Source organism: Natator depressus, chromosome 10 (assembly GCF_965152275.1).
Source record: "Natator depressus isolate rNatDep1 chromosome 10, rNatDep2.hap1, whole genome shotgun sequence".
NCBI classification, from domain to species: Eukaryota; Metazoa; Chordata; order Testudines; family Cheloniidae; genus Natator; species Natator depressus.
In genome coordinates this window covers 25731419-25875597 of record NC_134243.1, presented here as the reverse complement: position 1 = coordinate 25875597, position 144179 = coordinate 25731419, and the positions used below count along the sequence as shown (strand labels likewise).

At 43.3% G+C, this 144179-nt stretch overlaps 2 protein-coding genes across 8 annotated transcripts; one reads left to right on the top strand and one right to left on the bottom strand.

Annotated features, from left to right (window-relative positions):
• Positions 1 to 55919: 55919 nt before the first annotated feature.
• Positions 55920 to 90134, bottom strand: TMEM114 (transmembrane protein 114). 3 transcript variants are annotated; one of them, XM_074964649.1, is made up of 4 exons: positions 88982 to 90134; positions 87576 to 87656; positions 67884 to 68021; positions 55920 to 56269 (listed from the first exon to the last, which is right to left on the bottom strand). In XM_074964649.1, the coding sequence occupies exons 1-4, from the start codon at positions 89163 to 89165 to the stop codon at positions 56127 to 56129; spliced, it is 546 nt and encodes a 181-aa protein (XP_074820750.1). In that variant the 5' UTR covers positions 89166 to 90134; the 3' UTR covers positions 55920 to 56126. The 3 variants fall into 3 exon arrangements, with proteins under 3 accessions (XP_074820750.1, XP_074820751.1, XP_074820749.1); XM_074964648.1 differs by lacking the exon at positions 55920 to 56269 and adding an exon at positions 58636 to 61453 and having other exon boundaries at positions 88982 to 89588; XM_074964650.1 differs by lacking the exons at positions 55920 to 56269; positions 67884 to 68021 and adding an exon at positions 58632 to 61453 and having other exon boundaries at positions 88982 to 89598.
• An 8833-nt stretch (positions 90135 to 98967) lies between these two features.
• Positions 98968 to 143341, top strand: METTL22 (methyltransferase 22, Kin17 lysine). 5 transcript variants are annotated; one of them, XM_074965487.1, is made up of 12 exons: positions 126204 to 126283; positions 128439 to 128466; positions 129463 to 129611; positions 130130 to 130501; positions 131993 to 132033; positions 132119 to 132263; positions 133351 to 133422; positions 134165 to 134218; positions 138301 to 138381; positions 139946 to 140048; positions 140559 to 140727; positions 142341 to 143341. In XM_074965487.1, exons 3-12 carry the CDS (start codon positions 129479 to 129481, stop codon positions 142374 to 142376), a joined length of 1206 nt encoding a protein of 401 aa, XP_074821588.1. In that variant the 5' UTR covers positions 126204 to 126283; positions 128439 to 128466; positions 129463 to 129478; the 3' UTR covers positions 142377 to 143341. The 5 variants fall into 5 exon arrangements, with proteins under 5 accessions (XP_074821589.1, XP_074821587.1, XP_074821591.1 ...); XM_074965488.1 differs by lacking the exons at positions 126204 to 126283; positions 128439 to 128466 and adding an exon at positions 98968 to 98990; XM_074965486.1 differs by lacking the exon at positions 128439 to 128466 and having other exon boundaries at positions 126203 to 126283.
• The last annotated feature ends 838 nt before the right edge of the window (positions 143342 to 144179 follow it).

Genomic DNA, 144179 nt, shown 5'->3' with positions numbered 1-144179 from the left:
TAGCAATGTCTCTCCTAGATGCTCTTGGCTTTCCTTTGCTGAGGATCCTTACAGAGACGGTGCACTGAGGCCTTCTTGGCAGGAGATAGCCTAGAACAGACTTCTCAGGGGGATGCGGGTGGGGCAGTAACAGAGCTGAGGTGAGTACAGAGTTCTCCTGAGCTGAATCATAAAGTTGGATCAGGTAGTGACAGCTCAAGGTGGGACTTGGTGAGCAGCTTCAATAGGGCCTGAGCCAGTTCTGCACAGAGCACAGCCCTTACATACCCAGAGTGGTGTTATTCACTGATCTGAACTGTGGGTGGGGTTTGTGGTGGGTGGAGTGACATGGCCCACGAACTCTTGCCTGTTGGGCCTTCACAGAGACTCGCATGGAGGGGGCTGAATGGATTCCTGCAGAATTACAAAGTACTCAAATCTTTTTTTGAATGTCGCATTGCTGAGTTTTCCCAGAGTCTATGTCCCCATTTCCCTTCATAAAGATTTCCTTGTTTTACATATAGACTCAGAGTGCTTATGAGCAGAGCAGTTCTGCCTGCCCAGGGAAACCACAGGAGGATATTTATTTATTTTTCCCAGAATGTTGGGTGAATACTCAAGGTACTAGTGTTAGTCTACAAGAGGCACCCGTTGAACGGGAGGGTTGCCTGTAATTCATTTCTGATTATATTCCAGGAAAAAAATACTCATGTAGACAGTGCAAAAGAGAGAGCATGGAATACAGCCATGCAAGCGTAGGAAAAGGTATTTGTTTAAACCCATAACCTCAGGGGTGAAAGAAAGGGGATCTGGTGAGGAGCACTGCTCCCACCTCCTTTGCTAAAGTCAGCAAGGGCTCCCTCCCTTTTCCCGGGACTGCTATGCACCACCGCCTATTCCTTGACTGGTACAGTGAGAGCTCCTCTCCTGTTTCAGTCTTTAACCACTGGAGAGCATGTATACTACACTCCTTAAAACCAAACCACCCATCTTACCCATCCAGCTACAGGATGTAGAGGCAAGATATTTATACAATGCCAGCTGTCACGTAGCCTAGGCCCAGTCCTGCCCCATTGAAGTCATAGGGGCCTGATCCTGTGTTCACTGGATTTAGTGGAAAGGTTCCCATTAACTTCAGTGAGCTTTGGAATGGACACTATGCAATTTGAATTTACTCACCTGTGCAGGAGCAGGATTCCCTTTTAAGAAGTGTAATATCAAGGAGTCATGTGATAGTAGAGCTGTCTCTATTAGACAGGAGGAATGATCAGCCCTCTTCCAAAGGTAGCTTGTTCCAGTATTTCTAGTCTGTTTTGCAGATACAGTAGGCCTGGACTGTTAAAATCCCTTGGCAGTGGCAACTGTTGTAATAATGTAATGAAAACACCATTGTACAGAACGAGATCCCGTTCTTGAAAATCCAGGCTGAGTTGTTTTTCTCAGACACGTGCTACTGGATGTGTAGAAGCCCTCATGTGACTGGCAAGGACAGGGTTAATCTTCTCCCTTGGCAGAGAGCATACCACAGATGCCTGTCCTCGTTGCAGGAACTGCCAGGGAGCCCAGCCAAGGGGAGAAGTATGCCCGGGCACAGCTGGAGTGAATTACTTTATCCCATAGGAAACTATAAAACTAATCTGGTGAGGCTGGCAGGTTTTCCTAGTCTAGCTTAGCAGGCAGACTTTTCCTGTGGGAAAGGGAGTGGAGGGAGGGACCTTTACTGGAAAGGGGGACTGCAGTGGCAGCAGTGAATGAAACTGGATTTCTGAGTGACTTTTTGTAGCCCTTTTGGCTAGAGAGAACCGTTTTTCTTATTTTGGGGAGCAGTCTTAGCTTAGTTACAAGAGATCATGACAAACAGCCCTGGGTTCACTTCCGGTTTATGTCTGATGTTTCTAAAAGCTCATGTTTCAGGGTTTCAGCCAGCCACCTGCAGGGGTCAGGAGGGAATGTATATTCAGGAAGGTGGTGTTTTTTTTTTAAATCTCTTTCCTCTGAAGCATCAGGGATCGCCACTGCTGGAGATGGAACAGTAGCCAGGGTGGGCCAGGGCTCTGAGCTGGCACTGAGCATTCTGTGTGGCTAGCTGGTTCTTGCTCAAATGTTCAGGGTCTAAGTGATCGTAATATGTGGGGTCAGGAAGAAATTTGTCACCAGGTCACATTGGCAGTGGTCTGAGGGGAGGTTCACCTTCCTCTGCAGCATGTGGGTGTGAGTCACTGGCCAGGATTATCTGGCTATATTTGCCACTATAGGGGCATCAGGCACTGATGCACCTTAGTCCCTCCTATTCTGTGCCTATTGCATATCACAGTTTAGTCACCTGTGGGCTAATATTTTGGTCTAATTTTGGTTGTTGGGGTTAGTGTGCAAGTGCAAGGTGATGTTGGTCTGTGATAGGTCGGACTAGATGATCTGAGGGCCACTTCTGCACTTAAACTCAATGACTGACTGTGGACTTCATTATATTTGTTGGGTAAGCAAAATAAAGTCTAAACAGCAATATAGGTACCTGGTGCTTTTAAAAGGCCAATTTCCCAAAGCCGAAAACTCCTGTGAGCCAATTCAGCTGGCAGAAAGAATTTAAATAAACGTGAGTGATAATTGGGAACTGTTTAAGAATATTTTATTAGATGTCCAAAAAGCAATAAGTGGGAAAGAAAGCTACTTGTATTTAAAAAAACCAACCCAGCTTAGAGGGAAAGTGAAAGGGATTTTTTTGTTTTTGTTTTTGCAAATGCTATCTAGGAAATGGAGATGGGGGAAGGGGTAGTTGATAGCCGTTAATATAAATTAGAAGCTAGGAATTCTAGAAAAGAGGTAAGGGAAGAAAAAGGGCATGAGGAAAAATATATCAGAGTTAAGAATAAGAAGAAGGCGTTTAAGTTTGTGAGGAACAAATTGTTCCCTAACAGTATGATCCAGTCTTAGGTGTAAATGGTAGAACTGTCAATAATGCAGAAAAGGCAGAATTAAATAAATATTACTGTTCTATATTTGGGGAAAAGACAGATAATATATTCATATAATATAATGATGAAATACTTTCCCTTTTAGAAGTAATTGAGGAGCATGTTAACTAGCAGCTACTAAAGTTAAACATTTTAAAATTAGTTGGTCTGGATAACTTGCACCCAAGAATTTTTAAAGAACTGGCTGAAGATCTTGCTGTACTTAAAAAGTCTTGGAGCAGCAGGGAAGTTCTTGAGGACTGGAAGAAAGATAATGCTGTGCCACTATTTAAAAAGGGTAAACAGGATGGACCAGACAATTATAGGCCTGTCACCCAAATATCAATTCTAGCAAAATAGCAGAACAGTTGATTTGAGACTTGAGTAATAAAGAATACAGAAGGATAATTAATGCCAATCAACTTGGGTTTATGGAAAATAGATTTTGTTAAACTAACTTGATGTCTTTTCAGATGGCTGATGAAGGTAATAATGTTGATGTAATGTCACTAAATAGAAATGCCTTACAGATGTCTAAGTACATGTGAGACATTTTGATTAACAAACTAGAGCAATCCAAAAATCAAGATGGCACACTTTAAATGGATTAAAAACTGGCTAACTGATAGGTCTCCAAATGTAACTGTAAATGGCGAATTATCACTGAGCAGGTGTATTCCTAGTGGGGTCTCACAGAGATCAGTTCTTCACCTTACACTATTTAACATTTTTATTGATGAATTCTCATGGAGATGGAGTAAGTATGCCGACAGGAGCGCGCTCTCCCATCGGTATAGGGCATTTACACCAGACGCGCTGCAGTGGCGCTGATGTAGCACTTCTAGCATAGACCTGCCCTAATTCTGTTCTCCACAATTCAAGAAGGATGTTGATAAATTGGAGAGGCTTCGTAGAAGGGCCATGAGAACGATGAAAGAATTTGAAAGCATACCTTATAGGAATTGACTTAAGGCGCTCAATCTGGTTAGCGTGAGGGAGACAAGGTTAAGTGGTGATTTTATCACTCTATTAGTATCTACATGGGGAACAAAGATTTGCTAGTAAGTAGCAGACAAAGATATAACAAGATCCAACAGCTGAAAGTTGAAGCTAGACAGTTCAGATGAGAAATAAAGTGCAAAATTTTAACAGTGAGAATAATTAACTATTGGAAAAACTTACCGATAGTTGTGATGGATTCTCCGGAAACCTTTAAATCAAGGTTGCGTATTTTTCTAAGGCCATGTCTACACTACAAAGGTAAGTCAATCTATGTTGGTCGACTTACAATCACTGCAGTAATTACTGTGATGGCTCATGTCCACACTACATGCTGTCTGTCAGTGGTTCACATCCTCACCAGGAGCACTTCCACCAACTTAAGAGGCACAGTGGGACAGGGGCTTGGAGCCCCAGGCTCTCGGCTAGACCCGCAGCTCCCTGCCAGAAGCTCAGCTGCCCCCTCCCATTCTCAGCTCCTTATTCCCCACTGCCAGGAGCCCACGGGCTCTTGGCCCCCCGATCCCTGTTGGTGGGAGCCCAGCTGCCTCCCCACCCCCCTGGGCTCTTGGCTCCAACTCCCCACCACAGCCAGGCTCCCAGCTGCAACCTCCACATCCTGAGTCTGGCCAGCTCCTCATCACAGGAAGCCCAGTGCCTGCCCTGAAGCTCCTGGCTCCCCATGGGGAGCCTGGCAGCTGCACCAAAATTTTTGGCTCCCCGCCGGGAGCCCAGCTGCCAGTGACAGGGAGCCAAGAGACTGAGGGGAAGCCAGGCTCCCTGTGATGAGGAGTGGGAAACCTCCATGCAGCTCCCAGTGGCAGGGAGCTGGGAGGCTCTGGGCAGCAGCCTGGCTGGCAGTGGAGAGCAGGGAGCCAGACGGGCACAACCTGGCTCAGAGCGGGGAGCCCAGGCAGCAACTGGGCTGGGAGCAGGGAGCCTGGGGCAGCCGGGCTGGAGCTGGAGCCCCTCACTTTCTTTTCAATTTCAAGGCTCCAGCATGAAGTGACAGCCAACTGCCAATGTAAGTAACTCAGTGTCAGCATGAATGCTGTTGCCTTAACCACACCAACATAAGCCCTTTGTATCTCATGGAGGTGGAGTTATGTAGGTGTGGTAGGGCACTTACATCGGCAGGAGCAAGGCTGTAATGGGTACTCTGACATAACTTGGTCGACATAAGCTGCCTTATGTTGACCTAACTCTGTAGTGTGGACCAAGCCTAAAAGACACACTCTAGTTCAGTACAGCTATTAGACTTGAAGAAGGAATTAATTCATGAAAATCCTATGGTCCATGGTATGCAGGAGGTCAGACTAGATGATCACAATGGTCCCTTTTGAACTTAGATCCATACAGACTCACAGATTTTATCATTATAAGGGACATTCTTAGTTATTCCTTTTAGCCATGCCAGCTCCTTGGCTTTTATTTAGAACCTGCTTGTGAAAATCTTTGTTCTTTTCTTCCCCCTGCACCTTCCCAAACTTACTGCAACAGAGAACTGGGTCCAATTGTGCTTTTGGTTTCCAAGCCCAGATGGAGTGGTTCTCTCCTCACATGGCCATAGTCCTCTGCTGAGTTACATCATCTATTTTATTACACAAGTAAACCAACCCATCAAATTACGTTCTATTAAATGGCTTCTGCCTTTGCTAAGAAGATTAATTAAACTAAGAAAAATAGTCTCTATAGCTGAACTGAAATTGTGGCAGCGTAGAGGCACATGAAGTGTTTTGGATGTCACGGTATCTGGCATCACTACAAAATGGATACTTGTATGAATGGTGATCATTGTTTTAAATTATTTTAGCTTAAATGGAATTGTTTAACACCTTTGTAGATCACAGGATACTAGGAACAGAAGTGATTAGGTTGATTGTTCATGCAGAAGTTTCTCCAGCTGGCTCCTAGGGATTGATATTTGCTATATTGAGACATACAATCAACCTTTCTTCCCCAAAGAACTTCACGTTGTCAGATATGTGACTCTTTAAGTAGCACACAGATGCTGAGCATACAAACTATAGGGACAAACCAAGTGACCTTTAATGATTCTGTAAGTGTCTCCTTGTTGTTCTATTGATAACATATATATTGATCACAGAGCTGGCTGGCACAGAATTCCTCTGGAGAAATGCACCAGCAGAAAAGACCAACAAAATCTTTAAGCAGTGTCGCTTCACTCCCTGGTCTCTTGCCATAAGAATTCAACCTCCAAGATTGCCCTTTTCATGTACTAGCTTGAGAGGAGTCTCTTCCTGGCCATGATCATGTTAGTGTTTCAGCAGCTTCTGAGCTAACTTTTAGCTCTCAGCCTAACTCCTGCTTATAGGCTGCTAATGAAAACCTAGTGCAGAAACAGATGTGATTTGTAAGGAGCTAGGACAGTCCAGTCTGTATCTCATTTTCTGAGAGTATACAGGATTGGAACATGTTCTGACGTGCATTCCAGATCTCCTGAAAACTTCATTAGCAATTAACCTGCTAATTAACTCATACTAGAGCAATTTAACAAAAATGTAACCAATGTCATTTCTTACACTTGTAGTTATTTCCCTGCCAACAACTTTTGTCTTCTCACACTATCCAGTGAAGAGCACTGCCAAATGGAGGTTCTAATTACAAGGGCTGGAAATAGTGCAGGACTGATTTTTTGTTTTAATGTCTTTAATTTTCCCCTGGGTGGTCTGTCCATCTGTCTACAATTCAGATGCTGTGCTACTTACTTATTATTGTAGTGTAGATTAATTGTGTGGTATATCTTTAAATAGTTTGTGAACTCTCTAGTGACTTTCACTGTGTTCTGTGTTTTAGAAACCAGCCAGACCAGTAGTATGTAAGTAGTTAGGTCTTGTGTGTTTAGTAAGTATGCTTATTTGGACCCCATTATACCAGAATGGTTCTACATGTTATGTTATGAGTAAACACTCAAAGAGAAAACAGTTGGTGCGTTTTGTTTTTTTTTTTTAAATCAAATTTATAAATCCCATTCCTTGATGTCATCTGGAGAACCATCTGAAAGCATAAACAGAGCATCATGGTAGAGCAAAATGGTATCAGGAGATATAGGTCCTAGTTCCAGTTCCATCACTGATACTCTGATTTTGAACAAGGGACTTGTATTAATTGGGTGTGGCATTGATTAATGTTTGCAAAGCACTAATATTCCACAATAAAAGGCACTAGATGAATATTATTTATATCATGCCAACAGCACACACCAGAAGCTTTGGAGAGCTGAACAAAAGGTCCCTGCCCCAAATAGTGTGCAGGATAAATACTTTGCTAAAGAAATACAAAATATCAGATTAGGATTGCTTATTAGTAACCTGTGCAGTGATCATTACAGATAGCAAAGAGAACAGTGCACTTTAGAACAAAACATGGAGCAAGTGTGTAAAAATACAAATCTCTCTTCCACTAATATTCTGCCTTCCATTGTCTGATGTATTGCAATAATACACCATCAGACTGTCATCACTCCAATAATGTATTGCGATCATTTATTATCAGAATATCACTGGCATATTATTGCAATGTATCACCATAGCAGTAGCCAGCAGGAACATAACTGCAAGAGATGGGCATGTTATATGTTCTATTAACTTCTACATGCTAATATTAGAATTAGTATGGCTCAAAATCAGCATACATCCGTTTTCCCTCTGATTCATACACATGCAACATGGACACTAAACTATTTCACCCAATATTTTAACAATAAGACCCTGTTTTTCCAACTGTGAATTGGCCTTCAGTGGTGAAATTTAAGATTGTAAGTCTTAGCTGGAATGTTATTACTTTCATAATTTTGAAATTATAGGAACCAAAAGAAAATAGTTTGATTTTGTTCTCTCTTCTTTTATTATCTTTATTATTTGTATTGTAGTAGCACCTAATAGACTTAATCAGGAATTGGTGCCCTATTGTGCTTGGAGCCACACAAACATTAATAAGACAGTCCCTGCCCCAATGAGCTTGTCATCAAAGTATCTTTTCATGTGTGCATGTACTTCTATTGAAATTTAAATAACCTAGCTGAGTGAAACCACCGAAAATCAAGAACAATGACCAGGCTATGGTATATTTACTATTATCACTCAACTATAGAGTTAGTAAGAAGGCATCCAATATTTAAACATTCTTGTGGGACTATGGTTCCTCATCTTAAATTAATTTCTGCCCATCTCACACTACTTCCCATAAAGCAAGATTGTACCAATACTAAAGTCTCCCTTCCATACCAGGAGGAATTCTGGAAGCTATCATGTGAGAGGATGTCTGTTGGATTTATTTCTGTGTGCCCCTGGAAAATATGTTCCCTGTAAGCTGTGTAAAGAGCAGCTTATGCAAAGGCAAGCTCAGTTCTGTGATTCAGTCAGGAGGACTGTCTTGATAGCGCTGCTGTATGTGGCCTGCAAGGGTTCAAGTTGAAATGGCAACTGTGGTAACACAGGATACTTGTGCAACTCCTGCCACTGGATGGGGGACTGTAATAACTGGTTATATCCACTCTATTGCCTGGCCACTAGCTGCTAGAGACAACATCCACCAGTACACAAATGTCCTCATGTTTTTAGCAGTATGCTGTTTTAGGCTGACAATGCACCTCTGATGCATCAGCTGATCTATCCAGGATTCAGAATTGATGTAGAATTGATATTAAGAATTATAGAGTTATGAGAGCCTTGCATGTTTAAAAATAAACTAGTTTTGGTATGACAGCCCCAGCAAAGACAACTAATGTGTCAAATCATGGCTGCTCAAGGCAGTGCAAAAGGGGAAGGGAGGTGCTTATTAGGGTTGATATAGTGAAAAAGTGGAACAAAACCTGAAACTGCATAGAAACAGCACTGCATCTAAATCTGAATGATTCTGGGGCTAGACTTTGGGGTGGAGCTGTCTAGTGTAGTAATAAGCCAGAAAGATAGAACAGCAGGGCTATGAGAGAAGAGGGAGACCTGAAATCCCAAGGAAAGTCTTCTTGAAGGGAAGATGGCCTTCTGACTTCTTGTGAGAAGCAAGCAGTACCCATATTGGGATATTTCTGGAGAATGCCTCCCAGACACTGGCTGTGGCCAGTGAAAGCACAGGACAAGCTAGTGACGATGATAAAGAACTGCAGGTTACATCAATCTGGAAGGTGGAGTCATTCTGTCTGGTGCTATTAGCAGCAATTGATTAAAGTTTTTCAAAAAAATCAGTAAATTGCAATGTGCTAAAATACGTACTGTATGTCAGACTATTGTCACATTTGTAAGAACTGCAGTGAGTGCCGCCCATTGTTTTGTATAGGACAAAAGTGCATGAGACAGTAGTGTTACACACACTGTATGCTGTAAATGATTCATAGGTTCCAGGGCCACAAGGGCCCATTGTGATCATCTAATCTGATCTCCTGCATAACACAGGCCATTGAATTTCCCCAAAATAATTCCTAAATATGTATTTTTAGAACTGTGAATGTGATCATTTGCTGTTTTTTTATTTAATCTTCTACAGTGACATTAATGAATCTCACCAGCAGTAACCTCAGCCCACATTAGTAGCTGGGATGTGGGAGTCCTCTTGTCAATTGTCATATAGATTGGGCATCATTAAAAATGGTGTCTTTCCCAAGAGAGCTTATAATCATAATCGACAATAGCTTAATCACACTGTCTGACACATTGTAAGGAATTCAGTTCAAAAATGGTGGAAGAGATAGGGAGCTAATGAAGAAGTAAAAGCTTTTTTTGGCATACATTGGAGAAGAGAATTTAATTAAGCACAGAACTAGAGAGATTGATGCTTTGCTATGATCATCAGTGGCTGCAGTTTCTGACATACTCTAGTGTCTGTCATCACAAGAAAACATCTGGAGGATGGTAAGAAATTGCCAAACCTTGGCATCCATTCAGCATCGTAATAATTTTAAAGGCTTTTTGTCTTTTATCCCCCAAACTTCAGTGTATGGGTTCAGGGAGGGAGAGGGAGGAAGGAAGGGTTCTGAACCTAAGCCTGATTCAAATCCAAAAATCCACACTTTGTATGTTACTACCATCTAGTGAGTTGAATAAAAACAATGCTTGCATCTGCAGCACGATGTATAATATCTGAGGGTTTGAACATTCACCACTGAAGTCAATGGGAGTGGGAGCATGCACTAATGAGGGGGGCTATATTAAACACATCAGGCATTTGAACTGTGTACATGACGCTAGAAAACATCATCCTAGAGAGTTACACAGATTTGTGAGCTAGATAATCACACTAAATTGCCCAGAATAACATTGCTCTAAAGGAATTCTTAGCAATTTACAATTTTAAGCCAATTCAAATATGTTTGAAGGGATCAAAAAGACACAGCCAAATGCTACAAAGGGATGTGTGCTTAGGAGTCTTGCATTGCTTAAGTGAATTTAAGCCTGGGGGAATGTGCTGGATCACCACCCTTAGAGACCAGAGATGTATGTTTTTGCAGAAAGTGGACACAATAAGGGCAGGAGCAATATATGCTCTGCCAACATTCCTCATCCCTCTTCTGGAGGAAACACCTGTAAGGTGAGAAGGCAGCTAAGTCTTGATGCCCATTCAGGCTTTGGTGAGTCTTGTCAAAAAGGGCTGTTGGTTGTGATGTGGACTTGTTCATTTAGACTGGGACCCACCCTATCATCTCACAAGCTCACCCACTTTAATACCTCCAGTGAAATCCTGGTTCCATTGAAATTAATGTGATTTTCACCATCAACTTGGAGCCAGGATTTTGCCCCATGGCTTTTGTTCACTAACATCATGAATTGAGCTGGTAGCCTATTGGTGAAGTGATCCCTATCCCACTGTTAATGTCCTAGGCCATTCAGCCCCTCCCTGCACCAGTAGGCCTCTTTGCATGTGACATGCAAGGTCTAATGGTTAGAGTAGGAGGCAGGGTGGCAGGATCCAGTTCCCAACTCTCCCAGTGGCTTTGTGCAAAGGCATTTCTGATGCTTTTCAGAGGTTCTTAGTACTTATAGCACTCATTAAAATTTGCAGATGTAAGTGATCAGGACTTCTGAAAACAAAGCTATTCATTCCATGTGATTCAGTTCACGTATATATACAAAGGTATAATAGCACTTGCCTGGCATGATAACTGAAGCATTATTAACTAATATTTAAAAGTACTGTGAGATCCAGCTATACTAGTACCAATTAATATTGTGACTTTATTGTCTTTAGAGTAGAAGCCCAGTTCTGCAAGGGACAAGCTACATGCCTAACTTTAAGCGCATACATTGTCCCATTTACTACACATCCTTATAGTTAGATGCATACTTAAGTACCTTGCTGGATCAGGGCCTTGATTTTGATCTCACTTACATCAGCTCTACTCTTCTGTACTAAGCATACTTTTCTATAAGGTTCATCACCATAGTATCTGAGCACTTTCCAGCGGTACGTTACCCAATGCAACTAACATCTGTCACATGTTGGTTGTTCTCTCATTTTCCCCGGGGCAACAAGCATGTGCAATGCAGTGTCTTGTTTTGGTAGGGTTTAGGGGGTTTTAGTTTATATGTGGCTTTTTGTTGATGATTAGAGAAGGCAAGGTCCAAGAAGTGTACCTTGCACTTGGAGTGCAAGGTGGTAAGGTTTGTGATGGTCCTTCATTCCTGAAGGAGTTCATTTCACAGTCTCAGATTGGCCACTAAGAAAGTCCTGTTTTCTGTACAGATGGGCTTTATCGTTAGAGAGTTTGTGTCAGAGGTGTAGCTGTTTATTTGGAGCCACTCCTGATTTACACTCAGGTGTGTCCAGAAACAGACCTGTTAGTAGTAAAGAATTGCTTCTTAATTCTGTAGCAGAATTTGTCTCTTGTGACTGAAATATCCCATGACTAGAGCTGGTCAGAAAAACTTTGATGGAACAATTTTCCACCAGAAAATGCAGTTTTGCTGAAAATTGAAATCCTTCCTGAAATCATTTCAATTATTCTGAAATTTCATTTTGGAGGGAAAAATCTGACAGATGTGAAAATGGGATGGTTCAATATTTTGGAACAAAAAAAAATTGTTTTTCTTGCAAAATGGCTTTTTATTTCAATGGGGTATTTTTAAAGTGGTAATCAAAACAAAATGTTTGTCATAGGCCTAAAACAAAAACAAGCCAATTAGACTTTTCCTATGAAGAGAATTTCTAAATGTTGGAGTTTCCTTCCAAATTGGAAGGAAAACAAATTTGTAAATATCGAAATCCTCCATGAAATGGAATTTCCATTCTCTGCACAGCTCTATCCACTGGCTTCCAGAAGCTTGGCTCTACTGTTTTAACAGGTACTGACTTTAGGGAGGAATTTTGTTCCTTGATGTGGATTTAACATGAAGAATCATTGTATACTCCCCTCCCACTCCAAAACTAATGATATTGTTTACCAGTGCAGGCTTCAGTGGCTGTTGTATTCTAAGATACATTTCCTTCCTCCTTTTAGTGGTTGCTTCATTATAACTTGTACTATGAGTTGCTACCTAAAGCATTATTTTTCTTTCTTTGTGGCAAATAGATGGCATCTTTACAGCAAGTGATTGTGAAATGCATCTTAACTTCCAGATCAGCCTTCGAGAAATTAATTTCCACTTAGCTTTTGGCATCAGTCCAGCTCATCCTCATGAGTCAAATATGGACATCAGAAAGTGGAACCGAAAATACAAAGCTAATGATCTGGTTCATGTTAGTTAGTTCTCTTAATCCATTGAAAGATTGCATTTCCTGTCTCTGGGTTCTTTCTCCTCCCCCCCCCCCGCCTGTCAGATTTTAAAAGAAAAAGACAATATTTGCCATATGTTACATATCACAATTAACTGAAGAGGTAAAGATGATCTTTATAGCCATTGCTATCAGCTTATCATAAATTAGTTACATCAGATTGCAAGGACAGGACTTTCTTACCATTCATAATAATTCCCACTGAAATTTAAACTATTGCTTAAGGTAAAACTAGAAAGGACAAAGGGCCTCATTCTTCAACACTCTTATTGGTGAGAGTTCTGAGTGCACAAGGATTACACAATTGTAACCATGATGGTCCTGAAAAATTCACTGTCCTCCTCTTTAAACCTTTCCTCCTGCCTTCCTTGGGTATTGCTGGTACTCCTGTCTAGACCAGAACTCTCTCAGTATCTGGTTGTGTTTGCAGAACAGAGCTCACTAAGCTGTAACTGAAACATCCCACTGTGCAAGATACCACCCATTTTACCCCCCCCCCAAAAAAAAAACACATTCCAGGCCAATTAGGTGTGTCTAAAGCAGGGCAGAAATTTTCTATCAAAACTTTTTTTTGCCAGAAAAATTGGATTTTTAACTAAACAAAACTTTGAAAAGTTGTGAAAAATCTTGATTTCCCCCTCCCTCAAAAAAAACCCAGAATATTTCAGCCAAAAACTGAATATTTTGATTTGGAAACAATATTGCTCTGTGTTAGTAGAGTTACAGTTCAGTTGCTTCATGTCTCCCTTCTCTTCTTTGAGCTGGGCCCCCTGGCCAACTACATCTCCCATGATGCACCATGGACAGGGGCTCTTCCCCTCTCCAGGCAGGAGACCATAGTTCATCATGGGAGATGTATTACCAGAGCCCACGCAACAGAGGGGAACAGGAGCATGAGGCATCCAAATTGCTGTTTCAATACCTCATGGGAGTTCTATTTTCAAATTAAAATATCTTGTTTTGCAAACTTCTGCCCAAAAAAATCAAAATTTTTCCTAGAAGATTTAGAGTCATCTTTATTTTTCATTTTCATCTATGTTTTCTGCAGAGGGAGAAGGGAACCCATTTTTCAAGCCACTCCAATGACCTCACTTTTATGGCTGGAAATGACTTACATCAGAAATAAAGAGTCATGGAACTGAGGTTATAGAAAGAATGACTTATACTAGGGGAAACAATCTCATAGCACTTTGTTTCCTGCATGCATGCTTTATGCTCCTTGTTCTGGGTCTTTGTCTCCCATTGGATTCCACATTTTGGCTTTGATAAGTTGAGAGCTACGCTTCAAGCGTATCTTTTGAATATTGGCAAAAATGTTTTCAGCTGCAACAGTGACAATACCATTGGGATTGGCACAGACTTGAGCAGGAGGGGGGAATTAAAAACCATTGTATTTTCTTGAATATGTTGGCAGTCTGATTTTGTAATATAGCACATTAATTTATTGTATTTGTAAATGAGTTTTGCATACACATGTGTAATGCAGTGTCCTGGATTGGTTGTCAGGAGCAACAATCAAACCCTGAACCTAAATGTCTGAGCCTCTACAGTCTGAACTAAAAGACCTGCATCTGTTAGCCTGAAGAGAATAGCAGCCTCATGAAACTCTGCGGTCCAGGAGACTGGAAGGAGACAGTTATATATTCATCAAATCTGTATAGGTATCTGTCATGGGGTTTATGTGCCCCACATTGGCCCAGCGACCAAAGCGTTAATACAGGCACTGCCAGCAACTGCCGATTGGAAACTCAGAGGAGTGAGCAGGCTGGAGAAAGGCGCTCCTGCAAGCAAGTTACTAAAGAGCTGCCCAGAGACAACAGCCCAAAAGGGAACAAATTGACAGACAGGCTGGAGAGCCTGCAGAGATCCAGGGCCAGGGAGGAAGAAGCTCAGGGCACTGTCAGAGTTGAAGAACCCTGACCCTGCTTATCTAGCTTGAGGGCCCTGAGCTGGAACCCAGAGGAGTGGTCGGGTGTGGGTTCCCCTACCAGCCCCCAGTGGACTGAGACATGAAAAAAGTTTTCACACTCCTGGGCACCAGGAATAGACCAACAGCCCCACTATGTGACCTCAGGGAATGCGCTACACTTGGCCAAAGGGGGGTGCCATTGCACTGATGCATTGCCCCACAGTATCTTTCAAGCCTAAAGTGGCAGCTGCATTTGAGGGGCAGATGAAGCAATCCCTGTATATAATCTGTATAAAGCTTTGGGATGAAAAGCATTGTTCACAAGTCAGACCATGACCACTGTTTGTGTTGAACAAGTAATGGAAAGCTATTCAGAGCAGAACTGGGTGAAAAATGGAAATAAAGGAGAAGTGTTCTACTTTTTTTGTTGTCAAATTTAGTATTTTTCCAACCTGTTCCGATCAGCAGTGAACACTGCTGCCCTGGCAAGAGGCTTCATATCAATATTATTGGTTTGCAGAATTTGTTTATGAGGAGGTGAGCAATAGACATACAAAGCCAACAGGGTTTTTATTGCTTTTGTCTGCATTTGTTTTGCATTTTAGTATGAGACTCTCCCAGATTGTGACTTCCATCTAGTAATTCTCCTGTTCAACTCCCAGGCGAATGTTCTCAGATGCCCTTGCCCAGAAAAACTATAGCACCTATCACACATATATAATGATGGGTGAATATGAAGAGGGTAGACAGTTTGGTTCAGTTCCAACAGGCATCCAAATATTTGGATGCTTATCAGAACTTTTTGAATTTCTAGTGTAAGACTGTGAAATTCACAACAAGTTCCTGTTCTGGCTGTGGTCAGAAACTCTGAAAGAAAGGGAAATGTATCCATTTGTTTTCTAACTGCAGGAAAGGTTTGGTTCTTAACATGGATGAAGCTTCTTGGAGGGATCTAAATTGTCACCCATTTCTGCTGGAGATCAGGGTATTGTTTTGGAGATTATGAATAATCTCCCTAAAAAAGATAGGCCATGTTCAGATTGAGAATTTGCTCCCCACACATGTACAGATTATACAGCTGTTGGAGGCTCAGAAACTAAGGAAAGACCTTGTGATGGGGTGCCTATCCCATACAGGTGGTGAAAGGGTTAATATGTGGCTGAGAGGTCAATTAACCCATCTGGTTGCACCTGAAGGGTGAGCCAGCACTAATTAATGATGAAACCCAGCTGGGGAGAGGCTGGATAGTGCTATAAATAGAGAAAGGTTGGAGCAGAAGGGAACTGAACTGTACAGTTACTCTCTTGGTAGTAAGGAGTAAAGAGACTTCTAGGGAAGAGGAAGGCTCTTGCAGGTTGAGGAGAACATCCAAAGAGACATTTTAGGAAGAAAACCAGGGAGGTGGCAGCAAGGAGTCTGGTGAAATAAGCCTTGACAGTCTCTCCTAGGTCCCTGGACTGGAGCCCAATGTTGAGGGTTGGGTTTCCATACCAGCCACTGGTAAGGTGGCATGAAACCCCTCAGAAGGGGATATGGACTACAGGAAACCCTGAGAGAACTTCTGGACCCAGAATTGAAAGTGGCAGATTAGATTGAGGGATCAGACATTTGTTTTTGCTGGACTTTGTTACCCCAGAAGGGGTGGGTGTAAAGCGTGACCTGGGAGGGCTGAGTCACAAGAAGAGGCAGACCACTACAGGACCATTGACAGGGGGCATTAGTAGAAGAGGAGAGCCCACTATGCTACACCCAGCTGTGAGGGGGCATTGCAGCAGTGGGTTGACCCAGCCACAAACCTCAGAACACATTTGTTCTTCTTTCTTCACTTTTCTACATTCAATTCCCTATTTAACACGAGGGAAGACAAAGGACAAGATGTTTTCAATATCCAGCCCCAAGGAATATCCCTGTGGGATTACCAGCAGCTCCACATACCATTGAAAAAGGAAGATTAAAAGTATTAGTCATGTTATTATTTCACAATCCACAAACAAATCTTCATTTGTTATTCATGGGCTCCCTCTCAGGAGCAAAATACTGCAGAATATGCTAAAATGGTACCACAAAGTAAACCATGAAGGAGGGGCAGGCTCTCAGTAGGTGGCTATATAGTTCTTGTACAGTAAAGATATTGCAGGTAAAATATTATATTGGTTCCTGCCTCTAGAGGGGGATATACCAACCAACTATTAGTTAGTAAGAGGGTAATGCCCATGCCTCTTATGATGGCTCATAAGTATAATGTGTTTTTGTAACTGGTACTTTATTAGCTAATGTGACCCCTCCCTTACACAATAAAGGCCCCAGTACTCTAAAAGCACTGGCAAGAGATGCTCTGCTTCTTAATATCCTCCATTCCCATGACATGAGGGCACACATCCCTTTGTGGAACTGAACTCATTGTCTGCCTAAAATATAGTTTTGCTATGGAGGGAACTTTAAAGACAACAGCAATAATTCAAAACTAAATGTGTTACCTGAAATTGAGAAGGAATAGTAAGTCTCTGGGTTATTGAGATGGTTGTTTATTTTTATAACTAGTATCATCAGTGCTTAGCACATCAGAACATTATAGCGCATTGTGTATAGTGTCACATGTGCACACACTCTTTTAGGGGTATTTAGTGAATGATGTTGTGATGATTCTGTATGTGCCTCTCAAGCCACTCTGCCAGTGCATCTCAAAAGTCACCTGAAATACACCTGCTTACCTAATGCTTCCAAGTTCTTGAATTGAAACTGGTGTCTTAGATTGGAGGAGGGATAAATGTCTGCTAGGAATTGAGTTGAGGCTAGAGATCAGCCCAAGCAGAAACCCCAGTTCTGGATCAGAATTTACCTGCTAGCTTTGCAAGGGGCACATGTCTCTTGAATGGAGTGACTAAGTCACCCCCATGCTCTGGGAAAGTTCAGCTCTAGATAGTTCAGACCCTTCTCTCTATGAGCCACCAGAATCATTTCACTTGTGGTTTGGAGCCAAATTGTGGTCTTTAGAGATAAGACTAGTGCAGTTATGCACTGCACTGTTGAGCCCCAGAGCCAATTGTCTTTGGAGTATAAAGCTATACACCGGAAATGTGTAATCAGAAAAGAACGCAAGATCAATATACAGAAAAAGATGAAACCCAATCCCAGATCCAAACAGTCTCAGAATTCAAAAGTCAGATCTCCATCTCATAGCTCATCTGTATAATGGGCTGAACCAGCACTGCAAAGGGCTGCATCTGATCCCCCTGAACTTTGAAGGGTTTGAACCCCATATCCAGATCCAAATTTGGTAGCTCCAGCCCATTCCCTTCCAGACAAAAGCAGCCCTTCCTGCACAACATACTGTAGCATATACCCCCTCTGTAACTATACCCGCTGAATCACTAAAAGTATCCTCACACCTTCTTGTGAACTGTCTAACTGGGCCATCTTGATTATCGCTACAAAAGTTTTTTTTCTCTCCTGCTGAGAATAGCTCATCTTAATTAGCCTCTTACAGTTGGTATGGCTACTTCCACCTTTTCATGTTCTCTGTATGTATATATCTTCTTACTATATGTTCCATTATGTGCATCTGGTGAAGTGGACTGTAACCCATGAAAGCTTATGCTCAAATAAATGTGTTAGTCTCTAAGGTGCCACAAGTACTCCTGTTCTTTTTGTGGATACAGACTAACAGCTGCTACTCTAAAACTGAACTGTGCAGGGAGTTCTCCTTAGTTTCTCTTAGAGCAGAGAGGGGACATTAGGAGAAGCATTGGTAAAAGTTTATTTCCCAATCATTTGGGAAGTCTCCCCTAGAAATTAAATCAATCTCTAGTTCAGATAATTATTATAGAAGCAGATGAACCCTCCCATGATAAACCTGTCAGACTCCCAGCTGATGAGGGAGAGGGTTTCATTTAATCTATAGCCACAATTGCTGTGGAAGCAGAGGACTCTCTTCCTCCCTCCCTCCTTGCAGCTATATCCCTATAGCTCTTTGTCTCCTCCAGCTATTCTTTTTTTTAAGCTCATACATGTTTCCCAAAGCTGCTTGAGTCGTGACAGGAAACTTCTAAGATATCTTAGTAATTGGCCTACATGTGAGGAAGGAAGAAGTTGAGAATGACAGTCCAGGGGAAGAAACCTTTGAAAAACTGTGTATTGGGAAGCCTCTATCATAACCAGCAGCAGTTATATGAAATTGTCATATATGCAGAAAGAGCCCTTCCTTTCTGGTCAATGTCTGCTCCCATATTTATAGGAACAGTGCTTGCTTTTATGTAGCAATACTTGGTACATCAGTTTCTTGCTGTTCCTGGATTTTATAATCCATGTAAGCCATCTTCTGTAGCTAAGAGGAGCAGGCATTACATATACAATTTGTTTGATCTGAAAGGTCATACATTTGGGCCCTATTTCAGCAAATGCTTAAGCACAAGCTTAACTTTAAGCACACAAATAACCCAAATTGGCCTACTTTAAAACTAAACACGTGCTAAAGTTCTTAGCTGGACCAGAGCCTGAGCAAGCTGTAGCCATTAGATCAGTTCCTCAGCTGCTATAATTTCATTGACTTTGGTGGAGCTATACCACTGTACATTAGCTGAGAATCTGGCTGACAGTGAGACACAATTTTCTTTGCAGGCCTGCTGAAAATAATTGACTAGAAGCAAAACAAAATCTCAAGCTGTGATAACTTTGCACATTTGTTCTTAAATGGGTGATGAGTTCTCCTGACCTGATTTCTCGACTCTCAGGTTACAACCTGCCAGCCTGGTTTTCCAGAGAGACTAAGCACCTGCAGGTTTCAGCGTAGCAGCAGTGTTAGTCTGTATCTGTAAAAAGAAAGAGTACTTGTGGCACCTTAGAGACTTTATTACATTTGTTAGTCTCTAAGGTGCCATAAGTACTCCTTTTCTTTTTAAGCAGCTGCCTTCCCCTGTAGGCACTGCAGGGGCTCAGCACCTCTGACAATCAGGCCATATGTTTTAAATCCCAATCAAATACACCTTGTTATTGCCCCTTTTTGACCTGAGTGTCCAGTGAAATTTCAGGGCCCTGGGAATGCTCCAGTTACATGGAGAAGATGGTGATTGGTATTTCTTTGCTGCAATCTTGATTATTCACAAGGAATGTAGAAAGTCCTGCTTCTCAAACACCCCACACCTTTTTAAGCAATAGACCCTGTCATAATTATAAAGGGAAGGGTAACCACCTTTCTGTATACAGTTCTATAAAATCCCTCCTGGCCAGAGGGAACATCCTGTTACCTGTAAAGGGTTAAGAAGCTCAGCTAACCTGGCTGGCACCTGACCCAAAGGACCAATAAGGGGACAAGATACTTTCAAATCTTGTGGGGGGGGGGGGGGGGAAGGCTTGTGTTTGTGCTCTTTGTTTACGTGGTTGTTCTCTTGGGACTGAGAGAGGCCAGACATAAATCCATCTTCTCCAAACCATTCTAATCCAAGTCTCCAATATTGCAACCAGTATAGGTAAGCCAGCCAAGGCAGATTAGTTTATTTTCTCTGTGCTAAGAGGGAGGTTTATTCCTGTTTTCTGTAACTTTAAGGTTTTGCCCAGAGGGGGATCCTCTGTGTTTTGAATCCGAATACCCTCTAAAGCATTTTCCATCCTGATTTTACAGAGATGATTTTTACTTTTTTTTTTTAAATAAAATCCTTCTTTTAAGAACCGGACTGATTTTTCCATTGTTCCAAGATCCAGGGGTTTGGGTCTTTGATGATTTTGTAACCAATTGGTTAGGATATTATTCTCAAGCCTCCCCAGGAAAGGGGGTGAGTAGGGCTTAGGGGGGGAAGACTTCTCCAAGTGGTCTTTCCCTGTTCTTTGTTTAAAACGCTTGGTGGTGGCAGTGTACTGTTCAAGGACAAGGCAAAGTTTGTACCTTGGGGAAGTTTTTAACCTAAGCTGGTAAGAATAAGCTTATGGGGTCTTCCATGCGGGTCCCCACATCTGTACCCTAGAGTTCAGAGTGGGGAAGGAACCCTGACAGACCCAAAAGCTCTCTTGCTTTTTTCCAGGGTTATGCTGTTCTCACTGGCTACTGTTTGGGGTTTTTTGTCTCTACTTTTCTCTGTTCCATCTGTTCTCAATTTGTGTCCCCTGCCCCCCACCCCGGTACCCATCCCCACAATACTCAGCAAAACAACACTTCACCCACTCAATCCAAACTCTTGGGCAGGTTCACAACCTCCTTTTGTCTTAGGTGTGTAGGGCAGGGGAGCTTTGGATTAGCTCATCCTGATGTTTGTTAATTGAAGGATGTCTTTCACCCAGCTCATAATAATAATACATGTTATTTAAATAACATGTTTCCCCTCTTTTCTTTAACTGTTTAATGGAAGTAATAGGCAGACAGTGCCACATCTCACCATTTCAGGCTTTTTCACCTTCTAGATGACTCGGGTGAAACCGTGGTTTATATGAACAAATGTGGCAATAGAGATGGAAGAACTGAGTAAGAAACTCCTTCCTGAATATGCCTAGTATTAAGCCACCTGAACATGGCTGAATAATAATGATCTCACTTATCTTTGGTTCAACCATGCTAGGTAGAAACAACCAGCACAGGAAGAAAACATGACCAACCAGAAACAGTGCCCAGTTCCAGCCTCCCCAGAACTGTGACCCAGGGCAAGGAGAAGCCAGCACCAGAAGGCGGGAAACAGAGGGATCTAGAGGCAACATCCTTAGCCCTTCTGGAGGGACTGGGGAAGAGGAGCAGCGGAGGAGAACACGAACAGAATCTGCTGGAATTGGAGAGGTGGGAGAAGTCCCTTAGAGCTAGTAACAGAAGCGTGTGTGTATAAGTTTCACAGACATCATAGATGCTCAGTGAGGCGACCAACATCCAGATTTAATTAAACAACCAAATAAAGTTAAGGTTGATTGGGATGGTAGCGAATTATGATATGACAGTGGGGACTGACTGGATACCCTGGCTGTGAAGTTCCAGTCTTTATAATATATGGTTTGGGGTGTTTTGTTTCAATGTGTCTATTAAAGGGAAGTTTTAAAATATTTGGGTAGGTGTTAGCTGTGTGCTGACATCCTTTTAGCCTTAACTATCCTGTAACAAAGTTTTTGGTAGCAGAATTTCCTAGGTCAATTTTCCTATCCTTTTTCCAGGTGCCTTAGTTAATGTACTCAACTGAACAGGGCTCAGAGAAAGACACAGAAGCCTCTAAAAATAACTCAAAGTAGCTTTTCTATATCTAAAAATGTCATAATTTAAAGTTGACTATCTCAGGCTTTCCAGGGCTAATAAATGAGTGCTGGATCCCAGTGGGAGGTTGGGCATTTCCCCCCCCCCCACTTCATTTTCACCTCTGCAACGTTGCAAAATACATCTTATACATTAATTTTTAGTATAGAAAAGTTATTGGCTGAGGACTGAATCTTGCCCACCTGTAGCCTCAAGAACATCTAATTTTGAGGGGAGGGAATTCACATTTGGAGAAAGAAAGTGGCAGCTGTTTGAAACCTCTCACAACTGGAATGTTAGAAGAAATCGGGCAGAAGGCATGTGAAGTGCCTACTAAATAAAGTGGGCCACATGGAAATGCAGTTCATCACATGGACTTCCACATGTGTTAAGTGTCTTTCCTCTTCACCCAATGTATACACCAGTTTGACAGTTATTATATTCCTCAATCCATTTAGCTTGAAAATTACTGAGTGTGTTTCTCAAACAGAGTAAGCAGGCTAGGATTATCTTTTAAAAATTAGATGCAAGACCTCCAGTTAAGAAGCCCGTGGGTGGTAATGCAGTGTAGCATGGGATAAGAAATTTGCCAGCTTTTTAAGGTATGATTTAGGAAACATTTCCCCTCCATTGTTGGTACACAATTATAATTACCTTATGTTCAGAGAAAACTGAATTTTTTGTTTTTGATCCAAATTGGAATGAAACCAAATTTTGAAATATCAGAATTACCTTTCTCTGCACAGCGCTAGTTTAAAACAGTTCATTAAAGACTTTGAGATGCTTGACTGTAAGGCATTCTTTTATAGAGTACCTTGCCCTGAGTTCTATTTGTCAATATTTGACTTAAGTATATGTTGCTTTATCTTTCTCCGTGTGCGTGTGCATGTTACTGCTACTGCTGTTTTAGGGTCTGACCCTGCTTGCTGCTGATTGACTGCTAGGCAGTGCATGACCTCACTGACTCACTTACATAGGGTGAGATCATTAAATATCAGGGAAGGCAGAGAAATTCCTCACCAGGTTCTCAAGGAGTAACAAATCAATACAACAGTTCAGCCAGCCCAGCTCTGCATCCAGAGATCACACTAATTCATTAAACACCTATAAACTATATAATTTTATTGCAGTGTGCATGTTTCTAGGCACTTATAGCCAATAGTTTTAAAAAAAACACATGGACTTGAGTTTAGGTCACATGCACAGACAGTTAACCCATTGGTCACCAGACTAAAATAGAACACTGCAGAACCCACATCTCAAACAAGTTCTGAGGGACCACTAGCCCTGCCCATGTGAGGAACAGCTGTTCTGACAGCATCAACCTTCTGCTCCCCAGGGCATAGACATATGGCCTCCTTCCAGATAAGACATTAGCTCCTGATCAGAGAAGAGCTTGGCAGGTGCTACAGGAGCAGGACACTAAAGGGGAAAAAGGCCAGGAGTTGCCCATCAGGAAGGGGCAGGGCTAAATGGAGAGAAGTTAGGAATGGCATAAAAAGGAAAATGAATGGAGCTCTTGGAGGCAGACAGCTGACAAGAGAAGAGCGCAGAGAGGCAAGGGGCGAGGAACTGAAAGAAAGACCCTCAATACAATGAGGAGACTTGAATGGATACCACCTCTTATCACAACAGCCTGGCACTGGGGAGGAGCAGGAGGTAGTGACTGTTTTTTTCATGTAACTAGAACATGAGTCTATGCAGGAGTAAATAATATTTTTAAATGGCCATGTAACAGGGTTCACTCACCACTCTGGCATTTCCTCAGCCTGTCTTGGAAATTAGCTCTGAGGTAGAGTGCACCCCCTTTGCAGGGGGTGTATTGCCACTATGACTCCCATTCTTGGGCCCACATCTCTCCAAGGACTGCAGCATCCTCTTCAGCAACACAGCCCTCCGGCCATGCCACACACTGTGCTCTCCTCGGGGGACCTGCAGTCCATTATTTAGCCACTTCCCATCAATGGCACTGTAGTCCACAGTCTAGCCACTTCCCATGTGGCTCCCGCACCCTCTTTACCCTTGTGTCAGGGCCTCCATCTGCAACCCCTTTCAGCAGCCAGCCAGGAGCTGTCTCTGGTTCCCTTGGTCCCTGTTTGCAGCACTGCTCTGTCCAAGGTGCTGGCAGTTCTCTTGGCTCTTCAGGGACACAGTCCTTCCTTCCTCCCTGAGCTCCCAGCAGAGAACTACCTTCCTCTACCTTGCAGCTCCCTTTTTATATGGGTCTACTTGGCCCTAATTGGCTGCTCCCTTCAGCCCTCCTCTGATTGGCTGACTCCAGTGCAGCCTCCCTAAGGCTGCTTTTAATGCCTTTTCTGCCAGTGAGGGGCAGCCGCCCCATCACAGGCCACCACAGCTGAGAGGAGTTTTTTTGGAAATCAACAGAATTGAATCTTCACTGATTCTAATTGAAAACTGTGAACGATATCCTGTGACTGCCCCAGTTATGCCAGTTCTTGTAACTTTCGTGAGATAACACTTATGTGATAACATCTTCCTGGATCCTCATGCAAATAGCACTGGAAAAGAGAATAGAGCAGTCTGGATCATTTGTGCTGTGGGTATGCCGATAGGCGTACTACTTACATCAAAATCCATCGGCATTATGTACCTAAATACCTTTGAGGATCTGGGTCAAAGACTGAGCCCCAGATGCAGAGAGTTAGGCCCACGTTTAGTGCTTTGTTGGATTGGGACCAGAATACTCAGCACCATGCAGGATCAGTCCCATAGTGCAGAATTTGTCACCCCATTCTGGGCAAGTGGACAATCCCTCTCATGGGGTTACTGGTGATTTATCCACCTTGTAAGCTGCTTTGAGTTCTCCAGATGAAAACTGTCATGTAAGTATTAAGTCTTGTTATAAGCCATTAAGCAAATTGCAATCCACAATTCAGACCAAGCACTGTACACAGTCGCTCTCTATTGATGGCGGGCAAGTACTTAGGAACCTGCAGTTAACCTGCTTTTGGTTTGTTAGCGTGCCTTCAGTCAGAAGGTACCATAAGGAGATAATTGCATGGTATCTCTGAACATGGCAGGGGCTACCTAATGGCTCTGTGGGAGGTGTACAATGAGCTCCTTGCCTACTCAGAGCTTTGGGGAAGTTTTGCCGTTCAAAGGCAGCTGTGATTAGAGAGAAGAAGTTATTCTCTTTAGCTGACATGTTTTAATTATTTTAAAGACACTCAATGTTTACGAGTAATGAAACCGCTTTAATGGTTTCGTATGTTTCAGAGCAGTGCGCTTATTGTTTGAGTACCCCACAAAGGGCTCTGCAGGTGTTGGGTGGTAGCAACAGTTCTCGGGGTTTGGAAGCCCCAAACGGAATCCGGGTGCAGTAACCTCTCACAGTATGACAGTCAGCAGTTCTGTTCCACCCTCTGCTCAAGCATCTCAAAGTCTTTAATGAACCTGAATTAATTAAATCTCACAACTAGAGCTGTGCAGAGAAAGCTAATTCTGATATTTCAACATTTGGTTTCATTCTAATTTGGATCAAAAACTAAACATTCCAGCATTCTCCACAAAAAGAAATGGAGCCTTACATCTGGAGCAGTCTGTCTGGTGGATTACCCCCAAGGAGCCATGGACCCTGGAAGCCCTGGGGTCCTCAACTCTGAGGCAGTCAGCCTGGTGGGCTGCCCCAGGAAGCCAGGGGCCATGGAAGCCTAGACTGCTGAAGAGCTGGGAACCAGGGCTTCCAGACTCTGAGATCCATGTCAGCCTGCCAGACAGGCTTTGAGGAAGAGGGCAGGTGAGCTGGCAGGAAGGCAGGCAGGTTTCAAGTGGAACTCTGCCCAGCAGGAAGGGTTCTATCGGAACTTTGTCAAAATCCAACCATCTTCATGGACCGTTTCGACTTCAGTGAATTGGCACATTCTGACCAGCTCTACTCACAGCCCAGCTGTGAAGTAGATACTTTATTGCCATCATCCTCATTTACAGCACCACTAACGGTGAAGTGGCATGTCCAAGCTTCACAGCTGGTCAAAAGTCAATGATAAATTTAGATTTTCACATGGCTCTGTGATGTAGTTTGGTGATGCACATGCCATAGGTAGTATACATTACTTTCATATGTCTAGGTTTGCACTGTATATAATTTTTAAGACTCTTAGTTTGACTGTACATTGTGAAATTCCTTGAATTTGATGCATGACTGCATTATGCAGCGAACAGTGTAATTTGCCTTGATGAGTCATTGGCAGGGTTTTCCCAACTTTTAAAAGGCATCCTCTCCCTTAGGCTAGCAGTCAAAAATATCTTCCTAACTTGTCTACTGGAGCTGAGATGGTGACAAGACAAGCTCAGGTGTAAATCTTTTCCTGCCAGTCCTCCCACCACCTGCTTTCCACATGCACAGATTTAGGAAAGCTCTCCAAAGGAAAGTTGTCCTGCCCAAACAATAAACTGGGTCTGCTTCTGCTCTTTAGAGGAGTGAAAAAAATAAGTTGTCTTTTGTATTTACAGTTCAGACTTGTTACCACATTTTGTATCTAGAAAGATCACAGAGTGATTTAGCCAATCCCCTCTGCTGTCCTTTGAATATGCTCCTCTTTACCTGAATGATACAGGCATGAGATTTTCTTCGCATTTATAAAAAGTGGACTCTAAAAGAGGTGTTGTTCTGTAAATGAGGTCTTGCCTAATGCATGTGGGATTGCACGTGGTACAACAGGCAAATCAAAAAGGTCTCAAATTCTTTAGAAATATATGATTGGATAAGCCTAACATAAAAGGATTGGGGCCTATCTTATAGGGCCCGCCTCGTACTGAACCAGGTTTTGGTCTTGCTGAGTCAGCTCATCCCCTGGGTTAGTTCTGTCTCAGCTCACTCAAGAAATCTCGGAAGCAGTTTCCAGGTGGGTTAGTTGTTTTATTTTAAGCCTTCTTAATAAACAAATCAAAACTTCAGACCCTTCCCTCAAAGTCTGTGCAGGCCAGATAATCCCGTCCCCAAGTCTGCCCCTTACGCCAGTAACATCAGTAACCAAAACGTCCTGGCTTTTACCTCAGAGCCTCAGCAATAAAGGACTCCACACAGAATCCCTTCTGTCTGTTTGGTTTGTGGAGCAAGTCCTCTCTGCAGTAGCTCCAGTAGCAGTCCATTGGGAAGCAGAGCCCCTGACCCCTCAGTTTTCTGGAAGGTGTTGCAGTTCCCCCTCCATTTCCTGCTGCCCTTTATAAGGGTCAGCTAATTAAGTTCCAGCTCTTTCTCAAGTGCAGTTGGTGGGGCTAATCAGCCAGCCAAACAGCTGCTGGCATCTGACCCCAGAAGAAAAAAATGAAAAACCATAACACTCCCCTGCACACCCTTCTCCCACAGGGAGAGAATGAGAGAACAAACATGTGACCGATGTTAGCCACATTGCTTAATTCACTGCTGGAAGTGTTACCCGGGGTTCTTTCAACCCAAAGCTCTTGGTAACTTTTATTCTGTGCGAGGTAGTGTCAGGAAATAAATCAGGGGAGACACGGCCATCCGTCCGATAGATGGCTGGCACAAACAGGACAACACAAGAGTGCTTTCACTTAAAGCTAAAACTTTACTTAGTTTCAAGCACTTATACACACATCCGCAACAGGTTAGTAAAACACCCCCAACCCTTGATCGTTACCAAAGCTGAGTGTGGCTCTCGAGTGGCACAGCAGCAGCCCGCCTGCTAGTGGGGAACACAAGATGCATCCAGAGGGAGAGTCCAGTCCTGAAGAGTCCCCCTCCCTCAAACTTTTTCCCCTTATTTATATATTAGTAACAGAATGACATGTCCCTTAAAGCAAACTTGTTAAGTAAGCAGTTCCAATGGGCAAGAAAGAGGCTCCTTCTGATTATCGATTAACCAGGTGTGGGTTTTTCCAGAGTCTGCAGCCTTGAGGCCCCAATAGACATTCCTAGGGCACATCCTGCTCTTCTAAGATGCATGTATCAGCAACTTCTACACAATTCTTATCAGGAAGGACGTGGGGTCAAGCTGCCCTCTCTGTGGCACCCAAACCCCCCTCCTCTCCTGCCTTGGTTAAGCTAAGTCTGCTGACTTGGCTAATTTACAAGCCTGCTGACTTGGCTGCTTTTAGCCATAAGCCATAGTGGTTTCAGGCACTTTACTGGTTTGCCAAAGTCTCCCCGTACAGAAGGCGCTCACATACTATGTCAATGAGAATCGAATAGTCTCTGGTTAGGAAGTTGGATGCCATTACAAGCCATCAGTGAAGATGCAGGTGAAACTTCGATCTCTTAGCCATGGGTCATTTTACAAGATGAGGAATTTAGCTGAGAAACAGTGATCGTTCCTACCAATAATTTGAGTAATGTGATTTATTTATGCACATAGTGTAGCATTTTTCATCTTCAAAGCTCTTTACCTTAGTGGTATCACAAATACCACTTCAGGAGAGGTAAGTGCTAATGATTCTGGGAAAACTGAACCAGAGAGGTTAAGTGACATGCCCAAGGCCTTAGACGAGTCAGTGATGGAACCACAAATAGAAATCATTGGTTTCTGGCTGCTGCTCCTATCCTGGGACCCACTACAGCACACCCCTCCCAGCTGCACTGCAGGGCTCTTGAGTTTGTAATGTGTTTAACAGTCCTTTCCATGACTGTTCACTCTAGGCCAGGAGTTGGGGAGACCCAGTGTGTATCACTGGCATCCTAGTGTTCTAATTAGCCTGTGAACTGAGGAGAGAGGTTTTTCCATAGTGTGTCTGTATTTCTCGCAGCTGAGAACTGTCTCTTCTCAGCCAGAAGAGTGTCATGCAGTATTATCTAGCTGTGATCTTGACCACAAACCTAACACCTCTGCATTTTGGCGGTGTTCCTGACCTCAATCCAGATCCAAAATCCACAGTTGGCTCCCAGCTCTGGAATGGATTGAACTAAACCCAAGCTCTGAACTCTCTTGAACTCTGGGATGTTTGCAATGTAGATCTGGTTACAAATGCTGTTGGTTTGGCCAAGCTCCAGTATTATCCCGTTTGCTTTCAGTTTAACATTCAGCATTGATGGTACCTGATATTCAGTGAGTTTCACTGAAGACAGCAGCATCGGAGAAGGTATCAACAATCTACTCTCCCATACTAAATGCTTCAGAACCTACTGAGCCTGTAGGAGTAAGACCAAAAATGGTTGCTCTGGCCAAGCTTTTTCTCTTGTGAATTCCCCCTTTTCATTATGATTTGGACTGAGCTTTTCCCCAGATTTATAGCCTACAGCATTGCCTGCGAAGATGAGACTTCACTGAAATATTACACCCCCTGACAGTGAGAGTGTGCTAAATAACAAAGGCTGAGCTATGTTTGTTTCAGGGAACTGAAATCACTCATCAGAGTTCCTACTGTCCTAAGAGAGAACACAAGTTACAGGGTGCTCTTTTAGGCATCCTGAGCTCCAAGAGCATCTAAGCCTGGAAAGCCAATTGCTTTAGGTTTTTAAACCATGTAGTAGCAGCAAGCCAAAGAGAGATTTTTTGCCTTAATGCAAGTGTAGGATGTGGTGCTGTGATTTGTTGGAATCGATGTGGTTTCTTAACGATGCATGAAATGAAATCTTATTGTCCAGTGCACAGTGAATATCCAGTGTTGTGCTTTGTGATTGGCACTTCTGGAGTTAATCTGATGGGGGGAACAACCACAAATGCCCATCGCACCAGCCACAACCTCTGCCCTCCCTGGAAGAGTTACCAAATTGTTTCCTATCTTTTGCTGTTCTATATTCCTCATTAGGCTAATACACTGGGGAGAGAGCCATAGTATTTCAGTCAAGAGACAGAGCATTTTCCATGCAGAACCACCACCTTTGGGGTGTTGAATCAGGCCCAATGCTTCTAAGCACTCCAGGATCAACTGAACCAAATGTTTGAGCTACTTAAAACCATCTATGGCAAGATGAAATGGCAGCCTGGAAAGGGTTAAGGGATCCTCACCTATCACATGTTCTAGTGGCATACACATGGAAGAGGAAACTGGGTCAAGGAGGGAAGGGTGAGTCCTATTATCCCTGATGGGGGCAGTATGAGAGAGCTTCTGTGGGTGGAAGCCATGTTGTCAGGGGACCTACAGGTTTGCTGTTACCTGTTACCGTGTTGTTTTCAAACCATAACTGGTGCTCTGAGGAAAGGGCCTCAGACTTGAGTGTGGGGATCATCTTCCTTCCCGGGGCTGGTGAAACAGCCCACCAACTGGGGGCTAAACTATATGGGAAATTGACTGACACAGCTATAGTGGAATGAGTTACTCCTGTATCGCTATTCTGGTATAATTCCCTGTGTAGACACTTAATTCTAGATTAAAAGTTACTTGGTTAGGAATAGACATCTGCAGGAAGAGAAGGGTATGTTAATCTGCAGTTGCCTCAGTTCCTTGTATCTCTCACCCCCAAATCAGCAGGATTTTTCCCACTGTAAGCTCTTTGGAGCAGTGACTGTCTTCTCATTTTCTGTGTGCTCAGTGCCTAGCACAATGGGGTACCGACACATCGGGCCCCTAGGCACTACCACAATGCAGATATGGAAGTGTATGTGTTATTAGTGATTAATATTCCTTCAGACTCCACTCACTAACTCAGTTAGGGCTAGATTGTCCCAGCCCTGACTCAGCCACACCCTCGACCTCAGCTCACCTCTTCACCTTGGTTCCGACTGTAACGTCAACCATGAAGAGCAAAGGAAGGGCTACTCATTCAATATTCCCCACTGCAAGTGAGCGGGGGAGAGAGGAGGAAAGTGGGAGGAGCCCTGGCTGTGCCTCACCTCCAGTCACTGACCAGCATAGTGGGGAGTAAGCTATTTCATGGTCATGGGAGTAAGCTATTCCATGGTCGTGCAGAAACTTCTCCCCCAGAGCTGTGGAGGAAGAGGATAAATTGTTACTCTGAGTTGCAGTAGCTTGTCTGGTCAGCTCCTGGGCCAGGACAGCTCCATGCTACCCCTGGGACAGGGCAGATTAAAAGGTTCTGATCTAGCCCTTAGTGGCTATGGTCAGCCTGCAGCAATCCTTTCCTGCCAGCAGCTACTCTGCTGTGATACAGACCAACTTCAACTTTATCTTCATCTGTTTAAAGCAGCTGGAATCACCAGCTCAGGGCCTCCAGATTTATGGTTAAAATTAAGGCTTTGGCAAGTCTCGGGCAATGAGTTGCCCATTACTGCAGAACAATATAATGTAATTAATGTTTTTATGTTAAAGGAAGAGAAGGCACATATGGTTCTTCGACTGCTGATGAGCAGATTTATAGGTAACACGTCGGAGTCAGTGCCCATGTTTATATGTTAGCCTGACACATCACTTATCATCTTCTGAAGGATGTGCACTACTGCCCTGCTTTCCTAGATTTGCAAGCAGGAGTGTGATACCACAGTGTGATGATAGATTTCAGGTGACACAAGGGGAGGAAGCAAAACATCAGTAAATGTTTCAGCATATCTGTCTCTTCATAAGCAGCTGTTCCTCTTAACAAGTACCATTCAGCTACAGTATACCATGCATTTTCTTAAAAGAAAACCCAGCCAGACTCCAGCAGACATTTTCAAAAGCACCATACCACAGCATATCTATACTTTATCTAAGCCCTTGAAATCCTTATTGAGGCAAAACTCTCTCCCTCTCATATGTAAGATTTTTGCCCAATTAAGTAGTATGGAAGTGGAGCCATAATTTTTTACACTTCCTTTCCACAACTCCAAGAAAGGACAGGTATTTTTCCCAAGGAAATCATAGATGGGCCAATACAAGGCCAACTATATATGCAGTGCATTTGTGGATTTAATGCTACTATCTAGAGATAGTAGGCTTCATTCTTGTCCCAGTTACACTGGTGCAAATCCAGAGTAAGTGCCAATTAATGCCATTAGTCCAAATTTATATTTGCTGTCGCACAAAGCCCCCTTGCCACCCTCTACTCACCAGATAGCACTTGGGGGATTTTACCTTGTTCTCACCAATGCTGGCCCTGCTCTTGATCCACTCCTAATATAAGGCTGCTCCACAGGGGCTGCCATGCAGTCAAAAGAGAGGGATAACAGAGGCCCGGGGGCAGGGGCTCATTTGCATGATTGCCTCATTGGAGGCTGCTGTATGCCAGTTGGGCAGCAATCCTCACCCTGAATCCCACTAGCCTGGCCATGCTGTGGCTCAGTTAGCTCACTGCAGAGTTCCCCTCTGCTCAGTCAGGTCCCCAGGATTTGGGCCACCTGAGGCACCCTCAATAATTTTATAATAGGTGATGTGTATTCAAGTGACTATGGGATTTTTTTATTCACCCAATGTTATATCAATCTGAAATCTAAATTGGTCTGGGCTGTCTGGTCTTAGACTACGCCCCAGGAGGCACCACAGAACATGACAAAGCCTCTATGTCTAAACATGTCCTGCTTAGGTTAACCAGCATGTGACACTGATGCCATCTGCTCAAGACAGGCTAGGGACAGTGCTGGGGGTGAATTATCTTGTGCTCAAGAAAGAGGAATCCTTTTCAAGCGGCTCTGAGATCACCAACAGGCCAGCATGTTGGAAGCAAGTGTAGGTTGTATTCTTACCATGTATAATGTCCTGGGACAGAAGAAGAACCTTTGTTCCCAGAACTGACAGCCCCAAGGATCATGCAGATCCTTCAAGTGAAGCATTAAACAGGGCCCAGTCTGCTAAGTGGCATGTCTGTTAAATCTGTTAATGCAACACAATCAACTGTCAGAAAATTCAGAGTCATAGTGGTGTCAACATTTGTGCTCTTCAAAGTCAGTTGAGATATCCTCTTCTGTACTTGTCTTTTGCAATGATTAGTAAGCTACGGGAAAGTGAAAGATATTTTTATAAACAGCTGGCTTGGATATTGTAAAATGAATCCACTTTGCATCGCTCTGAAATCTGGTGACAGTTCATACTTTAATCCAACATGGTTGGCATTTCCTGCAAAAAAAAAAACGTAGGGATTTCCACAAAAAGCATTTCTCAGAGAAGTTTCATATTTGCACTAGAGATGGAGCAGAAGACCTGATTCTCATTTACACTAAGGTGCCTTTATACCACTCTGGCACTGAAAAGGGGACTTTAAGTGAGATTTAAGGTCGCTTTACCTTACCAGAGCAGGGTAAAAGGGCCTTCATCCAAATGAGAGTCTGGCCTGTAGCGTTCAGGGATTATCAAAGTAAAATACTCAGTCTGATTTCATCCATCATGTTGATGTAATTGCAAATAAAAGTATGTAATGAAAGCTGAAAATAAGTCAGTTTCCACACTGAGCTTTCATAAACACCTTAAAAATATTTTTAGACTTGCTCTAAAACTCCTTGTGAGATGGGGTGGCCTAGGCCTAGAGGCCCCTGCCACACCCTTCCCAGGAAAGGAGCAGTGGAGCTAAGTCCTCCTCCTCCTCCAAGCAGCCTAGAGAGACTGTGTGGGAAGTAGCCAATCAGGGTGAGGCTTCAAGAGGCTACCCAATCAGAGAGTTGCAGGCTAGTTCCTTGCTGGAGGCAGAGAAGTACAGAGGGTGCTCCTGGCCAGCAAAGGGCACTGCAGCACCATGGACAGCTCAGTGCTGGCAGGGAAGTGAGGAAGAGCTCCTGGCTGGCTGCTGGGCCTGAACATAGAACAGCCCTGTGGTAAGGGTGAAGCTTTGGTGAAGGCTGGGGCTGTGGGGAAGTGGCCCAGGGAACTGAAAGCAGTTTTGTTAAAGGGACATGGTGGTATGTGGCTGCTATTCTTAGGATCCCCTGCAGTCTCCTATAGGCAACTGGGGAACTGGCCTCCAGTTACACAGCAATAAACCCCCCAGAAGGGGATATGAACTACTTACTGGCCCAGCTGGGGCCAGAAGGGCCCAGAGTGGGAAAAAACATTGCTTCCAAGGAAGAAGCCCTGAGGATACAGCCTGATACCAGGGCTGGGGCTGTTTAAAGACTGCAGGCACACCTGACCAGAAGGGGGCACTTGCAAGAGGTGGCTGCCATGCTGTTACATCTTGTAATAAGAAGCAGGGTGAAAACTTGCCCCCTTGTGGAAAAGTTCTGCAGTGCTGTATACTTTGTTCAGGATATTTAGCTGCACTAAAAATCATTAGACTTAGACTTGCCCCCTCCCCTTTTCTTTAAGGAAAAGCAGCTAATACATGAGGACAACCAGTAAATGGTTCATATTTTAAAAACACAGAAATCAATTTTCCCCGAAAGCATTTTCCACAGATCAGACTTTTTCCGTGATTCACAAATTACCATTAAAAGCCCAGAAGTAGACAGGGAGAGGGATGTGGTGGTGGATTAACCCTATTATACTGGCTGAGACTAAAGATATTCCTACACCAATTCCTCTTAAAGGTGCAAAGCAAAGATCTTGCCCCCAGACTTGTGTAGGCTACTTGGAATACTGATGCCCAGTCAGGCAAGATATCAGGTAGATACAAGAATGAATCTGATGCTATAATCATTTTTTGTATTACACTGGTGCCTGGAGTCCCTAGCCAAGCTCGGGATCCTAGTATGTTAGGCACTGTCTATTAGAGCTGAGAAAACCATTGATTTTTCAGTTCAGTGGCCAAAATGGAAAATCCAATAAAAATTTTCTTTTGGCTCAAGCAAAACATTTTGTTCAACGTGATTTTTTTTTCATCGTTTTATGGTTGTTGTTGGGTGGGTTGGGTTTTTTTGCCTTTTTGGGTGTGTTTTAATAAACATAGTTAAATGTATAAACAAATCATTTTGAAACGGAAAAATCTAAATATTTCGTTTTAAAATGTAGTGTGTTTTGACATTTTGGAAAAAAGTTTTCCAGCTGGAATTATTCACCAAATTCAGCCCGAATTTGCAATTGCCTTCAGTTAAACCGAGCTGCATTTTTTCAAACTATCTGAAAAGCTAGTCCCTATTCCAAACAATTTTCTATCTAAAGAGGCAGTACAGAAAAAGGAGTGAGAGGAGAAATAGACACAAAGTGTCCTGCCTAGGGTTCCATTTCTAATTTAGGCTTCCTGTCACTTAACTCTCTGCAGCTCAGTTACCCCTTCTTTAAAAGGAGAAATAAGTTTTCCCCACCTTTGAAAATATCTTTGAGAAATAGATGGGAAAAGCACTATGTAAATTCTTCCTGTGACCTGTGATCTAGTTTGTTGACTTTAATGGGACAATGTATGTGAGCAAAAGATTTCTTGTGGGAGTAAGAGTTATAAACTTGGCCCCTTATTCCTGTGGATTAGCCCTAAATGAAACATATTGACAGGATGTCAAGTATCAAGGGGTGTCAAGGGGTAGCTGTGTTAGTCTGGATCTGTAAAAGTGGCAAAGAGTCCTGTGGCACCTTATAGACTAATAGACGTATTGGAGCATAAGCTTTCGTGGGTAAATACCCACTTCGTCAGATGCATGTAGTGGAAATTTCCAGAGGCAGGTATAAATAGGCAAGCAAGAATCAGGCTAGGGATAATGAGGTTAGTTCAATCAAGGAGGATGAGGCCCTCTTCTACAAGTTGAGGTGTGAACACCAAGGGAGAAGAAACTGCTTTTGTAGTTGGCTAGCCATTCACAGTCTTTGTTTAATCCTGAGCTGATGATGTCAAATTTGCAAATGAACTGAAGCTCAGCAGTTTCTCTTTGAAGTTTTTTTGCTGCAGGATGGCTACCTTGAAATCTGCTATTGTGTGTCCAGGGAGGTTGAAGTGTTCTCCTACAGGTTTTTGTATATTGCCATTCCTAATATCTGATTTGTGTCCATTTATCCTTTTACGTAGACACTGTCCAGTTTGGCCGATGTACATAGCAGAGAGGCATTGCTGGCACATGATGGCGTGTATTAAATTGGTGGACGTGCAGGTGAATGAACCGGTGATGGTGTGGCTGATCTGGTTAGGTCCTGTGATGGTGTAGCTGGTGTAGATATGTGGGCAGAGTTGGCATCGAGGTTTGTTGCATGGATTGGTTCCTGAGTTCGAATTACTATGGTGCGGTGTGTAGTTGCTGGTGAGAATATGCTTCAGGTTGGCAGGTTGTCTGTGGGCGAGGACTGGCCTACCTCCCAAGGCCTGTGAAAGTGAGGGATCGTTGTCCAGGATGGGTTATAGATCACTGATGATGCATTGGAGAGGTTTTAGCTGAGGACTGTATGTGATGGCCAGTGGAGTTCTGTTGGTTTCTTTCTTGGACTTGTCTTGCAGCAGGAGGCTTCTGGGTACATGTCTGGCTCTATTGATCTATTTCATTATTTCCTCGTGTGGGTATCATAGTTTTGAGAATGCTTGGTGAAGATCTTATAGGTGTTGGTCTCTGTCTGAGGGGTTGGAGCAAATGCAGTTGTACCTCAGCATTTGGCTGTAGACAATGGATTTTGTGGTGTGTCCAAGATGGAAGTTGGAGGCATGAAGGTAGGCATAGCGGTCGGTGGGTTTTCAGTATAGTTATATTGACAGGATAATTCTTAGCTATTTCACTCCTGATCACTTCATCTAACAGTGTTGACAATTAAATCATAATCAGTGGGTTTCTTAAACATTAATACTCCATTGAGTTGGTGGTTCCCATTTACATGTCTCATAGATCTATGGATTCATGCTCTTTCTGAAGACTTAGGCTAGCAGCATTGCACTGGGTCACATATGGAATGTCATCTTCAAAAACTGCAACAGAAGAGCTAGCAAGGCTTTGGTTCTGTTTGTGTTCATTTGTTTGTTTGAAATCTTAAATTTACCAGAAACCACTTTTTTTTAAATGAACTGTGTAGACAGACTGTAAATCCAAATTAGAACATGTAGTTTTTGGGGTGCACATTTCCAGAGGCCTTAGAGTAAAATTTTCAGAAACACCTTAGTGACTTAAGGGCCTAAGTATCAAGGAAAGTCACTGGGGTTTAGGCTCCTAAGTCACGTAGGTGGTTTTGAATATTTCACCCTTGGTCATAAGAGGTTTAAACTCAGAATGAGAACATTGCAGGAGACTTTGGAACTTACAGCAATGGGAAAACTGGGAGAATGACAATAAAAAAAGACAGCTGAAGACAATGGAACTTTGATAGCAATGATGCCTCAGTAAGAACTGCAGGATCAGATAGACAGTATTGAAATACTCACATGAGAAAAATATGTAAAATACTGATGATTATTATTACTGGCTAAAAGCCTGGAGATGAGCTGACCAGCTGCTATTCATGTTGTTCGGTTGGCAAACTATCTAGTAACATTTGGATTGTGCCATCTTGCTGCATTATTTCCCCATAAGAGGTACCCTCTAACCTGACAGCAACTTTCTTAGCCACTTACATCTAGCAGAAAGCTGGTATTTAGTGATTACAATTGCAGCGCATTCAGACTCATTCAGCTCCTTCTATTTGAGATAACAGCCTTCTTGGCTACAAGAAATGGAGTAAATCTCTTTAGAGGGCGGATCAGTAGGACTAGCAAATCCAGAGACATGACAACAGGGCAAAACTACTCTGCCACAAGCTTCCTGTGTGACCATGGCAAGTCGCACTGAGGGCCTGGTTTCTGAAATGATGAGTGCTCAAAGCACCTACCTCCATCAATGGCAGCTGCAGGTGCTCAGCACCTCTGAAAATCAAGCCTTTCATCTTCTCCAGAATGCTGTCCCTGAAGTCAGTGGGATACTTTCTATTGCCTTTTTGCGGGGTGGGGGCCTAGATCAGGCCTAAACTTATTAGCCATGGCCTCCATTCAGGGTTCTGTGTTTCCCCTGTATTGACTGATGATCACAAATACAAGAGCTGGGCAATGAGTGCAGCTGCCTCTGACAGGAAGTGTTGTCTTGTCTTTAGATGGAGGAAGTGAGAACCATGACTCTTGGGAGCTGCTACTGAATGGCATTATGGCCTTGGGCAAGATCCCTAAACTCTCTGTGCTTCAGTTAACTCATCAGTAATAATGCATAGTCATACCTTTATCACCTGAGACTTGGTTACTATGGTAAAGGGCTTTGAGTTCCTTGGATGAATAGTGCTACTGAAGTTAAAATCATTATTTGCTGTTGCACAAAATATTCAGGATGGCGAACACAAGGCTTGGCAGGCAAAAATCCATCCAGAACCCCTTTACCATTACTCTGAACGGGTATGTGTTAAACTACAGTGTGCAGAGATGTCTCTTATTCATTAACGACCTTACTGTGTGATGAAAGGAAAAACAAACTCCATGGCTGTTTTGCTGATGTTAAGGATTTCATACAGATAATAAATTAAACATGAATGTTGTTGCCATGCATCCATTTCAGAATTCAGCCCCTCAGGGATTCAGTAATCCTATTCTCTTGTAGCTAGGAAGATCAATGCATGGAAACAATGAGCTAAATCTACTTGTATTTCATCTGTGGATGTTAGGAAGGTAACATAAAAGGGGAGTGGAGGAATGTGGACTGAGCTCCCTACCTGATGAGGAGATAAGGTTATTGACCTCATCATCCAACGTAATAAAACACCATCCAGATAGCCATCCTGGCAAAGCCCTGAGCAGTCCGAAGCCCCCTGCAGAATGAGAGACAGCACAGTATATGCAACTCACATAAAGATTTCTATGTGGATAGTTTTTGTTCTTGGCAAAATGAAAGGAAGAGGCGGGGAGCCTCCTCATGAAATATGGGCTGATGGCTTGGAGTCTTTTCTCAAAGCGCCCTCTTGTGCTAAAAAGTGGAATACTCTGCAGCATTGAAAGTTGTGTGAGCATGCTGTGTCTTTCAGCCACACTGTAACGTGTTGAAAGAATTAATTTAGATTAAATAAGACAGTCAGTACATATTAATTAAATATCAATTGATTCTTAAAGAGTACTTATTGAAGGTTCTCAAGTTGGGAAGGGAGAAATCTGGCTGTCATGTAATTAATTCAGAATGACACAAGCAACAAATGCATATTACATTTTTTCTTAACATATTAAACTTGTAATAAATGTTTACACATCCAATTAACATTTAACAAGATAACCTTATAGCACATTAATTAGCTATCTACTAATTAAAAGCCATACCAAAATTAAAATAGACAATATGCAAGGCAGCCTCATACTGCATGTGTAGATAAAGAGAATTGACATCAAGGATTTTCAACAAAGCATTTTGAGAGACTTATAATAAATGCAAAACTTAGGGGAACACCCACCCTTTTATACCTTGTCCCAGTCATTGTGCCTATGATCCAGCAATCTGATATAGTGACAAATGAGTGACAGGGCTTTTTTCCTTATATACATGACTGGTGAATGGCTCTCTCGCAAAAACCACTATCTCTAGTCCAGTTGTCTGTTTCCAGCACTAGCGATGTCAATACATTAGAAGCCTTTGAAATTGAATAGGACATTTCCCTTTGTTTCTTCTCTACAGAGAGGTGCCCGGGAAAAAATGAGGCTTTTGAGATCCATGCAAGAAAGAACCAAAGGAAATTCAGTTGGTGTTATAAGGTCAAGGTGATTAGTTTAAATACAGGTATCCCGCAAACACCTGACCTGCCCATATGTGCATAGCCAGAGGTCCTCACTACAGACTATAATATTGACTCTGCTCAGTTCAGAGTGAAAGGAAAATGGGTCCCTGTCCCTGTTTTCCAAAGGAGAGTAACAGTTGTTGTCCATTAGGAGGAGACATAAATAATACTTACGTTCCTCTCTGTTTCATTGGATTTAGGATTTAAGCACCTACGTTAGCAATTGCGGAGAATTATATGCCACTGTGTGAAGTTAAGAGAGCCAGGCTGATTTTGAGGCTACGTTCCTTGCTTTTTATCTATTCCCTCTTCCAGTAATTGCTGCTAGCTTGAAATTCTGTCATTCTTCAGACACTAAAATGGGCCACAGAAGTTTTAAAAGACTGTAAAGTAGTGCAGGCCATGACCTCTTCTCAAGTCAAACACTCCTCCTTAAAAGAGAGTAAAACCTGAGGAAAACTCTCAAAGACCAGTCTTCCTCTTGCTTGCACAGCACAGAGCATGCACTTACCCAACAAGTGCAAACGACTGATGAATTTCATACTGATGAAAGTGCATGCACAGGTAACGGTTATGTATAACTTATGAGAAAGTGTGTGCACACTGACTGCTTTAAAGGTTTACTCTGCTGCTCTTTATATATATGTGTGTGTGTGTATACACACACACGTCTGAATTTTTTTCTTCAACTACTCTATCAACTCAAAACACAGGAACCATTTTAAGTACATTAAGGTAGCTGATCTCTGTAATACCATTGTCCACCCATTCACACACTCTCATTCCAGCGCTCCTTTTTCATCTGTGTATATTCATAATATGTACATAATTTAATCCATTTTATAGGATTTTTAAGCCCCATACAATAAAAAACCCAAAACAAATAAAAACAATTTCAATCCAGCAAGCCAAATACAATACACAGCCAAGTGGGAGTTTTGTAAGAAATCTGGCATAAGGACAAACCGAGAGTAATTGGGTAAGCCACCCAGATAGAATGAGGGAAGGGCAGGGAAAAGGTTCAAGATGGGAGGAAGGGAGGAGCAGGCCAGAAAGCAGGAGTAGTGCGCAAAATAAAAGCAGAAGAGCCAGCAGAAAACTGGGAGTGGTTTTGCTATGTCCTAAAAAGAGAGGGAGAAAACAGGATGGAAACACAGAAGTTGTGTATAGGAATGACATTGCTGATGTCTGTGTTAAGCCTCCGTGCATGCCTGGTGTCCATTATGTCTTCAGAAACCCAAGCAGATTCAAACTGAGCTGAGTATTCATGCAGTTAATAAAAATTCTGGGCCTTCTCATCCACCTGCCTCCTGAGCACTCGCTGAATCTTATAAGAGGAAAAGTCTGTCTTCAGTAGACGTCAGCTGGTGCTATCTGTCTTCCTCTAAGCCCCAGCCCTGTCAGAGATCCTCTGCCAGTCTGCTGTACCCCAAACACCAGCTCTGTCTAAAATTCCTGGCCTGAGTGGGCAGCAGAGCTCTGCTGAACTGAGAACCCCTCTGTCTACTTATTGCATAGTAGCACCTCTGAGAGATGCTGCATTCCCCGTTCTGGCCATGTCTTTCCAGGGTAAGCCAGTGAGCAGAGGGACTGAGGGAGAAGCACATATCAGTGGGATTCACACTGGGAGGAGATAAATGAGCAGGATTGGAGGGTGCAAATTAGGGGAGAAGAGACAAAAAGGGAGACAACAACCAATAGTAAGAAGACAAAAGCAGAGACAAAAATCCAGATCTTCATCCTAGTCCAGTAAATCTCCTTCCAGCAGCAAGAAAATCTCCCTGCAGCCTCTGGCTACAAATTGGCACCTCCCAAAAAGGTCCATGGCCAGGTCTTCCACTGGGAGAAAAGGGAAGACATGCCATATGAGTAGTAGTTGGCATTGGCTGTAGTCATTCTTCCCCTGTAATGCAACATGGGTCACCATGCTAAGAGAGTGGTCATGGATGGTCCTTAAGGGATAGGCACCCATTCACAGTAATATGGCAGTGGAGTTACACCAGGGATGGACTTTGGCCCATACAGTTAATTTAGATCATGTTATATGGGACACAATATCTGAACCCTACAGAACTGCAGAGCTCTACCCACCAGCAAACCATTTGAATCTTACTTTATAACAACAAGAAAAACTAGACCAGTAGACCTTGTTATCCCTATTGATGAGGCACTAAATCCTTGTAAGTAGTTCAGACTTGTAAGTGCTCCATCCATTACCTTCCAGCCAATCAACATGATGTGCGGAGAATGCACATCAGCCGTGGGCCCGGTTCAGTGAAGGTTGTGACTGCCATTTCATCATGCTAAACGTGATAGCTGTCACTCCTATGATTAAGTGACCTTTGTTCTCCATTAAGCCGTAGCATGATTTTTAGATTTCTGTATCTGACTTTACAGTTCCAGTCTCGACGAGCAGACTAAAATTTGTGGGGAAGGGATTACTTGGCTGCAGGCCTGATGCATAGTACAAAAAATGCCTGTAACACCAACTATGGACACCTATATAGCCTATGCCAAACTCACTCAAATTAAAAGGCTCTTTTAGGATATGTCTATGTGTATGCCAGGTTCTATTTGGAGCCGCTGAATTTTGCCATAGTTTGATTAATGTCATAATCTTCAGCAAGTACCAGGCTAAATGTGTTGCTCTTTAAGGGGCTGATTCAAAGCCCACTGAAGCCAGCAAGTATTGGTTTAGGCCTTAAATTCCATCCAATTGCAGTGAGTTACACAGCTATTTGGGAGACAGAAATTAACTGTGGGGTATCAGGATTCCTTGGCTATGTTCCTAGCTCTGGGAGGGTGTGTGGGTCTAGTGGTTAGAACAGTGGTTAGCAATAACAAGCACTTTGAATGGGCAGATCAGACTGAATATGTGAAATCTATTTCCTTTTCTTCTCAGCCTCAAAATACCACATAGGTACGTGACTGCTGAACCACACATGCTAAGTTCAGGTTCAGCCCAGATGCTTAATTATGCTTTCTCAAGCCATAATTAAACCTCTCGTATCTATAACATTTGGCTGGAAATCTCAAGAGAATAGTTTTCTTGTGACATTTCTAGTGTTTCTGCTTCTGTATGAGCTGGAAAATCCCTGGGAGAGCTTTCAGCACATCCATTTTCAGTCCTGATAGGGACTAGGAGATGCAGATGTACAGGAAAACTAAAGGGAATTGGGAGGGGTGGGAAGGCAAAATGTTAACCAAACATTTCAGAACCTCCCCAAGGATTCATGATCAGGTCTATAAATGGGCCAAAATCTTGTGAAGGGAAGGACGGGGAAGTGAGAGGTTATGTTTTCTATACCAGTTTCCCCATCCCTTCTGTAGACTTCTTTTGGAATAGATATGCTATCCTTATCTAGCCAACTCCAATCACTCAGGATATTCAGTCCTGAGGAGTTAATGCCCAGCCTACCACGAATATGGGGCCAAAGCTGGAGTAGCAGCCTCCCTACCTCTGCACCAGTTGTCTAGTATGTTAGAACCACTACATCACTGCAGCAGCCTGGCTCTCCACAGACCAGCCCCAGTGCTGCCCTCCACACCAGTCTATAAGGCTGGTGTGGAGACCTCTTCTGAGGTACTTGGGGTGCAGAGACCACGCTGAATGGTTACTCTGGCCACAGCTACCCCTTGCGATGGTGCAGCGTGACACCCTTCTCATGATACCCTCTATTCTTGGGCAGCACCATGGGCCAGTGTGAAGGGGGCAAAGCCAATTTCCTCCCCAGCACCAGAGTCCTCAGGGAGGGAGTCTACAGCTGTGTCCAGCGTTCTATGAGGCATGCAGGCAAGAGGGGCTATTTACATAGTCACATAAAAAGCAGGAAGAGTCTGGCCTTACGCATTTTGGATGCCCTCTGGTTCTGAATTGTTCTATATTTAAAGGTTGAAAATCCTTTCAGACAGATGTTTGGCATATATAGTGGAGTGGCGGGTTATGGTGTAGTTTGGCAGCCTGTACACAAAGCCAGCAGTCAGGAAGGCTTGGGTTCTAATGCTGACTATGCCACTTGTTTGCTTTGCTTTAGGTCAATTTCTCAATCTTTTTGTGTGTTTCAGTTTTCGTCTGGACAGTGGGGACAATGATACTTAGAGGTGAGTTGTGGCAGTTAGTTAGTTAATATTTGTAACATGCTTTTTGGACTCTAAATGCTTAATATCATTCAGCTTGACATAGTGGTCTCTTTCTGCCATGATTATATTTCTCTTACGGTGCTTACAAACAATGTGTATATAGTTTAAAATGGGACAAATAGCTGGACTTTGAGTTGCTACAAAACAGATCATGAATCCACACAATTTGACATCTCATCTCTGTAAATCCAGGTTCTTATATCGACACTTATCACTGCAACCATTGAGAGTCTTTCAGTGTTGTCGTGAGAAGATTTAAAATTGTAACATACCTGGAAACTAAGGGGTAATATCTGGAATTCACAAACAGGAAGATGATACCACTATTTCTAACATAGATGAATTTTTATTTGCTTTTGAATCTGGAAGGATTTTTTTAAGTATTACTGTTGATTTTGCCTGTTTGGACACAAGCAAGCTAAGATTCCAGGGTAAATATATAAATACAGTGTTTGTGTCTTTCCTTTGGAAACATAATGAATGCATGGGCTCTTACACCTCAACCTAGAACAGGACGACTCCTATTTGGTAGCATGATAGCTTCAGTCTCACAGGAGACAATAGTTATTTGCTATTTATTGTTACAGACGGCTGCGTTACCAGAGGGATTTAAGGACATTTAGCACAACACATGCACTCTATCACTGAGAGAACATGCCCTTTTAAAAATACATCTTTCCCTCTAAGTGCTGCCTAGAGCAGTGGCACTCTCAGCACTCTCTTTATCTGAAATTGCTGACACCTGTTATATGGGAACAAATAATTCTAGAGTCCCTGTCATTTTCTTCTCAGCCTGCCACCTCACCTTCTGGTTTCCTAAGGGCCTTGTCACCCTTAATCACAGCTTTCTTTGTGATGGACACCAGAGTTGGAGAACTAGACAGGTTCCAGATTTGCCACAGCAGAATTCTCTTAACCTTATTCCCTCAGGAAAAGGAGGAGGAGGGGGAGTGGGTGAAAAATGCAGATGTACTAAAATAGACTACTGCACCTAAAGCAATTAAGCATGAGCAAATTTGCTGTCCTATTTTCTGCTTCATGAACTAATTCCTTCTGTGGAGGCCGGGCATTCTGATACCCCAAGCAATGTTCGAATGTCTCTGTTGAAATACTGTGTGCTGAGCATTTGTCTTTCTAGAACTGAGGAAGGAGTTTTTCATTCAAACATTTACAGATATTAGAGATCAGGGATGATATCATGGTTCCATTCAAGTCAATAACAAAACTTCCATTGACTTCAGTGGAGCCAGGATTTCAACAGGAGACTTTATAAAAACCAAGCGCCAGATTCTCAGGTGTCCAGCACCAACAAAACCTGAAAACAGATTTCTCAAAGAATCCCAGCTCCCATTTGGGCACCTAAAATGGGTCAGATTGTCCACACACACACAAAAAAAGTAGCTCCCATTGTGATACTATTGATCAGATTACAAGTACCCAGCATGGTGAGCACTTTGGGATATCTGGCCCTGGTTACTGACCCTTATGAAAACTCTGGCACTTACTAGCTCTTTGCCTTTATAATATAACCTACCATCTGAAGATATTGGAACGTGCTACAGCTAATCAAGCCCCACCACCTCTGGAGGAAGATACTGAGGCACAGAGAGATTAAGGCCAAGATTTTCTGAAGTGGCCACTAATTTTTTTTTAATTGGGTGAGTTCCCTCAAATCTGACTATATCTGAAACCATTTCAGTGTGCAGGTTTTATACAAACTTTTTGGCATGTTCATTGTGGTGACCCAAAGTTTTGTTTGGTTGAACCAAAACCTCAAAGCAAGACTCGGCCAAAGCCACCAAGTTTCCCATGGTGGTTCTTGCTACCAAACCATTAATTAGCTCAGGTTTGCTCAAAACTCAAATGTCAGCCCCCTGACCCTGAGCGTTGGGTTTGTAGTGAAAGTTTCACACCATTATGAGCCCTTGTTGCAAAATGCTGTGCTACTAGGGTTCATCAGTTACCTTCCTATTTTTCTCTCTTCAAGTCATCTTTTAAGGCTGCTCTGCATTGGCATGGTTCACTAGCTACATGGAAAGCTAAAGGCACATCCAGCAATGGCATGCACCTTGTTAAAGGTACATCCCGTACCTGTGTGTGCCTAGTTTCTCAGAAGTCACAGCGGAACCTGCAGTTCCCCCCAATGCTGGATCCACAGGTAGGCTAAAGCTACATCATCCACTTTAAGGGCTTGATCCAAAGCCTATTGAAAGCAATGGAAAGACTCCTGTTAGGGTCTGATCCAAAGTCCATTAAAGTTAAGTGAGGGCAGTGTAAATAGATTAGGAGGAAGGTTTAACTGTGCACTGTCCATTTGATAGCATCCCTAAACCAATATTTACAACACTTATCATGAAGTGATTCACATTTTAAATTGTTCCCAAACAGACTATTGATGAACTTGCCTTTTGCCTTCCATCTCCACACTCCTGGGTGGCTATTTTGGGCCCTCTCTCTTTTTTTTTTATTGACACTTCAACTTTTTCAGCATGGAATGTATATTGACGAAGCCATCGAGAGCAAACACATTAAACCTAAAACAACAGCAAAAGCCCTAAATAATACAAAGCTAGACCTGCAGCCAGTATGCTGAAGAGCTTTATATAGCCCCATCAGCAAGTCTCTTCAAGCTTCCATTTGGCTGTAACTAGGGAGCAAATCTTGCAATTAAATTAAGAACAGACAAAGAGCAGGCTAAGGATACATCAGGCCAGATTCTCTGCCCTGATTCCGACCCCTACGCCCCACCTGCATGGCACAAAGGGGCCGGAATCTGGCCACAGCTGCCTTGTTGAAGTCCACCAGCAGAGGGAGGCTCTCAGCAGCTGTAAAATTGGTATTGCTGGTTCCTCTGACAACCCACGCCAGCACAGAGGCTTGTTAGGGGAGAGGCAGAACACACAGCTCTGCTCTGGGACAGCCTGAGAATCAGAAGGCCATAACTCCCTGATGTCCCACTTCCTGCTCCAAGAGAACCGTGGTTCAGAAGAGAATGTGGCCAGTCATTTGCGTTGGATTCCTCTAAATATCCTTCCACGCTATAAGAAAGAAAAGCATATTGCAGCTCAACTGTACATGGAAAAGCAGGGCAGCAGCAAGAATCATCTTGACTGGTGCATGCCACTGTGTGACAGAGACCTAAATCCCTGGATTTAAATCTCCCTTTGCAGCACAAGAGGAATGGGGAACCAGAGCTCGAGGCAAAAGCAACGGTTTTTGCACAAAGTCTGAGGCTGAGCAGTAGAGCTGGGTGAATAACGGATTCTCCAGTTCAGTGGCAGGTGTGAAATAGTGAAGAAAAGTTTGGCTCAGGCCTGAATTTTTTTTTTTTTTTTTTTTTTTGAATTTTCAGTAAACTGAAAAAGTCAATTATGGGTCTGTGCCAGAGTGGAGATTCACACCTGGGACTCCCGCATCCTGGGTGTGTGCCCTAACGACTGCAGGAGAGATTGGAGGACGGGGGTCAAGCACCACATCCTTCTTCTTCTCCTCTTCTGGACATTTTACTAATGACCAAAACTCTTTCTGTCAAAATTGCAAATAATTTCAGCTCAGTCAAAACTGCATTTTTTGTCCAATAAACAAGTCAACAAATCCAAAATTTCCCCCCATGTCTACTGAACAGATGTTCACAATCCTCTGTCTGGGAATCTAGACTCTGATTCACCTTCATATTTCCCTTCCTTCACTTAGTTTGGCAACTGCTTTGATCTCAAAGCTCTTATGTTTCCTCTTTATAAATAACCCTTGTCTCAGGAGGATACAGCATTGCAGCCCAGTCATTTGTTTCAGGAAAAGTTTTCCTTCTCCCTGGTCTTCTTCACTCTGGTTTTTGGGACTGGATTTATACAATGAACAGTGGTTTACTCCCTTCAAAAAGAAAATCTTATTCTTGGGCTGCATGGCAAATTCTGGCCTGAACTTAGGTATTCCAGAGGGCTAAAATCACTGTTGGCAGTTGTAATAGAATTCCTCTCTGGAATTCTGAAACATTTTAGGATGATCTCCTCCTCCTGCCCAGAATGTACACTCCATATATCTGAATAGACACACGATTTTTGATACTTATTATTCTTATTGAGGCTTTAAAGGGGCCAAAGAGAGTTAAGCACCAGGTACCTATTGCCATTAGCCCCTGTTTTGTTTTGTTTTTTTCTAGAGTCTCAAATGATGCTTTAGGCTCTGCTGGGTTCTGAGTGTTTCCTAAGAGGTACTGAGCACTTTCCCCTTACAGTGAAGCAGGTCCTTACTTGCTGGGCCATTTCTTTGGTCCAAGCTATACATCCCTTCTATCACTAATAGCAGATTCTCCCCCACTCCCATCCCCAAATGTTCCAATGTCTTGGTTTTATTTGTTTCCACTCTGTCCTCCAGTCTCTTCTTTCCCACTAGCAGTGTGAGTCACCATTCCTGACAGTTTCACCTTTGGCTTCTAAACAAATTGTGTAGTATGAAACCCCACTGAATTAGGAACTGAACCTTCACGCTGCATTTCAGACAAGAGCACTTGCTGAAAGGCCTGCGACAAACTCACGTGTGATTTGAAAAAATTGGATTTGATTTTTGTCCCATTAGTCATGTTATAAAATGATCTTTGCCTGGAGGAAGGGGTTCATAGTGTTAAAGCACTGGTATTTAGAAAAGCCACCAGTCTCTGTTTGTGACTGGCTTTGATGGCACAGTAGCCCAACGCTATTGCAATCTCTGATCATGTGATCACAGACCATCATTAGCATGCAAATATTAACTGCCACCAGAAATCTCTGCCTGGTCATAGGCTCTAGTTGGGTCACCTGACTTGAACTACAAGGCCATGAAAAGAAATTTTTCGGACTCTATCCTGTCCTCCAGAAAGATCACTGAGACTTGATTCCAGTTCCCATCGTAGGCTTTAGAAAACCTGCCAAATTCATAAGTAGCTCTTCTGTTTCTAAATTTACAACAAAACCCTCAAAGGTTTTCCTTTCACTTCAGAAGATTCCATTAAGGATGAAAAAAGGAAAGAAAGGGAAAGGTATTTATGTGGCACCCATTACCATAGTATGTGAGCGCCTCACAGTCTTTAATATATTTCTCCTCACAGCACCCTTATGAGGTAGGACAGGGCTATTACCCCCATTTTACAGAGGGGAAACTGAGGCACAGAGACCAAGTGACTAACCTGTGGTCATACAGGTAGCCTATGGGAGGGAACTAAACCAGGGTCTCCTGAGTTCCAAGCTTGTGTCCTAACCTGTGGGCTGTCCTTCCTTTCACATCAGTAAGGGGAAGAGGAGACAGGGAAGAAAAATCTCCCAACTCAAGTACATGCTAAAGAGAGAGAGAGAGAGCAACCAGTATGTTTTTCCTTCAGTAGCAAATCAGAGACCCAGACTTGAGGCAAAATTACTCTTTAATTCCATGGGAATGAAATCCAGCCCTTGGTTCTGAGCAGTGTCAAGCTACATTTCCATCCCAACTCCCAAATCTTGAAGAGCAAAGGGGCTCTTCCTTCCTGTTCATATGGATAACGTTATTTGACTGCACTGTATGGAACAACAGTGACATGCAGTGGCTAGCTGGGTTAATCACAGGTATGTGGTAGCTGGGGCTAGATCAGGGTGTGCCAATATTACAGGAATCAGATCTCACCTAATGGTTTAGTTATATGTCCAAGGAGCTATAATGCTGTACAGAAATGACAGATTGGTGAAATAGTGAGTTACATTATACACATAAAAGCAGTCCTGTTACTAATTTACACTTTATCCTGATTCCTTGTATAACAGTGCTATTAAAATATAGCCACTGTAAAAATTAAATTTTTGGCTCAATTCCCAAATTAATATTAATTTTTTTATTGGCTTATAATGCTTGTCTTGGCTTTGACTGGTATAGCAGACTGAAAACTTCCTAGATTTTCTTTCCACCTGTTTGGAGTCCGTCTCTACCTTTGCCACCTACCTTTCAAACAAGTTAATGATAACATTTGTATGACACCTTTTATCCAGAGCATTTTCACTAGTGAGGCTAATAAATACTAGTATATCAGTTATAGATGGAGAAACTAAGGCATGGAAATATTAATTGAGCTGACCACTCAGTGAATCAATAGCTAAATCAGGTATAGAATGCAGAGTCTTCTTGCTCTTATTTTGAAGGAACATACTACTTCCTGTTCTTTAACATGCCTGTTACACTGTTTAAAGTGTAAGGAGCATTGAGTTACTAGCAGCCTGTGATATATGATTTGTTAAGAGATGATTTCCCTCTACAGGATTATTTAAACTTGCAAACCCTCTGGACCATGGACTGTCTTTTACCGTATCTTTTCTGCAGTGCACAGCCCAATGGAGCCAATCACAGGGTGAGCTGGCCCCTTAAGGGAAGGGGGCATTAGGATTTAGCCTTACCTCCACCAGGTTTAGCTCACCTTCCCAGGTGGCTGGGGTGAGTACAAGAGTCACATGACAGGAAAAGCATGCGATCAAGAACCAGGGCTGCTGGCAGTCGGAGGGAGACTCCAAAGACTGAAGGCCTAGGATTCCGCACTCCATTAAAGAAAGTAAGACTGGCCAGGAGCGAGGCCAAGGATGGGTGTGTAGGAAGAGGCCCTGGGAAAGAAAGGCAGGGCACCTTGAGTGATGGGGCAGAAATAAGACAATTGTTAGTGTCTCAGGGCTACTCCGCTGCTGGGGTGCTAGAACAATTTGTATAGTGAGGGTGCTGAGAGCCATTGAACCAAACTGTAAACCCTGTATATGATGGAAGCCACTTCAAGCCGGTTCTAGCACCTATGGTCAGCTGTAGCAGAGGCTGGAGCCCTTGTGAAAGGGGAGGAGGGATTGATTGGAGCCCAAGATCATCGACCCCCAGAGGAAGGGCTTTGCCTGGCTGTGGGGAGGACTGAGTTTTATGTTTCCTTGTGGACTCTAACTGATCAACTCCAGAAGGAATCAACTTTTGTAACTTAGCTGTAGGATTAAGTCACCTCAAATACCTAACCATAGTGGGAGAGCTGGAGGAAGACAGTGAGTCAGCATCTGAGAGAAAAGTGAGGCAGCAGATGGACCTGAAGCCAGACTGGCTAAATCCCTGCTTGTCACAGTGCATGGTGAGGCTCTGGATGCACCTGTAACAAAGCATGTGTACAATTAAATGTTACAAAATAAACTGTTCAAAAAAATCAGACTATGCCATTCAGTTAATCAATCCATCCACTGTGGCTGTTATCCACCTGGATTATTAATACTTACCCCCACCCCCAGGCCCATGAGCCCATTCATGGCATGTCACAGATCAGGTTAAGTGGCTCCATATAGAACTGGATCACTGACAATGCTCTACCTCTTCCACATTTCTGCAATGAAAGTTGGATCAGGCCCCCAGTAAAGTAAATGGGAGAGTTTCCACTTTAATGGGATCTGGATCAGGTCCTGGGTGCTGCTGGAGGGTGAATACTTCAAGAGTGAGAGCAATATGTCCTTCCTTGGGATATGGTTTAGGGTTTGGAATGATTCAAATAGAGGGGGATTATTTAAAGTTGAGTGTCATTTTGAAGAATGTAACTCAATGTTACCCAACTGACAGGGAATGCTGCTGTGTGCATGAATTCTAGAGAATCACCGCAGCAGCTTAAGGGATTAGTAGCAGGGAATGAAGCCATCCTGCAGGTAAAGAAGACGTGGATTTCTGTGACTGGGTCTGGGTTCCAAAGAAAGCATTGCAAAAGCCTTGAGTTCTACTGGCCACTTGGACTTTTTCCACACAACGTACATTTCCCAGTTTTAAATTTGCCATCTTTCAGTTTCATCAGACATCGCCCTTCTTATATTAGCAGAGAGGGCAAAGGGGAGTGTCCAACTTATTTGCTCTATGCTTTTAAATATCATAGACCCTCTCTCATGTCCTCTCCTATTTTCTCCTCTCTAAACCCAGTCTTTTGGATTTCTCTTCCTGTGGAAGCTTTTCCATGCTTTCAAAAACCCTGGTCAGTGGGAATTTTACCTTTAATAGGAATGGGATTTAGCCTCATAGAATTTTAATACAAGTCTCATTCCAGAAGCTGGTGTGGGCGTGTTTGCTGTATAGTTTAGGGTTTCTAAAGAGGAAGGCACATAATAGACCTTGAAAGGCTTTATTTTTGTGAGTCCTGCAAAGTTTGTTGTTTCCATGGGTTTGTGTCTGACAGTTATAACATTATTTTAATGTGGTTTTGCATAATTAAATTTCCTCTTTGTATAATGCTAGTCAAATGGGAGTCATTACAATAAAAGGTTTATTCACCAAAGGCTTTTCTCAGTGCTGATGCAGTCAATTCCGAAATGTTATGGAAATGAAACTACTCCACAGTGTGGTGCAGCTTCTTCCCTCTGTATTCTAGAGAATATTACCTTGTAAATATTTGAGGAGGCCAGGTTGGATGGAGAAGCAAGTCTGCTACCACAGCAGCCAGCTGTGTACTCTAGAAGCAGAAAGAAGTCATTTGCAAAATGCTGTTTGGCTTGTGGCAGATATATTCCCAACACCTAGGGATCATTACACTAGGCAAGACCCAGTGCTATGTGATAAGCTACCTTCTGGGCAAAAGAAAAAACAATAAAATAATGAAGTATTAAATCTCTGCAGGAAACATCTTCCCTTTTTTTAAAACCTCAGCAGCAAATTCTTCCAGCTGGTCGTTTTAAAAATTGGAACGTCTCCCCTCTTCCACCACCCTTTGGGACACTAGGATCCGTGTCTGGTTAGCAGAGTAGACTCGGAGCCTGGGCGTCAGTCTGGGGTAGCAACACAAGTATGTGGCCTGGGTTCCTGGGTCCTTGCACAGCTTGCGCAGAAGCCCACACTGCCACATCCGTGCTGCACTGTTTAGCCGTGCTAGTGTGGGTATCTCTATCCATGCTGCAGTTACACCGCGGACTGCAGTTGTAGATGTAACCTGAAGGGCTCATTTAAGGTCTGGTGTATGGTGTCTGTTATACAACCTCATGAATTGGGTGTTGCTCCTGCTGTAGTTCCTATGAGATACAGAGTTTAATTGTCCTTCACTTCCCCACATAACTGTTGTATAATGCAGCTGTAGGCTGTCAATCAGCTGCCATGTTTCACCCCAATGGGGGCTGCGTTTCAGTGGTGGGGAAAGAAATCCCGAAATGTTGCTTGTGTGATATATTAATTTAAGGCCCTGATCCTGCAAAGCCTGGCTTCCACTGCAACCACACACATGCTGAAAGCTAAGCACATGGGTAAGTCTTTGCGGGATGAGGCTTACATTCCTAAAGCACTTTTGGCTCATTGGGAATGGAAGGTGCAATATAAAAATGGATGTTTTGCTTAATACATATTGCTATTCAGGTTTTATAATTACTCATTATGGCCCATCCAGGTGCCTCAGCTTCTGAGGTGGGTTAGGTGAAGACTTACCCCATAGGAAGCTGTATTTCAGAATGCACATCATGAATACTTACCTACATTCTCTTCGGGGACTTGGGAATAAATAACAATACCACCTACATGACAACTATTGGGATCCTTTAACTAATGTGAATAAAATACTTTGATTAAATACATACACTTCAAACAGCAACATAACAATAACACTGCATTAACTTGAGGGCCAAATTCATTGAGTTACACTTGTGTACCTGCTGAATCAAATGGACCAACTCCTACTCAAGTTATAGTGGTGTAAATGGAGCCCAGTGTAGTTCCTCTGCATTTGAGCAACCATGGTAAATAAGAGCAGAGTTGAGCCCAATGAATTTATTGGAGATTGTAGACCGTATCTAGAGATCCCTGCATAGAACTATCACATTAGCAGACTCCTGCAGTGTCAACTCCTGCAGTGCATGACTTCACAGAGGCTCAGGAAAGATAACTAAATTAACCAAAGGTGTGAAGTTAAAGCACATTAAAGGGCCTTAAACCCCTCGGTGGACTCTCTCTCATTCAGAATTTAAGTGATTTTAGATCACTTCAGCGTAATCCCTGCAAAAACATGTCAATCTTTTATGAAATTTTGCATATAAAAAATTGAAACAAAGTATTTTGATGAGGTCAAAATGTTCTGTTTAGACTTTATTGGAATGGACTTTGATTTTCTTTAATTGACCTTTTGTTTGAAATGTGTTTTATAATGTAATATAAAAAATCCAAAATCAGAACAAAACACTTCAATTTTATTGAAATGAAACCTTTTCACACACACCAATTTTTTTCAAAAATTTCATTTTAGTGGGAAATTTCTAAACTTTTTGTTCTGAATTGGAACAAAAACAAATTTTGAAATATGAGAATTTTCTATAGAATGGCAATTCCAAGTTTTGACCAGTTCTTGGTTTTCTGTTCCAATATCCAAATTACAAGGAAGTGCAGGAGAGATTTAGCTCCTCAGATGATCAGTAATCATGAAAGGCTTCCCATCATAATGCAAGGAGGAAAACCTGTGCCTGAGACATGGTACCAGTCTATGTAGCAACCTGCCACTGGATCAGAATGGACACAGGAGATCAAACGCGAACTGCAGGCAGATCACATCTCTCTCTGACTGATGCCTTGGGTGGGGGTCTGTCTCTTACTTCGGCAACACTTGCGTAGCTTGACATGCCTAGAAAGTCTCATTGCATTGCATTGAAATTGCCCAGGTTTTACAGAATCCAGAACTTTTTATCTGAATTGGTCAGAAGAAATCTTTCAGCCACTACAGCAGTGGTCTCCAATCTTTTTATGCCCAAGATCACTTTTTAAATTTAAGAGCAGCCCAGGATCTATCCTGCCCCTTCCCCAAAGCCCCGCCCCACTCACTCCATCCCCCCCTCTCTCCGTTGCTCGCTCTCCCCAACCCTCACTCACTTTCACTGGGCTGGGGCAGGAGTTTGGGGAGGCGGTGCGGGCTCTGTGCTGGGGCTGAGGGTTCGCAGTGTCGGAGGGGGCTCTGGGCTGAGCCTGGGGCCAGGGGTTGGGGTGGAGGAGGGAATGATCTGGGAGGGAGTTTGGGTGCAGTAGGGAGCTCCAGGCTGAGGCAGTGTGTTGAGGTGCAGGAGGGGGTACAGGGTGCTGGCTCTGGGAGGGGGGTCAGGGCTGGGGTTTGGGGTGCAGGATGGGGTTCGGGGTGCAGGAGGGGGTATGGGGTGCTGGCTCCGGGAGGGGCTCAGGACTGCGGGTTAGGTTGCAGGAGGATGTTTGGGGTGCTGGCTCCGGGAGAGGGCTCAGGGCTGGGAGTTGGAGTGAGTCCTCCTGCCAGGCAGCACTTACCTCCAGCGGCTCCTGGTTAGTGGTGTAGTGTGGCTGCCGCTAAGGCAGGCTCCCTGCCTAGGCCAGCTCCACGCCTCTCCCAGAATGAGCCAACACGCCCCTGTGGCCCCTGGAGAGGGGCACTGGGCACATGGCTCCACGCCCTGCCCCTCTCTGCAAGCACCACTCCCGCAGCTCCCATTGGCCACAGCTCCCCATTCCCAGAGCTGCGGGGGCGGTGCTTGCAGGCAGGAGCAGCACATGGAGGGAGACCCATGCCCTGCAGGGCTGCGCTGGCTACTTCCAGTTGTGGTGTGGGGCCGGGGTAGGCAGGGAGCCCTACTTAGTAGCAGCCATGCTGCATCACCAACTGGGAGCCTCTAGGATCGATCAGTTAGTGACCATTGCACTAGAGTGTGTATTAATCAGCCACTGAAAACATTTAAATCCTCCTCTCTCTCCTGCACACCGCTACTAAAATCTGTAGGGCAGATATCAGAGTCCATCCTACTCAGTTATTACTCAGTCAAACTCAAGATTTGGTCCTCGGGTGCAAAGCTCAGGGCCAGCTGGGGGATGTGGTGGTTTGCCCCAGTTCCCCTGTTTGCATTGCTGCTCAGTTTGGGGTAGGGTTGCCAACTTTCTAATTGTACAAAACCGAACAGTCCTGCCCTGCCCCCTCTCCGAGACCCCGCCCCCCATTCCTCCATCACTTGCTCTCCCCCACCCTCACTCACTTTCACCAGGCTGGGGCAGGGGATTGAGGTGCAGGAGGGGGAGTGAGGGGTCCGGCTGGGGATGAGGGTTTGAGCTGCAGGTGTGGGCTCGGGGCAGGGGCAGCGCGCAGAGCATCCTTGCGCCTAGGGGCCGCAGGGACCTAGCGGCCGTTTCCAGGAGCCTCACGGAGCTAGGGCAGGCAGGGAGCCTGCCTTAGCCCCGGGCCCCCACTGCGCCGCTGACTGGACTTCTAATGGCCCGGTTGGCAGTGCTGACCAGAGCTGCCAGAGTCCGTTTTTGACCAGCCATTCCGGTTGAAAACCGGATGCCTGGGAGCAACCCTAATTTGGTGCCCTCTCAATCTGCCATAAAGGGTCGCAGCACCACTCAGATTTGGCCCGGCTGCCCATCCGTGATGGAGAGGCAATTGGGCCAAACTTAAATGGTGCTGTGACCAAGTGCTTCAGGTCACAATACCACTCACTCAGTTTTGGCCCAGGCACCCCTTGTGTCCAGGCCAAAGCTGAATGGTACTGTGACTTTGTGTGCCAGGTCGCAATTCTAGGGGACATTGGGGTAGGGAGCTGAGCCCAGCCCCATGGGACAGGAACCAGTGCTTGCACAGAGACTGGGGGTAGTGCAGAGGGGGCTCTTTCTCCAAACACACACAGCAGGCCTCTCTTCAGTGGTGTTTTTTTATGGGAGGGGGGCTTAGTTTCAGATTTGAAATCATGTAAAACTAATTCAATCCGAGCTAATCAAATCTGATTTTATCTAATCAGTCTATGTAATTTCTGTAGCACACATCACTGTAGTACAGTAAATGGCTTTAATGAGTTACTATTGATCCATATTTTTAAAAATGCGTGACTAATTCTTCACTGATTCTTAATTCTTAAGTTGAAACTGGATGTCTTTCTAGAAGATCCGCTCTGTGATTGGATTCAATGCGGCAATCAGTAGGTGAAATTCTCTGGACTGTGCTTTTCAGGAAATGTAGGCTTATATGATCACAATGGCCTCTTCTGGCTTTAAACTCTATGGAAAAATTAAATGGTTATGTAACTATGCCCCATTTCATAAAATGTAATAACTCTATATAATGATGTACTGTTGCCACTAGATGTCAGCAGAGACCACTGTTCCTCTCTTGCAAAACAAGTATCAGCGGGTACCCCGTGTTAGTCTGTATCCACAAAAACAACAAGGAGTGCGGTGACACCTTAAAGACTAACAGATTTATTTGAGCATAAGCTTTTCTGGGTAAAAACCCCACTTCTTCAGATTTCAGAGTAGCAGCCGTGTTAGTCTGTATTCGCAAAAAGAAAAGGAGTACTTGTGGCACCTTAGAGACTAATCAATTTATTTGAGCATAAGCTTTCGTGAGTGAAGTGAGCTGTAGCTCACGAAAGCTTATGCTCAAATAAATTTGTTAGTCTCTAAGGTGCCACAAGTACTCCTGTTCTTTTCACTTCTTCAGATGCATCTTATGCTCAAATAAATCTGTTAGTCTTTAAGGTGCCACCGGACTCCTTGTTGTTCTTGCAAAACAATTGTACAATGCAAGAAAGAAAGAGGTGTTTAAAGTGAGACTTTTTCTGCTCTCTTAGATGAAATATTGAATGCAAAAAGATGAAGAGAGAAATGACACAGAAAACCACTCCAACAATTAAAAAAATCAATATAGCATTTTTTTTGTTACCCAAATGAATAAAATACAGTTTTAAGAGAGCTCAGATCTAAAGTAAATGCTTTTCTGGGGGCTAAAGCTTCAGTAAAAGTTGTCCGAATTTTCCTTATAGCTTCCTGTTTTCAATAGCTTTAAAAATAAATTCTCCTGTGGAGCCAAATATTCTGTGCAAGGACTTGAAGCTAATGGGAACTTTTTAGGAAAACTCTTTCCGTCCTTGGAGCATGAAAAAATGCATTTGATAGTGTTTAAAATAAGTGAAAGAGATTAGAGGGAAGGAGGGATGGCCTAGTGAGCAGGGCACTGGAACAGGACTTGGGAGAGACTGGATTTAATGCTGGGCTCTACCACAGACTTCCTATGGGACCTTGGGCGAGTTATTTAATCTACCCCATGCCTCAGCCCCCATCTGTAAAACTGGGATAGTACTTCCCTATCTCACCGAACATTGTGTGCATAAATCTATGAACAGCATTTTACTTTCAAAAGCATTTCCCATGGATGTTGACCCATCATCTCTGTCATTGAGACTGTGACACTGGCAGTCCAGGTGCCAGCGTATGCCAAAACCCCGGGCCTATTCCCTTGAGCATTTGTATAATCAAAGGGATTGTTAAATATATGAGTGGATTTCGTGTTTAAACTTCATGAAGACTAATGGGATGCTAATTGCATTGCGTTCACTTATCTGTATCCTGTTAACAGGGGGTCTTGCAGGGGCTCTAGCCACCCCAAAATTTGCCTTAGCCACCCCATCTCCAGCCACCCGGCTCTGCCAGAAGGCAGAGTGAAGAGAGAAGCAGCTGCTGGCTGGTTGCCCAGCTCCAGCAGTGGCACAGGAGTAAACCCAAGCAAGGGTTTGGGGGGGCCCAAGAGCAGCCCCGGCCCGTGTCCCCGCCCGCTGGGATGCACCACCCAGGATGGGGTGGAAGGTCTGGGGCTACCCACAGCAGCCGGTTCTGACCCACTCCAGCCTGGGCTCCTGGGCCTTGACCTCCACAGCCACTGCCACCCAGGCAGCTATTACCATCTGCGAGCAGCCAGTGCTGTGCACTGCCTGAGTCTGGCTTCCCGTCTCTGACCTGGCCAAGGGTCCTTTTTCTCATGTGCCCCAAGTATGTCAGTCTTTTCCTTCATTTTAACCATGGCCATTTTACCTAGGCAAGTCAGTCTGCCAGGCTCAGTGATGCATGGTGGGGAAGCACAGCAAACTACTGGGTATCAAACAGGCATTAATCTTGCTGGCAGAAAGAACCATGATGGTCACATTTGTCAGACTTTATAAAGCTGCCTCCACACTATTTCCTGTCTCTCAGCCTAATCCAACAGGTGCTGAGGACCCTTAATTCCCATGGACTGTTCCACCCAATCTCTCTCAAGGTATATGTGTGTTTTTTAATGCTGCACATGGGAAATTATTTCAGAGAATTTTAAGGATTTTACATAAACTCTCAAGGAAGAATAACTCTGTGCCATCATCACATCCAAATAGTGCAGGAAGTTCTAATAAGGAAGTAGGGGAAGATTTTTAAAAGCTCCTAGAAGACACAGAAACATAATCCATTCGTGATTTGTGGTGACAAATTCATTTGTTTTGTACTTAGTTCAGACCTCTCCAGCCCCTTTATATGAACGTATATATTTTATATTTATAAAAACTTTGTGCCGCTACAGTTCAGATGTTTTATAGAGGCACTTTGAAAGCATATCATATTAATTATATAATAACTCTGCACAAAAAACTGCCTTATTCCTTATAGAAAACATATTTCTTAGTTCTCCTGTGCTTTTGTAAACCATGTTTAGCTGTGAGATATCATTTTAGGGGGTTCATCACAATTCAGGCCCATTTTAATGGAGTAGCGGTAATAAATATTCAGATATCAGCATGAAGCTGCTGTTTACAATACATTTATAAGTAACAAAGATTTAGAGTTACAGTTACATCATACAAATTTTGGCACAGCATTAAATTGCGATCTCACACATACAGAGACTTTTGTTAATAAACAGGTGCTGAGTCTAACACAAAACATTTAAAGTACCATACTCAAGTGTGTGTAACTTTGGTAATGAAAGATTTTCCCTACTTCCATTTTAAAGCTGTTACTATATTTTTGCACTGGTAAAGTGATTGCATGTTGATAGTACACAGACAGAAATGTATCCTGCCTAATTCAAGTGCACGGCAACATGTTGAAAATACAATAACACTGGAATGTGGTGGGTTGAGATTTTCAAAAGCACCTAAGTGACCTTGGAGCTCAAGTCTAATTGACTGTCCATAGGACTTGTTCTTTTAAATCACTGAGGAGCTTTAAAAAATCCTACCTGTATTTCATCCCAATGAAAAGGAGGGAGAGGGTTTTGTAGGTAAGGCACTGAACTAGGAATCAGAAGATCTGGTTTGATTTCTGGCTCTGCCACAGGGTTCCTGCATGGCTATGGGCAAAGCATTAATCTCTTTATTCCTAATCCATTAAATTCCCTTCTTTCCTGCCTTAGCCTGTTTACAGTGCTGGTTCTTTGGAGCAAGGCCTCTCTCTCTCTCTGTCCATACAGCACCTAGCACAATTGGACTCTGCTCTCAGCTGGGGTCTCTAGACATCACAGTATAAGTAATGATGCAGTTTTTGAATACAAAAAATAATAAATCACTATAACATTTAACAGAAGCAAGTGAGAACAGTTATCCCCATTTTCAGTAATGGAGAAACTACCATGCAGACAGGTAAAGGGACTTGCCCAAGGTCCCATTGCACATCAGTGGCACCGCTGAGAAGACCACAGCATCCTGTCTCTCAGTCCTATGCTAGATTTGCAGTCTCCTTATTTCAGAATGGTTTTCCATGTATCCATTGCATATGGATCACTACACTGAAGTCATAAAGAAACACACATCCTTAACAGGAATATAGTGGAGCTGTTGACTCAATATGGACTTGATCCAAAGCCCACTGGGAGTTTGAGGGTTAATGGCACTGGATCAGGCCCTCTTATAGGCATTATTGGCCAGGATACAAAAAACAAGTACTCGGCCTGTAAGATAAATTTCAGCTGAGTTGTATGTATGATTTTATACAAGTTAAATACATCCTGTCACAATGCATGATAAGAGTTCCCATTGAAATTACAAATCCAGATGTAAAAACACCTTGGAGAACAAAGTAAATGACAATGTTAAAGTATCATGCATCTCAAGAATGCAACTCGCAATGTGTAATAAACGGTGAGGGTAAATATCGTCTACCATGTAAAGTGAGTGCTATGTTCTGAAGGAACTCCCTTGAAATTAGAAATACCTTCTTGGGCTGTTTCATTTCTGACATTAGCTTTGTGGGTGTACATGCACGTGTGTGTCATTAAAAAACAGAATCACAGGTATGGTATAAGAGATGAAGGTTTCCCATGTCTGAAGTGAGATGTAAGGGAACAGAGAGAATCTGTAATTAGCAAAGATTGTTAATTACTAATCTGTAATTAGTAAAGTGTTAATACCACTGATACTGAATTGCACTTCAGACCAAGTCCTACTACTGTACCTGGGATATCACTCAAGTATGCTGGAAGCCGGGGTACTCTGGATTGTCATTTGCGTGGTTTACGTCACCCTTCAAATACTCTGAAGTCCATGGCACTCTGAATCACTAATCTGAATCTCATTCTGTGCAGTGAAACTGTGCTAGGATATATATTTTTATTATTCATATGTGTTTTGTCTTTCTCAACCAGTCTTCAGATATATAGAATCTATATAAGAGCAGACATGAAGGTCACAATGTCTAAGGGCTGCTTAGTAGCTTATGTACAATAAATGTAGTGATGGTCTTGGGCCAGCTGTTAAGGGATAGAGGCTTCCATCACAGCTAGCACTAATTGGCACCCTTGTTAGGAGTCTCAGCAGAGGCCCAGGATTAAGTGGGCTGTGGAGACAGGACTCCAGTGCAGTCATGAGGCACTTTGTCAGGGGCAGTTGAAGGGGGAAAGGAAAGAGAAGTCGTCTTGTGTTAGACCTGTCCTGCAACAAAAGGGGGCAGCTCAGTCTCTGGGCTTGTCAAATGAGCATCCTTAGTGAGCACTAAATATACACAATTTATTTTCTTTTAAAGACACAAAGGCCACCTCATTAACATTTGACAATGAACTGTTGCCATAGTGAGCACTGCGCATTGGGTTAGGAGAAGAGCTAGCTCAGCATCGTGGTACACTCAGGAGCAGCTTTGCCATTCTTCTTATCCACACTGATCCAGTCAGTTCACCTTGTTAGATTCCACGGTATCATTGGGCTGCATTGCTGCTTCAGATCCTCTGCTCCCGACTCTGTTTGAGGCCTACCACTCGGGCAGCCAGCAGGAACGCTGCCCCAGTCAGCATCTCTGCAATGAAGGAGCCCCACACAAGTGCCAAAGACCAGCCAAACTTGATGTCAACTTCCTCCAAGAGGTTGTTCCTTCCCAAAAGGCAGAGAGCTTCCTTGAAGGCAGCCGCTGAGTATGCAATGTAGACACTGATCCCAGTGAGCGTAACAAGGCCTAAAGGAAACACAAATGCAGTATAGTGTTGGGGTCCACTTCACCTCAGTCCAAACTGCTTGGTTATGGCTCTGCTAGATCTCCTTTGCAATCCCTCCCTATATACTCAGGCAGGACTCTCTTCTGCCCTCTCGTTTTGTTTCTTGTCTCTAGTTTTGTTTTGGTCTCTGTATCACTTAGGTGATGAACCAAAATGTAAAACAGCATGTTTCCTGCAATGCACACCTAATGATGTGTGTTTCAGACACATAAGACGTGTACAGCCCAACTTACAAAATTGTATCATTGGCCTGATTCTCCACTGCTTTGCGCCTTATATAGCTGTGTACTCATGTGAAAAGTGGGTGTGAATGGGAGTGTTTTATAGACACTTTGCACAGCTGTAAATGACTACACCAGGTGCAAGTAGAGAACTGGATTATACATTTCAGCTCAGTGATGCTGCTGGTATTTAGGCTAAAATTTTCAAGTGCAGTCTCTAACGTTGAGTCCTCAGCTTAAACCACGTTGGGCTTTACCGTTTGCAGAATTGCTGTAGCTGGGTTGGTCCCAGTTTATGAGGGAAAGGAGGTCGGTGAGGTAGTATTTTTTTATTGAACCACCTTCTCTTGGTGGAAGGCACAAGCTGAAGAAGAGTTCTGTGTAGCTTGAAAGCTTGTACCTTCCACCACCAGAAGTTGGTCCAGTAAAAGATATTACCTCACCTCCTTTGTCTCTCTAGCCTTATTGTCAGCTCCGGACTGGAACTTGAATCGTGGATGCTCACCACTTCCGGAAAATCAGAGTGTAGGTATGTCAAGCTGGGCTCCTGAAAAATCAAGGCGCTCAGAATAAGCATCCACATTTTTCAAGAGTGGCTGCATAATTTGTTAATTGCTGCAGGCGGTGAAATCTAAATTCAAGATAGGATCGCAGTGTAAGGCTGTTTAAGAGGGGCATGCTCACTCCGGACAGCTCTTTTATTAGGTGCAGTGTATAGAGCCTTCTGTGGACTCAGCCTCATGCTGCTTTCCCCATGCAGATGCAGAGGGGACTTTTTGCCCATGGAGAAGGAGATCTCCACCTCTGCAGCATGTCTCCCTAGCTCCATACAAGAACCCTCCCAGCTGCTTCTGTTCCAGTGAGGACAGAAAGGGCTGAAGGCAGGGAGGCCATCTAAGCTCCTCCCAGATTGTCTCCCTGCTAAAACCCCAAGAGAAAACTCTAAAGTTAATACTTCCTGACTTCCCCAGGCTGGCTTGCCTCCCTCCCCCACCAGCAGTAGCAGTGAGCAGGGCATCTTTGCCCCTGCATTTGCAATGGAGTCATGCATCCAAGGAACTTAGACAAAGGGTGGGGCCTCCATAAATGGCTTGTTCTCGAGACAATTGCTAAGATCCATGATATCTGGGGGGCTGGAGCCCCAGGCCTTTTCTGCACGAAGGTGGGAGATACCCTAATCCCACTCCCCTGATGGAAGGACTCCTAGAGAGCAATGTAAATTAAAATTCTCAGAGCTTCCTGTCCCCTGCTCCTGCATAGGGGAGGATGAGGCCCTAAGCTGGTGCAAAGCAATTGAGAGTTACCAAGTCAGGTGTTAAATAGAGAAATTCCTCAGTACAGATGGCTAGCATGCGGCCCACCCATTACTGAAGTCCCACTTTCTCCCTCACTGTCATAGGGTAAGCGAGGCCTTTAGAGTCCTGGCTCTTCTCCACCTGGATCATGTGACTGTGGGCAGGGAGCAAGGCTGCTGGGAAGAAGGAAACAGGATAAAGGGTGGAAGAGAGGTAGCAGGAGTAGCCCGCTGGACAATTCCCTGGTAATTAGAATTTGCAGAGTGCTTAGAAGTGGCTCTCTGGCAGGAGAGAGCTGAGAGAGATCCAGGGAGGACAATAGCAGCACCCTGAGAAGCTCCAGAGGCAAGGGCTGGCCTGGAGCTGGTGTGTCTTCCTGCTGGCAGAGGAGCCTAGAAAGGACTGTATGGAGGATGTGTGAGAGGGTCTAGGATGCTGGCAAGTGTAGGGAATAGCTCCAGTGAAAATGTGGTGGCTAGAGCTGAGGAATGCTTTTTTATTTAGGCTCTCAAGGCTAACTAGCAAAAGGATATGGGCTCCTCTACATCTCTGCCGTGCCACCTGAAAGGGCTGCAATGATGTGACTAAGGACCATGGCCCAGAAATAGTGAAGTTATCTGTGGAGCACTTAAAGAGGAGATTTGTGGTGGTCTTGTTTGTGCTCCTTTTTCTCTAGGAAGGAGAGATCTAGTCTGATCGTGGTCAAATTGCCCTACCAGCCTGTGAAAGACCTCTTTGGTGGGAAACTGAGGCACAGATGCATCTGGACATCAGAGAGGTAAAACACATTCATACTCTTGGTTGAAGTGGTGCATGGGCCTTGCTAGACCTTGGCATGAGGGTGAATCTCTTCCCCCGGTACACAAACTGCCAAATAAAGACAAGAGGGATTGTTTTCATGGAGGTTTGGGCAAGATCTGCTAGATTCTGATGGTCTCTAACCAGGGTGGGCGTATTTAAGAGGTGGCAAGCTAAATTGTTCCATTACCTGGAACACACAAACTGTGCTGGCAAGGAAAAAGCCCTGGTGTTTGTGTCTGCAGCCTAAAGTATCTCTTTATATTGTTCCGCACTATCAATCAATAGAGAACAGCAGATAAAGTGGCACTCTGTATTAAACTGTGTGTGTCTACATTAAGCTACAGCATGAGAATTTGTAGTTACAGCAGTTTACACCAGCTAAGGTTCTGGCTCAAGATTTTCCTTTCAACTGAGTTCTTAGAGTTACAGGAGTCAGTGGGCCAAATCAAACCCAAGTAGAAAAACTGCATTATAAATTACAAATCCTCCGTGTCTTAGCTTTTCACTTAACACTATCTTCAGTGGTTTCCCAATCCCCAAAATCCGTTTTGACACTGCTCTCATGACTTCTATTGAATGGTGCTTCTTGAACAGCTGCAGAAACAAGGAGCTTACACGATGAGTTGGACTTGTGAAAGCACAAACAGTGATGTGCACTTCACTCTGCCCCGAGCTCCCAAAGCCCTGAAATAGTTGCTTGTTTGCTTCCAGCAACTCTAGTCCTTCTTCTCTTTCCCTTTTAGAAACAGGATATTCTGATCCGCTGACCCATGTGTAATTGGATTCTCATAATGCAGACATGAACTAGTGGCGTTCCTCCTAAACTCAGCCTGACCAAAGGGTCAGGACTTGGCAGACTGACAGAGGTGGGTGGCAGGCAGCATGGTCTGGGTCAGGTTTCAGCAGCATGCCACCTGTTGGAACAGCTCAGCAGGTAGGTCTATTCCTGGCCCATTTATCTGTTGAGTGAACAGTGCTGATGTTACCATTGATTTGGGGGGAAGTAACAAGCAACTGTGGAGCAGCTGTTATAGAGCAGTGCTCTGCAAGAACCTGAGGCAGAGTGATCTAGGCTAAGATGGACTCCTGACCCCCACTAGCACTGGGATGGCAGGGGAGGGCATGAGACTGAGGTTTTATTGTTGGCATTAGTGTGACCAAGGTATTGCGCCTGTCTGACTGCAGGGAAACTTCTTGTGTTACTTAATAACCAATTACAACTTGCTATAAAATATCAAAAGCACAAAACATCAAAGTTGTAGGGGCAAAATTCTGTATACTTGGCTATTCCTTTCATTAGGATGTATTTCCCCCAAACCCCCTTCCCTCAACTCTATCTTCTGCTTAGAGTATAAGCCTTCACCCTTTGCTGCTAAGTTCTGAGCACACCAATATGTGATCATTTTGCAATCACCAACCTCCACTACACTTGGTTTTAGCATTCTTGTGAACTGTTAAAAACAGTTACCAAGTACCACTGCAGAGGTGGCTGCATTTCATGTCACAGGTGAAATATTCCCTCTAATCCTACCACACAGGGCTGTTGTCAAGCTGAGTGTGTGTGTGTCAAGTTGTTGTACTGTTGTGAATTAAAAAGGCTTACCTGGCCCTTTCCAGCCGTTTTACTTCTATACTATTGGTGAAAGAAAGTTACGCCTAATCTAAGATACCTCACAGAGTGCTGTGAGATTTTAGTTAGTATTGTTAAGTCTTGCCCTAAGTAGCTTGTACGTCACTTGGATAGAAGATTGCTATTAATGCTCATGTGAGGCAAGGTGGGTATTTATAGGCTTTGTTGCTTTACCAAGGCAATGTATGTTATGAAAGAACATTGCATTAAAGCTGCTGCCATGTTTCTTCTCTCTTTTTCCAAGAGAGAATTCATTGATTCATCTGTACACAGTGAGCTCTGGCATTGCGTGCACAATGCTAACATCATGCCTGTAGCAAATTCCCTGGAAAGAAGTAGGACTAGGAAGTAGGGATCAAAATCATACTGGAGGTTTGTAAAATACAGGATTACACTCCTCATTCGAGAGATTCTGCTTGTAAATTTTTCTTTGGCTTGCTGCTCAGATTCCATAGTGAGCACCACTGTAAAACACTGATTGCATGCAGGTATTATGATGATCAGTTAGAAATTGTTAAATTAGATTAGATGTCAGAGCATCCTGGCCTGCATATCTCAACTCTTGCCATCTGAACCTCTCAAAATGTTTGTGTCACTGTAACAAGATATTGGGTTCCAGACACCTGGGCAGAAATGCAGAGTTGTTTTGCTGACTCATACTGAGGTCAGGTGCTAGAACCCTGAACAGATTCAATTACTCTTACTCAGTGTCACCCAGACCACGTGGGTCCTATTAACAATTAGCTTAAATCCAGATGTATACAGGGAATTAAGTGTGTCTCTTTGAGCAGCTGCAGAAATAGAACCCTGCAATAGAAAACTGTAGGACCAACCTTGAAAGAAAGCTTAGTCTGAGGCTTGTTTTGTTGTTAACAATAAAGGCAAATCCCAGAAAGGTGTTTGGAACCGCTCCAGAGTGAATGTGTACTGTTAGGAGAAGAGTGGGAGCCCCATCTGCTTACACTCTGCTTTCCACACATGCTAGCATGGAGCAGGATTAGACACTGGAAACTCTAAATATGATTTTGGGAATTCTCCTATTTATTATCATACAGCTTGTATGATCCCAAACCCCTACTGGCAGAGTTTACATTAGTATCATGGGGGAAATATAAACTGGCCAAAATGGAGATGAGTTAAAAGTGGATGCAACTACCAGGAAGGAATGTCTGTCTCCTTGTGATGGCCTCACCTTCCAGCAGAATGGGCCTTGGTGCTTGGCATCTCTGAAAATCAGGCCCTTACACTGCAAGCCACTGCTAAGGATGTGGTGCTTTGGGATGCTCCAAGCAAGTGTAGATGACATGGTGGTTCTTCCACCATTGCTGGTGTTGATGAAGCTGCACGTGTGCTAGGGCAATGGTAGCTTTCCTTAAAACAGTCCGTGTAGAAATGGCTAGTGGGAGGCTTGCGTAAGTGAAGATGGTGCAGGGGGGTCAGTTTCAGTTAGTTTTCAGTTTGATCATTAAAACGTTAGAAGTGGTTTTAATACTCATTCACACTGGCCCACACTGTGGCATCTTGTGTTGCAGTGGTGAGCAGGTCACAAAGTCAGTGGGAGCGACTGGGTCACAATCTGGCTCGCTGCTTTTTGATTCCACCAAATCAAAATCCTTACAATAGGAGAGGGGATAATTATAAAGCCAGCTCCAGGAATCCTCACCTTCCTGCTCCTAAGTATAAACATTCTCCCTAGAGTACTGATGGGGACACCTGAAGCCTTGAACCTGTTGCTGTTAATGCTATTTGTATTAACTGGAGCCATTCATGCATGGTGCTGAGCAGAGAACTGAGGGCATTTGGCACCTCACAGGGCTGGGTGGTAGCTTCCTGGCTCAAAGAAAATAGTAAGGATAAAATACATGAAATGGCTGGACAGACCATGTAAGCCCCCTTTACTCATGATAGTCCATTGAAGTCAATGGAAATCTTCCCACTGATGGCTGTTTTTTGTTTTGTTTGTTTGTTTTTTCCTGGGGCTTAAGATCGAGCCTTGGCATTATACAGCTTTGAATTGTATTGAGTTAAGTTTCAGAAACTCTAAAGCCACTTGCATTCTACTTAGATTTAAAAAAAATCTTGTCTCTAGAGGAGAAAAAACTGACATAACGTTTGCCGAAAGGGTATTTAACCTTTCAAAGATGAAGATACTGTGTTCAAGATGTCTCTCAATCCTCCATGAGACACAACTACATGTAACTTTCTGCTATTCCTTGTTGTAAATGTCAGCTGATTACCTCAGAATCCACATTACTAGCTTTTCAATCTGCAAGGAGCTGAATGGGAAAGCACATGAAGTGAGTAAACACTGGCACTCTGTCTGAAAGCAGACACTTGGCTGGTTCTGTTCTCATTGTCTGTTTCCCCTCTGGTCGTTGAAGTGCTACGGTTCTAAGCTGTCACCCTTAGTCTCATTAACAATAAATAGGACTCAGTACAATACCTCCAAAAAGAAAAAGCCATCCCGTCATTAGAAGCAGTAGGTAGGCCCTGGCAAGAATACTGATAAATCCAGTCATTCCTCCAAAAATCATCAGGATCAGGCTGAGAGGCAGCAGGATTACAAATGTCCCATGCATGTCTAGAGAGAAATGAAAGTTATCAGTGTTTCATTATCACTGCCATTGATTGTATTGCAGTAGTGCCCAATCAAGATCAGGGCTTTATTGTGCCGGGTTGTCATAAATACAAAGGGAAGGGTAAACCCCTTTAAAATCCCTCCTGGCCAGAGGAAAAATCCTCTCACCTGTAAAGGGTTAAGAAGCTAAAGGTAACCTCGTCTCCTCATTGGTCATTTTGGTCAGGTGCCAGCAAGATACTTTCAAAAGCTGGGAGGAGGGAGAGAAACAAAGGGTCTGTGTGTCTGTCTATATGCTGCTTTTGCTGGGGATAGACCAGGAATGGAGTCTTAGAACTTTAGTAAGTAACCTAACTAGGTAGGTGTTGGATTATGATTTCTTTAAATGGCTGAGAAAAGAATTGTGCTGAATAGAATGACTATTTCTGTCTGCGTGTCTTTTTTGTAACTTAAGGTTTTGCCTAGAGGGATTCTCTATGTTTTGAATCTAATTACCCTGTAAGGTATCTACCATCCTGATTTTACAGGGGTGATTCCTTTACTTCTATTTCTATTAAAAGTCTTCTTGTAAGAAAATTGAATGCTTTTTCATTGTTCTCAGATCCAAGGGTTTGGGTCTGTGGTCACCTACGCAAATTGGTGAGGATTTTTACCAAACCTTTCCCAGGAAGTGGGGTGCAAGGGTTGGGAGGATTTTGGGGGGTAAGACGTGTCCAAACTACGTTTCCCAGTAAACCCAGTTAGAGTTTGGTGGTGGCAGTGGTTATTCCAAGGACAAAGGATAAAATTAATTTGTACCTTGGGGAAGTTTTAACCTAAGCTGGTAAAAGTGGGGACCTGCATGAAAACCTCCTAAGCTTACATCTGTACCCTAGAGTTCAGAGTGGGGGAGGAACCTTGACACGGGTATTGTACAAACACATAGTAAGACCATCCCTGCTCCGTGGAGTTTACAGTCTAAATAGATAGGATGAAGGGTGAGGGAAATGAGATGTGACATATGAGATTTTGATCCCTTCGCTTAGACTTAGTAGTACTTTATTCAGAGAACAGCTCTACTGATTGTGCTTCTCATTGTGAGTAAGGGTATCAGAATCTGGCCCATAAAGATCAAGGTGATGGGTTGCAAGCGTCATGTTAGTTCCAGGTCCTGGTTTTCTTAGATTCCATGCAACATGGAATATTCTTAGTGCTAACTAACTTCAAAGAATCTGTAGGGATGAGAGGTTAGTGACATAATGGGACAGCAGATGGCTAGGGTGATACCAGAAGGGGGTGCTCACTGCCAGATGCATTTCAGAATTCCCTTGAAAGACTCGTGTCAAAGCTTTTAAATGACAATTCTGCATAAGGCCATGGTCAGAGGGCTGAAACTCTCTTCTGATTTAAGTTAATTTTTCACCCTGTCTCTCATTGCTGTTGCTGATTTCTTCTCTTCAGATGCTGGGCTTTTACCTCCTAGAATACTCTATTATCCCTGCTTTTTATTGTAAGTGCTGGGGTTGGAGAAGAAGGGGTGAGCGTAGTGTGATGGAAGCAGCAGACGCTGAGATCCAGGACCCCGGCATCTCTTCTCAACTCTACCATTGCCATGCAGGGACCTTGGATAAGTCACAGGTTACTGGTCTCTGCCTCAGTGTAACTATGTGGATGTGGGTGATGTGAAGCTTAACTTGTTAGCTTGAAACCTTGGTTTTGCTCACACACCAAGCCTGTATGAAAGGCTTTGTGCGAGAAACCAGCACAATGCTCTGAGGAGGACAAGCCAGAGGCAGAGTTCAGCACACCTGCAAATCCCAGGCTACCATTCCTGCCCATGGATTGCAATAGTGGCCACATTCCCATTGAACAACCACCACAGAGCCCAGCTCCAGTGCACACTGAGTGCTGAAGGGTCTCAACTGATAGCTTCTGTTTCCCAGCATTTTCCATGTAGTGGTACCACAAGGTTCTCCTGTACTTTGGTCCTGCAGCCGCTGAAGGCCTAAGAGGACTTGTCCCTTAATAGTTTGTAATGCACTTTGAGATCCATGCATGAAAGGCATTCATCAGAATAGGCGAGAGCCCCATAAAACACTGGGGTTGCACAGGGTGTAAATCAGGGCAGCATTAGTCCACACACACATCAAACTGTGTGCATGCCCACATCATCATCTGGAACATAAGTAAGTCCTTTCCCTTTTACAACACTGACATTAGCAGGAGGTATAACAAATACTCTCCAACTTCTGATGACTCTGCAGGAATATTTATCCATTAACTTTAGTGAAGCATTAAGAATATCTAACCCAGCATGCCTTCCCTCTTCTGCTTAATATTTTAATCAGCTTCTTGCTCTTCCACCTTTTGTTGTGGTGCCCTATTCTACATAGGTTGGTTATGCTGTGTGTGAGACACCTCTGCCCCTCTTCCCTTGTGACGTGTGTGTGTCCCCTCACATACACACATTTCAGTCCTTTGGGGGAAGCAGTCTCTTTCATCTTAGTCCTTCTCAGAACACTGAGCACTTCCATTAGCTCACTGAAACACCTTCTTTGTCCTCAGCCCAGCTCGCCTAAGACTTCATCACATAGATTCTCCAGACTTGGATTCATCTTTGCTGCTGTCCATGGAATCCTCTCCAAAGCCAAAGTTACCTTAAGTGGTCTGATAGCCTCCCACATGATCTCATAAGCCCTTTGTCCTACTTCATCCCAGCCATCCTCTCATGTACTTAACACAAGGCTGCCTGAAATTCAGCCCTCTTGTGCATAAACCTTATTATCATCTCCAATTATGTGACCACATACTGGGTTTTTTATCCCATCACACCGCTCCCTCACTTAATGCCTAAGACAGATGATGTTCTAGTTTTCCCCGGGGTGCTCCAACCTTGCTCCACCCCCAAGACCCCGCCCTCGCTCCCTCCTCCTGCCCCTGCTCTGCCCTCCTCCCCCAAGGCCCCTGCCCGCCTGCTCAGCTCTTGGGCAAATCAGACCCCAGGGTCTGAAGTCAGGCCCCCAGAAAATGAGGAACCACAACTAGTGACCATTTGTGAAAAGTTTGGTTGAAGTGACTTGCCCAGCATCACACAGTCTGAGACAGAGGTAGAATCCAAGTCTTCAGGACAGGATTCAACTGCTTTAACCATGAGGCCATCCTTTATCTTCCTGTAATCCCCTGCCTCAGTCACTGCACACCTTCCAACTTCAACAGCTGAGGCAGGGGTCCTACAGACAACAGACTTCTTCACTATACAACCATGATTCATCCCTAGGGCAGGTCCATCCTGGGCTCTGAACAAGGCTCCCTGTTCTCAGTTCAGGTGTCTAGACCTGGAGCCAGCAGAGCCCACAGCAGTCTTAGCTGCAATTTCAAGGAAAGGCCTGTCCAGCCCCAGGCTGAAACATGCCCAGTGCAGGGAATCTCCAGGGAATTCAATGTTAAAATGTAAGTCTCTACTGAGCATGTGCAAGTTGTAGTATTTCTACCCCACCCTCCCCAAAGGCTTATGACTTGAGCAACTCTTCACAGGGAAGGCAAAAAGGCATATCCCTGATACAAAGGTCACCCTCTGCCAAATTGCAAGCCCTTGCTGCAAAAAGGGGCCACTGGAGATGTTCAAAAAAGAAAGGTCTTCAGAACTCTTTGACATGGGCAAAACAACATTTTTCCTAGCCGCCCTCTCAGAAACAGCTCAATCATTTTGGCTGAAATTTTCCAAGAAAATTAACCATTTGGGTTGCTAAATAACTGCCTCAGGATGAAAGTTTGACAAAACTATAAACAACTGAAAGCAGGGTCTTACAATGGGAAATGTTGGGCAACCAGCCCTGGCTACAACAGAACAATAACTAACAACATTCTGACCAGCACTACTCAGTTTCCTAGGGGGAGCCAACAAATACTTTACTGTGTCTTCTGTTCTGCTAAACTGACAGTGTCTTGTTTGCCTTTTATTCCCTGCAGCTGTTCACTGGGTTAATGGTTGATCTGAATTTTTCCATAACCCTCGCATCTCTCTGGCTATCAGTGTTTTAGAGAGCTATTTCATTCAGTCCATCTGCCTTATCTTGGGTCCTTCCTCCCATACTAAATGTTTTACATTTGTCTTTGATGACCTTTTCACCCTGACCCACTTTGGTTGGGTATTATAACAGCTGTGTAAACAGAGTTGCTATTATCCCATTGCATTGCAACTCCCTTCAAAAGCCTTCTTTATTCATATTCATCACTCCCCCTCCCATGATCAAGAAGCACCTATCTACCATGATCTATATAGCTCACCTCAAGATCAAGAAAAACACCCTTATTCCCACTGCTGTGGTCCACCTGCCCCCGAGAATGGTCAGCAGCCCACTCTGACATCCAGATGCTGAGATCCACCTGCTTGCCCCATTGACACCTACCTACCAGCTGCTGCAACCCACCCTGTCCCCTTAAACCTTACCTGCCTATTTGGTCCATTCTAAAGCATGCATGGGTTGTGTCCCACAGGAGAGAGCAATCTGATCTTTCAGGGGTGTGTACTCGGAGTAGGTGACTTGGGGAAGATGAGCACATAGGAGGAGACAGGTATGTCTCAAACATGGGGTGGGAGGAGCACAAGGAAGAAATGACTCTGCAGACTGAGTAGCCCACCAGCCATCTCCACCACAAGCCTGCTCTCCCCACAGTGGGAGAGGGGAAACATTCCCTGGGTAGAGGCGGGTAGCACCGTCCTGGGGGGCCACGATCCACATGGTCCTTCCCATACCCCTCATCCATCTACCTTTATCTACATGACCCTATCATGTGGCTTTCAGATGTGCTTCACATGATCATCCCCATAAGATCATTAATCTCAACCACTGCATGTTTAGGCTTCCTGAAGATTAAATGCACTATAGGGTTGCTAGTAGTGGAGCAGAGTTTAAATGTAATGGGCCAGACCTTCAGTTAGTATAAATCAACAGTTCTCCATTGAAGGCAATGGAGCTACCCACATTACAGCAGCTAAGGATCTGGCTCTGACACTTTGGGGCCCACCCAGAACAGTAAGGGGTTATGTCACCGCGTGCCCTAGAACTTTAGGCTCTTTGTGCGATGTAGTTATGCGTCTATTCCAGAGGTGGGCAAACTTTTTGACCCAAGGTCCACATCAGGGTGTGAAACTGTATGGAGGGCAGGTAGGGAAGTCTGTGCCTCCCCAAACAGCCTGGCCCCCACCCCCTCCCGGGACCCCTGCCCCTAATTGCTCCCTGGGACTCCACCCCCATCTAACCCCTGCCATCCCCTGATTACCGCCCCCCCCCGAACCTCTGCCCTATCCAGCTGTCCCCTGACTGCCCCCTCCCAGGACCCCCTGCCCCTAACCACGCCCCCCCGGACCTCACCCCCTATCCAACTGCCCCCCAGGATCTCCTGCCCCTTATCCAACCCTCGGCACCCACTCAGAGCAGCATGTCTGGGAGCCGCGCCACCTGGCAAGTGCCAGACGTGCTGCCCCGCATAAGCACACAGTCCCACCACACAGAGCACCACCCCTGTGGCAGTGTGACAGCAGGGGAAGGGAGGGAGGACAGCAGGGGAGGGGCCAAGGGCTAGCCTCCTGGGCCAGAAGCTCAGGGGCCGGGCAGCACGGTCCTGCGGGCTGGATGTGGCCCATGGGCCGTAGTTTGCCCACTTCTGGTCTATTCCCTGACACCAGTAGCCTGCCCATGAGCATAAGGTCTCAGCTTGGTTCTCACCAGCCTTGGTATCAATCTGCAAAGCATAACAAGTACCCTTCTAGTCACAGGTCTCCCCAATGCATCCTTCCTGAGGTCTTAGTTACCAGACACTCAAACTGTTCTCCTCTGATTTGTCATCCTACAGGCGTCATACCAGATCCCCATTATCAGCTCACTTTGGCTCTCACATGCTGCACACCAGATGAAAATAAACCAAGTTTGCAGAGGATGCTCTTTAACAGCCAGTGACCCTCTCACTCCACTTGCTTTGAATGATGAGTATGACCTGTCCTGGATTGACATACCCCTCTTAAATGAACTGGGGATCCAACTCTAAATGCTGCATTGGTTGGAGAAGTTTAGGACTCCTGAAAATTAAATACACTTGTGTGCGTTAATGCTTTCCAGTTCTCAAGCTAAAGTTTACATGGGATGCAATCTTCAGCAGATGGGTGGTCTCCCCTTATGGTTACTGATCCCTAAGATGCTCTCTGGAACTTTCTTGGACAGTAGTTTGATACATTTGACCAGCCATTTGTTCTGTTGCCATCTGAGGAAACCCTAGGAATCACTTCAGAGCTAAGAGTGCCAGGTGTCAACAAATGTTAAGAGCCAAAGGATCTTCAGATCAACTCCCACACAAACTAAAGGATATGACTCGGTATGTCACTTAGAGTTAAACTCTAGTTGGTATTTAGTACGTACCATAGAACCTAAAATGGTGTGTTGAGTGGCAGTAGTAAAAATAGCTCCGACTTTCTCCTGGAACTTAATTCAAATGGCATGGATTCTGGTCGGGGAGCAGGGAGGAATGATAGTCCTGTATTCCTAGGACACAATAAGAGCAGGATCAGGCCCAGCCTTGTGCTTCCTGTAGACACTGAGCCTGATTCTGCTTTCATACTAGTTTTACATCCGCATAACTTCATTGACTTCTGTAGGGTTATTTTACTCCTGTGCATGTCAGAGGAGAATCTGGCCTTTTGGGGGCAAAGCGTAATATCACTCTGCAACTAAATTAAAGGAGTAAAAATGTAATGGCTCAGTTCTACCCTCAGAACTGACATTGCTGGGAGTAGCACCATGTAAACAAAGGCTATCATTGGGCCTGTACAATGACACCATGAGCAGCAAGGCTGACTTCGTTCCAGATCTGTTACCTGCTTTTCAAAACACTGTCCTTCGCTAGCTGATATAGCAGGATAGACGAGCTAATGAACTGTTGCTTTCCTGTCTCTTGTTTTACTTCAGTGAGTCAAGACCTTAACTAAATGTTGTGGATTTAAATATAATGCACTTCTTCTTGCAACATGCTTATCTGGATACAGTACGTCCTCTTGTACTAAAAGACAGAGCCCACTGCAGAGGGAACAGAAATCCACTTCAGGCTACCATTCTTCCAAATGGATTCACAAAGTGATGGAGCACTTCCCATGTCTAACCATGCAGGCTTGGCTAGCTAATGTTAATCTCCTGTGACAGCTGCATGCAAAATCACACTCTCTTTAATGCCTTCTCCACTAGAAACAAATTTCAGGGATAGCCTAGGTGAAACCCATGCATCCTCTCAGGATGGAGTACTGCTCTCTCTAGGTGTGGTATTGGGTTCCAGTGGCTTATGAGAAAATGTGGTGATTTGAAATCTCCTAGTTAGTTGTGCAGCATCAGGTTAAACAATGCATTTAGCATTTATACTGTGTGAATCCAAAGCCTAATACCCATTTTGTTCCACTTCAATACAGACAGTCATTGCCTGGGAAACTTTTTCTGAAATGCTGCCATGGAAACTGTTCAGTGATCCAAACTCAGGCCTTCCGGATTGTCATTAAGCTATTACACTGTGCCATAAGTGATCAAACTAGTCTGTGGAAGGATGCTATTTTAAATAGCTTTAGAACACTTCTGGCCTCAGTGATCCGTCTATGCAAGCGGCTCAGATGTGATTCCTGCTGATACCCACTCCATTTCCTGCTTTTCTCGGGGAGATTGAAACTCATGGTCATATGTGTCCTATAATCATTCTGGTGACATGGAGAGATTATATGGTTAAAAACCTGTTGCTTTATTTAAGAAATTTCACCCTTAGTAGATTAGCAGTGTGGTTGGAACAGCCTGTTTGTTTTTTGTTCATTTTTTGTTTTCACTCTTTGTTGGACAATCTCATCTGCAGTCAAACTAAATAATTCAAATGTTTCTGGAAAACAAATGCTGAAACTTACAAAAGTGGCCAAAACTAATTCATTTCAAACTTCAACCAAATGTTTGTGGGAACTTTCTTGCAGTATTTGTCCAGATCTGTAAATATTTTAAAGTCATCATTCAAGATGGAGTATTGGAAGTAGCTCCTACAAGCGTTTACTGAATTAATGAGAAAATCAGATGATGTAAATGGAGTTATGCCAATTTAGGATCTGGCCCTATATTTTTAATTCCATTCTCTGCTTAGCCTTATTGTGTTGACTGCAAAAAAAAAAAACTATTTATTTTAAGGAAAAAAAGTTTGGTTTTGAGTGTCTGGGAAATAGCCATGCCAAAGCTATAAAACAGGCAATAAGCATTACTGCCTTAGAAGGAAGAAGAAAATAAAATATGTCCTTCCCATTCTCTCCCCCAAGCCCCATGTTCTGTTTGGTTTTTAGCCTAATGAAACTCTCATATCAAACCATTCATCTAGTAGTCTGATTCATTTGGAGTAATAGTCACTGCAGATCTGAGTCTGAGATAATCTCATTAAATCATTGAAGAACTTCTATGGGGAACCAAGCACAGTAGTTCAGAAACTAATAAAACCATGATAGCATACTAAGTACCTACTACATGATTTAAGATAAAAACACTTAGTTATATTAGTTTAGTTTGTACCACAATGAATTGGCCTTTAAGAAGCAAGGTCCAGCTCTGCACTGTTACTGATTTCAGCTTAGAAAGAGGGGATTTTGGAGACTAATTCTAAGGGATCATGGGTACTGTAGGCCTCAGAGCAAGATATGCTGGGAAATGAGGCAGAGATATAAGTAAGATCCCTTAATTCATAAAGGGAACAAGACCATTCTTGGGACTCTCAAGATGAAATGGGGGCAGCGGCTCTGGGAGAGGCCTAAAGGGACAGCCAAAGGGCTGTGTGTAAAGTACCACATGGCAGGGGTGATGCTCTGACTAGAAAGCCAGAGCAATCCGATCCCAGAGCGGGGAATCAAGGGACTGGGCATCTGTTTATACTCCGGAGACGGGAGTAGAGCTAAAGAACTCTTTAAGGTGGACTTCTGTCTGGTGGTTGAACTGTCCTTATGCTGGAAAGATAGGTGTCTTCATTTAGCCAGAGGGCTAAATGAACTTAGTTTGAGAGGGAAACTGATAGAGCAGCTGCATTATCATAACTAGGAGATAAGCCATTGCAGCAAAGATTCATTGTCCCTCTACAGGAAACATTAAATTTCCCATAGCTATATAGTTCCAAGTAGGCGGATGTTAAGAGGTACTTAAGTGACTTTGGAATTGACAATGATTTAATCATGCTTTGCAGGTGTCTAATGTATTTATTGCTGTGGTGCACACAGTATGTGAAAGCAAACCAGGATTTCAGCCATTAATAATGGTCTTCCCTCTAATCTTTGTCATTTGTTTCCTTACACGCAATCACCCCAGCCCTGCGTCTGGATCCACATAGGTGCAGAGCTGATTGCAGGTTCAAGTCACAAGATGAAAGATCATTATTGCATTAAAGCACCTCCCTGCAGGCCTGTGGCAGTGCCCGTTGTGTTTGACCTCATACAGGGGGAAACTGGATCTGCTGGCATCAAGAGCACCATCTGGTCCAAAATGGTCTCATTTTGCTCAAGCAGCAAATAATTGTGCACTTCTTTTGACTGTATTTTTAAACCCAAATCAAAATAGAATTGAAAAGTCTTTATCAATTTAGCGTTAGAAAATATACCAAAAAGCTACTGACTAAAAGATCTTGGTGTACTAGTAGAGGCCCTTGATTTGAGAAGAGAATCCCGATCCATTTTCAGGGATCTGCAAACTATACAACACTCATATAAAACTGAAGTCACTTTTATTAAAGTGTGTGTGTGTGTGTGTGTGTGTGTGTGTATATAGCAGTAGCACCCACAAGCCCCCGTCAGCATCTGGGTCCCATGAGGGTTGGTGCTGTACATACATAGGAACACCATGAACCCTTTCCCAAATTGATATTAGTTCAGAAATCAGTTAGGGGTCCTGTTTGTAGGATTTGGTCCTTAAATTCCGTTCAAAAAGCTATATGGGCTGGGCTATCTAATCAGTGCACAGTGGTGTAATACCAGCAGAGCACTGTACGTCTTATAGTGGTATGAGCAGGTTTGCCCAGGATCAGATTTCCTTACTTCTTGAAAACTGAAATTTAAGCTTATAGCAGACTTTTTGCCAGAGAATGCTAACAGTAGGTGTGCAGTAAGGTATCTGCTGGTGAATTCTCCCTGCAGGTCAGGTTGGTTGTGATCTTCAACTAGGCCCGGTGTGGGGAGCAATTCTCATTAAAGCTGGTTGAAAGTTTTTGAAATTGTGTCTGTTTTGCAGAGTTAAAAACCATCTCAAATCATTAGATACTTTTTCCTTAGTGAAAACTAGGTTTTGGTAAATGAAAATGTATTTCCAATATTTTTTTCATGGTAATGAGAGAAATTCCAAAAGTTAAATTTTTTCCCATTTAAAAAATATATTTTCCCTTTAGACTCTGTTTTTGGTTCCTCCCTCCCTCCCGCCCATGAACAAACTCTTTATTTCAAAACAAGGACCCAGCTGTCGTGCTGATATGCCCAGAATGCACACACTTCTCTCCCATTGCATTTGACTTTGGTCACTGCAGAACCTGACCCTTAATGTTATATTGACTTGGAGCAATGCCTCTCCTGCTCACAAATGACAGAACTACTTTCATAGAGCCTGATCCAGCTCACCTTCAAATCTATGGGGACCCTTCTGACATTTAGCGAGAGCTTGATTGGGTCTACAATGAAGGCAGTTCCTCTCTCTCTCTGCTCACCTCCCAAACCAGACACAGGAAATCATATTAGGAATTTAGGACAGACTTTTGTTTTGCTGATAGGTGACACCTTTTAAAGGAGGTTCTCACTGGCAAGTGCTGTTTAACCCTAAAGGTAACCACAGGACTCTAATTACTATCCGCATTATGATAAATGCGTCTTGAATGCTAGTGCTTTCTTTTGTTCTACTGTAAAGGAAAAGCAACACCCCGTATTGCAGAACAACCTTTCCATTCTGCAGAGGGTGATCTTCCCTCTGAATCACTGTTGAACTAATGGCCCTGCACAGTATTAAGGTAGCTAACTGCCAGGAGTTCTGTCTTTCAGATTTAATGTAATTCTCACAAGTAGCTAACAGTTCAGGTTTAAAGATCCTATGGTACCCTTCTGTAATAGTCAGGGTGTCCTGACTGGTTTGCACTTATGTAACTGTATCTTGACTAACGTATCTGATTTCCCCCTGCAATGCAGCTTGGCTACAATATTGGCTTTCATCTTCCGCCTGTCATCATTGTGCTCCAGTAAACACCTCTCTTAGGTAAACCAAGTGATCTGTATATGAGCCACTAATAATTACTCAAAATTTTTGGATGCACTATATAAATATAAGCTACTCTGCGAATGCAAGCAAGTTTCAGACCCCTTGTATGGAGGTATTTGTATCTACTGCCACATCCGGTGCTGCTGTTGGCAAAGTGCATTCTTGCAGAAATGGGCCCAAAAGCACAATTTGACCTGCACTCTCCTCATGAGGCCAACAAGCTTCTGTCATGCCCTAAAGTCAAAACTGTAGGAAAAGGAACGATCGGTTTCTCTAAAGTAGAGAAGAGACTTGAATGAGATCTTCTCTTCCATCAGCACCATCAAGTGCTACTATTAGCAGGGCAGAGGAAAACTCACATCTCCAGTTGAGAGGAATTTTAGAAATTGCTGTGCAGGAACAAATGACTGGTTTATCTCGTCCCATATCTGACAGTGGCCAGTGTTTTAGAAGAATGTATAAACATCCCATGAGGCGTTTGATCATGGGGTTGGAGGGGAAAATGAGAAAAGTGGAAAGAGAGGAAATGGAAGCCTAATGTAGAAGAAAATGTAGCTTGTGTCAATTCCATTAGAGAAATTGCTTGAGTAGCTTAACCATGTGCAAAATGACTTCTCCTATTATCAAGGCTAACAAGATGCGAGGCGATTACCTGAATAATGGCACTGGTAGCACAGACAGCTTTGGCTTACACACCCGATCTTTCCAAGTTGTCAGGCTCTATCTGAAGCAGATAGTAAACTGAGTCCCTTTGTAAAGGAAACTAGCAGTTAGGAGATGTGAGCTATTAGAAATCTGGGGGAGGGAATGCTAAAGCTTTTAACACGTCCACTTTCATCAGTACTCCTGCTCTCATTCATGCCCAGGGCACAGACTTTGCCCAGGCCACCTTGACACATCTAGTTCCATACCCAGCCAGAAACCAAAAGTGCCAAAAACAGTATCTGAACACTTTGAGACCAGTTGTGTATGTAGCTGCAACTTCAATGTGCTGCAGCTTTCTGTGTAAGAATTCTGCCTTTTAGGGCTCTGATCTGTGTGAGGGACTATTTGAGATGGAGGATCACAGAGGGAGACATTTCTACTTCCTCTCTCATGGAGGATTTATAGTCATTATTTGTCTTGCTGAATCTGAAATATGTCTTCCATATGGAGTGGGCATGCTGTGCTCACTACCTATGGAAGACATAACCCTTGTGGGGGGGGGGGGGCCTGCTAATTTCAGATCCAGAACCCCACATTGCCAAAGCTCATGGGTGTTCATATCTGGCTGCAGCTCTAATTTAAAATGATTCTGTTAGAGCTAGGCTCTAGAATGGGCAATGGCTGAAAGGCACTACTTCTCTGACCTTTATTTTCTCTAGGTCTAGCTAGGTGTTTGGAGCTATTTTTTAGCATTGTGAGGATCCCTGTGATGAGTGATGTATATGGAAAGGGACTATGTAAGGAGTGGGGTTGAACTGCGCCTGTATGGTTTCCACATGGTAACTGAAGCCTGACAATGATGATTAAAATGTCAGTGTTGATAAATATTTCACTTTTGCTGTACACACATGAAGGATGATCCTATTGGCCCTGATCTAAAGCCCATTGAAGTGAATGGGAGTGTCTCAGTTGACATCAATTGGCTTTAGATTGGAAAGTACTTCTTAATAACCCAGTCATCTGTGCATGGCATCTGGCTTCTGAGGAAGCAGGTTTGTGGATGGAGCTTAGGAGAGCATCACTACTTTATTTTTATCAGTTCAATCCTTGACACTGAAAGAGACTGATAACCAGAGACTTATTCAGAGCGGGGATGGGGCACATTCAGGGGACAGAGCAGAATCATGTCTGGGGCTGCTGGCCCCGCTGATCAACTCCTCCCCCTTTCTCCAAGTGCCTCCTGCACACCCTCGAATAGCTGTTCCCCAGTGTGCAGGACGCACTGGGAGGGAAGGGGAGGTGGGGAAGAGGAGGGGCAGGGGTGGAGTGGGGGTGAGAAGAGTGGGGGCTTTCGAGGAAGGGATGGGACAGGGGCTGAGCAGGGCAACTTGGGGGTCTGAAAAATTTTGAATCAAAATGGGGGTCCTCGGGTTGCTAAAATTTGAGAACTGCTGCTCTAGATGATACCTCACTGGTGCTCCCCTTAAGGCTGCTTGCCTTTTAAAAAACCACACATGAATCTGTATCCAAATGTTTTCCAATTCATTTAATCAGCCAACCTTACCAGCTTAGAATAATTTAACTGTAAGTCCATTCTGGACAAACGGTTATATTTATTACAGCCAAGTTCTAGCATCTGTGTGGAGCCCAAGTAAATGGATTGAATAAAGGCAGATATAAAGTCTAATTGTGCTGAAATGCAAAACCTGTAAACTCAGTTCGTATTCTGTTCTAACCAAACCTTTATTGGAATGAGTCCTTCTAACTGGGCTCTCTTTCATCAGGCTAGCCAATGAGCATGCCATTTCTAAATAAACTGCTACTGTCCAAGCAAAATATGTAAGCCACTCTGTAAGTTAGTGGCCATTCTACATTTTAATTAGAATGAAAACAATCTTTTATTCTTTGAGATATGCAAATAGACGCTAAGTCTAAACCATCATTATAAAGCCAGTTTTATTCTCTATCTTAGACTCTATCCCCTCTTTCTCTCCCATTTCCTGACAGTTTTGAAGACCTGTTTTTCTTGTTTCCAAGCCAACAAGACTTGTCTAATCATAAGCAAAACCCCCTTCTATCCTACGACTCTGTGGCTGCAGAATCCTGTTCTTGCTGAAGATTGTGCTTTGAAATCTAAGCTTTGTTGCCTAAATTATACTTCTAGCCCTCACAATGTGAAAATAACTTTCCAAATGTGAATTAAGTGCCAACCACTACACTGCTTTTCTGGGTCTGAAAACAGCCTAAACTAGCTGAAACACCGGAACTGAGGTGTTAACTGTCCAGTTCATTTCACTGGGAAGTTTCCTGTAAACCTTCATTTAAATGCCAACAGCCAATCACTTTGTTACCTATGTTTTCCAAAGTGTGAAGACCCAACCCCTCCCCACATCTCCTGCTGACTAAACCTCCTGCTTCCCCCTGCCAACTGCAGTGAAGCCTGTTTTGTCCCTATAAATTTCTGTGCATACTGAACGTGCAACATGTAGAGGTTTCAGATTGGGACTCAGTCTGCCTGCATTGCACTGGATGTGGGTTCCCAATCCTATCTGGGTGCTCTGACTGCTATTGCAACACCAGTAACAACAGACTAGTGTAAGCTCAATAGCACAAGGCTTACTGCACTCGGTGCTTTATATGTTTTCATGGTTAAATCTAACTCCAGCTTCTGCTGAATTCCCAATCTGCTACACTGGAGACTCACCACAACCAGAATCCTTGCTGTAGGATTTGGGTCCAGCTTGCCAGGGGATACCTGGGTTCTTGATCTCTGGCTTTTAGAGTGTTTCATCCGCACCCAGGACACAACTATTGCCTTCAATCAGAAATGGAAGGACCATTGGTAGGGCAGAGGGGTATGTCAAGGTTCCTCCCCCACTCTGAACGCTAGGGTACAGATGTGGGGACCTGCATGAAAACCTCCTAAGCTTATGGTCAAAAACTTCCCCAAGGTACAAAATATTCCACCCTGTGTCCTTGGATTGGCCGCTACCACCACCAAACAAATACTGGTTACTGGGGAAGAGCTGTTTGGAAACGTCTTCCCCCCCAAAATACTTCCCAAAACCTTGCACCCCATTTCCTGGACAAGGTTTGGTAAAAAACCTCACCAATTTGCCTAGGTGACTACAGACCCAGACCCTTGGATCTGAGAACAATGAAAAAGCATTCAGTTTTCTTACAAGAAGACTTTTAATAGAAATAGGAGTAAATAGAAGTAAAGAAATCCCCTCTGTAAAATCAGGATGGTAGATACCTTACAGGGTAATTAGATTCAAAACATAGAGAATCCCTCTAGGCAAAACCTTAAGTTACAAAAAAGATACACACACAGAAATAGTTATTCTATTCAGCACAATTCTTTTCTCAGCCATTTAAAGAAATCATAATCTAACACATACCTAGCTAGATTACTTACTAAAAGTTCTAAGACTCCATTCCTGGTCTATCCCCGGCAAAAGCAGCATATAGACAGAGACCCTTTGTTTCTCTCCCTCCTCCCAGCTTTTGAAAGTATCTTGTTTCCTCATTGGTCATTTTCTTCAGGTGCCAGCGAGGTTACATTTAGCTTCTTAACCCTTTACAGGTGAGAGGAGTTTTCCTCTGGCCAGAAGGGATTTTAAAGGGGTTTACCCTTCCCTTTATATTTATGACAGGGTGTCATCCTAAAATAGTCAAAAATGAAACCCTGCTTGACCAGTTTGTTCGCGGTTTCTGGCATTTGTAGAGGAAGCAAAGACTATGGTTACTTGCTGAATCAACTTGAAGTGCGCTCAGATTTCTGAGGTGGGGTACTTGCTACACACTGAGCTTTGAGGCACTGCCCTTCAGTAGGGTCCCCCAACCCGCTATAAGAGCGCCTAGCATTTTTCTGTCATGTTCCCATGTACAGTCTGTATTTAAACTTATGAGCAGCAGAACTGCCATACAAGAAAAGCTAATGAGCCACTCAGTGAGGTCTGCTGAGGACTGGCCATAGGTTTTGAAGGACCTTATGCAAATTAATATGTGCAAGGCCCATCCAGCTTCCTCATACCTGTGACAAGACCTATGCCTCCATGTACACACTCCCTGGACACCCCGTGCCTGCCTGCTATCCCTTCCTATCTAAGTAAAAGCTTCTACAGTCTGTGGTGACACAAACATAGCCTGGGAAGGCAGGAGATGAAACCAAAAGTCTTGTTGGCCATAAGTCAGATGGGCACCATGGGACAATGGATGAGGAATGGGATCTGGACTGAGAGGTTGCTTGTGTTATAACAGCTGTAGGAATGGAGCCTTACCTGCATAAAAGCTTCACCCTTAGGGTGAGAGAGGAGTGTACTGAACAGTTGCATTCTCCTACCGTATGATCAGGTGGCCACTGAGTACCATTTTACAGGTCTTGGTGAGTGGAAACGGCTATAGCTTCTTATTATGGCCAGTGTATCTCATTATAGTAGATCATCTGGTTGGACTTTGCTGGTCACTGATCTACTTTTGTATAGTGATATTTTATAAGGGGAAAGACTTGTTGGCACCACATTGATATTTCAAGTGGTTGCAAAATAAAGATGGCTGCTTCTATCTTCACCCTGTCTCCTTCAGCTTCTGCATATGAAAGATAACCATGCCCCACTTTTTAAAATAGCGTCTCCCAGGCTGGAGTATGCAAGCCATACATAAAATTCCAGTTACACAAACTTGTATCTCAAAGACATATGGTACCTGTTGATATGTTTCTATCTGTTCTGTAGCTTGTAGCTAGCAGGGGCTTGGGAGAATTGAAATATTAAGATCCCCAAAATATATTCTTAACCTTAATGTGCATGCTGCAAAATCCATGCAGCAGCACATAGATGCTAGTTGAACATTTTGCAGGAGAAGATGCAATATGGAGCCCTGTGAAATTATTTATTTTTTAGATTTTTTTTTTCTGGAATTTTATGTTACTTCATTTTATGCATGTAGGGGATGTGGGGCTGGGTCCTGCCCTGGTGCAGGATTGCAGCATTAGTCTTCCATGGCAGCTCCTTTCCAACCCAGTGCTCTGGGAGTTGCAACCTGGTGCATGGGGTCTCAATGCTACTCAAGTTTGCCTTGGCTGCCTCCTGTCATCATGGCAGAAAGACAGCTGGGCCACACCTGAGAGAGACTGTGACCCCTTGTGCCAGGCTGCAATGCCACTTACTCAAATTTGATACAGCTGCCCACCACTCTGAGTAGTGCTGCTGCTGTGGGGAGAGTTTTATAATTTTTAATACCTTTTTTGGTTCTATTTCATGTTGTTTTTACATGTCTGAAAAATACAGAGCTCTAACAGTATGCATGTCTAAACAGTATGCAAAAAACTCTCACTGACGTCAATGGGCTTGATACTCCACTACCTTGTACTTTACATAATCATTTACGTCTATGAAAAATGACGAGCATGAGCAGTACCAGTTTACAACTGATTTGAGCAGGTATAAATTGCTACACAAGGTGAAAAAAGAGAATCCGGCTCAGTGGGACTGAAGAACTGAGCCCAAATACCCACTCACAAGAGGACTTTAGTGCAAACTGGAATGCCATGCCAAAATATAGAAAACTAATCTAGTTAAGATTGTCAGTCTGTCTTTTTGTTTGCTTTAAAAAAAAATCCTATGGGAAATAGACATCCTGCCTGAGTCTGCTGTCTAATAAAAGCAACTAACGGCTTGTGAAGAAAACTGCACTTTAGGGTACAGTTTAAATCAAACATCAGTAGCTCAGAGGCAGAAACATCTGACATTTAAAAAAAATTCACCCACAACTTATCTTTTGACAGGTTTCAGAGTAGCAGCCGTGTTAGTCTGTATTCGCAAAAAGAACAGGAGGACTTGTGGCACCTTAGAGACTAACCAATTTATTTGAGCATAAGCTTTCGAAAGCTTATGCTCAAATAAATTGGTTAGTCTCTAAGGTGCCACAACTTATCTTTTGTTTGCCAATCACCAGATGCTTGTCTGCCATATATATAGGCCTGTCCCCTTTGTCTTAAGTGCCATGATGTCTATGTCTGATGATAACAGTCAACAACTTGTGGTAGGCATTTCTGTATGGTAATGAAAGCAATAATGCTGTCTGCAATTGACACTATCAGCGACAAGTTTCAGGCCCTATCCTGCCCTCCCAGCACACCAAGAAACAGGCCAAAAACCTTTCATTTTGTGGAGTTGCTTTCCACTCATTGTAATGGATGGGAAAGAAGAGGGGCTTTCCAACTTCCCAGCCTGCCCAGGGCCTAATCTTGCAAGGTGCAAATGAAGTTGATGGGAATTGGAGCCATTTGGCACCTTGAAGAATCAGGCCCATAAGAAGACTAGACAGGCTGCATGGCCTTCTAAACCTGCAGAACGCACAAGATTCACTAGGAAACCCTACAGAAGTCAGGCAGAGGTGAAAGTAAGGTGGTACAAGCCGGTACGGCATACTGGTAAAAAGTGGCCGCCTGTACCAGCCCGTACTGCTGACTTAAGGGACCCTGCTTAAAGCGCTGCCACAGCAGTGCTTTAACGTCGCTGCTCCTTTTGCGCCCCCCAGCGGTGGCCCTGCCAGGTGGGCTTTAACATCCCTGCCGCAGCAGTGCTTTAACATCCCTGCCCCTTTTGCCCCTCCCAGGCCACCAACAGCAGGGGTGGGGGGGGCAAAAGGAGCAGCTACCGCAGGCCCCTTCAGTCGCCCCTGGTGGCACGGGTGGGCTGGCTGAGGGACAATGCCTCCCAGCCCCACCCCTTCCACCTGAAGCCCTGCCCCTTCCAGGACAGGCAAAGCTGCCCCCTCCCCCGTAAGAGAGAAATTTTACTTCCACCCCTGATGTCAGGCCAAATAAAGCTTGTATGCAAGCAAAGTGGCTCTGCACTGCTGCCCAACCTTCTTTTGTGGTAGCATGGTTCACTTGGGAGCCATGCTGCTATTTGTTGCTCTCCAGTCCCCGAGAAAACATTGGGGAGGTTTCAGTGTGGAGGGGCAGCAGCAGAAAAGAATTGCTGGTCCAATCAGCCTTCTCCTACAATATCTACAATATCTCTAAGGGTTGATGGGGCCGCCAATGCCAGGTACAAGAACACAAAAGGTGGTGGTTTTTTGCTGAATCCTCCTTATAACTCTGTAATCCTGTGGTGTGGTTTTATTTCCATGTGTAGTTCTCAAAACACTTAACAGGAGAGATTAAATGACAAGGAAACTGATGCACAGAGAACGGACTTATCCAGGATCAGAGGTTAAGAAATAGTTGCTAATAGTAAAATATCACTAGCAGATCTTTCATCCTGAGCAACAGCCAAGTATTTACCTCATGCAAAGTGCTCAGCAGCTTGCAATGTCAAGCCCTAAATTGTGCACATCCCATTGTCAGTATTGAAGATATTTTCAGGTCATACACTGATGCACAATCACCTGGGTCCAGTCCTGATCCTATTGAAGTCCTTTAGGAACACACTTGACATCAGTTGAGCTATTAATATTAATTCTGTGTGGCAGCCCCTTACAGCCTTGCTCAGGGATGAGGATCCTACTGTGCTAGATGCTGCGTACACACCTAGTGAAAACCCTGCCCCAAAGCGCATACATTATATACCAGACATAGGTCATTTCTTTCATCCCATGTGATGCAGGGGGGTGAAGACATGCAAATAATATAAAAGTTACTCACGTAAGAGTTGTTTGTGTGAAGCAGTCATGTTGTTGTTCTTGTACCAGAAAGGGTTCATCAAAGGGAAGCATTTGCTCCTACCTGATAGAAAAGGGGGAAAATAGTATGCAAAGTTTGTATTGCAAATGAAAATAGAAGACTTTAGCATGTGTTCTCCTCAACATGCACATACAGCTCCTACTACATCCTCCCTTAATCAGTTATTTTTGGGTGAGGGTGAGAATTTCAGTACTTGCCTAAATGTGTTCCCACTGGGTGAAATCCTTGTCATTGACTTCAGCAGGGCTAAATGCTCATTGATTTCAGTGGGGCCAAGATTTTGCTGAATGGGAACAAAGGTCAACCCTGATGCTTTTGAAAATCCCACCTGGATGCTTTTTCATATCCAGGAAACATCCTTTCTCCTCCCCACTTGATACACACTAATCACTGTTTGGGCTTAAGTCTGTGATTCTTATTTTTTTATTTAAATTAATTCAGACATCATGGTGATTTGAATGCCAGGAGACGGTAAATAGAATGGAAAATCCTATCACAGCATCAAAGGAGTTTATCAGCCTTCCATTCTAGACCAAGGCTGTAAAATATGCTCCAAGATTCAATTTAACATATATCCTTCTTTAAAATATCGCTGTTGGGCATTTTAAATCTCACCATTTGGGGTTAAAGTTCAAATTATTCCTTTTATCTAAAGAAAAAGACAAAAGTGGCTTAAGTATTCCCCCCCCCCCCAAGCATTTAAACCCACACAATTTTACATTTTAATCTAGAGGGCATGAGATGCCTTTGTTAATTTTGGTTGCATTTATGATGAAAATGTATGGGGTTTTTTTTAAAGTTTTAATTACATAAAATACATGTTTGCACTTCTTTTGAAAAGTATTCTTGTAAATCCTACGTCTTGGGGGGGGGGGGAATGAATTATGTTAAGAGGCTAGAAAGTTTCATCGCCTCACTCTCTTATTGACTATTGTGCCTAGTTAGTGCAGTTTTTCTGGTACATATGCCACCTAATCAATTGGTGAGATTTCTCACTTACCTAAATACAGATAAAGAGATGCAACTCCGGCTTTTAATCTTCCCCACGGTACTTATTAGTCCGTGTAATTGTCATAACAATACCTAGGCACTGTGTGCATTTAATAAACCTACTCTCATTAACAAGGGGAAAGCCCCTGTTTCAGGATTTGGAGAAGCAGTGCCGGGGAGATTTTTCCAGGCAGTGTCAGGGATGGGGACACGCTCCATCCAGTAGCGTTGGTCATTGTGACTGGAACATCTGTCCCCAAGGTCCCTGCCCTGAGACCTGACTCCCAGCCGCTAAGGGGCTGTGCCCCCTGGAAGGATGCTGCGTCTAGCTGCCCTGAGGATCCCGAGAGGGCCGCAGGAGGTCGAGGCGTACTCACGTCTGCAGGTCCGCCAGAGTCCCGAGTGGGAGCTCAGCGTCGCGGAGGAATTGCTTAACCGCTCCAGTTTGGAGGCATCGATGATGTACCAGAAGTCGGTCCCTATAGCTACCACCAGCAAGATGAAACTTAACACGCCAGCCAGGACCACGACCACGGCGAGGCCACTTAACTTGATCTTCATGGTGCCGCTGCCTTGGGTCTCCGGCTGCCTAGCGCCCGACGGGGACACCCCCAGCGCTCATCCCCGGCACGGAGCGCGGCCAGCCCTGCTGCGCCCAATCCGGCCCCCTTCGCCCCGGCTCCGGGAGCTTCCCCGCCGCTGCAGCGCGAGTCTGTCCGCGGGACCCAGCCACGTGCAGCTCCCGCAGCCCCGGCTCCGGTCCCCTCCAAGCCACGCCGGGCGGGAGACTCACTTTGCCAGCGATCCCAGCGCCTCTTCCCGCCTGCAGCCCCAGCCCTTCGCCTTCCCCCGAGCTCGGCCGGCAGCGAGCGGGACCGCTGCTTCCTCCACCGCTGCTGTGCCTGCGCTCGGGCAGCTCCCCGGCCAGCCCGCCCTGGGCCAGCCCTTGCCCGCCCTGCCCGCTGCCCTGGCGAGGTGCGCTGGGGCTGGGCGCGCAGGTCAGCACCACGGACAGCTCCCCCCGCAGAGTCCCGCCCGGAGCACAGGGGCGCGTTGGCCACGTGTTGTAAGACACGGGGACCAAAGCCCTGGGAGCGCGTAGCAGCCAGATGCAAAGGCGGCAGCTCCCAGCCCCGCCGGCTTTCTTGCTGGGAATCCTGCAAACACCCCTCCCCTCTGCACTGGCTCTCTCAGCCCTGCCGGCGTCTCCTGCTCTCCTTTTGGCAGTTACACTGTAGGTGCGTCTGCCCTGCTCTCCCTCCAGCCTGTCCGTGGCAGGCCTGGCATGGCCCTCCTTGAAGGACCAGTCCAGTGTCCTCACGGCAGCATTAACGGGGGAACTTCCCTGCCCCTGTGCATGACGCCAGGAGCAGAGGTCCTTTGCACTGCAGCAATGCCCTGGGGAGCTGGATAACTGCAATTGAGAGCAATCTTAATCGTGAGGCTCTGGTTCTTCCTTAACAGGTGAATGCCGGCAGATGTTGTTTGATCGCTAAGTAGTAATTACTTAGCGCTTATACAGCCCTTTTCATCAGTACCTCTCAAAACAGTTTTAAAGGATGGATTTGTTGGGGGGGGGGGGGAAGCGTCATCCAAAGCATCCCTAAGGGATTTGAATACTTCTTAGAAAATAATCGGAATTCAGTATCCAGATCTCCTAGGAGCTTTGAAAATCTCAGCATAGTTGTCTCATGCAGGAATGGAAAGACTTCCCTTTGTGCAAATCAGACTCTTATTTATGGGGAGGATGTGGGAGGACAGACTAAGTGTTTGAAAATAAATGTTTTCTTACATTTGAACACTTTTTTTTGTAGGTCTCTCTTTTTCCAGCTAATTCATGATGAAGTGTACTTGTGGGTTTGGGGTTTTTTTGTTTTTTTTCAACCTTTCCAAATGTAGGTCTGAGTGGCATGGGTTTCTTTAATCCGTTTCAGAATGGGAGGGTGGGAGAAAGGGGAAGAACTGCTGCAATACATGCCTTTCAGGTAGTGTATGGCTCAGCTATATGTATCTTGCGGGTAGAAAAAAAGTCACTGAAAATATGAGCAATGAGAGCAGCTGTGACTACACATCTTGTGAGAGAGAGCATATTTCTAGTGGTCACAGAGCAAGCCTAAGAGCCAGCTCTTCTGGTTCTGTTTACCGTTCTGCCATCGAGTCAAGTGCTACTGAGCAAATGGCTCACTTCTGTGCCTCAGTGTCCCCATTTGCAAAATACTGGTTGTGGTCACCCACAGATGTGTTGTGTGGTTTAATGTCCATTAAGTGCTTTAAGATGGCCAGACAAAATATTCTCATTATGTGCAAAACATTTGCTATTTCATGATATATAGACATTCTAATGTTACCAAAATACATTGATGGGTAACAGTATGATATATCCTGTTTATCATTCTGCTCTAGATTACGTCCAGTAGCAAAATAATCAAATTTAAATTTAATGCCAAAAATTAAGCATTTTTTCTACCTCATGAGTAAGTACCAACTTAAATATGGATTAAACACTGACCGTGTTTGCCAAATCATCGCTACCTCTGGTTATCTCCTTCCAATAGAGCACAAGGTGCAGGGAGCATCTGATTATATAAAGTTGTAAACTCAATGTGCTTCAGTGAGTATGGCATCTGAGAGCATAGATATCTCAGATGTGTGCATCTCTTTCCCGCAAAAGATTTCTGAAAGACTAATGTGTATGTGAGTCACTCAGAAGCACACACTTTTGTGTCAATGCATTGGCCATGCTGCCACCTTATCTTCTGCTTATGGATCTGAGCCAATGACTGAAGTCAACTGATTTCAGTTGCTCACCAGGATCAAATCGTATCAGTGCAAATTTATGCTTAAACCAGTGCAGGTTATCTACACTGGAGGCTCTCTCTGGTGTAGCCACACAAGTGTGAAATGTGTACATCTTATAGACAGGACCTATGAGGCATTTTCTTTTCTTGCTGAATGTAGTTCACGTTGAGTTTCAGCAGTCTTCCTGGGTCAAACACCAATCAATCTTGATTTACTTGCTCTCTGAAAGAAATCTATTTTAAGAGTGTCTATCACGCAGACACAAGGCAGAGTTTGTGACATAATTATCTATTTCATGTAAATGGTCTGTCATAAACCTAAGATGATGATCAGAAGGAAAAGCTGCCCTATGCAGAGGAGAGTTCTTACTCGAAGTCAATAATCTTCAAAATCAGACAGATACAACTTTGTAGCATGCAAACATATATATGGATATATTTTGATAGCACCCCAATAATCTTTCTTTATTAGACAATGTGTTCAAATGTTACAATGGATCAAGTAGTCATTTTTATTTGCTCAATCAGTCTTTTCAGACATACAAAAGAGAAGTGCCATATAAAATGTATACGAAAGAGGAGAAATGTTATTAGCTTATTTTTCATAAATATAAACCAGAAGTATACACACCCCTTCATACCAGCAAATCCTTCATTCAAAGTCACTCTAACAAATGCCCTCATTCTTCTCCCAGTGAAATCCAGAGGTGTAAAGGATGTCAGAGGATATAATTGCTGAAATGGCTGATCCAAACACCATGGGCAGCAGATATAATAGACCAGGGGAGGCTAAGTTTCCCTTAACCCAGGCTGTGGCCTTGCCCACCTCTGCCCCAAGGCCCCACCCTTGCTCTGCCTCTCCCCTGAAGCCGGCGGAGGCTCTGCTTGGGCCAGTGGCCTGGAGCTTGGGGCTTGGGCTGGCTGGCAGCCCCGTGATCGGGCCAGGGCTTGGGCCGGCCGGTGGCCAGGGCTGGGTTGGGCTGGCCAGTGGCCCAGGGTAGCTCAGGTCGGCCCAGGGTTCAGGCCAGTGTTTGGGCTGGCTGGCGGCCAGGGGCAGCTTCAGCCGGCCGGCAGCCCAGGACCTCAGGGTGGGCTGGTCTGGGGCTCGGAGTGACTGGGGCTCCTCCGGCCGCCGGGGAGGCTTGGGGCTCTGGTGTACAAGGGGGCGATAGGGGCAGGACCTCAGGCAGAAGGGGCAGGGGCTAGCCTCCCCGAGGGGGCGGGGGTTCACACGCTGGCCATGCCAAACACACTGGAGCTGGACTACATTTCAGTTGTTTGGGGGGTTCCCCCATTTTTTCCAGAAAGAGGGAGAAAAATACTCCCCAAATTTTTCATTTCATTTTGTTGAAAAGTTCCATGAAAATCTTTGTACAAAAAGAACATTTTAGTTTCTTTCTTACTAACTTTTTTTCTTTCAGTCCTAAAACTCATAGCAGTAGCAAGTTGCGCCATTAAATGAAATAACTGCATGTATTTCTCCCATATTTTCACAGTGGAGGAGGGCGGATTCAATTCATGTCTCAGAACAGTATGCCAAGCAATAATAAGTGGTTTTTTAAAAAAAAAGTGCATGCAAGATTATTTAGTCTTTGGTGTCTTTCTCAGCAGCTCCTGATGAGGAGTGTGACCCAGTTGCTTTGGGTGCTGTACAATACATGATAAGAGTGAGTCCCTACCCTGAAGAATTTACTGTCCTAAGGCCCTAATCCAGCACATGCGCGCACACACTCCCACGCACAATTTAGGCATACAGGGAGTCCATAAAGTTAACTGTAAAGCTAAATCACTGTGTATGTCTTTGCAGAATCTGGGTATACATAAACATAGTAATTAATATCTTGATGAAGTAAACACTTACTGCTTGTACAAATAGGCCGTAAATAGATAAGCCAACATGCAAGGATATATCAAAGGAAGATTAATTTCCATATCAATATGGTCTAGTCAAGTGTAAATCCTTGTCCTGAGGGAAGATGAAATCACAGAAGAAAACTGAATTGCTGCACATTTTTAAACAGGCAATTCTGCATCAAAACAAAATCATTATAAAGATCCCATAAAGATCTTCTTCACCCAGCGCATAGTCAACCTGTGGAACTCCTTGCCTGAGGAGGTTGTGAAGGCTAGGACTATAACAGGGTTTATATATACATTCAGAAGCATATTTCCTTAAAGCCTTATGGGGGGCACCGTCACATTATGTTCTTATGTTTTTACAAAGAAAATGGGGAAATCAAAAATGGTAAAATTCCCTTTCCAGAGATTAATTTCTAATTTACTGAATTCTTCCAAAAATCTTCAAAAGCTAGGACAGTAGGGTTATAGGATCTTCGACCAAGGAAGCCTCTGATTTGCACTGGCTTTCGTGGACGGGGGAAATAGTCATCTGTGCTTGGTCACACTTGCCTTTACTGAATACATAAGTGACAAACATGTATGGAGGATGCTGCCAAATCTGCAACCACAAGGATCCCTAGACATAGTGGTGCACAGAGGCCAGAAAACAGCTGGATCTAGTCACCCGAGCATTCCCCCCAGTGTGAGGGAGATCACAGCTGGCCTAACTGACTTCTGCCTCACACTTCCACTTCTCAGCACATTAGGCATTGAGGGGCATGTGGCTAGAGCGTACTGTATTCTGACAATCCCAATCTGATTGACAGCTCCCTGGGAGCCATCACTGGCTGGTGTAGCTGAGAGCAGGCTGCTCTAAACTCCCCAGGGTTGTAAAAATACCAGCCTGAGCATTTGAAAGCCCATAACTAGCTCCCTGACAGCTGTGCTGAGGGCAGCCCTGGTTGGTTCAATTACTTTTAATTAATGTTTGCATAGTCCACGTGAGATCCTTGAAGTCACTGTGCTGCAGAAGTACTACAGAGATTAATATATTATTAATGGAGACATGAATGCCTGAAATTGATTTTTAGAACTTTGAGTTCATTCATTCAGGAACGTCCAAATTGTTTACTGAATATGAATGTTAAAAGTAGGAAACAGCACACAATCAATTCCATTACAAACACTTATTATTGCCAAAATATCACTGTTTGCCTGGATTAGAAATAGCAGTTCTTCTGCTCAAGGCCAGCTCTAGGCACCAGCAAAACAAGCAGGTGCTTGGGGCGGCACATTTCTAGGGGCGGCATTCCGGAGCTGGCCATGCAGCCCCTGGCTAGAAATGTGCTCCCGCTGCCCCAACTCGCCTCCACTCCGCCTCCGCCTGCTCCCCTGAGCGCGCTGCCTCTCCCTCGCCTGAGAGGGCAGGGTGAGAAGCAGAGCGGCAGCGTATTCAGGGGAGCAGGCGGAGCGGAGGTGATCTCAGGTGGGGGGTTGCGGGGGGGGAGCTGCAGGAAGCAATGGGGAAATGCGGCACACCTGGGGGAGAAGGCGGGGCCGGGGATTTGGGGAAGATGTTGGGAAGGGGTGGAGTTGGGGTGGAGCCGGGGGCAGGGCGCATGGAAAAAAAAGCAGGGGCAGCCAAAAATTTTTTTGCTTGGAGTGGCAAAAATCCTAGAGTCGGCCCTGCTTCTGCTAAAGCCAGAGTTCCTCCTTTCAGACGGTGTAAACAGATTAGTTTATCTAAACTTGTATTAATTACTGGTACCCAGCAAAATCTGTTTTTAAATCTCCAAATCAGTTGGGTTTTGGTTTTGCTTTTCAGTGTCTTCCACCATTCATATTATTTCTAGTGCTGTAAAGCGATTTAAAAAATTAATCACGATTAATCGCACTGTTAAATAATAATAGAATACCATTTATTTAAATATTTTTGGATGCTGTCTACATTTGCAAATATATTAATTTCAATTACAACGCAGAATACAAAGTGTACAGAGCTCACTTTATATTTATTTTTTATTACAAATGTTTGCACTGTAAAAAAACAAAAGAAATATTTTTAGTTCACCTCATACAAGTACTGTAGTGCAATCTCTTTATCATGAAAGTTGAACTTACAAATATAGAATTATGTATTTAAAAAAAACTGCACTCAAAAATAAAACAATGTAACCTTTAGCACCTACAAGTCCACTCAGTCCTACTTCTTGTTCAGCCTGTCACTCAGACAAACAAGTTTGTTTACATTTGCAGGAGATAATGCTGCCGCTTCTTGTTTACAATGTCACCTGAAAGTGAGAACAGGTGTTCTCATGGCACTGTTGTAGCCAGTGTCGCAAGATATTTAGTGCCAGATGCGCTAAAGGTTCATATGTCCCTTCATGCTCCAGCCATCATTTCAGAGGACGTGTCCATGCTGATGATGGGTTCTGCTTGATAACAATCCAAAACAGAGCAGACCGATACATGTTCATTTTCATTATCTGAGTCAGATGCCACGGGCAGAAGGTTGATTTTCTTTTTTGGTGGTTCGGGTTCTGTAGTTTATGCATCAGAGTGTTGCTCTTTTAAGACTTCTGAAAGCATGCTTTATACCTTGTCCCCCTCAGATTTTGGAAGGCATTTCAGATTCTTAAACCTTGGGTCAAGTGCTATAGCTATCTTTAGAAATCTCACATTGGTACTGTCATAAATATAAAGGAAAGGTAACCACCTTTCTGTATACAGGACTATAAAATCCCTCCTGGCCAGAGGCAAAACCCTTTCACCTGTAAAGGGTTAAGAAGCTAAGATAACCTCGCTGGCACCTGACCAAAATGACCAATGAGGAGACAAGTTATTTTCAAAGCTGGAGGTGGGGGGGGGGGGCAGAAGGGTCTGTCTGTCTGTGTGATGCTTTTGCCGGGAACAGAACAGGAATGGAGTATTAGAACTTGTTAGTAAGTAATCTAGCTAGAAATGCATTAATTTCCTTTTGTTTAAATGGCTGGTAAATAAGCTGTGCTGAATGGAATGTATATTCCTGGTTTTGTATCTTTTTGTAACTTAAGGTTTTGCCTAGAGGGATTCTTTATGTTTTTAATCTGATTACCCTGTAAGGTATTTGCCATCCTGATTTTACAGAGGTGATTCTTTTACTTTTTCTTTAATTAAAATTCTTCTTTTAAGAACCTGATTGCTTTTTCATTGTTCTTAAGATCCAAGGGTTTGGGTTTGTGTTCACCTATGCAAATTGGTGAGGATTTTTATCAAGCCTTCCCCAGGAAAGTGGGGGTAGGTCTTGGGGGGATATTTTGGGGGGAAGATGTCTCCAGGTGGGCTCTTTCCCTGTTCTTTGTTTAACACACTTGGTGGTGGCAGCATAGGGTTCAAGGACAAGGCAAAGTTTGTACCTTGAGGAAGTGTTTAAGCTAAGTTGGTAAGAATAAGCTTGGGGTGGAGGTCTTTCATGCAGGTCCCCACATCTGTACCCTAGAGTTCAGAGTGGGGAAGGAACCTTGACAGGTACCTTCTTTTCGTTTTGTGAAATCTGAGTGAAATTGTTCTTAAAATGAACCAACATATGCTGGGTCATCATCCAAGACTGCTATAACATGAAATATTATGCGGGCAAAACAGAGCAGGGGACATACAATTCTCCCCCAAGAAGTTCAGTCACAAATTTAATTAACACGTTATTTTTTAAACAAGCATCATCAGCATGGAAGCATGTCCTCTGGAATGGTGGCCAAAGCATGAAGTGGCATGCGAATGTTTAGCACATCTGGCACATAAATACCTTGCAATGCTGGCTACAAAAATGCCATGCAAATGCCTGCTCTCACTTTCTGGTGACATTGTAAATAAGAAGAGGGCAGCATTATCTCCCATCAATGTAAACAACCTTGTTTGTCTTAGGACAGATGTGGGCAAACTCCAGCCCATGGGACGATCCTGCCCAGCCCCTGAGCTCCTGGCCGGGAGGCTGATACCCCTCCCCCACAGCCACGCCGCCGCGCAGCACAATGCTCTGGACGGCGGGGCTGCAGGGCCCAGCCTGACCCAGTGCTCTGTGCTGCACAGCGCAGCGTGGCTGCCTGTCCTGGTGCAGCCGTGCTGCCAGCCACCAGTGCTCCAGGCAGTGCAGTAAGGGGGCAGGGAGTAGGGAGGGTTGGATAGAGGGCAGGGGACTTCGCGGGGTGGTCAGGGGCATGGATAGGGGTCAGAGCAGTCAGAGGGAGGGGAAGGGGGTTGAATGAGGGCAAGGGTCCCAGGGGGGCAGTCAGGAAGGAGAGGAGGGGTTGGATGGGGCGGCGGGGGGCGGTCGGGGACCGAGAGCAGGTTGGGGTGGATGGGGCAGGGGTCCCTGGGGGGCCATCAGGGGGCAAGAAGCAGGGGGTCGGATAGGGAGTGGGGGTCAGGCCACGCCTGGCTGTGTGGGGAGGCACAGCCTCCCCTAACCGGCCCTCCATACAATTTCAGAAACCCAAGGCGGCCCTCAGGCCAAAAAATTTGCCCACCTTTGGTATAGGACTTCCAGTAAGTTAAAGATCCTTAAGATGAAGTTGGACCAGTGTAACTCCATTTAAATCCATGAAGTTAACTCTGGGATACATTTGTCCAATTGAAATTAAGTTATGGTCTTAGATCAGGGGTGGGCAAAGTTTTTGTCCCGAGAGCCACATATGGGTATGGAAATTGTATGGCGGGGTGTGGGCTCCTCCAGGAATGTGGGCTCTGGGTTGGGGCCAGAAATGAGGAGTTCAGGGTGCAGGAGGGGCCTCCGGCTGGGACCAAGGGGTTCAGAGGGTGGGAGGGGGATCAGGGTTGGGGCAGGGGGTTGGAGTGTAGGAGGGGGCCAGGGGTACAGGCTCCAGGTGGCGCCTATCTCAAGCAGCTCCCAGAAGCAGTGGCATGTCCCCCCCTGGCTCCTATGCAAAAGTGCACCCAGGTGGCTCGGCATGCTGACCCATCCACAGGTGCCGCCCCTGCAGCTCCCATTGGCCACGCTTCCTGGCCAATGGGAGCTGCAGAGGTGGTGCTTGGGGTGGGGGCAGCATGCAGAGCCCCTGGCTGCCCCTACACATAAGAACCTGATGGGGGATATGCCGCTGCTTCTGGGAGCCACGCAAGCCCCCAGCTGGAGGGCCAGAGTGGGGCAAGCCCCAGACCCCGCCCCCTACTGGGAGCTTGAGGGCTGGATTAAAACACCTGAAGGGCCGGATGCGGCCCACGGGCCATAGTTTGCCCACCCCTGTCTTTGATGAATGCATACTTGTAAGATGAATACATCAAAGCTAAAATACACCCCAGGAACTGGAATTAGTTGAACTGGTGGTGTTCAAAAAAATTTCTCAGGAAATGTCACTTTCTCCTCCCTGTTTTTTTTTAATCAATTAAAGAATGTAAGACAAGACCTGTTTACCATTCAACATTCCATTAAAAGCCAGAGAGAAAATGTTAATGAATTCTAGAAGGTTTTTTGTTTTTTTAAATAGCTGTTTCAGGGTCCCATCTGCAATACCTTTACTAAGTGACTCAAAAGAGCATTGGTGGAAACTACAGTACTGTAATCAAGATCATATGTTCAGGTTCATTCTCTTTGTAATTAATAATTATTGATTGACTGGATTGCCTGAACTCTGGCTGTTCCTCTTCAGATATGATTTATTCACCGTGGGACTATGTCTGAACACTTTCCCACAACCTGCTGTATTGCCAGGAAGGTTGATGAGTCAATGCAGGGACACTTTGCATCAGGAACATGGTAAATATCCTTTATCTATGAGATTGCACAGGGTATACAACATAGTGGGCCAGCTTCTTACAGTGGGGCTAATTCTGTTCCTTGGGTTCCGGCTGCTTTACCTTAGATCAGCCTTTAGTAATTGTTGTTAGTTTAAAGTACAAATAAGCACATCATTTTGACCCTGCTCTAGCACATGCCTGCTCACATGCTTAAAGTTAAGCACATGCTTATGTGTTATAAACGCACACAATTTCTATAATCACTTACCAGTGAATGAACAAATCTCCCTATCTATGTATTCAGTGTGCACCTATAAATGGAACTACAATTTCTATCTGCAGGCGATACTTGAATAAGGATGATCAAACCAGAATAGGGTCATTAAGTCGTGCAGATATTACATTAGGAACTAATGGATCCTAATGAACAGGGGTTCTTTCTTTTCTCCCCCTCTGCCCTGGTCCCCAGTGGTTCTGAAAGCTGCATTAGCAAAAGTATTACTAAATAATACTAAAAATACTAAAAAGTATTATTAATGCTTAGAACTCAGACCTGCAAATATGTTCAGATTTATTTAGATATTTTTTACAATTTCATAGAATATGATGCCAACAAGAAAATCTGTGAATAGGAACATTTTTAATTCAAATAAACTGACAGGTTAGTACTGAAATATGAACACTCTCTGTGAACAGACAGGGCATGGCTGTTGTTAGACAGCATGTATCCCCAGAAGAAGAATGTACACATCTGAATATGGCTGAGCAGTTTCACTGAGAGAAATATGCAAAACTTTCCCTTTAAGTATGCTTCACAAATTAGTATGTAAATCATAGCTTTCACAGGCAAACACAATAATTCCTAAATGCTCTCTCTCCTCCTACTGGAAGTACAGGGTCTGATTCTGATCTCACTTCAGGCCCTGATTCAGCAAAGCACTTGAGCATGCACTTAACTCTAAGAAGGTGAGTAGTCCCCTTGAAATCAAGTGGCTGGAACGTAACTGGGACTACTTGCATGCTGTCAGCCTATGCTTACGTGCTTTGCTAGATCAAGGCTTTTCACCTGTGTAAATCGGGAATAAACACTACTGATGTCCAGTGTGAAAGCAGAATCCAGGCTATTCTAATTATGAAACAAAAATGTAACACGTCTGTGAGCCAGTTTTATTCATACTTCGAGGTAAAAAATATTGTCATGCCACCTTGATTGTGATCTTGTCAATCTCCCAAGCTACATGATGGCATGCTGGATCAGTCCTTGAAGGGGAGACCTCCAGGAAGGCCAGGGTCCTGCACAAAGTGACTGTGATTTGGAACCGAACTAACAATGAAGGATACAGTATTATTGCAGGCATCACTTTTCTGATGAGCTACAAAATGAAGTCTGATTCCTGATCGCTTATGGCCACTGGAGTTCTCTTGGCACTTTTTATCCAGAGTAGGGATGTTAGTCACAATGTCTTGGTCAAATTATATTTAAGTACATTAGATTGTTTGTTCCTAAATGTTGCTGTACTCAGTAAGGAAAGCCAATATGGCTCGCTTGTGGCAGCCATCACAAACTCATGCTATGGTATAAAAAATTGTACCAGCATGTCATGTAATATCTTTCATATGCATATACACATGAAGGGTGGGGTGTGTGTGTATGTAACGGGCCAGATTCTCTCCTGTGTCCAAGCTTGTTCATTGCAATGAAGGGTGGGAGCCAGTCACAACTCCCTTCTCCTGTTGGCTGGTTTGTGCCATGCCCAGCATGGTGTGAGTTACAGTAGCCTAAGGCACCATGCGTCAGGGGAGGATTGGCACAACATAGCTAAGCTCTGTCATGCCCCCCCCTTCCTTAGTATACTCCCTACGCTAGGCCTGAGGAGGAGGATGGTGGGGCATAACAATTAGCACAAGAGTCAGCTGCACCAGCTTAAAACCAGATGTGAGTTTTCCTCCACCAAGGGAATTCTCCACTGGCCAGCTACAGACAGAATCCAAGTCCTTTGTGGTGCTCAAATGGTGCATGGGGGCACAGTGGAAACCAGAATTTTGACTAAAATAGTTAGCATTGATACGTAGGTAAGCACACACACACAACTTCTGATATGAAACACATGTTCTTTTACTTTCGACACTTAGAGACATTAATGGCCCATGAGTATTTACCAGCTACTTCAAGTAGCAAAATAACAGTGATGTCATTACATTTTTCTTTTTCTGCTCTATGTATTCTAGTTGCACTAAGCGGAAATGTTCTATGTGGGGTTTTTGGCTTGGTTTGATCCCATTGCAATGAGACAAATGGCTTTCCATCCAACCTACACAAGATGAATAGGTTGGTTAAGGACGCCTGGACAGCTCTCTCTAGGAAAGTCATCACTTTTAGATAATGGTCCCTGAAAGAACCAATTCATCATAACACAGTGTGAAAATTGGGAGACAACTATCATTATCAAACTTCTTGTAAAAAAAGAAAACATTAGGTATTTCTGGACTCTCAGCAGAAATACTTGATTTATGACATTTGAAACATCCTTTGTTCTGCTTTTTACACTGTAGGAAAATGTACTTGAAACCAGTGTAGTGGGGAAATGCTTTATACAGAGACTCTGTCTGTATGGTTAGAGCTAGACTGATCCAAGACAAGAGAAGGAATGCTTACAACCATTTGCAACTGGTGGCATTTGCTATGTGGGTAGCACTGAGAAATTCCTGTTGTGCAGATGTTTAACTCAAACACAACAAATTATAGTGAAGGCTTTTTTAGCTATTTGCTGGAAACACAGCTTTCAATCAGACCTTTAACCCTGCAATTCAAAGTAGTGTCATCAGAAAATTATTTCAATTGTATTCATGAAATAGACATCTCAAAACAGAGTCTAGTTTGAGGCAATGTCGAAAAAGAGTCACTTCAGATTATCCCTGTTCAATCATTCCAAAGCTTCATTGTTGAAGCTAAAGGAGTATGACCATTGTAGCCCATGTGTTCCCATTTGCTCTGAACACTGAAAAAGGATAGTCATGTGCTACAAACAGTGCCTCAGAGTCCAGGCACGAGCCAAAAAACTTATTTGCCATCGTATCTTATATCACAAAAATGGTTTTACGTGGAAAACTCTCTAAGGATGTGCATAAAGCACAAATATGGGCTGTGGATGAAGTGCTAGAACAGCCCCACTAGTTGTTACGATAGCCTGGAAACACTATGTAAGTCATTACACAAGACATAGCAAGATAGGGTTGCTCTGGGCAGTGATCACTTACAATTGACAGATGTTTGCATCAGGAGATGAAATGACAGAAATCGTTCAGTGGACTCTGGAGTGTATATAGGAGGTCACCTGCAAATGCTGAGATTGTTTGGGCTTCATTATCCGTCTGCGAAGAGCTGTAATCATTTTGCTTCTCCGTTACAAACCCCCTTCCCACCCCTACTATAAACATTGCCGCATGTGCTGTTCTCTGCCCTGCATCTTCCCTTACAAACTGTCCTTATGCAATTAGTTGCATTATCATCACAGATAATATTTGACACTTCTGTAGCACCTTCCACTAGGGGATCTCAAAGTACTTTAAGTTAGTAATAAATTTGATCTCTCAATGCTTCAATCTTATCCCTGTTATCCAGGAAACTGAGACCCAGAATAGTTAAGTAACTTGCCCAGCATTTGATGGGAAACATGTGGCAGAGTTGGGAATTGAACCTAGAACTCATGATGCCTAATTTTGTGCTTTAGCCACAAGAAAATCCTCCCCACACTTTAAAAATGCAATAGCTAAAATAAAAAAGAGCCGCTGATGGCCATTTTATTTGTATTTGTTTGTTTATTTTTGCACCAGTTACCCCAGGAAAGTGGCTTATTTAATCTGACATTTCTGACCTGCAAAATTTGGAATGTCCCTTTCCCATTAGCCTCCCCAATCACTAGGTACAGCATGCTAGGAAGTATTCATCAAAGTGCAAAGAAATGAAGAGAGACTTACTTGAATTAAATATGTTTAGTGATTTAAGGTCCCAGTTCAACAAACTTAAGCCGATGCTTAACTCTAGGCATGAAAGTGATCCCCATCCCTGTCCAGTGCTGGTCAATGCACTCTAAGCATGTGCTTATTGCTTTGCTAAATTGTGGTCTATCTGCTCTAGCTTTAGTCCTGTGAACTGCATATAAAACATGCCAGGAAATCAACTGGTACAGACTGTTCAGAATTTTTCAGCAGAACATGTTTTTGTTAAATGCAGATTCATCAAAACTGAAAGTTTTCATGGGAACGGCTCAATTTTGCTGAATTTCTTCATGTGAAGTGTTTTTGGAAAAAGAAATTTTGAGATTTTTTTGAAACCACATTTTGACATTTTCTAAACAAAAAATTCTGTCTTTCTGATTTGAAATGATTTTTCATTTTTTAAATTTAAGCTACTCACCATTTTAAAAAAATGAAATGGTTTAATCGACTGGAACAGAAATTTTTGGGGCTTTTTAGTTTGTGAAACATTTTGAGATTTTGACTTTTTGTTCTGGTTTGGGATGGGAAACACTTTAGAAATCTCAAAATCTTTGCAGGATGGGAGAAATGTTTCCCATCGAGTTTAGCTCCAAAACATGCTAAAGAAAACTTTCTTGCACTATTCCTTGCTACTTTATTCAGTTAAGTGCACTTATTACTTGTACATGTATTTCGGGGAAAATTCACCCCATGCAGAGAACCAGGACTGGGCCTAGATACCATTTAACTCCTTCTTTTATCCTATTTGACCAGGAACATGGGAGAGAGAAGCAAATGTGGGAAAACTTCACCCCCTTAGTTTTCTGTGGCTTGCAAGTGGTTAGCAGTCTTCATATTCAACAGTTTGTGTTAGGAGACAAAATGACTAAAGCAGCTGGTTTAGATACGCTTTCTATTTTTAAGATTCTCCAAATTCTTTTGTAGGAGAGGCAAAGCACAGAGCTCCTTGAAGTGATCAAATCATGTATTTTTTGTGAGTGCTTGACTAGAGCCAAAAAATCCTATATTTTTACCTTCCTCTTTTTGAAAGGAGGGGTGAAGCTGATAAACAATATAACATATAGCTGGTAAAGTCTCTGTCTCATCTGTACAATAGGGATGATCCTTACTTATCTCCTAGGGGTGTTGTGAGGATTAGTAAGCGTCCGCACATGTAAAGTGCCATCCCAGCGTAAGCATCGTTAATGTGAAATATAAGATTCCCCTCTTCCCCCACCCCCACCCAACTGCTTTCAGTTTGTGTAGCTTTATGCTACTCCTCTCCATTCTGATACTCCCCATTGCCATCTAATCATGATCATAGAGAGAGATGTATATAACAGATCTTTGTCTCGGGATTAAGACTACAGTCACAGGTATTTTTAATAAAAGTCATGGACAGGTCAGAGGGAGTATACAAAAATCTGTGGCCCGTGACCTGTCCATGACTTTTATATATGACTATATGCCCCTGATTAAATCTGGCGGGGGGGACAGCCTGGGGGGCTCCGTGGATGCTGGGGGTAGCAGGGGCAGCACGCGGCCCAGGGGGCACCACCGGTACTGGGAGGGTGGGCAGCAGCCCAGGAGGCAGGCGGAGGTGCACAGCCAAGGAGTGCCGTGGCTGTTGGTGAGGGGTGGCGGGACTAGCAGGCTCCCTACCCAGCTCCATGCCTCCCCGGAAGCAGCGACATCCCCCTCACTCAGCTCCTAGATGGAGGCGCGGCCAGACAGCTCTGCGTGTTGCCTCCACCCAGAGCACCAGCTCCACAGCTCCCATTGGCTGGGAACCACAGCCAATGGGCGCGTTGGGGGTGGTGCCTGCAAGCAGAGGCAGCACGCAGAGCCCCCTGGCGGCGCCTCTGCCTAGGAGCCAAGGGATGTTGCCAGTTCCAGGGAGTCCTCCCTGAGATAAGTGCCATGCAGAGCCCTCACCCCCTCCCGTACCCAACCCCTTGCTGTGAGCCCCCCACCCAAACTCCTGCTGCTGCTGCTGGGGGAAGGGGACATGGTGGTCTGAGACTGCCCCAGCAGTGGACAGTGCGGCTGGCCCAGGGGCTGCCTGAGTTACTCAGGCAGTCCTTCGGCCAGCCTCACTGGCCGCTGCAGAAGTCACTGAGGTCCTGGAAAGTCACTGAATCCATGTCTTCCATGACAAACTCGCAGCCTTACTCATGATCTCTCTAAAAGAAAATTAGATAGTAATTATTATATAAAAATAAGCTCATTGTTCCCTTCCATCTTGTTTGGGCCTTGGTTTTCCCTTCTCACACCCACATTCTGATGTATGTCTTGTGTGTTAGCTTTCTAATTTAGGACTCAATCATGCAAGCCTGCTGCATGACATGCTCCCATAAGTAAGAAGGTGTCTTGTCTTTCATACCTTTGTCAAGTGCCATGCTATCTCAAGTGCTATATTAACAATCACAATAAAACAAGGAAAACTAACTTCCACCTCACACCCCTCAGAAACATTGGAAAAATCCCAGACAGTAAGGAAAATGAGTGTTGAAAGTAAAAAGCAATCACTTTCCCTACCTAGTTCCTTCTTGGGCAAGTTGTGTGCTCTTGAAATCAATTTACAGAGACAGAGCTAAATTCTGCCCTCAGATGCATACATGGGATTCCAGCTAATGAGCTCTGGGGGGTAGAATTTGGTCCATTGATAGCAGTCAGAGGAAGCACAGAGTAGTACAGTCTAGACTCAAGTGAGTTTTCACAGAACCCTTTAAGAGAGAGATTCACAGCCAGGAAGAGTTCACAGACCAGCTGGAACAGATGCTGATAACCTGCAGCACTAAAAGGTGACTGCTCTGACAATGGAGGTGGAAGCAATTCGGGGGGGGGGGGGGAAATAAAGCGCAGTGAGTCCAAGGTGTAAAAGCCCTGCAGATAAAACAGGGAGGAATTGATGTTGCTGTCAACACAACCAAACAATTTTTGCCTTGCAAACAGATATGGAGCAAAAGACCCTTGAGACATGTCCTTAGAAAATGCACTTGACCTTGTGGTGTTTCATTCTCCTTCGATGATCGTGGATGAATTCATCAGCACAACCTCCAGGATCACAATGTTTTACTTTTGGTTGGGCCTGCTGAAGAGGCTGCGTCCTTTTGTCAGTGAACAATGGTGTGTGCTCCATCAGGCCTGGCTGCCAGCCAGATTCACGCAGGAGAAGGGAAGCATGCACCCTGCAATGCTAAGTTGCTAACATTCATTTTAAAACTGCTTCTTAGAGACGACGAGAACCTAAAGAACTTGGTGCATGGGTTAAGCAGAGTACCAACTGTAGGAGTAGGGACCATGTGGGACCTGGATTACCTATCCAGCTGCGTACACTGAGCCACTCTTGTATCCACAATCCTAATCTAAAATAGAGATATCCTGGGAGGAAATAAAAGGAATGTGCCAAGGAATCTCCTAAAAGGGCCAAGTTTAGCAGTGAGAGGGTAAGGTGGTGGTTAGTGCAACAAAAGGGCGTGATTCTCTGTTGCTCTGCACCTTTGTGCAGTCATTTGCACCAGGGTGGGTATAAAATGCTATCAAATCAGAATGGTAGCACTGAACATCCGCTCAGCATGGATGTGAATGACTATAACTTCAGCTCCGTGGCCTTCATTTGCAGCCCAGCTGAAAGAATGAATAGGATTTCCCAAGGAAATAAGGATGGAAAGGAAGTGGCTCGAACAGTAGCCCACCCCATCAAAGATACTTGCTCTGAGGACTAGAGTACATGGAAGTGTAAAACCTAAAGGGCCCAATTGTGTTTCCATGGAAGTCTATGACAAAACTCCCATTGATTGCACTAACTCTAGTCACAAGTTAAGACGGAAAGAATGGTACAATAAAAAGGGGGGAAATCTTTCAAGTTTCTAGACAGCTGAAACTGTCTGAAGAATAAGGGTTGCCCAGATGTAAATGAGGGCAGGATTTAGCTCAGACTCCACTAGCCCCATTTGCAAATCGGTCAGGAAGCCTAAAGTGGTATATGCTTACATGTCAAGCAACCAGAAAAAGTTGTATGTTAAAGTTGGGAATGGCCTACTTTAATTATATACATTCTTACACCCCTTGTTAGCTGCTTTTCTTGCTGCACTCTTCTCCTGGGGCCTCTTGGTCTGTGAATTACAACTGTTTACACTCAGTGGGCCAAATTAGAGGAGATGCATGAGGGAGAGGTGTGAGTTACCCACTAGTAAGTTGGTTCAAGACTTCAGAGACTCAAATAGTGTAAAATACATGAGTGGAGAAGGCTGGAAGAAGGCGAAGTTATGCCAATTTAGGCTAGAGTCTGCTCTGAATATGGCCCAATCTTTAAACAATGAGTAGAAAAATAAATATCAAACCAAAGGGGAATTGCTGATGGTCACATCTTCTGTATTTCTCCACCATGAAAAGGCCATTTACCACAAGTAGTGGCAAAATACCCGAGGGGCCAGTCTTACAAAGTCCTGAGAACCCATGACTCCCATTGAAGGCACTCAGCCCCTCAGTGGATCAGTCTATTACATATGATAGTAGCATCTGATAGCTGAAAAATGTGCCACCTATTTCAGCAAATGTGTGCATGGCGATTAGCTGTAAATAACGAGCTATGACCATGTAGGAATCAATCCTGTCACCTCTGCTCTCAGGTGCTATGTATGACATCACATCCACGCTATTAATGTGGCAGGGTTCCAGTTGGAGAGAAGCAGTGATGTGTTATACATGCTGATTTGCTGAAGGGAGAACATTCATTAAATGAGAGTGAGAGAGACTCGAGATAAAGAGTAAAAATGTCCTGGGGAAACTAGAAGTATATAGCACTGGAGACAAGAGAAGACTCCCATGGAAATTATTCAATGCACAAAGAGACTCCAGATATGAACTGAAGAGATGAGGCTAATAGTAATCCCAGCCTGTATATTTAAAATTTGACCCTCATCTTCCTCAGATCAACAGCTTAAATGTATTGTAATAGGGAAAAAAAACAGCACATTTGCCCTGGAATAAGCTGCAATATGTAGAGCTTTCTCAGGAATGACTTTAACAGGAGGCTTTTCCTGAACTAGAACTGAGGGTCAACATTTCCCCTCCAGTTTTCTGTAGATCGAGTTCACTCCTGTGCAGAGGGCCAATGTACCACTTTAGCTCTGTTTTAGCTGTTTTTGCAAGTGGCTTTGTTCTTGGCTTCTGCACTGAGAGATCCCTGGCTGTGCCCAAGGATCTCAGCTGGAGCAGGAAAGAAGTGCCATCTCTGTGGCACATTTTGACTCCTACCTCTCTTCTCTCAGTCAACCTTATGGACTGTCCTATGGGGCAGCCAGAGTCACAAATACAACATTCCAGCAAGATCTGTACTTCCAAGCTCAGAAGTGATGTTCAATGGGAAGCTCAGAAGGCCAGTTATGTCTGGCGGCTGGAACCTTCCCACCAAAACCAGCATATTGCAGATCTTGTCCACATATCAAAGCATGGTGGAAATTTGAGAACTGATCAAGTTACTTACAGAATGTAAGCTGGCCCAGATACCCTCTTTAGTGCTATTCTTGGGATGTCCAATAGAAAATTATTCTAAAGGGCAGCTAGATGCTTAGCTGCCAACCCTTAGGAAAGGAAAGCTACTCTAAGCAGTTGAGAGCTGGATAATAAGTTTCAGGATGTCTCCATAGTAGAAAAACAACTGCATCTGGTTAGAACCTGGCAACAGACAGCTACTGTTTAGAAAGGAGCCTCTCCATTAAGCTCTCTGTCAAAGAGTGTGTGCCAGTGTAAACCAGAACACCAACCTGTGCAAATCTTTTGAGTATTTTGTTCTGCCTAATTTGAGAATGTAAATCAAGGACTTTTCCAAGACTGTGGCAAGCAGGGCCTGGTCTTCCTATGTGAAATGAAAGTCTGATTAGACAAGGTTGGGGTCCGACTAAATGATCTAATGGTCCCTTCTGATCTTAAAATCCGCAAACAACTGTAATTTCTATCACTGTGTATTGCCTGTACTAAATTGCTCTATTGGACCAAATGCATCCCTGGTGTAACTTCATTTACTTCCATGAGGTTATGCTAGGGATGAATTTGACCTATTCTAGCTGTAGGATTGGACAATCCTTTAACCTCTATAACATGCCATTATGTTTGCTGGAAGATATGTTTAGATTGTACCTTCATTTTAAATGAAACTTGACACAATATTTTTGAAAAATGTTGCATAGCTTATTCATGCTGAGAACAGCAGTGATTGGCTAATCTTTCAGTCTGAGGTGCTTAAAAATAAATTGGATTGCAGAGCTGCGCAGAATGATGAAGTCGTCTCTCACCTTTTTACAGCATGACTCTATATTAAAGAGAGAGTCTGCTAAAATCCTGAGACTTCTCTCATTTACAGAGTAGGTACACTCCAGATCAGCCCAAAGAAACATGTCTCTGCACTCCCTCATCATCATTTAGCCTAGAGGGATCCGTTTATTTAGGGTCAAGAACCAATTGATTCTCTCTAATTGCAGAAGGATATAAAACCTCTATTAGCAAGTATTGTGCTAAGATAAATTGCTTAGTGTTTTACTGATGTAGTGTAGTGGAAATGAAAGAAGATGAAGACAAGATTTTATGCTCTTTGACATGACTATTTTCTTACTGCAGAAATATTCATTGTTGTTTCCTGTCACAAATCATGGGACTCTAAATATCACTTAGGATATTTCAAATCAGCTTGGACAAGAGCATTAGAAAATAACCTGTGAGAACCAACATGCACTGGGCCCTGGGAGTATGGATAAGATGACCTAAGATGTCTTCTCCATCTTTTGTCTTGAATGATTCAATGGTAGGAAGATGCTGCAAAGCAAGTAGAGTAAATCCATGCATTAAATAGCCATATCGTATTTAATGAAGAAAAGAAATGCATTGTGAGTTATTTGCTCTGAGATAAAGGATATTTTGTTGCCTGTATACATGGACTGTAAGTCACCTTTAAGGACAGTAACATGGGGCAGAATTGCAGCTCAGGCTGGGAAGGAGAAGGAGAAAAGAAACCACTGTGTACTGTTTTCCTAGAGGCTCGGAAAATTAGATGTCTGCTGCAGAGACCCTGTTTGTCTACTGGATTTTAGAATCCACCCACCCACCGTGTGCAGTGCACCCACCAGTTTTGCAAGTATTTTATTTCAGAGGCAAATTCTCATCAGCTACCTAGGAACTCCAGCTGGGAGAGTCTGAACATCTGGGATCAATACAGTCCTGGCACTGTTTACTAGGGGGAGCACTGGCCCAAAAGCCAGTTGCTAGCTATGCTGCCTGCTGCTCCTCCACACCATTTGACAAGAACATGGTGCAAGGAATTTAATGTTATGGATTCCGCACACCAACTGGTGTATCAAGGGCTCTTGTGACTCTCACTCACACAATGAAATACGGAGTATGTGCCACACACAGTCACACATTTCATCTGATGTTTTACCCTAAATTACTGGCATGTACTCTCGGCTTTAGTTCCACTTTAATGTAATTCTTGTCTGGGAATAGTAAAATAATCTGGACACTCGGAGGATACTTTGAGCTTGAATCTGCAGTAAACTATCTTGCACATACATCCCAACCCCCAATCCTGCCTCAGGTGAAAATCAATATCTGTATCTACACACTCAAGGAGGCCAATACAATAAAGGGAGAGAAATTGTTACTTTTCCCCTCATGTGAAAACACAGTTGCTAAGTGATCCCATCGAGTTAATTCTAATTTCACCTCTTGATTGTGTTAGGTGCTACTTCGTATAAGGTAGAAACAAATTTGTTATTTAAAAAAATAAAAATCTGGCTTTATGTCAAAATTGTAATGACACTGAACCAGAAAAAGGCTTATTTAAACTGTCATTTCCACACATGCTAACCGATTGGTGTTTATATTTTGGAGGTTAGGGGTGGCTGGCCAAGGTTAAGCACTGTATGATGTGGCAGGACTAAATATGCTGCCCCTGGATGAAATACTAGTCTTATTGACGTTAATGGGAGTTTTGTCATTGATTCCAATACTGTTATTGCAATAATCATAATGGGACAAATCCTGCAGTCTTTGCAAGTTTCCACAGGTATTAATTTAAAACAGTAAGATCAGAAGGTCAGAATCCATGTTGGATTAAATACAATTTGAAATGAGAGCTCAACTTACTTTCAGCTATTTGTTTCTTAAACTTTAAAATATTTTCAGTGTCTGGGCTCATGATAATGGCATATCTATGGACAAATGCAATTTTTTGTCAGTATGCCCTGGGAAATTAGAGATGCACTTAATCCTGAACAAAAATATTAGGCATATTAATACAAATCTATTTGGGATTTTTCTACTTTTTTTTTTTTTTTTTGGTGTCAACTTCATCCTACCACTCAGATTGCTTGATCAAAGCAGGTCTTTAGAGGAGCAAGTGTCAGGCAGTGTGTCATACTTCCCTTCAGATGCTGGCAGGGAGGAAGTGAATTCAGACACCAGAATATTGTTGTCTGGCAGCGGAGTGGTGTGACTAGAAAAAAATACACTTACGAAAGAGAGAAATTGTACCTGTTGTGGCATCAGCTTCCCTGGCATCTCCATCTGCATTAGCATCTGCTTACATAATGGGGAATAGAGATTGCAATGTTGTTGCACTGCAGCACAAACATGGGTGGAGGCTACTCCATGGACGTAAAGATAAGAGCTAATGGGACCAGAACTTCACTGCATGTTCTTATTTTGATCGCACTAAACAGAGTATGTCTCAGGCTATCTACATGCCCACTTCCTTATTCTCAAGAGTACAGAGGGTTTTCTTGGGGGGAGGAGGGGAACAAGGAGCAAAGGGTGGCAGCAGAGAATGAGTGTTTCTGAGGAGTCATGGGCTTAAACCATCATTCTTGATGGGGGTCTTAGCCAAACATTCCCTTCTTTGGTTTTACTCCTGCAGGGGGCAGTGTGATGTTCTCACTCAAGCAGGATCTAGTTCCTGTGTGGTCCCTATGCTGCTCATCACAGTTTTTACCTTGCACTAAAATGTAACTCTTTAAGCCTACACTGTGCACAGGCTCAAGTCCCATATGCACTTCTAGGTTGGAGGTCTTCCATGTTACCCATTGACTTGGCTGACATAAAATAGAATGAGCTCTGCAGTAGGAGAGCTTTGGCTTAAGTACAGACTGTAACATTCCATTCTGTAAGAGTCTGAGAAATTGTGGGCCTGTTCCTCAGAATACTGAGTTTTTTACAGTCTGCTTGTGTTCCTCAATATGAGCTGAAAGATGGCATCCCCATTCAATAGCTCTTTGGTACAGTATGTCAGCCTGGGGCAAACTGAGTTCCCCCTGTGTTAAAGGCCCCATCTGTACAACTTAACAAAGAGGAGAGTAGAATTGAATTGGTCTCATCTATAAAATATTTGTTCCCCATGTAGATACTTATAATGGGCCCGTCAGTCTAGCAGACACAGGTATAACAAGAGCCAATGGCTGGAAGTTGAAGTTAGATAAATTCAGACTAGAAATAATGTGTAAATTTTTAACAGTGAGGGCAACTAACCACTAGAACAATTTACCAAGGGTCACAGTGGATTCTCCATCACTGGCAATTTTTAAATGAAGATTGGATGGGGTCTTTTTAAAGACAGGGTCTAGTTCAAAAAGGAATTATTTTGGGGGAATTCTATAGCCTGTATTACACAGGAAGTCAGAGTAGATGATCATAATGGTCCCTTCTGGCCTTGGAATCTAGGAACACCTGACAATGAGAGCCTAGTTCAGGGGTTCTCAAACTTCATTGCACTGCAACCCACTTCCGACAAAAAAAATTGCTACATGACCCCGAGGGGGGGGGCGGAAATGAAGCCTGAGCCCACCCCAGCCCTGCCACCCCTGGTGGGGGGGCAAAGCCAAAGCCCCACCGCTCTTGGCGGCAGGGGAGCCCCACACACACTCGGGGCTCAAGCCCTTGGGCTTCAGCCCCAGGCAGTGGGGCTCAGGCTTCAGTCCTGGGCCCCAGCAAGGCGAATGCCAGCCCTTGGTGACCCTATTAAAATGGGGTCATGACCCACTTTCCTTATTCTCCACCCACCTGGCAAGCTGTCCTCTAGGATCTAAGGAGCCACTGCAGGGAAGCATGGTGGTAGGTCTTGACCATAAACTTCCCCCATACAGATACTGTAGTGATGAAAACATTTTGCAAGGATTTCCTAGCAGCTGTTAAATCTATAGGTGGTGCAATAATTTCTCTCAGGAGAACTTAGACTTTTGATGTAATAAACTACCCCACAAGTCCTTTGCACTTGCATCTCTGTGAGGAGTTTGGAAGCATGGATAAGCCAAGACAGGAGCAATCATTAGAGCCTCTTTCAACTCTGAAAATGCTACATCACGCTCTTCTGACCACTGGAATGGTTTACCTTTCTCACCCAACCTATGCAGTGGTGTTGCAATGTAAGCAGACCCACAAATGAACCTTTTGTAATAGGATCAGACCCCTATAAAACTTTGCACATCTGTGAGTGTCTGGGGAGTTGGCCAGCTCTGTACAGCCTCAATTTTCCTTTTGTCAGTGGAAATGCCCTCCTCACTAATTGTATGCTGAAGGTAGATTACCTCCTTTGTAACAATTCACATTTCTTTGTGTTCAGTTTAATATTGGCCATCTTCAGATTATCACAGACCATTTGTAAATGTTTCAGCTCTTGCTCAAAGGTTGTAGCGTGTAAAAGGATAGCATCTATGGATAACAGACAGGCTAAGAGGGGCATGTCATGTAATTCCCTCCCCATCAGCCTCTCAAATGTGGCTGGAGCATTGCAAAAGCCCAAAGCCATCACTTTAAATTGCCACAGGCTTTGTCCTGCTGTGAAAGCAGTTTTTTCCCCCATGTCTTTTGGATGAACTTCCACGTGCCAATACCCACTTTTAAGATCCAGTGTGGAAAACCAGATTGAACCTGCTGCAGCATCCAGGGTATCATCTTTCCATGGTAATGGGTAATAATCCTTTTAAATGGTTTCATTTAATTTTCTCTAGTCCACAGAGAATCCTTTTTCCTAGCCAGGACAATGGGTGAGGCTCAAGGGCTAGATGAAGGCTCAATTACGCCTTCTTGATACGTTTCCTTGATGGCCTGTAGAGCATCTTCCCTTTTTGCTATTGGTAACTGGTGAGGTGACTGTTTAGTGGGTTGGTGATCCCCAGTATCGATCTTGTGCTGGACCAGTTCAGTACAACCTATATCTTTGTGGGATTGGGAGAACAACAACTGATTCCTAGCAAGAAAGTCTCTTCAACTGTTCTGCTGTTTCCCATTTAACTGTAGTGCATAGTATTGGAACAAGTCCAATAGCAGCTCTGGGAATTCACCTTTATTTGTTCCCCCATTGCAGTTTTCTTCTATACCAGAATTTACCAGATCTACTGGTTCATATTTTGCAACTGCAGTTTCCTTTTTTTACTATTTGCTGCTTGTCAGAAACATTCAGTAAATGAACAGGGATCAGCTGAGATCCACAAGAACTTTAGCAGCTAAGATTCCACCAAACCCTGGGTCTCAAAACAGCTTTCAACTACTTACCATCTGTCCTCTGGAGGAAAGCTACAGCAGCATGTAGTCGTTATAATGGTTACTGCCCACAAGGGCAGGGCAATTTGTTCACTGCAAACTAAGTGTTTGCAAAACATTTCTGTCTCCTGGGCCATATCTTTCAAAGGGATTTCCACTGAGTGAATTTTCAAGACACCTCTCTTGATTATACAGCTATTAGAGCATAATGAAATCCAAGCCAATTATTAGCTCATCCACTATTTCAGCTACCCAGACTTCTTGCTCAAATTTTAGAGTTCCAGTCTTCAAACCCAATTTGCCCAGTCTTTGGACGGGTGCCTTTGCTCCAGTCACTGTCTCCATTGGAGACCAATTAGGTGGTTCAGTTTTGGATCCCCTATTCCTGTGCCTTTTTAGTGTTTCTGGTCTAATATGTTTGAGCCTGTGTCAATTAGCCCTATACACATCACAGATTCTATTACACACTCAGTAGCCAAACTTCGATTATTGTTGTTGAACTGCCAAGATCTAAACTAAAACTGTGGAGCTGATCCTTCTATCTCCAAGCTTTGCCCCTTCAGCTTAGTGTCCCTCAGTTTCCCAAAGTGGGAGAGAGGCACCTAGACGCTTGTGGCAGTCTGTCTTGGCCCACTTTAAATTTTGTGGCCAATTTTGTCACACTACCTGCATTTTTAACTGAACTTTTTCTTTGGTTTTTAAATTGCCCAATTTCCCTTTTTTTTTAAACCACATTTATTGTCTGTTCTAACCATTGAATATGGTCCTGAACCAGATTAGAATCCCCTCTTTCGTCATACATATGAGACACAGACCTGTACTTACAGGGCTCATGGCAATCGGCTCCCATTTTCCTGACTAGCAGCTGCTTCCCCGTCTGGGGAACAGCTGCAAGAAAAGATTCAAGTTCTATCTGTGGCATATTCCTCAGCCTGCTGGAGTGTCCTTGGCTCCCTTTCTCGGATCCAGATCTGCAAGTCCAGGTGAGCATCTATACATCTGTGGCATCTGGATATGCCAGGAGGACAAGCCGTCACAGGTCCTCTGCCGGGGTTTCTTCTTTCCCTCTTCAAGCCCTTAGTTCCAAGCCAACTCAGATTAATGGCTAGGCCCAAGGTTTGTACCAGGTCTGGCTAGTGCAGTCTCTTTTATGTGGGTGAATTCTGCAGCACAATCAGAGCTGGGCCACACAAGTTGACTGCTAGAAACCCACCATTCTGTCCCCCTTCACAGCCATTCATTTGAGCTATAATGTTTAACTGAGCCAAATAAGCTCCCCCTCCCCCCGAGAGTTTCCCCCTCAAAAATTGTGGGCTTTTGCACTGAGCTGCTATATATATAGCCTGCCCTCTCCCTTCTGGGTCTCTGGGGGTTACAAGCAGGGTAGAAAACTGTTGTAAATGTCTGGTTTTACCTTAGTCCTCTGGCTGGCTCAATTCCTCATTCAGATGGCTGTCTTCCACTGTGGTTTATGACTGTTGGATTTCCTCCTGTCACTGAATTTTTAGCTCTATAAGTACTTGCTGCAGCTCATCTCTGTAGGCAAATTCCAGATTGACTAAAACTTGCTTGGTCTCCACAGTTTCATGGAAGAACTTCTTGTTTATAGCAGCTAGATTATTGGTCACCTCATCATTCCGTTTTACCATTCTAGATGAGGCGTTTGGGAAACCCAGCTGCAGATCTGCCCAGAAGCTTTGTAGCTGTTGCTCCAACAGAGATTTCACCTCTGGCTGTAAGTCCTCTGTGAGCCCTTTCTGCCAAACCTCCAGATACTCCTTGATTTCCATTCATGAAGCCTCCAGCTCTTGTTTTAGGTCGTATCATGCTGGCCATTTTTGATTTCTGCAGGTATCTCCATTATTTGTTTCCTCTTGGTTCACCATGAATATCGAGTAGCTTTAATCTAATCTAACTCACATACCAATAACAGTGAAGCCACAGCAGCAAAAACTTCAGCACAGACTAGCTGTCTAAGGAATTACCACGGTCTCAGATGAGCTTGTACACCCATGTTGCAGTGGCATCACTTTTATCAGTAGGCAAGTGAGCACCATTAAAGCTAGCTCAGGTATGTTGATTTGTGCTGAAATCACATGCTTTGATTGAAGTGTAGACATATCGTTAATCACTCGAAAGGGCTAGGATTGCCCCCGAACTACATGGTTGTCCTAGGGTCATCTGCATGGATTTTCTCTTCTCTATGCCTCCTGCACCAACTCCTATGCTCTCATAGCACAGCTCTCTTGGAGTCACTGTGCAAAGACATTTCCTGTCAACAGCCCTGGTAGTAATGTCCCTTTTTAAGAGCAGTTTCCTAGCATGGAAAAACTGGGCAAATATTAATGCAGCTTCAGGGAGAAGTTATTACTGCTGCTATTCCAGTTTTGCCAAATCTCGTGATCTTATTGCAATTCTTATGAGATTTGTTTTTTCTCTTAAAGCCTTAGCTTCTGGAATCATGTGATTACAGGAAACCCTCTGCTTTTATTTTTTTCAAACAAAGCAAGTTGCTAGCCCTCTTGGCTGTGGAGAAAAGCTTGGAAACATGGTCACAGTGCACCCTAAGGCTCAAAAACCAGAAGGCAAATTTAAAAATCCTAAAATATACTTATATATTTAAAAAAAACTCATGATTTTTTTAAGCTAGTGTCATGATTTTTTTGTCTGTCTCATGAGTTTTTAAACACATGAGGCTGGCAGTGCTGCTATTCTGAATCACAATATGGACAGTTGGCATAGAAAGCAATAAAAGTTTAGTAAGGCTCAGACAAGAGGCAGCGATTTATTGATATATAGGACTGTGTAAGAAATAAGCACCGACATTTAATAGTGTTTTAGTTCTATGCTTTTGGATTGAATAAGGAAAGCTAGCATCACAAATCTATTGCTGACAAAAGATTGCTCTGCCATCTTACCCAGGGAAAAGGGACCTGCTTAATCTGAGGCTAATATATCTGCCTTCTATCCAGGGCCAGCTCTAGGCACCAGCAAAACAAGCAGGTGCTTGGGGCCACCCCTAGAAATGTGTCCTCGCTGCCCCAGCTCGCCTCCGCTCGCCTGTGCCTGCTCCCCTGAGGATGCTGCCACTTCTCCCTGCTCCCTCCTAGGCTTGCCGCGCGCGAAACAGTTGTTTCACGCAGCAAACCTGGGAGGGACAGAGGAGAAGCTGAGCGGTGGTGGCGGTGGAGCGGAGGCAAGCTGGGGCGGGGAGTGGTTCTTCTACCCCCCTATTACTTTATGTGCTGCGCCCCCCACCCTCACTCACCACCACTCCACCTGCTCTCCTGAACGCGCTGCCTCTCCCTTGCCTGAGAGGGAGGGGGGGAGAAGCAGAGCAGTGGCATTTTTCAGAGGAGCAGGCAGAGCGGAGCGGAGGTGAGCTAGGGCAGGGGGTTGCGGGGGGGGGGAGCCGCAGGAAGCAATGGGGGGTGGGAAATGCGGCATGCCCGGGGGAGGAGGTGGGGCCAGGGATTTGGGGAAGGGGTTGGAAAGGGGCAGAGTAGGGGTGGAGCCGGGGGCGGGGGGGGCATGAAAAAAAGTGGGGGCAGCCAAAAATTGTTTTGCTTGGGGCGGCAAAAATCCTAGAGCCGGCCCTGCTTCTATCACTCTCTATCGCTCTCCTGTAGTTCCCTTGACGCCTTCTAGGAGCGTCCCTGTTATCTCATTAGTTGTCCCCCGGAATCATTTGGCTTCCAGGTCTTGTGGATCCTCCCCTTAGGCTGTGGGGAGGTCCTTTAGCAGTGGCCAGGCTTCCACCTGCCCACTTCCTGGATTCCAATAGGATCACTCTCCTGTAGCCATCTGGCCCGACCCTGTCACAACTGGTAGCAAAGGGGCTAAAGAGAATAGTAACCATAATAGTCTATTAGTAGGAAGAGAAGCAGACCAGAGTGAAGCAACTTAATAAAATATAAAATATGGACAAGCAAGAATGTCAGCTTGAAAGCCCTGATGTGATTATGGTGCTCAAATGTCTCATCGGCCTCAACACTGCTATAACGGAGGGGAAGGCTGGCAGCTGACTGAAATGCAAGAGCAGGAATTAGAGGGTTTTTTGCAGCAGTCGCCCAAGGAAAATTCTCCATCTAAGCACAAACGCATCAGACACAAAAGAGTGCAGTTAAGAATATAATGATTTATAAACATGCTTCGTTTTATTTGTAGAGCTATCTCTAAAAGCATCTGAAGCTCTTTACTACATGGCAAAAACATTAAGGACTGGAAGCAGAAAGCAGTGAAATAAGGTAGAAGACTTGCAAATCATATGTTGATGACGACGACTCTCTTTCCATTTCAATAGGCGCTCGGGAGGGTGTTAACCAGCAGCTAGTAAGTTAGACATTTTTAAATCAGTAGGTTTCGCTAATTTGCGTCCAAGAGTTTGTAAAAAGCTGATGGAGGAGCTTGCTGGACCATTATTGTTGATTTTCAATATGTTTTGGAACAGTGGGGATGTTCCAGAAGATAGGAAGAAAGCGAATTGTGCCAATATTTTAAAAGGGTAAAAAGAATGACCTGGGTAACAAAAGGCTTTTCAATCTGACATTGATCCTGGGCAAGATAATGGAGCATCTGATATGGGACTTGATTAATAAAGAATTAAAGGAGGGTAATACAATTAATCCCAATCAATATGGGTTTATGGAAAATGTATCTTATCAAACTAATTTGATGAGGTTACAAGTCTGGTTGATAAAGGTAATAATGATGTAATATACTTAGACTTCTGTAAGGTATTTAACTTAGTATCATATAATATTTTAATTAAAAAAATGAACACTAGAATATTAAATGGATTAACAATTGGCTAACTGACAGGTCTCAAACTCTAATTGTGCATGGGGAATCATCATCAAGCAGACATGTTTCCAGTGGAATCCTAAGGGGATCAGTTCTTGGCCTTACGCTATTTAACATTGTTTTATCAATGACCAGGAAGAAAATATAAAGTCATCACTGATAAAGTTTGCAGATGGCACAAAAACTGGGGGAATGGTAAATAATGAATAGGACAGGAAACTGATACAGAGCAATCTGGATAGCTTGGTAAAATGGGAGCAAGCAAACAATATGTGTTTTAATATAGCTAAATGTATACATCTAGGAACAAAGAATGTTGGCCATACTTACAGGATGGGGGACACTATCCTGGGAAGCAGTGATTCTGAAAATGATTTGGGAGTCATGGTGGCTAATCAGCTGAACTGCAGTCTATGGCTGCATAATGTCTAGGCCTGTTAGTTTGACATCTGTAGTATGCAAGGTCTTGGAAAAAATTTTGAAGGAAGAAGTAGTTAAGGACATTGAGGTCAATGGTAATTGGGACAAAATACAACATGGTTTTACAAAAGGTAGATCATGCCAAACCAACCTGATCTCCTTCTTTGAGAAAGTAACAGATTTTTTAGACAAAGGAAATGCAGTGGATCTAATTTACCTTGATTTCAGTAAGGTTTGATACAGTGCCACATGGGGAATTATTAGTTAAATTGGAAAAGATGGGGATCAATATGAAAATTGAAAGGTGGATAAGGAACTGGTTAAAGGGGAGATTACAGCGGGCCATACTGAAAGGTGAACTGTCAGGCTGGAGGGAGGTTACCAGTGGAGTTCCTCAGGGATCGTATTTGGGACCAATCTTATCTAATCTTTTTATTACTGACCTCGGCACAAAAAGTGGGAGTGTGCTAATAAAGTTTGCGGATGACACAAAACTGGGAGGTATTCAGAGAAGGCCCGGGATATCATACAGGAAGATCTGGATGACCTTGTAAACTGGAGTAATAGTAATAGGATGAAATTTAATAGTGAGAAGTGTAAGGTCATGCATTTAGGGATTAATAACAAGAATTTTAGTTATAAGCTGGGGACGCATCAATTGGAAGTAACAGAGGAGGAGAAGGACCTTGGAGTATTGGTTGACCACAGGATGACTCTGAGCTGCCAATGTGATATGGCCGTGAAAAAAGCTATTGCAGTCTTGGGATGCATCAGGTGAGGTATTTCCAGTAAAGATAAGAAGGCGTTAGTACCTTTTTCAAGGCACTGGTGAGACCTCATCTGGAATACTGTGTGCAGTTCTGGTCTCCCACATTTAAGAAGGATGAATTCAAACTGGAACAGGTAGAGAAGGGCTACTAGGACGATCCGAGGAATGGAAAACCTGTCTTATGAAAGGAGACTCAAAGAGCTTCGCTTGTTTAGCCTAACCAAAAGAAGGCTGAGGGGAGATTTATGATTGCTCTCTATAAATATATCAGAGGGATAAATACCAGGGAGGGAGAGGAATTATTTAAGATCAGTACCAATGTGGACACAAGAACAAATGGATATAAACTGGCCATCAGGAAGTTTAGACTTGAAATTAGATGAAGGTTTCTAACCATCAGAGGAGTGAAGTTCTGGAACAGCCTTCCAAGGGAAGCAGTGGGGCAAAAAACCTATCTGGCTTCAAGATTAAGCTTGATAAGTTTATGGAGGAGATGGTATGATGGGGTAACATAATTTTGGCAATTAACTGATCATGGATCATGGTAAATAGGCCCAATGGCCTGTGATGGGATGTTAGATGGGGTGGGATCTGAGTTACTACAGAGAATTCTTTCCTGGGTATCTGCCTGGTGAGTCTTGCCCACATGCTCAGAGTTCAGCTGATCACGATATTTTGGGGTCGGCAAGGGATTTTCCTCCAGGGTAGATTGGCAGAGGCCTTGGGAGTTTTTTGCCTTCCTCTGTAGCATGGGGCATGGGTTACTTGCTGGAGGATTCTCTGCACCTTGAAGTCTTTAAACCATGAACTTTGAAGACTTCAATAGCTCAGACATAGGTGAGAAGTTTATTGCAGGAGTGGGTGAGTGAGATTCTGTGGTCTGCGTTGTACAGGAGGTCAGACTAGATGATCATAATGGTCCCTTCTGACCTTAAAGTCTATGGGTCTAGCAGATGAAGGTATAACTCAATCCACTTGCTGGAAGATGAAGCTAGACAAATTCAGACTGGAAATAAAGCATAACATTTTAGCAGTGAAAGTAATTAACCATTAGAAAAATTTACTACTCCTGAGGGAATTCTGCAACAAAAAATTTAAAATTCTGCACACAATATTTTAAAATTATGAAAAAAATCTGCATATTTTATTTCTCAAAATAACACAATATAATCACACCAGTTTCAATTATTTTAGTAATTTATTTCAAAATACCTGTCAGCAATTATGTCTGTAACAATACAGACAACAAAAAAGATTCCCCCAGGAGTAGAGAGTTAAAGGAGGCCCAATGACAACCCAATTCCTGTTTCTCTGTTGCGCACCTTGTGAAAAAAAGGCAGAAATTGGGCTTGGTTTTGGCTTAATTGGCTTGTGAGTTGCTTGTTGGCTAGTTTTTTGGCTTGTAGCTTGTTGCTTCTTTTTTTTGATCGGCTCCTGGCAAGCAGGGGCAAGGGGAGGAGAGAGTCAGGGGTGCACAGTGGGCCCACCACAGTCCCAGACTGCATGCCAGGGGGATCTAGTCACATAGAGGTGGCTTGTTTTGAAGTGGGATTAGCTTGATTTTTGGCTTATTGTGAAAGTCTGGGTGCTTATTTACTGCATGAAAGTTGGCAACTGTGCACCTCAGTCTGGGTGTGTCACACATGCCAGCTGGACACATCTTGGGGGAAAACTCTGCCCCTCTGGTCTCAGACACCCACACCTCTTCCCCCCAGAGCCCACCGCAGGGCACCCCCAGGTCAGACAGCTGTTCCCTCTCACTCCCACCAGCCCAGCCTTGGAGTACCCCCCACCCCCACCACAGACACCCACAACCCCTACCCCTAGAGCCCAGCTGCGGGACAACCCCCAGCCCAAACACCCGCACACCCTAACACCCAGAGCCTAGCTGAAGGATTCCCTCCCAGCCCAGACACCCTGCACCCACTACCTCACAGAGCCCAGCAGTGGGGCTTCCCCCAGCCCATGTTTTATAAACAGAGGGCTTCAGTCTTCAGCAAGGCTGTCTGTTAGGCACCTCACATACACATTCATTTATAAAAATTGAATTGTAGAATAAATTCAGTAATGAAGTTATGGCACATTAATTCCACATGAACTATAATACTGTTATTTAGCAGCATGTGATTGATACACAGCTTGGGGGGGTGGTGGAAACAAGTGAGGGGAGAGGAAGAAATGAGATGTAAGAAAAGAATTCAGCAGTTTGTGGATGAGAGGTTTTATCAATTAAAACTAAAAACTGTTTGAATTCTCATCATGCTTCTGCTTGCATCCCTGACAGTAATGTACAGTACTTGCAGAGAGAGAGAGAGAGAGAGCTCAGTAGAGAAAAATTGTGAATTGAGTTACACAATGAAAATGTCAGCTAGATATAGGACAAGCTATCATTTTCGTTTTGAACCCATTTGACCTATGACTGCTTCTGGGAATTCTATGAGAGGCTGCAGCAGCTTAGTTAGGAATCGGTCTCTCAGAAACTATGGATGAAAGGCTCTGAAATGTAAGCATTAAGTATGGCTTCTATTTTCCTAGCTCCAGATTTGGCAGACACACAGTCTGGTCTTTTCACATCCACTAAATAGGATTAATTTCTATAAAAGTTCTGCCTAATTTTAAAATCACTGGCAGTGCCATTCTGCAATAGCTGTCCCCTGAAATGTCGTTAGCATTCTCTGCTCTCCCTCTGCAGGGGACTTAGGCCAACATCAAGCAGCTGGGCCCCATCATCCATGCCCTACCTTTTCCATCCATGGCTTATCTTGACCCCAAAGCCTTGCTGGGCAGAGGCACAGAAAGCTAGTGTGGAATCCTGCACCACAAAAAGAGTCCCCATATGCAGAGCCTCTCCAGAGCTGGACCTCTGCACAATGCAACTCCGGTTCCTTGGAGACCCCTTTGCCATCCACAAGATTTGGCCTACAGTGCTCACTGGGTAAATAACATGCAGAGGCCTGATAATTTCATTCTTCCTCAGACTCCCTGAGACAGCAATTCCAAAACTAATTAATTGTTATATCATATAATTTGCACTTTGATTTAAAAACTTCTTTGTGTAAAGTAATAGTATTTAACTTTTTAGATAGTGACATTTACTGATGCAGTTTTTGTGTTGTTTTTCTCCATTGTGAATTGATAAGATTTCATGATGAACGTGACCTGCTTTGCTTCTGTGAATGGTTTTAGCACTTTGCAGCAGCAGGGACTATGCTAGCATAGAGAGGCTCCAGTAATAACTTAGGTGGCTGCATATCACCCCAAAAGTCAAAATAATATTCTGGTCTTTTCATGAGAGCCAGATGAAAGGAAGAAAAAAATCTTCAAAGCACTTTTCTCTGATGCTGACCCAAAATAATTTAAAACAGTAACTACAATAATGGATGTGAAAGGCTGGATATTTCTCTCCCCTTACAACTGTACATTGTGGACCTTAAGAGTGCCACAGCCTAAAGTTCCTAATAATTCATAGGCGCTGACTCCATGGTTGCTCCATGGCTGGATCACCTACAGGAAGAAAATGGTGGGTGCTGAGCCCCTACCAGCAATCAACCCCCATTTCGCCCCCAGCACCTTCTGCCCCCCAGCAGCCCCGCCAATCATTACCTCCCCCTCCCACCAGGCTGGGACAGGAGTTTGGGGTGCGGGAGGGGGTGAGGGTTCTAGGTGTAAGCTGTGGGGTGGGGCCAGGGATGAGGGGTTGGGGTGTAGGAGGGGGCTCTGGTCTGGGGCTGAGGGGTTAGGAGTGCAGAAGGGGGTGAAGGCTCCGGCTGGGGGTGTGGGCTCTGGGCTGGAGCTGGGGATGAGGGGTTTGAGGTGTACGAGAGGGCTCAGGGCTAGGGCAGGGGGTTGGGGTGTGGGAGGGGGTGTGGGGTGCAGGCTCCAGGAGGGAGTTTGGCTGCAGAAGGGGGATCAGGGCCAGGGCAGTGGGTTGGGGTACAGGCTCAGGGAGGGAGTTAGGGTGCAGGAGGACTTTCAACGGCTCAGTCAGCAGGCATTTCCGGTCGAAAACCAGATGCCTGGCAATCCTATAAGGTATAAGGGATTCTCAAGGACCAGTTACAGGCACAGCTGTCAAAATCAGGTCAAGGTTAAGTCTGCTGTAAATTACTGTTCTTTGACCTGATTTTCCTGCTATTGGATGCATGTAATTCCAAGGACCTTCATGGGGCCTTGTGATGGGGTACAAAAACCTCACACTGTCTGAACAGGTTAAAAGGCAATACTTGGCCTATGTAGCCCCCACCTCTGGGCTTGCAGAACATGCTGTGACTGGAGGAGCTGGTTAAAATGCAACTCAGAAGCCAAGGTGAAGGGTGGTGGACAGCCTACAAGAGAAAGGAGCCATTCTTCTGACTGGTTTCCTGCAGGTTGAGCCTGAGAGAGGAGAGCAGGTAAGGCCCACAGGTGGTGCCTTCTTTAAATACTGCTTTCTTTGAGAACCAGCAGGTCATGCAGGGCCTTGCACCTTTGGACTTTTTCTTTCTTTCTTTTTGGATGAGAGACTGGACTGTAAGGGTTATACCCCAAACTGAAGGGACCTCATGATAGCCCAGGGAGATTAATTTGGACTTCCTGTGGGGACAACTGTGCCTGTGTTGCTTCCCACAGGGCCCTGGGGTGGGACACAATGGAGAGGAAGGGCCCAGGCCCCCCTGTGACACCCTAAAAGGGTAAAGGCCCAGATGTGGATGGAAAGTTGAAGATTCCTAGCTTAAGTTCAGGCACAAATATTGTTACTGCCCTGACAAAGGGGCAAAGAGCTGCAAGCTGGATGCATTAATTACTAGGCTGTCTCATCCTTTGAGCCCCTATCACTCTTGTAGGAAACTAATAAGGGCTTGTCTACACACTGGGGCAATGTGCACTACAGGTGTGTGATTGTGAAAGCACACTAACCTGTGGTGCATTAATTGGTCCATGTGGATGTTGCTGGTGTGCAATAAAGGTTCCTTAGTGCACTTTAATGTACTAGCATTTCAAACTCTACATTACAGTGCATGGGGAAACCTTTAGTATGCACCAGCAGGTATTCAATAGGCGAACCGTGGGCTGAATCTGGAGTGCCAGACACGTTTGTTCAGAGCCTGAAAGCGCTTTATATTGCTTTTTATTATTATTTTCTCTGGAGTCTGAACCTTGACTATACCCTGACCGAGAAATTTGGACCGTGACAAAAAATAATTGACCACCCCTCGTCTACACAGACAAACTAATGCGTAACAGGTTAGTGTGCCTTAGCAATCACACCGCTGTAGCCCGCGTTGCCACACTATGGAGACAATCCCCCGGTGTGTTTCCAAAGGGTTTTAGGGAACATCCTGTGTCAGCACCAATTCATCGGATACGAAGCGCTAGCAGGGACGGTGCAAGCCCCCCAGCGGCCGCCAGCCCGTTCGAGACGCGGGGCGCTGGAGCTGACTCCCCTTGGTGCCCACGCGCAGGTGGGGAGGCTGCAGGAACTGCTGGGCAGCCCAGGGGAGACGAAGTACCCAGGGAGCTGCCCAAAGCCGGGGGCAGGGGCAGGTTAAAAGCCAGGCCTCGGGCCACTGAGCCAGGCTCCTTACAGGTGCGAATCCAGCCTAGCCCCGCCCCTTACCCAGGGGGCCCTTGGGTAAGTGGTCGGACAGCAGCAGCATCCGGGTCCCTGCTGCCCCGCTTTGTTCCCCCTCTTGCTCTCAACAGGCCACGCCCCCGATCAGGCCCCTCCCTCCCCCCCCACCGCCTGGGCGGGACGCAGGGTGATGGCGTCATGGGGGAGCTGGGGCTGCCCCATGGCGGCGGAGGCGGCCGCCTTAGCTCTGCCGCAGGAGGTGAGCGCCGGGCCAGGCTCCCCCAGGCCTTGGTCCCTCCCCGCCGGCTCCGGTCCCGTAACGCCGGGGCTGGGCCGCACGGGCTAAGCCGCGGGGCCTCTTCCTCACAAGCGTCCATGCCTGAAACCCCGGGCTCCCGGCGGTGGCCGCGCCCCGGTGCCCCGGGAGACCGCCGGGGCTGGGACCGCCGGCTTGGGGAGCTGCCGCAGCCATGGCGGGCGGTGCAGAGGGGGCTGGGAACGGGGGTGGATTGTCTGTCGCACCCCGGGAGCCGCTGTCCGCGAGAGCCCTGCGTGGCTTTGTTTCTGGCAGGTCTGTGACCCCTGGGCACCGCCCGCCCCGCTCTGCAAGGAAGGGAAACGCAGTCCCCGGAACAAGGAGTTCTCCGCCACCGTGGGCAGCCGGCGTGTTTTGTTTGGTTAGCTCAGAGTGCTTTGGAGAAAGAAGTCAGTTAGCAAACCCCCCTTGTCATCAAGAAGCAACGGGGAGATGAGGCACGAGTCCAGCTTTTCTTTACAGCTTGCCTTTATGGCTTACCACCTACTTCTTTGAAACAGCATCTCGCTTCCTTGCCTGAAATATGGGGAAGCCTGCGAGTGAGGAATGCCCAAAGTACAGCAATTGCATCCCAAGTTGTGAAGTGTAGCTTGTAGCGGTCCTTTCCTTGTAGGTCTTGTGTTCGCTAGGGAATTTTACACCCACCTCCAAAATAAAAATACAGAAATCGTTCTTCTTTCATTTTACTACTATATTTGGAAAATAAGGAGTTTTTCTGCTAATGTGAAACAAAATATTTAGTTACTAATTCTGGTCATTTTTATTTGTCTAGTAAGTTTACCAGTGGTAGTAGCTATTCAAACTGAAATATCATTTCATGTTCATTAATTAAACAATGGTTCATATGGTGCTGTGACTTTTTTTTTTTTTTGGAGTGAGCTAACTATTCCATTTGTTTGTCAGCAAATCAGTTTCATTTACAAAGTATAGCCTATGAAATACTTCTCATCTCAAATAAGTGATAAATGTAGACAGGAAAAAGAAACATTTTCTAGTATTCATAAGGATTACACTCTGGTTTGTGTTCTGGGAGAAGATTCAGCACATGGCCTGCGTATTAAAAATCCCAGAATAAGAATGAGTTAAGATGAACATGATACAAATGAAATGGGGTAAAGAGATGTTTAAGAAGAGATTATGTTCTATTTTTATTCTGTGACAACAAAACAGCTGTTATGTTCTCAGAACATTTCTATGCTGTAATACTGACATGCTGCTTTTTGGACTGGAAACATTATTCCTAATTTAAAACAAACAGAAAATCAAAATTTATCTCAGTTCCCATGGAGGAAAAGCCTACTCCTTATCAGGAAAGCACATAGAGGGGTTTGGGCCTCATTTTGTGGAGAAGTGCACCAAGCAGCTGAGTTTTCATGAGAAAAGGGAGCATATCTATTTGAATTTTAAAGGACCAACCAGTGGTGGTATCCTTAGTGGCCTGTCCCTGTTGTGATACTTTTGTCTCTGAGAAGGAGCCTGTATGATGTGTGCTGGACTGGAAAGTTGACTGTTGGCAGCTACACCAAGAGTTATATGCCACCTTGTGTATATCTTGTTTTTAATTTGTCCCAATCTCATGTATCTCATCAGAAATGCATTGAGAAGGGTAAACAGGATTTTGTGTCACTCCATTTTCCACCTTAGTTATCATCTCCTTCCACTAGAATGTGTAACTCTTACATGTGAAGAGAGAGGCAGATTCTTTAAGAGTCACGGGAAGTCTGGGGGGAGTTTACTTGCTCGAGAAGACACATAGAAGCCCAGATTTTATTTGAAATAGCTTATACTCCTTGCTTTATTGGTTACAAAGACCGAGAGACAAAATACAGGATACTTTTGATCCCTTCTATATTCACCCCAGAGCTTACCGCATTCTTCTAGTTTCTTATTTTCTACTAGGGTCTACACATCAGCTTCCCTAACACCTCTGATAAAAGACCACATTTGGGAACATTTTTTTTTAAGTGCATTTTTTCTGATTCAGATACAGTTCTAGGTTAGAATAGACTGTCCACAAAATGTATAAGAAAGGGACCAAAAGTTTCCATTTTCAAAAAGAGAAACCAAACAGCTGATGTTTGTGTCTGTCTATCCACAGGATCACAGATAAGGTTCAAAATTATCATGTAAGTTACAGAGATTTTTAAATGTTGAAAAACATTTCCACAGTGAGGGGTTATTTTCTATTAATGTATGTTTGCACCTCTGTAGAGGGAGCATGGTTTAGCCCTCGACATTAGTGCTCCTAAGCATGTATGGAGGAATGACTAGAAAGAATGTAACTAATATTTTAAAAAGCTCTTTGCGCTCTAATTCTGAAGCTGTAGGGCAGAAAATCAGATTTGTCAATGCCTATGTTCACTGCAAGATGTTGAAATACTGATGTTGCCAAGAGTTGGGGTTTACTTTGCTTTTGTAATGAAACATTTAGACATACTGGCCACAGCTTGCAACAATGACTGGTGATTTTGGGTGCCCAAAATGAAATGCATTAAAGTTGCCAGACTTTTTGAAAGTGCTGAGCACCCACCATCTAAAAATCAGGCCTTTTAAAGCTATCTCAAGCTGGCCACCAAAAGCCATTAGTCGCTTTGAAAACTTTGAGCTGTGTATGTATGTACCAAAGTAAAGACCTGTTTGATGTGGTTTCAGAATGTGGTACAATTTTTTTTTTACACAGCTTCCCTTTCCAAATGGTTTGGTGCAAGATTTGTGCCAGTCAGCCTGGAAAACCCGGGGTTGTGTATTGACAGCACATTGAAGCCTCGGTTTTGTAGTGGACAGCATGAGATGTCAGCAACTTTACTGAATGCATAAATGATATAATCTGTAGTTTTTTTCTTATAAGGAATGATATGGCAACTTTTAAAACTACCAGACTATAACTCAAAGCTATATTTATATTTATTGTTTTTACAGTGGACATCCTGCTTTACTTTTTTTTTAATATCTTATTGGAGAGTGATGTACTAAGTTTGCATGATTCTGACTTGCCTGGGATCTTCACCATAACTGTCTTATGAAGTTATTCCAATGAGCAAACATTTTAAATAAAATGTATTGAGAAGAGAAGCATCTCCTGTTGTGACAGCATTTCACAAGGTGCTGTCGTCTTGTTGTAGATGTCCCTAGCATACTATGGTAGATGTGGCAAAGAAAGAGACAATGGATGACATCACATTTAGAAGCAACACTGTACTTTCTGATGTTCATCTACACACCCCAAGCAAAAGACATCTCATGGTGCGATTGAATACCGTTGGACAGCCAGGTAATGTACAATCAGATAGTGCTTAGAATTTCACCATTGGTAAAATGGGGATAATAATATCGACCTCCTTTGTAAAGTGCTTTGTGATCTACAGATGAAAAACTCAATATAAGAGCTCCGTATTTATTTATTTATCTTAAATTTACCTACTTATTTGTAACCATGAAACCTGGTTTCAAGGATTAAATTAAATTCTTAATTGGTCATTAAAAATTTGCCTTAAGACAGAAATGTCAGCGCTAATTGTATTTAGTTATAAAATGTTTTAAGAGTTGTTAACGTTTACAGAGTAACATATTTCACTGTAATTATAGTGCCAATTTTTCCAGCTACAGAGAACTGTCTCATAATCTGGTTTAGCTCTCATGTAAACTAAGTGATTTATCAAAAAAATACTGTTATGTTTATTTTGATATTTTATACGGAAATAAATTTAGAAAGTGCAAGTTTCATATTGATTCTGTCTTTAATCTTTCATTATTTGTCTTTGACGTCCTTTTTTTCTGTTTTTGTGTTAGTATTTCTATCACAATTCCAGCTCCTTTTGAACAAAAATAATTGGGAGTCTGAGAGAAAAAATGAAAAAGAACTTACAACAGAAAATATGGGACACCAAACCAGAGATGGGAAGGAATTGTGTGACAAAGGTAGTAATGATCTAGATTTTCTCAACAAAAATGGAAGAGAAGCAAATAATTTTAAAGGAATAGAAGCTCTGCTGGATGATGATGGGGATTTGGAAGTGGTCAGAAGACCTCAATATGTGTCTGATCCAGACGTGGAGGATCTTTCAAGGGACAAAGTATATCCCATAATTCTGACTAAAGGAGGAGAAGATATTTTTGAAGATGCAAAGCAGGAAAGTACCTGCAATAATATTATTAAAATAGGTAAGCAAAGCTATAGGCTGATACACAGACATTAATCACTTACTTTTGTTCATACAAAAGAAAACATGGGCTATATAATACAGCGGTAGCAGTTATTTTATGCCAAATGAACAGGTGCTGCCAACTTGATTTGCTTTTACTTTGATACTTAGTTGAGTAGTAACACTTTGTTACCTCGATATGAAATTTTCTTTTTGAAAATTAAATTCCCCATCAACCAGGTGTCATGTAACTCAGGTAGTTCCTGACTTTCTGCACCCATCAAGGCTCTGAAGTATAGCTATTCTGGCCTTTAGTTGTTGCAGAGCATAAACTCAAGCTTCAGATTTGGAATCTTTTCATTTGCTTGAAAAACAGACACTTTCTTCTCTTTTTAAGTGTAGTTTTTATGGCTAATCTGGTTCAAATGGGTTCTCTTCTTTTTTTAATTTATAATAAATCCTAAAGTATGGGGGGACACATTGTAAACATGTTGGTGTATACGACAGTTTGTATTGTCAGTTAACCTTTTCTGGTATTTATCAGTAGTGCAAGAAGAATGTGATCTACTTATATTTGACTCTTTCATGTTTTAGCTGCTAAAGCAAAATGTTTAGGTGTGTAGTTCTTTACATAGTATGATTATTCGTTCAGGACTAAGACTCTGTGTAAGATGGAAAGCTTGTCTCTCACCGACAGAAGTTAGTCCGATGAATGATGTTTACCTCACCTTCCTTGTCTCTCTAATATCCTGAGACCGACATTGCTACAATAACAGTGCTTCTGTTACTCTATTTAAAACTCCTTCGTAAGGAAGGGGATTGATTATACAGAGAATCAGAATTTGTCCGATGGTTTCCAGGGATCCAAAATTCCAGAAAGCTTTTTCTGCTGAACTATACCAGTTTAAGATGTTACTGAACAAAAGCTGCTGACATTTGGCTCTTCAGTGGCATATGTGATCTTAGTCCATTTGTTGGAGGATAGTTGTTCACCTCTGAAACCACTATTATAGCTGGCACTACAATAGCATACTTTTTAGTAGTCTCAGAGTCCACAACAAAATATCTCTCATCCATAGAGTTTGTCTTTTTCAAGTCAGGATTGAGGCAGGTTGATAAATTACAAAATAAGCTTATACTACCGCTGCCTGTAGTCCACCTGTTATCTGGTTAAATGGAAGATCTGTGATAAATGTTCTAACATAAAAACAGCCACTTATAAATACCTATTCATTGTTATGTTACTGTAAACAGTTCCTTGCTTATGTTCAGAGACTGCATGTATAGTGTTAAGCACCGTACTTTTTACTGTGTTTTATGTGTGAGTCTAAAAACACAAATTTTAAAAATGTAACTTAAAAAGAATATGATCCCAGACGGTAAAGATAGTGTCCTTTGACATTAAGTTTAACAACATTTTTTTTAAATGAACAAGTAACATAAATAAGAGTCATAGCTAAAGATTTTTTTTAAAGTACTTTGTTTCATTTTTTTGCTTTCATTTTACCAGAGCATACAATGGCAACACCGTTGGAAGATGTTGGTAAACAAGTATGTATCTTCTTCACAGTATCCTGTACTTCGTGAACTGTTCATCAGAGCCTTAACTTTCTATGCCTTCTGCTCTCTCCTGAAGGTCTGGCGAGGAGCCTTTCTTCTTGCAGATTATATCTTGTTCAAACAGGACACGTTCAGATGTTGCACAGTACTAGAGCTTGGAGGAGGAACTGGAATTACAAGCATTGTCATGGCAATGGTTGCGAAGACTGTGTACTGCACAGGTACTTTGATGCAATTATTTTTAATTAAACATTAACATGAAAAAAGTCTAATTGTGTAGAAGCACAGGAAATTTGAATGAAGCATCTCTTATTTCTGCTGGGTTTTTTCCGTTTAGTCCTTTTTTCTTTTTTTCTGATTATACATATTGACACCAAGTAACAGGTTCTTGATTTCTTGATAATACCGTGCAAAAAATTTCTCAGTAGACACAAAAAAGAAGTGGTGCCTTACAAGTGTGAAATGGAATCAGGATCTTCATTTTAGGGAATGTTACATTTTTACGTTGAATTTAAATAGAACATGACTGGGTAGCAGCCACATTTCTCGTAAGGAAGCTAGCTGTGTACAACAGAAAGTCCTGATTATTTAGCTTGTCTCTAATGTACAGCATTTTGGAAAGTTAGCTTCTGTATATTTTGTTTTATTTGCGCAGCTTGCATAGTGTCTCAAACTTGATTGATACAGGCAAATGAAGAACCAGTTCTATGGTTATTTTTGTATTCCTTTGCAGATCTTATTTTATTGACGGATATACCATTGAAATTTCAGCTGCACGTTGGAGATAACCTTGTCAGTCAATTAGGTATTAGCTTAGCTTTTGCTAAAACTGCAGTTTTAAAACAAACAAAAAGTCTGAAAAAGACAATACTAAGAACAACTAACATTGTGGATCCTGCCTAAATTTGTTTTCCGAAGAAATGAATCTGCCTTTGATTGTAACACTCTAGAAAACTGTTGTTTTTACAAAAATGATTGCTCTTATGAACAGAGAGAGCTTTTCAACTCTAGGTCTCCTGTTCAGATACATCCTAAGTATTTAACTGCTAGTTGTCTGTGTGAAAATGTTTGGCAGTCTAAGTTCACCTCTTCATGAAGAAGTGTCCAGATCATGACATTTGCTCATCACTGCTGGCCTTAATATTGGGCTTTGTTATTGGCAGTGTCAGCAGAGAGCACAGGAACTATGAATAGGCCCTGGAGATTGAGCTATCCTCTCATCCCAAGAAGGAGTCTATCACGTAGGTCAGGGCTTCAGCACATTCCGAATATAATATTGTTTTCAGTACAATTATCAATTATTTCCAGATGTTGGTGAAGATCTTCTGGCTATGTGTGAGCAAAATGTAACATTAAACAAGCATCTTACTGAGCCAGCAGGTAAGAACCATTTGTTATTTCTCAATTGCAAGTTTGTGCCTTTGTCAGTAGAACTGTTCCTAGAATATACAGTGGCGGCCATATAGGTTGATGTTACTATCCAAATGTTTACAAATAATGAAACTTTTTATCGTAATTGAAAATATGTCTCGTAGAAACAAAGACATGAAAACTCTATATAGGGTCCACATTGCGGTTGCTGCTCTTCTGAGCACAGCGCAGGACTCTTTCAGGGCACTGCTCTCTTCCAGTCAGATACAGGCAACCATGGTTGCTGCACAAAGCTATTGTGTAAAACGGAATCCTTCAAGAGTCACCTGGAATAATTGGGAGTCGTGGAAGTCTTTGGGCCAAAGTCAACAGTGGTGTAAATTGAGTGTCAATGGTGAAGTGGTGTAATAGTTTCTCATTGGAATGTATAAAACAAATGTTAAAGGGTTGGAAGGGAGCTATCTTGCAGGTAAAATAGCTAACAGGAGAGCATAAGGTAAAGCAGGCTCCCTCTTCTGCACTTCTCCCATCGTTTCCTTCTGCATGTGTAACTATCTGATTTGGCTGAATGCCAAATCAGTTCGTCAATTTTTTTTTTCACTTTTTCCACCATTTTTCCACTTACAGCACCACTTCACTGCTGATTTTTGGCCCATGATCTCCACTAAGTTACCATCTGAAGGGTGGATGCAGTTAATTTGCCCATCAGCTGTAGGTTTTTTATAATGTTTTTGTGTGTGTATATGTACAGGAGGTGAAGTTAAGGTAAAAGAGCTGGACTGGCTGAAAGATGAGTTCTGTACGGGTAAGTAGTTGTGATGCATTTAGTTCAAACTGTTTTCCATGATAGTTTTGAAATAGTTAAACGTACTAAACTGCAACTAACAATTCTTCAGTTACATCAGGTTCTAGTAAAAATCACTTTTTAATAAGTCGGAATGGCCCCTTCTGAAATTAGTGATCATTTCCAAGAGCAGGAGTATTGAGTTACAAAAGTCTGCATTAAACGAATAAGTGTCACAGTTCAGTGGGTAATTGCACCTCTTCTCCCTCCATGGTCTCCTTAAGGGTGCCCCCTTAGGTCTCAGGCCTCCAGTCATCAGTTCTCTATGGGCAGGGACTCGCATCCCTCCAGACTGGGGTGGACACACTTGCAGTCTTATTGCAATTTACTGTGCTTATCCCAGCAATCCTGACCTTAGTCTTATTCCTGCTATTCTGCTATCTCCCAGGGGCTATGAGAGTGACCACCCAGCTTTAAGAGTATAGTACATTTATTTAGGACAAAAGCATTACATGAAAAAACATACAAACCAGTATATTCTACACTCATGCTAAGCCTACCACTTGGAGACACTGGTAGGTTTCCAGTCCTTCAAACTCTTCCAACAGTGTTTTGACCTCCTGGTTATAGTCTCATATGAGTTCAAGGATCAAATGAGGGACCCTGAGTCAGTTCAGGCTGCCCCTTGTTCCAAACCCCATTCTTTCCCTACGGTGCCTCTTGAACCTGGTCAGAACCAGTATGTGATGGGGCGGGATCTGAGTTACTACAGAAAATTCTTTTCTGGGTATCTAGCTGGTGAATCTTGCCCATATGCTCAGGGTTTAGCTGATCTCTATATTTGGGGTCGGGAAGGAATTTTCCTCCAGAGCAGATTGGAAGAGGCCCTGGCAGTTTTTCGCCTTCCTCTGTAGCATGGGGCACGGGTCACTTGCTGGAGGATTCTCTGCTCCTTGAAGTCTTTGAACCACGATTTGAGGACTTCAGTAGCTCAGACATAGGTGAGAGGTTTTTTGCAGGAGTGAGTGGGTAAGATTCTGTGGCCTGCGTTGTGCAGGAGGTCGGACTAGATGATCATAATGGTCCCTTCTGACCTTAATATCTATGAATCTATGTGCAATACCCTCCGGGGGGTGGTACTTCTCTGTTGCTTATCTGTCCTAGAATCTGCAGAATTTATCCCTCATAGATTGTAGTTCCTCTCTGCATGGAGCCAGAATGCAGTCCCTAACTCCCAAAGATCTATGCCATACTTAGAGATACCAAAGTCGATGAATATTCCATGGGACTATAGTGTCTGGCATTCCTCACTATAGTAGTCTTTTGAAGTTTTGAAGTTTTCATGCTTCCAAGATCTTAGACGTGTCACATTTTGATCTTATCTTAATGTTGTTAAGTGTGTGTAAGCATACATAATGCACGTCATGCACATACACTAATGCCCAATCTGTTGACCGGCTGGCTGCAAAACACATCTATTCTTCCAATCCTTTAGGAAGGGAAGGGGGGGTGGGGTGGTTAGAACAATTAAAGTAGCTCTGTGATAGGATGCATGCAATTTTTTGTGAGGTTTTTGGCGGGGAGAGGATTGGGGGTTTTTTAGCTGAACTTGTGATACTTTAAATATTTGGCAAGGGCACATAGCTGGGGATCGTTCTTTTTGTTCTGAATAAATGAAAATCAATACAGCTAATTTGGGGGCAATGAATATCAGTATCAATAAAAGGGACCTCTATTTTTCTTGGGTTAAAATTGTAGGTTCTTTACAATGAAGTTGTCATCACTGAATTGTATAAGCAGCTGTATGCAACAGACTACTACACTTTCTTTGGACCCCGTCTCAATGTAATCATTCAAGCAGCAGTAATGGGATTTAATGCCTTCAGAAAAAGTAGTGCTTCTCTTTTACGATTAAAAAAGCCCCATTCATGCAGATGGAGTTTTGAGAGAAGAAAAAATTACTATTCTGGTTTTGGACTTTACAGGCTGACTCCTAACTTTATTGAATATGTAGTAGCAATGTTGCCTCTTGAATAGTGTTTTTGGACATTTAAAAATCCACTCTATCAGTATTCCAATACCTAAAATGCATAGCTGAAATTAAGTAGGAATTTTGATCAAAACTCACATTTATTTATGTTTTGTTTTTTCTTTGTTGTGATATTTCTTTTAATCGCTTGAGAATCAAATATTCAGATCTGCCTATGTGGTGCTAAGGGATGCAGCAAGACTTTATACTCATATAAGCAAAACTTTGCACCCCAGGCAACCGATTCTGAGAAGAATCAGTCATAATAGAGAAAGGAAAGCAGAGCACTTCATTGGAGTGGGGTTTGGAGCTCCTGAAGGGGATAAGAGTTTCATGTAAACAAACTCATCAGTACCCAACCCCAAGGAGCCTTCTGTGAATTCTCATCCACTCCTTTCTCCACATTGTAGCTTTTACTGCTGCCCTAGTAACAGTTGTGGGAGATAGATTATTGTGGGTTGGGGGCAGTGGAATGTTCATTCGATAGGCCAGATGCCTTTTGCATTGACCATGCCAGAACTACTAACTGTAGTATGTAAAGTATCACTTAAATCAGATTCTGTACCAGATGACTGGAGGATAGCTAATATGACGCCAATTTTTTTAAAAGGCTCTAGAGATGATCCTGTCAATTACAGGCTAGTAAACCTAACTTCAGAACCAGGCAAATTGTTTAAAACGATAGGAATCACCAGAATTATCAGACACATAAATAAACATAATTTGTTAGGGAAGAGTCAACATGGCTTTTGTAAAGGGAAATAGTGCCTCACCAATATATTAGAATTCTTAGAGGGGGTCAACAAGCTTGTGGACAAGTGGGTTCCAGTTGATATAGTGTACTTGGACTTTCAGAAAACCTTTGACAGGGTCCCTTATCAAAGGCTGTTAAGCAAAGTAAGCAGTCATTGGATAAGGGGGAAGGTCTTCTCATAGATCAGTATCTGGTTAAAAGATTGGAAACAAAGGGTAGGAATAAATGGTCAGTTTTCAGAATGGAGATAAGTAAATAGTAGTGTCCCTCAGGGGTCTGCACTGGGACTAGTGCTGTTCAATATATGCATAAATGATCTAGAAAAAGGGGTGAACAGTGACATGGCAAAGTTTGCAGATGATACAAAACTACTCAAGATAGTTAAGTCCAAAGCAGAATGTGAAGAGTTACAAAATCTCAAAAACCTGAGTGACTGGGCAGCAAAATGCAGATGAAATTCAGTGTTGATAAATAAAAAGTAATAAATATTGGAAAACATAATCCCAACTATACATACAAAATGATGGGTTCTAATTAGCTATTACCACTCAAGAAAGAGATCTGAGTCAATGTGCAGCGACAATCAAAAAAGCTAACAATATTAGGAACGGGATAGACAATACGACAGTAAATATCATAATCCTTCTATATAAATCCATGGTACTCCCACACCTTGAGTACTGTGTGCAGTGCTGGTTGCCCGTCTTGAAAAAGTATATTAGAAATGAAAAAGGTACAGAGAAGGGCAACAAAAATGAAGGGTATAGAACAGTTTGTCTATGAGGAGAGATTAAAAAACAGACTTTTCATCTTGGAAAAGAGATGACTGGGGTGTGTGTGGGGGATATGATAGAAGTCTATAAAATCATGAATGATGTGGAGAAAGTGAATAGGGAAGTGTTACTTACATCTTCACATAATGCAAGAACCAGGGGTCACCTATTGAAATTAATAGGCAACAGGTTTAAAACAAAAAGAAGTACTACTTCAGACAACGCACAGTCAACCTGTGGAACTCATTGCCGGGGATGTTGTGAAGGCCAAAAGTATAACTGGGTTTAGAAAAGAATTATATCAGTTCATGGAGGAATGGTCCATCGGGCGACTATTAGCCAAGATGGTCAGGGATGCAACCCCATGTCTCTAAGCCTGACTGCCAGATGCTGGGACTGGACAGTGGGATGGGTCGCTCGATGATTGCCCTGTTCTGTTCATTCCCTCTGAAGCATCTGGCATTGGCCACTGTTAGAAGACAGGCTACTGGGCTAGATGGACCATTGGTCTGACCCAATATGGCAATTTGTATGTTCTTTGTTATAGACCCTGAAGCTCCCTACAGTTGGTCTGAAGCAGAGATTGCTGATTTGCATGACCACACCACGGTGATACTAGCAGCTGATGGTAAGAGAATGTAACCGAAGCCAGGGAACTTGATGAAAGTGACATATGAATGTGCAAGTGTCAAGTATTTAATCTTGAATAGGATAACTCAGGGTTTTTTTTTTTAAAAGTAGACCAGATCCTCAGCTGATGTAAAGTTTAATTGACTTCAGCGGAGTTATGATAGTCTTCACTATCTGAAGTTTCTTGCTGTCTTTCTTCAGAAATTATAGGTTATAATTACAAATTAGAAATTGGAAACCTTTTTGAAACAGCCTGTTCTTTCATTTGTGGTGATAAACTTGGTAACAAAATCTGAATAAACTGTTTAACGGGAGCAGCAACTTGAAACTTAGTAAATTTTTTAAAACAGTTGCAAGTAGTTTCTTGAACTACATCTGCCCAGAGTCTCCCTGCCAACTTGTGTGGTTTTATATTTTCCTGTATTCTTGCATGGTTTTTTCTGTCCTGTTGCTGAGTGAAAGACTCATACAAATTAGAGAACAAGCAAACAGACTGACTTCACTATATAGGAGAAACAGCGAAATATTGGCAATGAAGTAAATAGACTGATGGGACGTGTTTCTCTGATGTTTGAGTTATAATTGTCATAGGTGTTACTTCTAACAATACTGGGTAAAAAAAGTTTCAGGCAGTGTTGTGATTGTGTAGATATTCTTTTACCACATACGAAATTTTAACTTCTCTGAAGCAAATTTGTTGTAAACTGAGCACAGTTCATACAGACAGTAGTGAAGTTACCACACCTTATCTCTCAGAAAATGAAAACTATCTAGATGGTATTTTTTGAACTCTGTACCCTTCACTGTAGACCTTGGAAAAAACAAGAGAAATTGTTTTCCTCGAAAACCATGCCCTTTACTCTTTTTATGTAATTTGATCACACTTTCAGCCTTTTGTTTGTATCCTAAAGTGGTGATCATTTTCTAGTGTAGCTGTTCTGCAGTATGTTTCTTAGTAAGTAGTGCCTGAATTTGTTGAACTCAGTTGTTTGTATAAGTCCTGCCTAGTGTCTTTAGGCAGTCAGATCAGGAGGCAATGTTTCTTACACATCATATGATTATGTTGCTGATGATGTAACCAGTTGCTGGATGCCTTTTTTTGGCATACTATATCTTTTCACTTTAAGGAACTTGATGGGCCTGATTCTCTTCTCACACAAGTTTAACTTTGAGTTCAGTGGAACCACTACCACTGAACAGTGTGAGACATAAGTCCTCATGATTTATATCTCCTCCTTCCTTTAAGACATACAGTAAGGTATTTCTTGGTTGGGAGAGAGCCTGTTTATAGATAATGCAAGTTGCCAGATTAATGATTTGCATTGACATTTGAGAAACCAGTGAAGGCTTGACAAAAAGCAGCTGTGATTAATATAGCAGAGTCAGTTGTTACCATTAAAAGCTCTTCCTACTTTCTCCTACACTACTGCCTGGATTTGTCCTAAAGATTGTTCATTAGAAATAATCTGCATAAGTAAGGATGATTGTTTTGTGTTTAAAATCATGTATGACTAAAACAGTCAAACGTTCATCACTATGTTAATGTTTCTTTTGTATTTTAGTTTTTTATGAAGATGACTTAACAGATGCTTTATTCAAAACACTGTACAAAATCACCCACAACTTGAAAAACTCTTGCACAATTTACTTATCAATAGAAAAGAGGTAAGTGCCACCTTGACCTTCCTTAAGATCTTTGGTTTTGCTTCAAATCTTTTGATTCTCATTAACTGATCAGACATTTCAATGAATATTCAGTGCACAGTATGTTCTTTAGCCTCCAAGCGTTCTAAGGTTCTGAACCTACAAAAGTCATGAGAAAGAGTTATGATTCTCTCTCATTGTTCTCACTATGTATCATGTCATGCTATCCTTGGGTAGAGTTATGCAAATGTAGCTAAACGAGAAAAAGGCCTAAAATTGGTGGGAAGGGAGGGTAGTTTCTTCCTTTGAGACAGAAATATTATCCAGAACTTATCAGTATTCTGATCTTTAATTAAGATAACACACTTGCTATGAAAAGAACATGGTCATTATTGCTTGACATCAATAAAAAGAATTTATATTGCATTTTCTCTCTGCTGCTATATTTGGGGAAGTTGACTATCTATTTAAGATACAAGGGACAGGGAAAATGTTTTGAGATATCACTTTTAATGGATACTTTCTTGCCAGGCTGAACTTCACCTTAAGACATATGGACATTACATGTGAAGCTTACAATCATTTTCGAAATACTTTGAATGATCTGGAAAATTTACAAGGTAGCAAAATGAAATATACTTCTGAGCCCATTAAGCTTGCTTTCTGCCAATTTCTTGTTTATGAACGGATTGAGCAACTGGTGAGTGTTGTTTATCACACTAAATGTAATGTGTTAAGAGAATTACTTCAAAAAGTTTTCAGTTCAGTCAATATAGTGAGTAAAAACACAAAACAATTCACCATTTTATTTACGTTCATAAAGAAGCTATTTGTTGTCCAAGAAATTACCTTTATGTTTACATTTTTTTATGCTGGGTTATGTCACAGCATATCAAGGTTTTATCAATTACATACCGTGGCAAAGCTTATGTTGATAAGCTTTATTTATTGAGTAAATTAATATAATCCGCATCATAAACATGCTCACTAGAGCAACAGAAAACATGATTTTCAGAGTAACTACAAAACAGAACTAAAATATTAATTTATTTGCTAGTAAATGTCTAAAATAGTGCCATGGTATGTTTCTCTATGTAAGAAAAGTTCCTTTCCACGTTTCGAGTAAAAAAACCTTTGCTACTTAAAGTGTACTGAAAAAGAGATCATATCAAATTATTCATAAATTTTAATGATCTTAAAAATTACCAGATGCGGTAATTTTTAAATGGTTTCCTTATTTACTTATTTTACCAGAGGGCTCTGTTGTCCCAACTGTATATGATTTCAGTAATACCTAAAGTCACGTTGAGAATTTAACCGTTTGTACCATTTTAGACGTTAGTGGTGATTATCTGCTGTTGCAGAAGAAATAAGTAACCTTGAACTAGATTTTTAATCTCTTGGAGGTTCATAAAGATTGAAACTCATTTGGTCAAATATTCTGTGTTTTCTTTTAAAATATCTGTCTGTAATAGGACCTGATTTGGACGGAACCCTAGTTTCATAGTTAATTTTTTATTCAGCTTTGATGTGTACAATGACCGAAGCCATAAGAAATAACAACATACTGTTTTTGTGTTATGTATTTTCTAGGTCTCATATGCTCGCTTCATAAATATTTTTTGCCAAAGATTATATTATGATCGTGTTGGTCTTTAGTGCTCTGTATGTAATAAAACCATAATGTACTGTTTCCGTTCTACTTGAAACTATAAGTGAAATCTCTAATCACAATTTAAAATATGTTGGTGATAGAGGACTGCTTATAAATTACACTTGTGACCAAGACAGTCTTCTTTCTAATGTTCCATTTAGCAAACACACATCTGCTACTGTTCATTCTCCGGAAATAGAGACAGTTTTCAATGTCTCCTGTTCCTCACGTTTTTGTAGTAAAATATATTGAGTGCATGTATATATTCAGTTACACCCTTGAAGGCTGTATGAGGAACCATTTGCAGAACCAAGCAAAAAAACACAGAACAAGTTATCAGCCAAAACATACCTTCTGCAGACCCCAGAATTTGTGAAATTATTGTAATGACATTTAAGTTATGGCAATGTTAATTATTTAGAATACTGAATTCCCTTGCTAACTTCAGGAATAGGTAGATTCAACTTCTCTTGCTGTAGCTAAAAGGTACAAAGCTCCAAGAATAATAGCTAAATTAAATTAGTCTTCAAAGATACTTCTTGCCTTATGCATGCTGCAAGCAAATTTATGTAACGGGCGGGTGTTGAAACTAATTTAATATTCCTTAATAATTATCATGTTATAGTGGCCTGAGTGCATACTTTTTTCCCTTTGCACAGGAGCTGTGGAAGATCATTGCTGAACCACTTATGTGACCTCTTTCACATAAGACAGCTGAAGACCTTGAAGCAGAAAATTAATGCTGTTCCACAAATAAAACAATGTAGAGTTTTTTCCAGAAGATGTGCTCCCAATGGAACCATAAGCCAAGATTTTGATGCAGATTTGCCTTAAACTAATTAAATATATCTTGTAGCACTAAAAGGATGATTTCTTTATAGTTTTTTAATGATGCTATTTTTAAATTGCTCCTCATAGTACAGATCTGAAAACTACTCTTAACTACTTCTGGCAACTTTGTGATGGATCCACAGATACTGGCTCTCTAACAGTCGTGATAAGGTGTCTTTACTCCTGGGACCAGTAATTTTTTTTCTATGACTTTGTCCCTGTACACTAATAACCACCCATCCAACCTCTTTCCATGTTACAGAAGTGTCAGTCTCATACACTTACATTTATATCTAATAATCAGTAAACTCGGAGCCAGATTCTACTTCCATACCATGTTAATATTCTAGACACTTGTGGAGTGATCTGCAAAAGGCCCAGCTGCTTTTCACCAGGTGGTTGCTCTGAGTTGAGGAAACAATCTATTTTTAAAACTTCGGAATGAACTACAAAAATGGAGGACTACCTTTTCGCCTACCTTGACCTTTCTAGTGTAGAGGCCAGGATTTCAACTGACGCACAGAGTTCAGCTTTCAGGTTTTGTATGCCTCCCTCTAGAGCAATTCTGCTCTCATCTTATGCTGTTCAATCCCTCCTAAGCTGAGGATGGCATGAATTGTCCACCCTCTTTCAGTCCATGGAATTCTAGCCTCACAACATTCCTGTGGGTGGGTGAGATTTTGGGAGGAGGAGGAAATTAGTGCCATGGAGCCTCTTTTGCATTGCCCATTCACATATTCTTGGACCTCTTGGCTATAAAAATAAAAGTAGCATTTGTTGATCACGGCTCTCCTGGTTAATAAACACAAACCCCACGATATATGTTCTATATTTCTGTAATAATTTTCTTTTTTTTTCTTGGTGGTGCTGGTGGTCCATCATGGTCACCCATTTTCTCCACACCTGCAGTCATGGGAACTCTTCCTCCTGCTGAAGAGCTCTAGACTTCTTTCTTTAGAGTTGTTTTCAGTGGGTTACAGTGCAGCATGATGCTCCCTGTCTCTGAATATGCTGGTTCCGTAGTTCTTCCAGCCCAGAGAGCTGTGATCTTTCATGTTGTAATGTATTGCGCTTTATACTAGATTGCCAAACAAGGCCTCTAGTAGTAGTTTTTAAAAGAGGTTTTATGCTTGATTTGGTTAATTTTTTAGGGCAGTAATTATTGATTTTTCTCTTTACATGCATGAGGATATTCTATGTGGTGATCTTAGTTGGGTTAAAATAGTTTTGTGGGAGGGTTTTGTTGGGGTTTTTTTTTTTTGTTTGTTTTTTGTTTTGATTAGAGGCACTTTAGACAACACAGTTGATCCATTAACCATATGGTTAATATATCCTTGGCTAGATTTCTGTAGCACATCAGTCTGTCAAAACCCTTAGTTAACTATCTTAAAACACTTGGATATTATTTTGTAATGATGATCTTAGCCTAGGTATAGTTCATTATACCAGATAGGTGCATTGATAAGAGAAGCTACTTATTGTATCTTGGATAGTATGTAATCAGGCTGACTTAGTTCCATTGGGACTTATGTGTTGTTTAATGAATATAGAAAGATGAGATTAGCTTTGTTTTTCTAGGTAGTATCATCTTGTGTCATAATCTGCACAGTGTTTTTTAGTCTGGCATTTTATTCATAACATACAAGTTTTCTTTAACCATATGAGTT

Coding starts and splice junctions, on each gene's coding strand:
- TMEM114 (XM_074964648.1), bottom strand. CDS start 89,165: ATGAAGATCAAGTTAAGTGGCCTCGCCGTGGTCGTGGTCCTGGCTGGC. Junction 87,657..88,981: donor ACTCTGGCGGACCTGCAGAC/GTGAGTACGCCT, acceptor CTTTTCTATCAG/GTAGGAGCAAATGCTTCCCT. Junction 68,022..87,575: donor TTCACACAAACAACTCTTAC/GTGAGTAACTTT, acceptor ATTTCTCTCTAG/ACATGCATGGGACATTTGTA.
- METTL22 (XM_074965488.1), top strand. CDS start 129,479: ATGGTAGATGTGGCAAAGAAAGAGACAATGGATGACATCACATTTAGA. Junction 130,502..131,992: donor CAATAATATTATTAAAATAG/GTAAGCAAAGCT, acceptor TCATTTTACCAG/AGCATACAATGGCAACACCG. Junction 140,049..140,558: donor TACTTATCAATAGAAAAGAG/GTAAGTGCCACC, acceptor CTTTCTTGCCAG/GCTGAACTTCACCTTAAGAC.